Raw genomic sequence first — 128,138 nt, forward strand, 5'->3', positions numbered from 1 at the left:
TTACTGACACTACAACAGTTGTCTTGGCCTATCACTTTCCATAATTATAAATAGTTTTATACTAGATTGTCCGGATGTCTTATACAAGGCCCAGAACATGAACACATTCTAATTTACCTGACATTACTTAGCTAAACACATTCTAATTTACCTGACATTACTTAGCTAGAAAGCATAATGCATTAAATTTTAATGTTGGGTCTAGATACATAAAAAACCCCTTTCTTTTGCTTGTGAGGTGAATATTGTGGCTATTGACTTATAATTATTCTTGATACCAGATATATTTTAAAGAATGATAAATGAACACTTAAAAAAAAGCCCAAGTGAGTGTTGTTTATAATAAGACATTTTCAGGCTATCGAAAAAAAAATTAATTTGTAATTAAAAACTTTTGTCTTCTTCATAACAGCTATTATAGTCCTTAAACACAAAGCCACCTGTTTACACTTCAGCTGTAGGCCATTACACACCTGTGATCTTCTCCCACCAGCAGCTGAAGAACTTTCATATTGAATCTTTAACTAATGGCAACTGTGTTTTCAAAAAAAAAAAACAACCCCAAAACAAAAAAAACCTCAAACAATAAAGCAGCCAAGCAACAAACTAAACAAAAAAAAATCCCTGTACTCAAAATTCTGGAATGAAGCACTGCCCTGTTTCCAGGAGGCACTGCCCCTGCTCTTTCAGGCTAGAAGGGGTACAGAAGTCCAGGAAGTTCTTCCACCAGTGTTATTCTACAGAGGGAAAAATTCATGATATATGATCTCATTAAATGCCTAGGGCCGTGTCAAGGCACTGGATTGTCACGTCTGCACACAGATTAATTTTCAAACCCATCTCCAGAAATCCTTCTCATCCTTGCCTTCCAAGTCCCAGTGCAGAAACTTGGTCTGCTTCAGTTCCATTTTAGATGCCAAGAAGAATTGAGTGTTCTGCCACAAAATCCAGGCTACAACTGCATCTCTATTAGTGCTGCGTTTTGAGGCAAGGCAATTCCTGCACACTGCCACAGTCCACAGAACAGTGTTTATGCTAACTGGGTTTCCTTTCAGGAATGTCTTACCTGGTGATGGTGCTCCATATGGCTACCAGTTTCACTTCAGCCCTGCTGGGGACACATGAGACTGTAACAGTTCTTGCTGCTCCAGAGCACCATGACATTGCAGTGAGTCAGTTCCATCAAAAGTGTGTGTTTGAAGCAGATCTCCTGGCTGCCCCACTCTGATTTGCACTGCAGAGGAGTCTCAGACAGCCTAAACTGGATTCCTTGTAGGTGAAATTAAACTAGGAAATGTACCTCAGTTTCACCTAGGGCACTGCAGCTATTAATGGACATTCAGTGTATAAGATCAGATGAGAAACAATTTGAAATACACCCTCTGAAACACATAAAGTGTGGTCCTCAGCACCAGCTACTTCCCTCTGCAGGCCTGCTTTTCTTGCAGCACACAAGCTGCTAACTTAGACATAGCCTCAGGGAGTTTCAGATCACATCTGTGGTCATGATGACTGTGGGGTTTGGCAGTCCAACTTCAAACTGCTGCACAGTAAACCCCCTGAACTGCATAAAATGTAGATGCACAGGCCTCAGAATTGTTCAGCTCAATAGCTCTTCCTTTTATTGCACCAAATTACCCACTAATGTGGACATAGTAGAGAACTCTTTGCCATTAGACAGTAGCCTCTGTCATGCCAGCCAGAGGACAGGTATTTTAGATCTGTGAAAAAATATGTGCTGTGTTATCACAATTTTTACACCTGAACACTTATGCTCATCTCTCTGTTGCTTTAACAGACAGTAGGGTTGCAAGCAGGGAGAGGTGGGAGACCTGACATCATTGAGACCCTGAAACGGGTCAAGGAAATTGGTTTTCATATCTCTGCTTAGTTAAGACTAAAATTCCATCATGCAGCTTTTACTGATGGTTTATTTAAATCCTGCAAATGCAGTTTTATTTTATTAATGTACTGTATATCAGATTAAATTTTGCTTGGGTTTTTTTTTAGCTTGGTATATCACCTAGAATTAAAAGTGGAGTCACTGAAATATAAATAAATACATAAGTGAACTCAAATCCACAATAATTCTGCCAGTCTCATTCTGATTTTATGCTAGAATTAATCAGAACTAAAACAACTGAAAAAAAAATACTGAGTGATATATTTCCAGAGCTGGTACTAGTGCACCTCACAAAATCAGAAGGTTGCCACCTAGCAGCACAGCACCTTCTGCTGTTGTGTATTACAAATACTAAACTAAGAAGGAAATCATGATGGAGCCTAAAACTAATCTGATGCAAAGCCCAAGAAAGATCCTCCATGATACTTGTCAAAAGGGAACACAAAAGATTCAACCAAGTATTACTGGTCAAGAATTAAAAAGTGGAAATGAAGGTTTCCACATACCTCTGACTTCTGCCTTGTGATTTCAGTCTGCAATAGAACTGAGTACAAAAGAAAATAAATGATGACAGAACTACAGACAAAGACCAAGGCTGCTTTAGATTAAGTTACATCAGGGATCTGCACCATCTGTTTTGTATTGAAAAAGAGCAATATTTTAAGGCACTTTTATTTCAACATGCTAAGAATCTTAAGAGCTCACATAGTCTTTTAAAATATATATTGAAGTTAAAGTCCAACAATGGAAACTGAGGGTCCTCAGCATCTTTCAAGAGACATTCAACAATTTCACAATAGCACTGTAAATGGAAAACAGGCCTAATATATATGATTCTTGCCTGAATCCTGTAAAAATAAACACCATTAGTTATACTGTGCTACTTACATATTTTACATTCATATCCTCATATCTGGAGAATAATCTCCAGTCATAATATTTACAGATAAAGTTGTTATACCATTTTATGGAGAATTTTATAAAACAAAATATTTGTTTCCTTTTAGTCATGGATGGACTGACTGAATTTTCATACACTAGACTTTAGATAAACTGGATTTAAAATACATACGGCTTTTTTTTTCCCACTGGATAGAAAATTCACTGTTTTTGTTGGTTTGTATAACTTTTCTCTTATTATTCAGAGTTCATAATGTCCTTGCATTGTATGCCTTGGTGAATTTCCTAACTTCAGGTTTTGTTAGCAGAAAAACAATTGATGAACCACCACATATTATCCTTAGCACTGCAGTTACAGTTTCCTTTAGACAATTTAGGCAACTCACCCATGCTAGGAGAACTCTTTTTCAATGAGTTATCCAACATCATGATAGATATAAAAGAGCCCTAATGAGATCTGGGTTTTTTTAATGGTTCTCAGAAACTAGGGTTACAAAGATCGCTCCTCTGCAGCTTGCCTGTTTCCAGGCTCTGTCAGTGCAGCAGCAGTGCTGCTGCCATAAAGCTGCACGAGCAGCAGCACGGCCTCCTGGCTCACAGAACGGAGCGGGCCCCTCTTTTTGACACTCATGTCCAATTTTGGCAACCACTGTACAAGAACAATACAGGCATACTGGACCAAGTCCTGCAGACAGACACCAAGATGTTTAAGGGACCAGAAACACAACATACAACAAGAAGCTGAGGTATCTAGGTTTGTTCAGATTGGAGGAGAGATGACTAAGTGGGAATCCAGTTTCTGTTTTCAACTGGCCTATCTGGGTTTACAGAAAATATGAAACCAGACTCTTCTCAGAGCTGCACATGGGAAAAAAAAACAACAGTCAGGTTCAAATAAAGGGAATTCTGAGTGGATACAGAAAAAAAATTCCTCTGTGAGAGTACTAAGGGACAGGAACAGGTTGCCCAGAAAGAGCAGGAATCCATCCTTGAAGATACTCAGACTTCAGTGGGACTACCCACAGCAACCTAAAAGCCGATTCTGCTTTGAGCAGGGGGCTGTATGTGGTGACCTCCAATAGTCCTTTCCAACTAAATTCTAAGCCTATGTGCATGGTTTTCTACTCCTACCACAGTAATACTTCTCATATCTAGCTTCTATATCTGCATCTATACACTAAATCTGTCATCTAGATCCTCATAATCCTCCATCCTGATTAAATCAAAACTGCTGCTTTCAGGCCATCTGTTATACATATTCCTTCCTGCTGCCTCCCCGCCTCTGCTCCACTGAGCATAGACAAGATACAGTGGTTATGGTATTCCCTGACCACAATTCTGACATTACTACATTTTTGTGTCTCATCACAGCATTGCTTATCTCTCCCCCACAGCACAGCATATTTGCTTACCCATTTGTCAGATTCTGCCACTAGGTTCTGCCTGTGCAAGCAGATCTGCATGGCAAATCGTAGGCCATGACCAGTCCACTGAACTGGTGCATGAATGCCTTCCAGCCCTCCATATTCTTCTGCACAGAGTTCAGTTATTGTGATTTTTTGAAGAATCTGCCAGATGAGGCATAACTGGAAGGGTTGCAGTGTTTGTCAGTAGCTTTCTTTAAAATGATGTGATACAGATTAGAAGATTAAGGAATATGCAGAATATGCTATGTCAGAAATTACATTCAATTAAATAATTACATGGGTCTAGATAACAATATAAATAATCCCAACAGTTTTTCAAAGTATATGAGTTCCCACAGATAAGGGACCTTTTTGGAAAGAGTCTAGGTAACAACAATAAAAATACTGCAAAGGCTCTTAATCAATCTAAGTTCATTTTCAGTCCAGTATTCTTTAGGCATTTTGATGGTTGTATTTTTGGAGAAGACTGCAGGATGTTGTACTCTATATAAATGCATAATTCTGCAATATAAAGTCCATCACAAAGGTCTTATTCACACACTTGCACACAGGCACCTGGTGATCTCTGAGATGTCCCAGTTCCTTGCAAACCCACCATGGCCTCTGTCTGGACACTACAGAGAGAGAACTAATCATACACGACATTTGGCAGCTACCTGAGGATTCCTGAGATCCTCTGGGATGTCTGAAAAGATATGAAGTACCTCAAATACAGGCAACTATATGGGAGGCCCTAGTGCCCAGTTTGTATGTAACTTGTAAAATAACAGAATAACAAAGGAAACAATTCAACAAAATACACTGAAATTAATAAAAGGAAATTGTAAGGATTCCAATGGAAAAAAAAAATCACCATCAGGTACTCAGTTTCAGATGTTGGGTGTATCAGTACTTGGCATGCTGGTATGAGAAGTGCTTTCAGTGCTGGTGAGTCTGGTCCCTGCCATCACTGGCACAACCTACAATCCCTTCCAGACCCAAGAGCCCATATCACCTGCTCTGCCAACTAACAGCCAAACCTGGTAATCAGTTATAACTCCTCCATATATGTGATACAAATATGTGTTATATTTTCCTAGAAAGATCTACATTTTGTTTGTTTCTCACTCTTTCCATTCTTTTGGAGTGTGCTTAGACCATGATTTTAAAGAACTGTCAAGCTGGTTATCAAGCTGCAAATTATGGAATACTTGTCTCCAACCATCTGATTATAATGTTCGTAGAGAAAGTGGAAGTGCTTTCTAGACAACAACCATGTATTTTTAATGTCTTTTGGATAAAAATGACAAATAATGGTATCTCCTTTTGTACTGCCTCTGTCCATTTTGTACAGACAATCAGCTGTCTAAAAACTGATGTCTGGTTTATATTATTCCATATAAAAAGAGAAGAAATAAATTCAGGACAGATCAACGCAGAAAAACAAAATCCTCATTTTCAAAGTGGTCTGACAAACAACAGCTTCTGTAAGGGAAGATAAGTAATAACTAATAAATTAGCATTTTACTGAACTCTCTACCTAATGGGAAGTTAGAAATGTTTGTGGCTGGACCTCAAACTACACAGTCAACAAAGGTCAAACCCACTGACTGGAACTGAGATGTGGATTTGATTCTCTTCAAAAGGAAGGGAGTGCTGCTAACTTCCCATATTTTTGGTCATTTTTTTGCTTGAAACTCTTCACTGGAAAGTTCAAAAGTTCAAAATAATGTAGGAGAGGAGGACTAAAAACCTAGTGTTTCAAAAAAATGAAGGTAGTGTTTATCAAAACTATAAAAAGCCTTGTCCACCAGACCACTATGAGGTCCTAGACTGTAAATAACTGCATAACTCTCTGAATATAACTATGGGGAAAATCATTAATAATACTGTTTACATTGGTCAAAATATTTGCATATTAAATCCACCAAAATACCCCCAAATGCATCCACACAATCATTATTCAGCACAATATATTAATTACAGATTGAACTTGACAGCTATGAACAGCTTCATAAAAGCATTCTGACATAAAGTGTAACCTCTCATTTTACTTATAGTAAAGGATTCTTTTCTGGATTTAGGTGACTTGTTTTGGGATATTATTGCCATATTCTCTCCTTCCTTAGCAGAGAAATTAAAAATATCTGATGGTGCTCATTTTCTTGCTGTATGTTGCTTCTGGCATAATAAGCACAATGTGGTTACAGCCTTCTATCTCTTTTATCCAAAAGATGTGAATGTACAAGATACTAGTCTGTGATAATCACATCTATTACATAACTGAATTTAGACTTCAGACCTGCCAAGTATTTCACACGCTTGCAGGGCTCCCATAGTTGGCTCCTGCCTGGCCTTCTCTTGCAGCTGGGGATCCAACACACACATGTATTCAGCACTTACACAGATCCTTTGATTCGGTACATGAGATCATGGAGCAGGAATGAAGCTGTCGCAAGCCAATGCCATCTTAATGGAGCCTTCTGCTCACAGAGGTCCTGCTAGGGGATGTGCTGTGCTGCCCAGTTTCCCAGCTGCATGTTAGCACATCACTCAGTGCTCCCTCTGTCCCCTGGCCTCACACAGCATTCTCACAGGTACTGAAATAAACAGGATGGAAAGCACCGACATCTGATACCATGCAGGGCACAGAACTTGCAGTTTATTATTAAGCAGACAGTGCAATAAATCCGTCTGTATTATATTTAGTAATGGTATCATTTGTGTCATTCAGAAAAGTGATCTGGACAGTTTTGTAAAACCCCACGGCTTTGAATAAATCACTTCCAGAGTGAAGTATTTGACTGATGAGACACTAACTGTCCTACAGCGAGAAAATTATTCAGGCTGGGAAGATGACAGGTTCAGAGCCCGAAAAACAATATGCCATAGAGAGGCTGGAAAGAACAACATGTACAAAAGACCAAAGGGCAATTGTCACTATCCCTGAGTAATGACCATAACAACAGGTGCTAAAACATACAATACAACTATATAGTACTAGCCAATTTTTAAACTGGCAGAAAGCTGAATAGCCAAGTGAAACCCTTTTATAAGCAAGAGAGTCTCATTAGCACAATGAAAGGGACAAATAAAAATGACTAGGTTTTGTTTGCAATACCCATTACAGTCGCCTGCAACGTGAAAGAACTTCCTGTTTTCTACTTATATTTGATCGGCCTATTCCATAGCTAATATAATGGTTGCCAAGTAGAAAATAAATAGAATCTGTTGTTAAAATTGTCTATGGCCTTGCAGTGGTTATATTTTTCCCCCATCTTTCTTTCCAATGAGATATCTGTCTTACCAAATACAATATATAACTATTCCAGTTTTCCTTCTCAAAGATGTTTATCCTTTCTTATTGAGCCTCATCATATCTTATTATAATGTACAGAAATCTGAAATACACTGTTCTGATAAACCTGTCAGAATAATAACAGAAACACACACAGTTAATCATTGTGATAGCGTTTTCATATTATTCTGGGAAAGACAGAACTGAATATTATGAATAATGCTAAATAGAATTTATATGAATATATAAATCCTTACCAGTGGTTTCAATTTTCTAATAAACTTGAAATTTTATCAGATACTAATTGCTAATAAGCATGATTCATTATGACTTACTATGCACAGATTTACTATTCATGACAGTGAAGAAAGACAGTGGACATGGGCATGGAGTATTCCTGAAAATTTAAAAAAAGTTGTAGCTATCTATAAATCTGGCAATATAAAATATTTGTTCTAAAGAATGCCAGTATATCTCTGTTGGTCTTCAGTAACTATGTTACTCTCAGCCTTTTTTTCAATATAGCATGCAACCAGGCTGAGGTAGCTAGAGATAAGGATTGGCATCAAGCTGTCATTTGGGGAAATATTGCATCTGGATTCTTCAGGTCCAGTCAGGGAGACCTGAAGGGAGATTTATCTTCTCCCATAAATTGCTAATGACTTCAACATTGAATTCACGAACTCGGAGAACAGAAAATATAAACCCCAGAGAATGGCTTTTTTTGTTTGAAAGGCACATTAGCTGTAATCCTAAGCATATGACCCTGCCCCCTGCACAAATATAGGAAAATCCAACAGAAAAAGCAAAACCATTCATTGATTCATTTCTCTAACTGTTCATGCTCCAGCTTTGTCATCAAGCATTCCATTTCAGCCTCCTCTGTGCACCTTGCATGTCTTCTCATTTCTCTGTTTTTCACTACAGCTCTTTTTGCTGCCTCCTAAGTCACACACAAATAGATTTAGTCATGAACATTTAATGGCAAAGGCCTTTGAAAATGATAGAAGTAATTTTTTTGTCTAGTTGATAGCTTGCAGCACCAAACAAAACAGAATCATTAAACGGTTCAATGGACTAAGATCAAAGGGAGACACCTGTAAGCAAAATCCTCTATTATCCTTTCACTGTCAAAAGTAATTGTTGCTAATTGAACAAGTTTGTTTAATTGTAATATAGCTCAAGAGACCATATCCTGAGCTGCTGGAAATAGATCTGGTTCTGCTGAAGTCAGCTCTGCTAATCTATAGCAACTGAGGAACTGTCACAAGGACACAGTTAACCCATTGCTTAACTGCATGGGCTGCACGATCAGCTTTTGCAACCAAAAATGTCTCAGAAGTTGGGCTGAACAAGAAAAATAGTCACATTAATCTTTGCCTAATATGATGTGGGAAGCTATTAAATAAACACTTTGGTATCAGTAGACTAGAAAATGTCCAACAGAATTTTATGAAGGCCAAATTTAAAATATGCCAGCAAGTCTGCAAGCAGACACCAGCCATCATTTTGTAAATGCTTTTAAAATCTGATTTCCCTTTGCAAGCAAGCAAGCTTCTCTCCTACCTGCTCAACTTAATACACCACCACAATAAACCAGCAAATGATGAAAAGCAGTGCTAGTGTACAGATTTAAATGTTTAGAAAGCAAATGATTATTTGCATAAATCCAGCATATTTTCAAATCAGTCATCTTTATTAAAAAAAAAAAAAAAAAAAAAAAAGGGAATGCTTCTCAGTGCCCTGGTCTGAGTGTGCTCAGCTTCCAGCTTCATGTGTCTCGTGTCAGGAACTAAAACCCATGAACTCTTTGGCTTGCATCCTTCCCCTTCTCACTCCTCCTTGAATTCTGCAAGACAGTCCCAGAATGTGAATGGTGAAAAGAACAAGATCCTGGGGTACCACAAAGATAGACCTTGTTCCATCGGGGTACAGTCATTTGTGTATCTCACTAATCATAAGGTAGGCAACAAAACACAATTATATACCTAAAAGCCTTTTTCAGTACCATTACCCTCCACACAGGAAACCATATCCTCAAGCCTTAACTTCCCAAGTTCTTTGAAAAGTTTCTGTTCTGTTCTATAAATGAGCCATGTAAGGCAACTGACTTTGAATTATTGCTGTTCTGGACAACAGTGATTTTGCAAAACCACAGAGCATTTAGTCCTAATCCAATTTAAGCATAGCAAAAGGTGCATTAGTACATATCAACTCAGAAGTTAGGAATGGGCAAGTACAAAAACTGCAATTCTTCTCCAGTCAAAGGGAGCGCCAGATCCAATGACACCTAATTGAACACAGGAAAAGCAGAAGACAAAGGAGGGTTGTATTGCAAGAAATGTTGGTTAGCATCTTATTCAATATCCTAAACTAAATGCAGCTCTGAAATAATTCTGTGCAGAAATCCTACCAGAAGTCCTGAACGTACCCTGACAAATACCTCAAATGACTGGGCTGATGACCTACCTCTTAAGATCCAGAAATATGGAGCATTTTGGTAGGCTGACAATATGCCAAGGTAATTTTCAACGCAAATAATGCCAAACCAAGACCTGGATAGTAATTGACAGAGGAAATGTGTGAAATTCAAAATAATTTCAAGTAAAACAAAAACAAGAGTCTCATTTATTTCCATGAAGTTCAAGGTCACTGACTAAAGCACAGCTTATCTTGCTTTTTGTGCTCCTCTTCCACTTTGTCTAGCATTTTTAGGAGCAAAAATATAAGAAGAGCTTGGCTGATAGGTCTAGATCTATATCTAGATCTAATTGAAAATGTGAGTGACACTATTCTAACATTAAGGCAACCAGGCTTCAGAGACAGCAGTGCTGGCTCCTTCCAAGTTACCCATTCGTTAAGCAGTTGGCCAGCAAGATACTGCGCTCTCATACTGGTGGGAGTCTGGCAAAAGCACTCCAAAACAAGCATTTGTAGGGTGTGGGAACAAATAGGTGCACTGAATGTTAGAGAAGTTCCACAAACTGACTGTGATGGGAAAAGGGAAGAAGCAGGTATCTGACTTTTTGCAATAGTAACAGGCTATTGACATACTCTCATAACTTAACGTCAGAAAGGACAACAGAGAGACCTATCATATCCTAGGTAAAAGTAAAGAATGTAATAAATAATGATTAAAAGTAATATACAGATGTAATATATAGACAACTTAAAATATTTTAAATAATATTTTGTTCATTTCTGAACCCATTTTCTAGACATAAAGGGAATTTCCAGTTAAAAAAAAACCAAACAAAACCAACACAATGGGACTTTCTTCCAAACTAGTACATTCTCAGGAAAACGTATTTTATGACTTGTGTATAACCTTGAGCTTTAATATGTTTGTTTCTTTTTTGTTTTCCTAATTAAAAAAAGACCAAACCCATACAGGGGATTTTTTCCTCTCAGCTGAAGTGATATTTTGCTTTAAGATTTTAAAAGTTGCACAGTAAGAAAAAGTGAAATGCAACTGTAATTGTGCATTCTATACTGTTTTTGAGTTGAGAGAGTTATGTAAATTACAGAGTAGATTAATGAAGAGGAACTGAAGAAAAGCGAAAAAATTGCTCAATTTCCCCCATGAATCTGAAAGACACATAGGGAGGAAAAGAAAAGGACAAAACTCCCAAATTCTGAGAATTCTATATATATAATTAAAAGAGCAAAGACTTTGATAAAGAATAACTTTCATTTTGAATGCTGCAGTATGGAATCAACTTAAAAATATTAATTAAACTGTCTTCTATATTTTGTGACTCTAGCCTTCAAATGCAAGGTAAGAACAGAAAACAACACAGCCTTGCTGAAACACAGTGTTTGGCAAGGCTTCAGAGGATCGGTGCTGCTACAAGAATGGAAACAATGCAACACAATTTGTCCTGAGGACACTACAGAATATCTCATCTTTGAAGAATGAAGCTACCTTGAAATTTGGGCAAGTAAAGTCTTAGGTTTTTCAAACACAATCTGTGTATTTCTTCATTGGCACAGGAGATTGCGGTTTCAGAGAACACCTGATATCAAACAATCTGTCCAGGATGACACTTAACAGTATCCCTGAGAACTGATTCAGTTTAGCCTTTAAAAGTACCTATGTCTTGGGAAAACAAGGTTTAAAACATATTTGCTAAGAGATGTGAAAATATTTAGGCAGAATTATCTGATCTGTGTTAGATATAAGGTCAAAAATTTCTTCAGTTTCTTCCATTCCTTCAGTCATTCCTTGCAGTCATCCTCCAACATCTCTGGTAATATCTACAGTTTTCAAATACCACTTTGGATAAAAACCATACTTGTATATGTTCATTTATATTAGCCTACAGTGGTCACTCCTAACCTACTTTTACAAAAAAGTGTGATAGTCATGGTGACTCCCATTTTCTCAGGACACATATGCCTTAAGGAATAAGTGTGCCACATATTGATTTCCCAGATACCACTCAAGCATCTCCTTCCTGATTTTGTAATGTTTATGTGCTGCAGCAACAATTTTTGAGGATGTAATGAATTTCATCTCAAAACACTGTGTATGATGAGAACTTCAGAAGCCCCCAGTTTCATAGGTAGAAATTCACCTACAGAAATACTAAAGTATTTGGTCATTTCTGTTAAATAACTAAATTGGTTTCATTTATGCAGTTTATTCAAGTTTACACAGGAAGTTCTGTGGTCACAACTCCGGGCTTAAAATTTTCACTGCTGAACCACCTGTCCCATTCTGAGAGTCTCTATGAAGTACACACAGACACATGCACTGATGTGACATATCATGACCAGCACTAGGTACAAGGTGTGGCTGCAGGTCATCAGTTTCTAAACAACAGTGCTACACTATTTGCTAAAAGTTTTAATTCATGAATTTAATTTTATTGTTTTATAGAAGGGAATACAACTACATTGGGGGAACATTTTTCAATTTCCCATACCATACATTTGTTCAGGCAGGGTGTCTATGAAAAATGAAGACTTACAAATCTCACTTGCAAATCGAAAGAAGGAAAGGCTTGTTCTCCGTTTTGATTTCTTTTTTTTTTTCCCTAGAGAAAGAGGTCTTTTTACATTGATATTGAGTAATTTAATGTGTGAAGTAATACAGAAAACTGAAATGCCAAGATGATGTGTTGTAAATTCATCACTCCTTAAGCCAGCTGCTTCTTGTCAGAAAAGAAAAGTTCCTTTTAAGTGTCTTTTGAGACTGATATAAAACATGTTATATGACAAGACTGTTTGTACTGTATGTCATCAGGTATTTCTTAAAGCATAAATTATTATTTTTTTAATGAAAAAAAAGAATTATTTCATACAAGCATTGCAGCAAATAGTAATTCTACTTCTGATATTTCAGGAAATGAGAAATTACTCCCCCAGTGGCACTTCCAGTAAAAGCAGAAAGATAATTTTGAACACTTCAACATGCAAATTTCCAACACTTAAATTCAGCAAGTACTTTGATTTGGCAGTAGCTTATTCATGTAAATACCATTTGAAATTAAATATTTAAAATGTTTTAAAATGTTGTTCCCCAATATTCTTTCAAATATGTTTCTAATTCATACTTGAGTTGTTTTTTTTTTTTTTCAGAAGCTTTAAATTAATCAAACTGATTGGCCCAGTCCCTTCATAGGACAGCACACAAATTCTATAGTGCCTTTTCCAAAAGTTTACTCACAAAATTTCATTAAAATGTGTAGTTAATGAAGCTCTTGTAGTTATAGAGTTTTTCACTCTGTTAGGTATTGAGTCTCTAGGAAGTTTTTTTATGTCATAATCTCCTATCTTTAATACAATATGTATTATTTTGGTTAGTACATTTTTTGCATTAAAATAACTTATATTTCAATAAAATATTTGGTTCAAGAAGTGTTTGGACAATGCTCTTAGGCCCATGCTGTAATTCTTGGGGATGTCTTGTGCAGGGCCAAGAGTTGGACTCAGTGATCCTTGTGAATCCCCTCCAACTCAGAATATTCTGTTTTTCTGTGGACTCTGTAGTTTCTGACTCTGTCTGTTGTGAATTTTCGTGGCATTTTGTAGCTGTTCTCATTTGTTCTCTCCCTTTGCTTCCTTATTAGTAAGTTGTTACTCAATGACACATTCAGAAAATTATCACAAAATTAAATGTAAAGATATTTTTCCTGATATATTTGTATAATTTTCCCAAAACACAAGTAAAAATGCTGCAATTATATGTCTGTCACACAGCGTTTGATTGCCACTTCTCATGGCAAACAGAGATGAAAAGAAAAACACCAAGTCTTCATTCTGTCTCTTCAGGCTTGACTTTCTCCTGGTTGTCTGCTGTTGTCCACCTACCTTTCTGCTTCATAAAACAGACTCCCACGCTTCACAAAATTTGTGAAAAGTCCTGGCTATGAGTCTGACAGTACCTGTGTGTTTTCTACCTGTAGAAGCACTTTAGTCTTCAAAGACAACCAAGCCCATGGTTCCATGTGAGTGTATTGAAGTGCAGGGTGAACCTGATTACCACGTCCCTCCTCTTCCACATGGACTCTGCATTTGTATATCTTTTATGTGATCCTTCATATTAAATAAGGAAAATATCTAACCAACTAGCAGTTGGCCAGAATTACATTTGAAATAGCAATAACAACCACTATTAGTGATGCCAAGAAAAAGATAAGCTTTCCCACTAATGGATATTGTGCTTGGTGTAAGGAGATCCCAAGCAGCAACAAAGTACCAGTGGGCTGCTTGATCACTGTATCTCCACACCCACAGCAGGCTGCAGGACAGAATTAGAAAAAGAGAAGTGAGAAAACAAATGGCTCAAGATAAAGACTGCGTAATACATGAAGAAAAAGTTTTAAAAAACCCCAATGATCTGCAAAGACTTAGCACCTCCCACCAGCAGGTAAGTGCCCAGCCAGTCCCCAAACAACAGCTGCTTTAGGAAGACCACCCTCCAGCTTTATTGCTGAGCCTGATGTGATCGAGCATAAAATCACCCCTTGGTCACTCGGGGTCAGCTCCCCCAGCTGTGTCTCCTTCCCAAACTCCTGCCCAGCCCCAGCCCACCCCCTGGCAGGGCAGCACGAAAAACAGAGCTAGCCTTGACATTGTGCAAGCACTGCTTAGTGGGAGTGTTATTAGCACAGTTTTAGTCACAAACCCACAACATGGCAACATACACCCTGCTGTGAAGAAAAGTATCTGCAGCCCAGACACACCCAGCACGGAGTTAAACCCAAATTTTTGCCTTTACTATTTACATTCATAGCACCTACCTGTCACTGTGGTGCCTGACTGTTTAGAGAAAAGTCCATGAAGAAATTAGGGAAGCTGGTGACTTGCCTCTGCCCAAAGTTTCTGCTTCCTTTCCTGCTAGGGTGAGACTCTTCTAACCACTGTAAACCTGAGACATACATTGGTCAGGCTTTATGGAAAGTCAGGCAGTCAGTCACAAAGTTTGTGAAAACAAAGTCTGATTTCTGTCTCCAGACGTACCAGTCAGTATAAATTTTTCTTGACTTGTCATGGCAGTTGCTTTCCAAGGAAGATGACTGTAAATCTCCATAAATTTTCTATAGGAGTTATGATGTTGAAAGTGTAAGGAGATGCCTTCACATGTGTCTTGTCTACGGCTGAAAATGACCCCCTGGCTCTTCTGTTATGATGGTACACATTTGTCACAGTGTGAGACTGGGACATGTTTCTGCCATGATATCAACAGAATGATATAGCTTATAAAAATAGATCTAAATTTATACTTGCAGTGTAACATTGTAAGAAATCTAGGGAGAAAGCAGTGATATTTGTGATTAAAAGGAATCACAGGAGAGAGACTGTAGCAGCTGTAATTTCTTTACCTATTATTACCTGACTTTGAGGCCCCCAAATGATTCTATTTGCCTGGCTTCTGTTACTCCTGCAGCTACTGATAGCAATTATGCTGCATTTCAAGTAGAAAATGTTATTTGATTTCAGAATTCAGCTTAGGATTCCTTCCAGAACAGCCCTGCCTGGCAAAAGAGAACACTGGAATGAATTATTATTCTGAGACCAGCACAATTCTCCACACGGCAGCGCTTCCTCCATCACCAGCCTAGGGCTGAGAGAGGTGGTCGCCCCTGGGGCCCCGCTGTGCCTCTGTGCTGATGCTCTGCCCGAGGGGCTCTCACAGAGGTTTGCCTGCGCCGTGCTCTACCTTCTGGAGAGGTTTTGCCCATTTCTCCTGAAAACTGCTGGCTTCCACTTTTCTTTTTTCTTTTTTTTCTTTTTTTTTTTTTTTTTTTTTTCCCCATGAATGCTCTGAAAATAGTGAAACGGGGTAGAGAAAAATCACAAAAGTAAGGTGTGAACATAGCAGCTTGCAAATTTTAGACAGACTGCACACGTTGGTTAATTTTCAAAAATTGTGTCTTTGGGTGAGCCTTTTCCTTTAGTATGCAGAAATAACTGATTGCTTTTTCCATCATTACCCAGGGCCCAGCAGCATTGACGACTTGAAGTTTCCCTCAAAGCAGCGTCACCAGCACTTCGGAGTCGGCATAAACTGTGAAGAAGCGGATTAAACGCATGTGTCACGTCGAAACGCTTCCCCGAAGGCTTCTGGGAATTCACACGAAACGTTCGAAGCCGTTGCCCAGGGACAACTGGCAGAGCGGAGGGAAGGAGGCGCGGGGGCGGCGGGCCCGGCTCCCTCAGGCCCGGCCTCCCTCAGGCGCGGCCGCCGCCGTCTCCCGGCAACGCCGAAACAGCGGCGCGGGCGGCGCTGCGCGATCGCCCCCGGGCNCGGGCGGCGCGGGGGGCGCGGGCGCTGCGCTCCGCTCCGCTCCGCCGGCTGCGGGGCAAGGGCGGGCAGCGGCGGCGGCGCTGAGGGCAGCTGGGCTCGGGGCAGGGAGCACAAATCACCGGGTACGGCCCTTGGGTCGCGGCAGTGCCGGGGCAGCATCGGCGGCGGTATCGGGCGGGCGGTGCGTTACCGGCCGGAGCCCTCGGGCCGTGCCTCGGCTCCCGGTGGGTCTGGCTCCTCGGCTCTTGCCAGTGAACTGAGGGCCTTGTGTCTGTAGACCCCCAAAGTAAGTTAAAGTTTTAAAAGTTGGAGGGTTTTTGGGGTTTATTTTTTGGGGTTTTGTTTTGTTTTGATTTTGGGTTTTGGGGGTTTTTTTTGTTTGTTTTGTTTGTTTGTTTGTACTTTCGTGATATCATCCTTCCAGGTGCCAGTAAAGAACTTACAGAAAGGATGGAGTGAGACTATTTATGAGGACAAGTAGTGACAGGATAAGGGGGAATGGGTTTGAATTGAAAGAGAGTAGGTTTAGATTAGATCCTGGGAAAAAAGTTTTGACTGTGAGGGTGGTGAGGCGCTGGAACAGGTTGCCCAGGGAAGTTGAGGATGCCCCATCCCTGGAGGTGTTCAACGATGGATTGGATGGGGCTCTGAGAAACCTGGTCTAGTGGAAAGTGTGCCCTGCCCACAGCAGGGGGGTTAGAACTAGATAATCATCAAGATCACCTTCCAGCCATTATTCTAAGATTCTATAATTTTTAAAGGCATACATTGAAGTTTCCTCCAACCACAACCAAAAAGCCCACTAAAAACAGACTGTCTGCATGATGAGGGTATCTACCCCTTTAAGAACAGCAGTGGCAATTGCAAGATTTATATTAAAATTGTGGTGTTTCATAACAGCTGAAATGTATCAGTATGAACATAAATAAAATTTAAACCCAGACAAAGAATATCCTGCACTGAAGGGCTCCTCACACTATTTCATGCTAGAAACTGGGAGTTTAGGAACTGGTGTCAGCAATGGGTGGACACATTCCACAGATAACTGTACCAGTATTTTTAGATGTGAATTGGGAAGCAAGAAAGGAAGGAAAGGAAGTAAGGAAAGACCTGCCGTAAGGAAACTTAGGTGTTAGAGGGAAAAGAATTTTACTTAAAAATCTAGATAGATAATATGGAAAAAGAAAAAAATAACAGTTCACTTCAGGTGAGACATGGAATTTCTATGTGACAGTAACATGAAAGGTATGAAATCTAAAATTCTATGGGTTGGAGATGAGAATTTAAAGAAAACTCCAACTGGATACAGAAGCTTTCTCTAAAAGAACAGTAACAGGTGATTGGGCTATTAGGGGAAAGCCTCACCTCATTTATTAGTATTTCAAAGGTTTTGGGACTTCTGGAGCAAAATATGGATCAGCTGGTAGAGAAGCATCATCTGTAGTACAGAACTTTTTAAAATATTTTTGGTTATCTGAAATTATCATCTCTATGAGATAGTCTGATACTTACACAAGGTAAAGATATCTGCTTTCTATTGTTCATTGCCAATGGGCAAGATCACTTTCAAAATTATTGATGAAAGCAACATTTCCTTTTTCAACTTCCTTTAATTTTTGTGATTTTTACTGTGTTGCCATCTTCTGATTATCTAATATTCCTCTAACACAATGAATGCCAACAGGGGCTTGTATGTCCACTGCTGTCCTTAGGTTTGCAAATCTGCTACCTGCGTATTTGTCTTAAACTGCAACAAATGTCTTTTTTTTTTTTTTTTTTTACTGTAAACATAATAGAGCCTGGTAAATGAGCAGTTAAAATGAAACAATAGGACTATCCTTGCAGACATCACCATCAAAATCATGAACATGATAGTAACACATCTGAAACGTTTCCCGTGTTGACAAAGAAGTATGAGTACAATTTTGTACAAGGCAGGAGAGGCTTCATCTGGGATGTTCAGCAGAGGTCATCCATGTTTTCAAAAGGACTTAAAAAACGCTTATGAGGATGATCTTTCTAAAGCAGAAATTCAGAAAAGGAAACAGCCAATACATTTCTTTGAAGATAAAATTATTAATGGAAGCAGTTTCCATATCCCTATATTCTTACCAGGTCTTGGAAAAGTAAGGGCTAAACTTAGAGTTTATATCATTTCCTGGGGTTCTACTTATGTTGTGGTGTTCTTTATTCATAATTCTTGTGTGTGTGTGTGTGTGTGTGTGTGTGTTGTGATTGCTGTCTTTTTTTTAAAATTGAGTCCCCTTTACAGCCTGCAGAAACTCTCTTGTTGCCTTTGCTATGTCGCGTCACAGCCATTTTTCAGAGCCTATTTATACTGTTTAAAATAACTTCATTTTCTGAAAAATACTTCATACTCTTCAACTGTACTTTAGTTAGCCAGATGGTGACATATGGCCATGTCTCTTCTTGCTCTTTTGCTTGTACATGCATAAACTACATATTTGCAGTGGTAAACTTTTTTACCAAGAAAAGAAAAACATAGGATTTCGGTATGTGCAGTGTGAGAAGTCCTTTGATTAAGGTTGCAGTTTCTTCTGTTATTTATATTAAAAGAGGCCCTGGGGAAAGATCTTTACTAATTAGAGGATTGGGCAATTACCAGACATGTGAAATTTAACAAGGTCAAGTGTCAGGGATGGGACAACCCTGGATATATGCACAGGAAAGGGACCTGGGGGTGCTGGTCCGTGGCAAGTTGAACCTGAGCCAGCAGTGTCAGGAGGGCCAACCCTGTCCTGGGGGCATCAGGCACAGCACGGCCAGCAGGGCAAGGGAGGGGATTGTCCTGCTCTGCTCTGAGCTGGGGCTGCCTCACCTCGAGTGCTGGGGACAGCTCTGGGTGCCACAATATAAAAAGACATTAAACTGTTAGAGTGCCCAAAGGAGGGCCATGAGGATGGTGAAGGTCTGGAGAGGAAGCCGTGTGAGAAGCAGCTGAGGTCACTCCTCTTGTTCAGCCTGGAGGAGACCAAGAGGAGTCCCCCTCCCCCCACCTTCACAGGGAGAACTGGAAGGTCAGGCACTGATCTCTTCTTTGTGATGACCAGTGACATGACCTGAAGGAATAGCCTCAAGGTGTGTGAAGGGACATTTAGATTGGATATTAGGGAAAATTTCTTCACCCAGAGGGTGGCTGAGCACTGGAACAGCTCCCCAGGGAAGTGGTCATAGCACCAAGCCTGACTGAGTTCAAGAAGCGTTTGGACTCTCAGGCGCATGGTGTGACTTTTGGGGATGGTGCTGTGCCGGGCCAGGAGTTGGACTCGGTGATCCGGATGGGTCCCTTCCAACGCAGCATATTCTATGAGTCTATGTGGGAAATAAGGAATCTTTTTTTGGAGGAAAGTAGAATTCTTTAGGCTAACAAAATGAAATGTATGTTACCTTCAGATAGAGGAAGGGTATGATCAGAGGGCTGGAGCTCCTATCCTGTGCAGATAGGCTGAGAGAGTTGGTGGTTTTCAGCCTAGAGAGAAGGCTCTGGGGTGACCTTCGAGCACCTTCCAGTACCTAAAACAAGCCCACAGGAGAGCTGGAGAAGGACTTTTTACAAGGGCATGTAGGGATTGGGCATAGGGGAATGGCTTTAAAAAATCTGAGAGTAGCTTTACGTTACAAAGTCACTCAGAGTGTGGTGAGACATTGGAAGAAGTTGCCCAGAGAAGTTGTGGATCCATCACTGGAAGTGTTCAAGGCCTGGTTGGATGGAGGTTTGAGCAGCCTTGTCTAGTGAGTGTCCTTTCCCATGGCAGTGGGGTTGGAAGGAGATGATCTTTAAGGGCCCTTCCAACCAAACCTTCTAGGATTCTAAATATATTCTGATGCTTAAATATATGTGGAATTTATAGAATATACTAGATAGTTGCGTAGAATATAGTAAATATATATTGTATAGTATAAATATTTACTATAAATAATGTTTTCATACATGCCAGCAAAGAAAGTAATTGAAGTAATTGAACAACTTTTTTTTTTGACAACTTCTTAATGAGAGAGGTGGGAAAAAATATTTAAGGTTTTTAAGATATAGCGTGATAGGTGGGATTGACATGATGCAGTGGCTGTGATGGGGAGGGGGACAAGTCCACTCATTCAGAATGTCCCTGTCCCCCGATGTTCCCATGAAACTGACAGGAGGAAGCATTCATTTAAATTCATGTAGATTGTCACAGCTGGCTAAAATCTTAGGAGTGTCTTTTATTTTTTACTGGTACTTCTTCCTGAGTCAGACCATCTTTGCCTTCTGAATGGGAAGTGTCCAGCTGTTATAGCTCAGATAATGGTTGTGCAACTACTGTCTCTCATTTGGTTTAGATTGAGTCAATTTTTCTTTAGTCTATTTCTCATGGGATGAGGGATTTCACTATGCATCTCAGACATTTAGAATCACACACGAAAATCTCCTCAATTCATCTTGTCACAGCTTGGATTCTCTAAGGATAGATCCTAGGTCTGATGTTATTTAATATGTTCATTATAATTTGGAAATTAGCAATAATGTAGAGAAATAAAAATATTCTGGTTTAAGAGATGAAAATAATTTGTTACAGCTAAAGAAGACTTGTGGAAACTTCTGAGAGCTCTTCTGCAGTTGGGTGAACTAGTAACACCATAACAAATAAAACTCATTGTTGATAAAAGCAGTGTAATTTATACTGTCAGGAATACTTGGAACAATATTCTCTTCAGTAGTAAATCTAAATTAATTGTGATCGACTGAGAAAATGAGCTGTTTACCATATGTGGATAACTTAGTGAAACTCTTCACTGAGGAAACTGGGTTAAAATAAATACCCTGAAAGTTACAAAGTCACTTGAATAAGTCAGTAGTGTTCTAGAATTGATTACGGTATTTCTTGTTAGGTATGTCATATCTGAGAGAGGTTTAACAGTCACAGAGGGACTCTGAGACAGGAAACATACATGTCTGGAAAAGCTATATGGAAAAAAAAATTAAGACAGCTTAGAAAGGAGGTAAATCAGAGCGTACAGTGACTTGAAAGGTAGAAAAGATCAAGTCAAGGCATCTGGTAACTAAAGCTGTAATATAAGAATGAAGGGTTATTGTGTAGAATTGAATAACACATTTAAACTATTTACATATTTTTAAATCTAAGGGGTAGTTCCTTATACAGTGCACTTGACAATTGGATATATGCTGTAGCATGTCAAAAAATGAGGAGTAAATGGATTAGGCGTTTATGTGGACAGTAAAAATAGCTACTATTGTTAGGAAGAACATAAAAACTTTAGGAGATCTAAACCTTGGTACTTTAGGGAAATAGAAACCCTGTAACAGATGGAAGAAATCTGACTTTCAGGATTAGTTGCAGGCATTTATCAGAAACATTTGTCTGTTGTCATTCTGGAGGCTGGATACCGATCAGCCATGTGAAAGACTGTTCTTATTCACAGAATCACAGGGTGGGTCAGGTTGGAAGGGGCCAAAGTGGGTTATCTGGTCCAACCTCCTTGCTCAGGCAGGGCCATTCCAGAGCACATTGCGCAGGATTGCATCCAGATGGTTCTTAAATCTCTCCAGTAACGGAGACTCCACACCCTCTCTGGACAATCTGTTCCAGTGCTTGATCACCTGCAGAGTAAAGAAGCTTTTCCTCATATTCAGGTGGAACTTCCTCATCATTTTTTCAACAAATATACACATGCACACAGATAAAACAGTGGGCAAATTCAAAGGCCTTGGCTTAATTGGTCTCCCATATAATGTATTATTTTCATATGGCACATATATCTGTATCTGCAGGAACTGAATATTAAATTGGACCTGGTATCTCTTTTTAACTCTCCTATTATATGAAGCCAAGTTTTTTAATAGTGTGGTAATGCTTGCACTGTCATGACAACACAGGGAAAGGGAAGTCTGTTGATCCATATTTAAGGAGTTGGGCAGAAAAAAAGATGAAAGGGGAATTTGGGAGAAGGAAGAGAGTTTCAAGACTATTCCACGTTATTTTCTTAATTAAGATGAAGCTATCTGACAATGATGAGGATATTTAAGCTGGTATACAGAGGACATACTGTTTTATGGACTCAGGAAATGAATGAGATTGTCTGCTGTTGATATGATTATCTTTTGATTCCATTGGAGGGCAGCAGTACTAGAATGTCCATACAAAAATCAATTGAAATAATCAATGATAATGACTGATTTATAGGCAATTTTCACTGTTATCACAAGAAAAAAATAGTTTCTCTGAGACAAAAATAAACAGCTATACTTCAATTAAACTTGCTCAACTAAATTGACATTATGTAATTATCACCTGTAAGGCAAAAAGAATCTCACTTGTGCATAGTTTTCAGTAAGGACCTGAAAATCATGGCTGGGTTGTAGTAACATGGATTGAGACTATCTTAAAGTATCAGACTGTTAATTTGAAAGTGGATCATGTAATAAACAATTGGTTAGAAGCTATTTCTAAATCCTTCTCCTTGCATTGCTTTTCCACAGGGGTAATTGCTCTCAGCACAGACCTTTGATTCCTTGACTAAGAGGTAAGTTCCACTGCTGGCAGTGCCTCTGACTTATTCCTGTTCTTCAGCTCAGCTCTTGCAGTATGTGCAGGGCCCTAGGTTGTTGCAGCTGTTTTATAAGGTTTTAGAAAACAGAAGATGCAAATGGAACAGGAAGTGTTTTCTAAGTTCATTGTCTGATTTAAACCCAGGAAATATTATGTTCTTTAAATGTATGCAACAGGACTCTAATAGGATAAAGGAAGTATTTATAAGGCTTGGATATTTCAAACAGAAAAACAATCCGAAATCTTTCCTCATATTTCAAAGTACAATTTATAGATTCCTTCTTCATTAAAGCTCACTTGCTAGCCATCATCTTGTGTTTTTAAAAAACAAAAAGCATGGTGACTAGGAATAAGTGGGTATCTCAAGTTTGCAATCTAAGAAACTATTTACACTGAGAAAAGCAACTATTCACATTAAAGCATCACAGTAAAAATAAATAAGAACAGGGATCGGGGCCATCATTATCTTACTATCTAGTACTTGGAGTCTGCTCCTCTGAGCAGGCATCTGCAGCAACTCTTTCAAAAACTAAATAAATTTTCCGCATTTTATTTGACATGGCAAAGATGCCAGTTCCTGATAAAATAGTTAAGAAGTTAGAGGTTTCCACTTTGAACCAAAAATTCTGCATTTGTGACCTTCTGCAAAATCATTTTCCATTCACAGGCAGAATGTTCTAGTCATAGAGATATTACTGGAGATGTGCCTGTTCCTGCAGCCATTGCAAAAAAGACAAGGTGGCTGTGTTTCTTTGTATGCCTGGTTCTGCTAGTGTTCAGTCTGCTATGATAGTGTCTGCCAGACCTAGCCTGGCATGTGGATTCATGTGGAGAAATGGGATAATAAACTTAGCTCACAAACTTAGATGTCAGTGTAAATACATGAGCTAACAACTCCAGACTCTGGTCTTGGTCCAAGGAAAAAGTAGTTATTTTTAAGGTGCTATTCCATTTTAGATATCTCCTTTAAGAAGAATCTGCCTTAAGAGCTATTGAATATGTTGACTAGATCTACATCAATTATCAATCAGAGTGATTAACTTTAGTGCTGATACTTAGTTTAGTTTAATGGACACTACTCATAGATTCTGGATATTGGTTTAACTTAGGATGCTCACACTGGAGTGGTTCTGGTCCTGTGGGAAAGCTAATGAAGTTCAGAGCGAAACAGGGAAGTGCCTACTGAGCTAAAGCACTAAGAATAGCCAGAGCTGAGGGAGAGCTTTGGGGATTGTGGTTTTGGAATGAGGATTTAGTTAGACATAATGACTGCCCTGCTGCTTGAGAGACACCACCTGATTGCACCACTGCACTAAAACTGGGTCGGGGAAAGAAAAGCAGGCTAGGTTGTCTACCACTGAGGCAATAAATTCCAGGTGAAGGACAGGAAGTAGCATAGAATGATAACTTCATGGATTGCTTAGCTATGTATTGGCTACATCTGTTAGGTCAAAGTACTTTATTACCTCTAGCTCTACATGATTTAAAACAATCAACCCTTTAATCTCAAAAAACATATGTAGAAAAGGCATGCTCCTATGATTCTAGAAATGTGCAGGACATGAAATAGAGGATATTACTTAAATGAGAATATTATTTTGTCTTTTAAGATTTAGAAACATAGAATCGTTTAGTTTGGAAAAGACCTTTTAGAACAACAAGTGCAGCTGTTGACCTAACACTGCCCAGCCCACTACTAAGCCATGTCCCTAAGCACCAAATGTCTTAATACCTCCAGGACTGGTGGCTCAAGCACTTCCCTGGGCAGCCTGTTTCAATGCTTACAACCCTTTTGGTGAAGAAATATTTCCTGATATCCAATCTAAACCACTCCTGGCACAACTTGAGGCCATTTCCTCTTGCTGTATTGCTTGTTATGTGGAAGAAGAGACCAGCCCCCACCTTGGTGCTCCCTCCTTTCAGGCAGTTGCAGAGAAAAGTAAAGTCCCCCTGAGTCTTCTCCAGGCAAAGTGTTAACCCATCCAAGCCATGAGCAGCAAGTTTGTCCAGGAATTAATTAATTTAATTACACATACGTGTAATTACTAGTGAATAATTTTCATTTTTAAAATAAGTTTTACAGGGGACATTAAGCGAGCATTTGCTAGATATAAAAATTTAAGCCCCACTACAATTGTTTCCAAAATTCTAAATATTTAGATTGGTAAACTGAGAATCTGAAATAGGCATACTGTAAACCTACTGAGGAAAAGACAGCATGTAGTTGTCTTAGAGAGAAAGGGATTTAAATAAAGAAGCTCTTTTATGGGTCAGTAGCCTTTCAATACCTGTACACATTGATTGTCTCTGATAATTACAGTTCAATGTAGAAGACACATTTTTAATTATCAGTAAGCCAAGGAATTCTGTGTCCATCATTCCCTCAAGTCAGAGAATGACCACTGAATACATAGAGCTTTATGTAAGCAAAGCTCACACCAATGTTTGATGGCAGAATGTATTGAAATCTAGATTAGTAACTACACCAAAGAAATAGACTGGTGGCCATAACCAACAGTAAAGTAATCGACCAGTTCTCTCTGCTTGTTGCTACAAGACACACTGGGTTTTTAATGAAAATTTTTAAGGAACCAAATATTTCTGAACACTTAGAAATATGTAAAAGTTTCTTTAAAATATGCTCAGAAATTGGATGTATTTATACAGACTGAAGAAATATTTGCCATTAAAAGCCTCAGTTATTCTTGGTCTTGAAATATAAATAATTTGAATCTGAGAACATTAATTATATAACATTATAAATAATTTTGCATTAATTAACTTTTAAAATTAGTTGGTTTAAACTTAATTAAACTCACTCAGAATTAAAATTGCCTTTTATGACTGCAGCTTAATTTATATCTGAAATGAATTGAACTGAACTGAATGATTCTGAGTATGTGTCCATATTTCCATACTGGGATTTAGCACAATTTAAATAACCCACATTTCCTGAATGTCCATCTAAATCTGGTTCTTGCATGTGTGCATGATTCTTGCTTTCTACAGTGACTGCATGAATCTGAAGGTAGTATGTCCATCACACCTGTTGAATATACTGTCAGTAAATTGTCCTTATGCTTTTTCTTATATAAATTAATTCATCTCTGGCCAAAGCTGTGCTTTCTGAAACACTGAATGTGTGTGTGTGTGTGTTTCATACGAGTGTGTGTACAGATGCAAAAGGGTGAAGCAGATTGGAGCTGAAAAGTCTTTGGCTGTGTGGATCTTCCTCTCAAAACTGTAATTACTGACCTGCCTATGAAGTTTGAAATTTCAGATCTGTTTTTAGGATGTGCTTTATCAACTACTTTCATTAGCGCTGTGTTACAATTTATTTGTAGAGATTGGTAGAGGAGCAGTACCTGGAAAATTCAAGAAGAGCTCCAAATTTTTGTTGAAAACAACAAAAATAGCCTTGACTTTTGTAAGCAACCAGGCTACAGCTCATGTTGCACTAGAAAATAATCTCTTACACCAGAGGTAGGCTCTCACTAAACTCTGGCTGAGGGTGAATGTGTGGTCTCCCTTTGAGAACTAACCGAGGAATTAACAAGGGGTACTAATGGTGCACATTTCACTTTTACACAGTGTTAAAACAAACTTAAGTTTGGCATAACTTGGGTTATGTTCTATGCATAGCTAGTGCTAGTGGCTCATGTTGCCCTTTACTTTTGCCTGTACCTTAACTGGAAGGCTCTGCTGAAGTTTTGCAAGCTACATGAAATTAGGTCCTCATGAGGTATTACATCCATATGCTTCAGAAGCTGCTATTAGATGCAGCTGAGAAGGTCTTCTTGGTTATGTGCATGTGTGCTAATAGAAAAAGAAAAAGAAAAAGTAATAAGACAAGCTGGACTTTGTGTAAATAAATGTAACTTTTTAAAATCAATGAAATTTATACTGTGCAGAACTGTTTCTTAATATCTGCAGAACTGATTTTTGTCTCTTGTGAAATATGAACAGAGAATTCAAATTGTATTTGAACCATGTTTTCAAGGCAGGACTTATTTGTACATTCTGCTGTTGTTTGGAATGTTTGCCAACATAGAATGTATAGACAAACATGGGGAAGTGCCATAAAAAGAGCTTTCAAGTTCATATATGATTTATAGATACAGACAAAACCAATTTACAGAAAGGGACGTTCTATGTATTTGTACTACATTACAACCTGAGCCTGTGCTGTCTGAGACCTTTTTAGCTGTGTATGTTGTTGACAGAAGGAGGAACTACTTTCTCTATAGAAATTACTATGTCAAAGAAATTTTCAGACTGATTTGGTGGGTCAAATGAATGAGAAAGTCTGTCTTACAAGGTTCCCTGAATCACTGGTAAACTGATTCCTAAAACATAGAAGGGAGTTTGTTTGCCTGCTTTTATTTTTTGTTTGTTTGTTTGTTTGTAGAATGGGTAAAAAAGTAAAGAAGGAATCAGAGTCTCCACCCAAGGATGTGGTAAGTTTATAAACTGCTATGTGCTATAAAATAAACATTACACAACTACAGGCCCAGTTCTACCGTGTTTACATAGTTCCTTATTCTCCTAGTTTACCCACATTATTCTAAAAATGGCTTTTAAAGATGTCTCTGTTTCTGCTTTTCTTGGACAGCATACAAACCAGAGTGACTGGGCATGTGTAGTTCTTTGTAGAGATTGTTGTCTTTGGCAGGCATTGCAAACAGTTATGTATGAAACAATCCAGGCTTCTTTTTATTTGAAGAACAGTGTTAGCTTTCTCTTCGTAAAAATCAAAGGAGAATGGAGAAGAGCGACCTGAAATCTGCCTGTCTTTTCAACTGTGAATACATTCGCTTTCTTTAAGGATGAAAGAGTTAAAAGCCTAGATGGATCTGTGGCTTTTTACTGAATACAAAATTTGACAAATATTTTGAATAATACTACATACTCTGTCTCTTTTGCAAATATATACAGTCTTAAGAGGCAGTTTAGGTTTTTCTGTTGTCATTGGAAGTACAGTGAAAAGTACAAGAGCTGAAGCCAAATATAGAATCATAGTGATAGTGAGAGGGTTTTTTTCAAACGGTGGATGTTAAGGGTCTCACACTAGCACACTTTTCTGGAGTTTCTATAAATTTGCAAGGTACGAAGAGGCCCCCAAAAAGATAATTGTTCGAAACATAGCTATTTTTTTAAGTTTGTTTTCTTCATAAAGAAGTAGAGGAAATGCAGAAACATTGAAAAGAGTACAGTATAAACTCTGTGTCAAATAACAACCAAATTAATGAAAATGGGGACCTCAATGAGTGCCACAGAAGAAGTCCCACTCCCTCAAAAAGTCCCACTAAATGCGAAGTTCTGTACACTGTTTTAAAAAACCCAAGGGATTTATGTGTAAAGAGATGTAGTACTGCAAGAGCTTTTTCAAAGGTCACAGAAAAGTTAGCAAAAACTCCATTGCAGTTTCAATATTAAATAAGCATAAATAGTTTTGACTAAGACAGTAATATCCAATAGTCATGATGTCACTGAGACATAGCAGTTGACATCAGGTTTACCCAGCCGTTCTGTAGAAAGGTGAATTTTACAAATGTAATTCATAACCTTCAATCAATAATAAATCCTTTTGAAAGGAAATTGCATAAAACCTCAACATAATTTCGATCTGTATAAAATAACCTACAAAACCAGGAGTCACAAAGAAGGTGTATGTGGGTGAGTCTAATTCAAATAGGCCTGAGAAATTAATACTAAGTATCTTTGCAGCTTAAGACAAGGTTTGAAAGGCATGAGAACACATTTAAGTCATACAGATGAGCTGAAGTGATAAAAGTTGACTTCTTCAGTAAATAGCTAGAAAATCAGTAGGTGCAGCACCACAATTTCTATATCCAAAATATGCAATTAGATTTTCTAGAGAAAAGGGTGGTACAGCATGCCTAGGTACTACAATAGCCTGTGAATACACAGAAAAAGTCAGTAAAACTATCAAAAGGAATGAATTGGAAAGAGTAAATTCCAGATGGCATCTACAGCTTTTGGCTTAGTTTTTACCCTTATTGTACTTCAGGTTAGCATGTCTATTCTGACAGTTGTAGCAGGAGAAATGTTGCATATCAGGACAGTACTGAACATGAAAATAGATAATTTTAACTATTAATGAAGAAAAGCTTACCATAATGAGAATTTTGTTCATACTGATTATGTAAAATCAAATCTGAAAACTTTAAATTTCACCTGTGTGTTTCAGATGGCAGGAAATGAGATGCAGACAAAATAAAAGATGTATTAGCTATTATCTCATGATTGATAATCTATTTATGAAAATGTCAAGTCCAAGAAAAGAAGCCTTAAGATAATGTAGACAGGCTTATAAAAGAAGGCCTTTGTGCATGTGGAATGCTCTGAGAATATATGGTACTGCAGATGACCACTAATTTTTTATAGGTTTCTAGGAACAGGTGGGAAACACATCTCTTAGCCTAGCCACTGCTTATATGTTTCAGAAAGTATTCCTGAGGATTCTGTTTTCACTGCCTTTCCTAATTTGTCTTTTAGTATTCTCTGTTCTGACAATTGGTCTCCAAGAGGAAAAACATTGCTTTAAGCCTCTATCTCTATATGAATGACCTAAGACAATAATTCAGTAATAAAATGTTTAATTCAGTAATAAAATATGTATGACAGTAATAAAATATGCTAGCTTTGACATAGATTGATAGGAACTTTTCACATGATATCTACTTTAAGTTTGGTCTAGACCATACTATTATTTGATCATCAGCTAGGTCATGGACATTGAAAGGGTAGCCTAAGATTATCCCTAGAGAACATACTGAGGTGTTATCACTTAAAGAAAGCTATAGATACCTGAATATTTTTGAAAAAGGCTTCATTCACTGGACTGATGTTAAGAAAAAGTGGAGGACATGAATTGGCACAGTCAGCTCCTGAAATTCTCTACATAAACACCTTATTTTGATTAATGTCTAAATATTAATTTGACTCGACTTTAGTGAGGCTTTCAATACTACCTCTTGTAACATCCTCACAGGTAAACTGGTGAAGTACAGACAAGATAAACAGACAGTGTAAATTAACCAAAAGGTAGCTGAACTGACAGGCTCAGAAGGTTGTGATCAGCAGCATGAGACCCTGTTAGAGGTCAGGCACTTGGGTTGTGCTCCAGGGGTTGATCCTGTAGCAGATACTGTTCAACCTCTTCCTTAGTGGCTTGAATGATGGCGCAGAGTGCACAGCAAGTTTGCAGAAGATACAAAATTAAGAGGAGTGATTGACAGACCAGGTGGTTGTGCAGCCATTCGGGGGGACCTCAGCAATTTCCTAGAGAAATAGGAAATTGGGAATTTAATTAAGTTCAATAAAGGGAAATGACTAAGTCCTGCACCTGGGGGAAGAATATCCGGTACTGACTGGATGAAGACCAGCTGGAAAGCAGCTTTACAGGAAAGAACCTGGTGATTTTGGTGGACATGCACCAGAAATGTGAACTTGGGACTAGGAAAGCTAATAAAATCCTGGGCATTAGGCAGAATGTTGCCAGCTGCTTGAAAGTGGGGACTGTCACCCAGTATTGGTGAGCGAGACCACACCTGGAGTGCCGTGTCCTGTTCTGCATTCTCTGGTACGAGAGAGTCGAGGCCTTACTGGAACAAAGTCTTGGAGCATTTGTCTTAGGAGGAGAGACTGACAGTTGGGACTGCTTGGTCTTCAGAGAAGGCTTGGAGGGGTCTTGTCAGTGTAAAAATTGCTGATGGGAAGAAGTAAAGAAATCAGGCCAGGCTCTTCTCAGTGGCGCCGTGTGAAAAGATGAGAGGCACGAGGCACAAATGGAAATGCAGGAGGTTTCCATTTAATCATAAGAAAAAAAATTCCTCTTTTACATTAACAATGATGAAGCATGGCATAGGTTGTCCAGGGAGCTTGTGGAGTCTCTGTCCTTGGGGTTACTCAAAATCAGACTGTGCATTAGCCCTGAGCTATAGTTCACCCTGCTCTGAACGGAGCAGTTGGACCAGATCATCTTTGGAGGTACCTTCTAATATCAACTATTTGTGATTCAGTGGAATATCATGGGATTTATTGTTAGTACAAGAGATCGGACACTCACAGAACTGAAATAATTAGCATATCCAGGTATCTACTAAATCTGTTTTTCTAGGTAAAGAAAAAGGGATTAAGAATAGTGAAGATATCTGTAGTGCTTCTGAAGATTCTATGAGAGGTGAAGGGTTAAAACTGACCTTAAATCAAATTTAAGGGATTATAAAGAAGAAAAGCCAGCATGATTAAACAAAAGAATAACTAGCAGATAAATACATCCTTCAAAAGGTGGGATTTTCATCCAAATGAGAAAACAAAAAATGCTTCCACTCCCAAATGAGATGTAAAAGCACTGTCACCCTGGATCAAAATATTTTGGGAGAGAACTAGCAAAGATGCAAAAAGTAGCAGTAAAGCTTATTAAAATTGACTAGATGCGAGAAGCTTCTTAGGGGCGACACTATTAGGTGATTGTAGTCATGAAAGAAAAGCAAAATTATTTATTTTTGTGTCAGAAGACAAAGCAATGTGGTAATCACTAAAATAATTGTGATAAAATTGCCCAAGTAGGAAGGAATAGTGTTTGCCCAGGTCTTGGGCTAAATGAAAAATAGCTAACATCTGAAAATGTGGTACTAGAAGACTGGATGGTAGAAAATTTTGTTTTCTAAAGAAAATGCAGCAATAATTACATTAAGTTTATCTTCTGTGCTGCGGTAATTGGTAGAAATAGTTCTTGATAAAAGCAAAACCAAACCCAAGGGTAAATATGGTAGTAATGGGGAAGAATCAATAGTGCTTGTGTAGAGGAAAGTTTGAGCAATGAAATCTATTTAAGTTCTTTGGTCTAGACCATACTATTGGATAGTGGTGTTCTGATTGATAGAGTTGCTTAGCTTTTCCAAAAGTTTTCAGACCAGGCTTTTCACTCCCATAAGATGAGCACATGAAAAGAAATTACTCTTGTAGCAATAATGTCTAGTTATAAAGTAGGAAGCAAAGGTGAGAAAACAAGTTATTTTTCAGATTTTGCAATGGGGAGAAGTTGCCAGTCATGGGATTTTTTTTCTGCAGTTGTGTCATCCAGTGTATCAGAATTAATGTGGATATTTTCATGAAAATGGCATCCAATTCCTAAGTAGGAGAAAGTGCCTAAGTACAAAATTTCAAATTCCAAAAATAAAAGACAGAACATTGTGTTACTAGCACATGCCCTGTACATGCACATGAATGCCATTAACAGTTCTGGTGTTCCCATCCCAAAAAGGCAGACCTGAACTATAGAAAGACAACAGAATGAACAAAGAATGAACTAAGAAAGACAAGAAGAACAGACAGGGTGGCCTCTGTTTTACGAAAGATCAAAGGAGTAGGTTTCTTCATTCTCAGAAGGAATCACTGTGAAGAGGAATATCATAGAAACTTATAAAATTATGAATATACAGGGACGGCAAGTGAGTGTAATTTATTTCACCTTTTCTTATAGTGAATGAACTGTAGAGGATAAATAAAATTATCAGGTGGTATTTTTAAAACAAAGAAGAGTTATTTTATGAATCTTTAACTGTGATACTTGTGTCTCAAAATATTAAGGGTGTTAAAATACAGATGGCTTAAAAATTATGTAGCTAATTTTCCTGGACTCTCTGAACACAGAGATAAAATCCCTAGGCTCTCCAGTTCTCTAGGTTGCAGAGCTGGTATCTGAGAGGGAACATAAGTAAAATTTAATAGTCTGCTTGCCCACACCTATTACTTGGCCCTTGTCAGAGATGGGATGCGGGACTAGGTGGGTCTTTGGTCTGATTGGAAACATATTTTGTATTACATTCAATTTCAACTAAATTAAGTTGATGGAAGTAAAAAAAAAAAAAACCCAATGCATGAAAAACAAAACATCCCCCCATCCCCAAAAAAACCCCACCCTAACAGAAACAAAAAAAACCTAACAGAAACAAAAAAAAAAAACACAACAAAAAAACCCCCCCAAAAAAGTCCCCCCAAAAAAACAAAACAAAACAAAAAAAAAAAAAAAAAAAAAACCAACCAAAAAAATCCCCAAACCAAAACCAAACCCCAAATGCTCTTCAGTTGCTAATGGCTTTGAGGTCAAACATACACAAAAGTCAAGATCAAAGGCACATTAGCTTTCTTTTTCATTTAACTTGCTATTTTCTAAATACAAACTGAATGATTGAAATGTTGTTGCCTACAAATTAGTTAAATTTCTGTGTTTAATTCAAGGTTGTTTGTAACTTCAGGTATATTAATCTAGCACATAATGTCCTGTATGTGCCATTACAGGAAGAGTCCCCAATAATGTATGAAGATCTAGATGCAAGCCTTGGATTAAAAAAAAAAAAAAAAGGTTGAACACTAGCTATGCTGAGATAATGATAAGGAGAAGTCATAAACAGTTCTGTGATAGTTTTGATGAACAAAGTTACAGTGTGTGTGTGGTTGGGAGGGACCACAGTGGTCATCTGGTCCAACCTCCCTGCTCAAGCAGAGTCATCCCAGAGCACATTGCACAGGATTGCATCCAGATGGTTCTTGGGTGTTTCCAGTGAGGGAGACTCCACACCCTCTCTTGGCAACCTGTTCCAGTGCACAGTCACCACACAGTAAAGAAATTCTTCCTTAATCACTCACTTACTCAGGCCTCTGATTCTTAAAGATACATTGATTTCAGAGACTATTTTTACTGCGTTTTAAACACAGAAGTGCTTTTAATAGGAAAGTGTCTATTGAATATTGCATACAGTAATAGCAAATCTAATGTCTAATCAGGTGTGTAGGGATTAGACTAATTTCACTGCGCTCGTGTGCCAACCTGTCGTTAAATCCTAGGAATCTTCATTGAGATGGGGTTTGTACAATTACCTGTAAACATGAGAAACACTGAAAATGGAGCAATGCAATTCTGACTTTGGTATTAGATCAATGTATAAATACTGTACACGTGCCTCTGGTATAGCTGTTAGAAATTTTTTTAATGAAGTAAATCAAATGATTGACATTTATATGTATGCATGTGTATATATATAGTAATAATATTTTAGATTAATGTGTATTACTGTTTTATAGTCTACCATGTTTTAAAGTTAAATACATTGTTTTTGAGAAACTGCATGACTCCAGTACCTAGTAGTTTCTGTATGTAATGCAGATACTATACAGGCCTAAAGTGTGAGGATAGAAGACAGTTTTTCCATTCTGGGCAATTACTTTAAATACAAGGAAGCTTAAAACTTTTTAATGAGTAGAATTTTCAGAATTCCTTGAGTCTTTTTAGGAAACAAAAGGCTTTTTTAGAGCATTCGCTTGCTCAAGTGATGTTAGTCCTAAGGAGTCTATTAAGAGGCTGAAAACTGTTTGATTTGTTGGAAGATTTCTTTCTGCATGAGAGAGCTCAGAAATGGAAATGAAACCTTTGTATCATTTCTAGCTGGGTGAGCAGGAATTATATCTTGGAAGTACTTCATCTAGTACAGGATCATGGTGAGCTGGTGAACTGAGCTGACAAAGGCACAGAAAGTGTTCTTTTATTTTTTAAGCAGCAGCAAAGTGATATTGCCACAGAGTAACAAAATCCTCTTCCTTGTACACCTGCTGAGTCCACAGGCTCTGTGTACAGCTGCTCAAAAAAACCTTCTCTTGCCTGGTTCTGAAGTCTCAGAATGCTCTTACATGTATAACAACTACATAGCTTGTTACCTTCAGAACTTTCTAGATTTGCAGGGAAACGTGAAGGTTTTCCCAAAGTCATCATAGGGGATGAAATCATGGTTATGTTTATTTGGAAGTCAATTATTCTTTCTAATTTTTCAACAATGACTCTAATTGTTATTAAAAAAATTGGACTTTTCCAAGGAAACAGCAACTCATTAATATTTCTAATTCAGTGTAGATATCAAACAAGATTTTATTTTGTTTTTAACGAAATGTGGGAATCTACTGCAACACACAGAAAGACTCAGTATAAATCAAACTTTTCTTTCCCTTTTTTTTGGTTTTGTTTTTAGTTTGATCCTTTATTGATTGAAAGCAAAGCACCAGCAACAGTTGTGCTAATGCTTCGTTCTCCTGAAAATGAAGTTTTGGCCAAAGCATGCGATGCTCTATATAAATTTGCATCAAAAGGTTGGTATTTTTGCAATAAGCTTTGTTTTGCACTGTTTAGATTTTATAGTAGTTCACAATTGTTTCATTTCCTAGCATTGGAATCTTACTTTCTCCTCAAAGGCATCAGTTGAAGTTTGGGGAGGTTTTTGAAATGTCTATCCAGCCTGTAGCTGCAGTAATAAAGAAGTCTTGTAGTTTGCATGAAGGAAACTTTTATCATTTTGTTGGAGAATTTTATATTTATTTTTAATGGAGCTCGTTTTAAATATACACTAGATACGGATTTTTATAAGCAACAGATCTGCAGTTGAGAAAGAATTCTTTTTTTTATGTTGGAGTTTGAAATGTCTGTAGCAGTGTAGTAATTTTAATCTTCAGTTTTCAATGACAAGAACTTCTCAGCCTTTTTCTGTTATTTTTACACAAAGTTGTTGTGTCAGTATTTCTGTGGGTGATTTATTGGAGGCTGCTCAGCCTCCTTTATCAAGTGTACTTCTGTATGAGTTGGGAACCTAACAAGTCTCCAAGATTCCACATCTTCCAAAGGTCCCTGTATAATCTATAGCTAAACATCATGTTCAAGGTGCTCAGGAGACAAACAACTGTATCACAAAGACTCAAATTTGTTTATTTTAGCACGTAATTTCCTAAGTTGTCTCCTACTTATTCCATGTTATTTGATATTAACCACTCATATTGCTATACACTGGTGATATTCTTGCCCTGATTAATCTAGTTTAATTTTAATTTCCATTTATGTTTTTTTTTTAAAATGATGCATTTATACACTGATTATTATACTGATGTAAATTACCAACACTGATGAAGTTGTGAGAGAAGAGCTGAAGTCTTTGACAGCTGGCTAGGAGTCACTGGGTTCTGAAAGATATTTAGGTTCTGCTTAATATGGCAAGCTTGGTTGAGGGCATGAGATCAAGTTCTGAATATGTGAAGAGAGAATGTGGAGTGTTGGGAGACAGCTATGAACCATAAACTCTTGCTGGCTCCTTCCCTCCTGTGCACAACAAAATATGTCACACTGCACAAGGATAGATGTGTTAAGTGTTTTATTTTTATACTAAAAGAATAATCCCTTAAATTATTAATGTAGATATCCCCATAATCTTCCAGAAGACTAGACTGTAACTTTGCAGTGTGGCACAAGAGGAGGAGTTGTTTTCAGTTAATTAATTGCAGTTAATGAATTTTTTGGAGTGTTGCTAGTAAATAAAGTCCCATAATAAATAATACCTCCGCCATTTCAATCATGTCTTGGCCTAAGAATGAGTATAGATCTCCAGTTTCCTCTCACATTTCTCACTTGTAGCCAGGAAGGGCAGGCATAGTCCATTATAAAATGAATTATAAAGCTGTTGTGGGAACTGAGAACAGCAGTAGGATTGGGATTTTGTTTCTTGGGGTTTGTGTGTGTTTTGTGTGAGCAGGAACAGAAGGCTGTAATCACACTAAACTCCTCTGTTCTCTGCATGTCCAGCACCTATTCAGCTACAAAGCACTTCATTCTCACGTGGTAGAAATCTCAGGTAGGAACTAATTGTACAAATCCTGGTAGTGGCTTCCATTGAGGGATAGTAAGGATTCACAGAATCAGTGAACTGTTATGTTGAGGAAGATGCAATTGGGAGGCAAGAGAGGAGGGAAATAAAATGCGTATTCACCTGAATTTTATCAGGTGAACAGTATTCTCCTGATACCGTTCACCTGTGCTTTGCTAAATGAGAAGCTTTCCTTTGTACTTCCACTTCCATTTGTCTCCAGAAAATGAGTGGAGTATCCAATAGACAGAAGCAGCCTTTGCTTGAAAAAAGTGAATTAATCTGAGATACTGTTAATCCTTGGAACTATTTGACTCATATTTATTAGGGGTGTAAATCAGATGATCTTCAAAGGACCTGTCAGGCCTCTCTTCTTTGGTTCTACTGTTCATTAAAAGATTGGTAGTGGTTTTGCATTGATTCATTAGAACTGTGAGGTTGCTGGCCTTTTTCTTGGGCTTTTAACCCAGTTCCTTTTCAGGTGATGAAAACAAAGTGACACTTCTTGGTCTTGGAGCATTGGAACATCTGTATAAACTCCTCTCACACGAAGATCCACTTGTACGCAGAAATGCCATCATGGTATTTGGCATCATGGCTTCTAATAGTAAGAATCTCAAGGTTTTACTATTTTTCAGTGTGTGGTCATCAAAACAAGAGGTTGATCATGTCAAAAAATCCTACATTAATGGCCCAGAGTAAAGCAATGTAAGGTTGAGTTTCAGTGGCTGTTATTTTTATAGTGCTTTAGAGACCTATATCTAATTAATGTAATTAAACAGGTCTTAATTTAGTGAATGTTTTACCCAGTTGCCTTCCATGAGGATATCCCAACCACACTCTTAACTCTTTTCATCAGCTGCTACCAGCTTGTCATGCTGCACTGGACCTTGCCCTCTTAGATTACTTTTAATTCAGCATTAGCATATTGTCAGTGGTGCTGCACAAACATGGATTTGAATGAACAAATCTCTCCCATTTATATTCACATCTTAATTGGTTTTTTATTTAAAAGTAAATTAAACTCATGCCTTTTTTTCTCCCATTTCAACATGTTGAATATGTTGATAATAACAACACAGCCCAGTCATATGAAGACTGTCCCAAAAAATATTACTTGATTTTTCTATCCAAGGGTTGAGGTTTTGCTACTTTGCCATTGACAACATTAGAAATGCAATCTGAAAGACTTTACTGTGATTTTAGTAAGACCTGTGTAATTCGTGTTTTCCATTTGCTGTGTGGGCTGGCATTAGCATGAAATTGCAAAGTGATGGCTTGAAAACTAAATAACAGAAGGATTGCTTGTAATTTGATAATTTTAAACACAAATATTTTTAACTATTGGGGTATGACTTCTTTGGCAAGTAAAATCGTGCAATATTTAATCAGAACTTTCTAGATGCAAGTATTTTGAGTAAAGTTTCAATGAAATATAGGGGAACTTCATGTGTATCAAATGTCAAAGAATGTCACCTGCAACTTGAAAGTCTCTGCTTTTTTTCCTGGGCCCATTATGATCTTGGTCTAACTTTAGTTGTGCGTCCTTCTCAGTCAGGTCTTTTTGTCACTCAGGGAATAACCATAAGTACATTTTGCTTGGACCAGATTCTGTTTCTTTACTCAGCCAACACTGCCAAACACAAAACTGCATATTTGTATTTACTTCATTGTAGATGATGTCAAGAAGTTACTGAGGGAACTGGATGTCACAAATCTACTTATATCACAGCTGGCTCCCGAAGGTACTTTATAGTATTCATTCCTTGGGCAAAAGTGCACTCAGAAATTATTTATGGTTGCCATTTTATCAGACAATTTAATAAAATCTACCCTGTAATGTGATTTTTCCTAGTATATGTTAAATAGGTATGTGCTTTTATAGGAGTAGCTCTGTAGCTCACTGAGTAGTGTTTTGTGTTGTACAGATGGAACAAGATGTTTATGGTCAACAGCTATTATTTATTGTATGGTTAACAGCTATTATTTATTGACTTCAAAAAATGCTTTAAATTAAAATTAATTCACTACTGAATTAGTGAAAATATTCTGTACTAAATAAAACTTAATCAAAATGTTTCTTTTTTTTTTCCCCACAGAAGATGTAGTTATCCATGAGTTTGCTACTCTTTGTCTAGCACATATGGCTGTTGAATATACTATTAAAGTAAAAATATTTGAGCAAGGTGGGTTAGAACCACTTATTAGACTGCTAGGTAGCCCTGATCCTGATGTTACGAAGAATTCACTTGAGTGTATCTACCTTTTGTCACAGGTAAAGTTTGCTCTTGTTTGTTGTGTTAAACTTCAGAGGCAGATAAGCATTTGCATTCCCTACCCCTGACATTCTCTGTGGGGTTAGTAATTTAAAAATACTTACTTCCTTTACTCCACAGTGCTCATGAATGTTTCTGAAACATTGAGTCCTTGCACCTGAGTCCCTAAATATTAAATTAGTTATGAATATAGCTGGTTTTTAATTCTGTTAAACTTAATGCAGTTGTCTGTGCTGTACTTCAGTAAAAGTAAAATCAGTAGGAGGTTCAGATTTTTAAAACTAAATAATAATTGCCTTCTGTCTTAGTTGAAGAATGTTAATCTTAGTAATGAGAGTTGTAATCTGTCTATCCAAAAGGTTGGAATTATCCTGTAAATTAAAGAACTACCAATTGCATTGTTTCTTGTTTTGACCGGCAAGTCCATAGCACAATTTGGAACATCTTTTTAATGATAGGTGAATGCTGTCAACAGCTACTTTCCATTCTGGGAGGAATAGATTCGTTATTGGCTACTTCCACTAATGTCATCCATATGCTGCTTAGCAAAAGAATGGTGCATTTGTATGGCAGTTCTTTCCCATGGCTTAAGCGAATCAATTCAGTAATGAATTCAGTTTATAACTCTATCTCTTTTGGGGCATCAGAGCATGTCTATTCAGAATCACATTTTACTCTTTCTCCTTTTTTACTATCTCGCTGTCTTTGTTACCGGGTATATCTGGATAACTGCACCTGGTGCTTGCTTATATTGATAAGGATAATTGCATGCTGCACATGTGCAATAAGCTATTTAAAAGCAAATTGTAATTTATTTATTTATTTTCTTTTTTAATATAATCAACTACTGTCTTTTTATTAAGCTGCACATTCACTGTTTAAAGTTGAAATTTTAAATTGTCATTTTATAATTACTAAAACAAAAGAAGATATAACCAGGCAACCACAGCAGAGTGCAAAAAACTGTTTTCCTCCCACGGAGGTAAATAAAATGGTGAAACTAAATTTAAAAACTTTCTCAAAGAAACATTTATGTTGAGGCAAACATGGTAAAATCAAGAGTGAATAGGCTTTTTTATACAGGACTAGATTTTGTGGTGTATACTTCAGTCATGCAAAAAAACCCCTAGAATTTCAGGTTCATGGGGCTTGATTATATTCGTTTTGATTCTTAGCTTAAAACAAAGAAGTCTGCAGAACTGGAAGCTCTGCAGTATTGACTCATTTGTATACTTCAGTCATGCAAAAAAAACCCCTAGAATTTCAGGTTCTTGGGGCTTGATTATATTCATTTTGATTCTTAGCTTAAAACAAAGAAGTCTGCAGAACTGGAAGCTCTGCAGTATTGACTCATTTTTTAATGCCTGAAATCAGATTTTTTGTGTTCTTCCTGCAAAGTGAGAAATTGATTTATTGTTATATTCTCTATCACTAACATTCTTTGTTGGAATATTTTACTGCAGGATTTTCAAAACCGTGCTGCAGTTCGTGAACTGAATGTAATTCCACCCTTGCTGGGACTACTGGAATCTGAATATCCGACCATTCAGTCATTGGCCCTTCAAACCTTAGAGGCAATTAGCAAAGACAGAGAAACCAGGATATTACTGAGAGAAAATAAGGGATTAGATTGCCTTCTGAATATACTGGAAAATAATGTACGGTTTACTTGCCTTAAAAGATTTTTTGTTCTTGGTGCTGATGTTTATATGACTAATGAGTAATAATACTTATTTTATGGAAGAGAGATATAAGAACAAAGAGTTACTTACTTTTAGGGAACTTTGATAGAAATAGGATAAGCTAGGATATCTAGCTTACTAAGAAAAGAAGCAAAGACATTTCTCAAAGTGTTTATTATTCAGTTTTTGAATTGAGTTTACTTTATATAATGGCTTTAGACACAATTTCCTATCATAGTTTATGTTATTATGAGACTCAGTTTAGTGCTTCTGGAGTTCAGGTGTCGCAGTGGGAAATATAATGCATAGAGATATTAGTGAAGTTTGTTAAGTTTTAAGATCAAAGGCTCATTCTGAGTTCCTGTCCAGCCCACTTTGATGTAAATTAAAAACTTCTGGAGTTTTACTATTTTTTAATAAATTGTGTTGATCTTAAGTCATAATCAAATAAATTATATTAAAATATGAATTTGTAAATATGTACTTTGCAATATGAATAAACTGTCCAAAAGACAGTTGCAACAATTATCCTACAAACTTAAAAACCTAAGATATTTTAGTCCTGATTTCAAGGTTGTTTGGTTTTTTTTGCTTTTTAAAAATTTTTTATTAGGAACTCAACGATCTACATGGCGAAACTCTTGCTGTGTTGGGAAATTGCCTCGAAGATGTGCATATTCTGCAACAGATTCAGCTGACAGGAGGCCTTAAAAAGCTCGTTTCATTTTTAGAAGTCTCTACTGTTCCTGATATTCAGAAGAATGCAGCAAAGGCAATTACCAAGGCAGCTTATGACTGTATGTGACTTTTCAATAATCCATGGACATGAAATTATGAAGTAAAGTTTTATCCCAAATGAGATCATCTTCTCTGGTTGAGGGTAGTACTTGTGTTGAGGAAAACACAGGGAAGAATTAATTACAGTGATGAGTCTTGCCAATCAGCAATCAGAGCAGCAATTGGATGCTAGATTTTATATATATATATATATGTGTATGTATTTGAAAATGTTATGGTTTTGCTGCAATTTGTTTTCAATTTATTTTTATTATTTTATTTTAATATGTTCTTGTAAAATGCTATCCTCAAAGGAAAATGGAGCTCTGAAAATATGATGCTTGTCTTTTGTTTAGTGATGCCAGCTGACTGCCATCTTAAGCCACCTTTGCTGGCACTGTTTCTGCCTCTATCTGTTAAGACTTCATTGCAAGCTGACTTCCTTTTGCATTCAACTGCTCTTCTAAATGTCAGGCAATTTCAAATACAAATTCCTTTAACAGAGGCATGAAAGGAAACCTTTCAAATGGCTTGCAGATTAATATTCCCAGGGGAGTTAAATAGTTGCTTTGTAATCTTTTTATAATTATTCACCCTATAGTTATTTTTTATATACTTTTCTTTAATTCACTGAGGAATTCTGAATTAGGCAGAACATGCTCATCATTTATGCCCACAAGGATGCTCTTTTAATCAAACTACATTTGAAATTCCTTCCATACATTGGCTACTGAGTTGCAACATGTGCCAAGTAGTGTTATATAACAAAATGCAATGTAACTGATAACATACTTCTGACTATAGATTTTAGTTCTGTCAAGGGATTTTTATGACAGTAAAATTTAAATACTGAATTCATAATTCTGGCACCTTGTGGTTGAATCGTGGCTTTATGTGTATTTTAAAAATAGGTCATTTAATTTAATACGTGGATAAAATAATCTCTCCTTTCTGCCATATTTCAGACCTCCTTTCATCTCTCCCCATGCTATCTTTCTGATTCTTTTCTCACCTTGCTTAGTTTGATATCCTGAGTATTTGTAATTATTTGGATTGAAAATGATAGAGAGAAAGAATGTCCAAGTATTCTGTGGGTTTTTCTTTGCTTTTGTCATTATCTCTTGGAAGCTTGGCAAGTCACTGAAAATTGTTTTCATTAATGTTCAGGTATCAAAGACAGGAAGGGACCTTCTTATGTCAGTATTTTCTTTGTGTATTTTCCTGTGTTGTTATTTTATTACGCTACTTAGGACTGTCAGTGTCATTTTTATAGTCCTGTGACAGGCTTGTAAGTTGTATGCTAAGCAGATTTATATTTGCTCCCACTGCTTTCTACTGCATCTTCCTCCTTTATCATATTTATTTTCAAATAAGCATAGCCTTCTTTTCCTCTTTCACACTTTTTTTCAGTTTTTGTGGCCTAATATTTTAGCAGCTGTTAGTAGAAGCATGTCTGAGCACATTTTTAAAGCACGGTTGCAAGAACCACACATAATATATTACAGTACTGCCTCTGATCTTATATCATGGGATGTTACCGTCAGTGAAGATGCATCTTCTTGTCATGCTTCTTTACAAATGGAGTCAATGAGGTTTCATTATAAGGGTTTGCTCTCTTCTTCAGCCTATGACAGTTAGTATGGATGCAGCAAGCTGGGGAAATACATCAAAAGGAGATTTAAAATATTTGCTTTCAAGCTGTGGAATTTTGGTGACACCCAGTTAGACAACAGGAAACTCCTTGTCCTGGTGCAGTGGAAAATACAGTCCAGTAAACTTGCTGCTCAGTGTAGTCCCCAAAAACACTGAAAATTTTCCAGCTAACTAGAGATACTGGTCTAAAGTCAGCCTTGAAGTGAAAAGCAAAGGCCATTATAAGAAACAGCCCAAGTGCAAAAAGAAAACAGAAATATTTTCAGGTTTTGGTTTTTGATTGGATTCTAGTTGTGAGCATACTAAACAGCCTATCCAAAATGCAACACTGACATATACTATACCAGTACTTGCTTTGATGTTAGTCCAGTGTAATACAACACAGCTCTTAGTTCTGTAGTGACTTTTTCATTAAATTTGCAATAGCTATACCCACATTCTTCAGGTTTGATAATCATGGTTGCAATTTACCAACATTTCCTGTATGCTTGGGTAAAAAAATACTGCTTTTCATTGGAATGAAAAACCTACTTCTGCCATGACAGAACATGTATCTAGCTGGCTTTTTTTAATCCTGGCAGCTGAGTATACAGCAGTATCTGGTTTTGAAATTACTGTTGTTGACAGATGGAATTTGGTTTTGGATTTGATTTTTTTTTTCCCTGATAGATGTGATCATAGCAAGCAGTTTTGTTTTATGTCCCTTTCAACCCTTTGGAAAGGGACTCTTGTAACTTGGTGTTGTTCTTATAAGATATATTTATCCCTTAAGAATTATTCTCAGTATCAGAATAAATTACATGGTATAAACATGATATTAAACTTTAAATAGCATCTTTAGGATGCTTCTTTGTTTAAGTGCATTAAAATGAATCATATTTCTATACATAGGCATTATGCCTTTGTCCCTGAATTTTTTTTTTGTTCTGTAACGTAATTCTGAATTTATTATATTAATTTATTGATTTTTTTGTTTTGTATGCACAGAATTACACTGGTGAATTGTACTGTGATTTCTGCCTTGGCCACCAAATAATGTAGTCATTTCAGAATGCTAAATTGTAATCTAATGCTATAAATTATTGAATGTCTGTGAGTGGATTATCTGGACTGTTGATTAAGGAGAGCCTGATTTTCCCCTGACAATGCCAGACACACCAGCAACAAAATGCTGGAGTGTACATGGAGAAAGTGATGATCATGCTTGCTCTGCCAAACTTCTGGTTTGAAGCTCTCCACATTCTTTCTGTGTATCTCAATGCATCTCATGCTCAAAGGGAAGCACACTAAACATGCTCTGTAGCCTGAGTAACAAATGCTTTTCATAATACAGATCTTTGTTTATCTCAACATCAGTGGGAGGTCATGATACTCTTTAACATGAACTTTTTCATTGAAATTGGTATAAATAATTCCATAAGGTGATGACAGTGATCTGAAAAGTAATCAGTAGAACTCACGTCGTTATTCTGGGGTAAAAGGGGGAAATAGGAAAATATATTGAAAAATAAATGTTGTCTCACCGTGGGGTCAGTGCATTAAAATCTGAACAGAATAGTTGATACTCCAAACTCTTTTAGTCATGTGTGCTTTATTTTCCTTCATGTTAAATCAATGTATTCAAATCACTTAGGGGTCAAGAAATTAATCACTGTAAAATTTGTGTTGGCACTGACATACTAAGTACTTCAGTATAAACTATGCTTTTCAGTTGTGCAGTCTTTCTAGTCTGTAGTAAAAGACACAAAAGAAACAACTCATACACACAAAGAGAGGATGAGCAGAAAATGTTCATCCCTTAGGTAGAATTGGCACCTGCATATTGAAATATTAATAATTTTCATTGATCTAACTTCCTAAATATACATGTATACTCTTTATTGTAAGTTCAATTTCAAGATCATTTTCACATTATTATAAAATTATTTTTCTGTTTTAAGTATTTTAATTACTATTTTCACTCATTCATATTATTTATTCATATTATTATTTTGTATAGGCATAAATTATTTTTAAAATAAATGCTTACCCATCATCATAGCTGCTTTTAAAAGCAAGAATAATTTTAAAGAAAATCTGTAAACAAATAAGTAACTTGCTGTACAATAAACAAATGACTGAGGCATGAAGAACCTCTAGAGATCATTATTAGGGATTATGGACTACCTTGGCAAGCAGCAGGTGAGGAACACACTTGACAACTGGTCAGAATAGTCTCATCCCAAAATTGAGGCCTTCTCTTGAGAACTCGCTGATGTGCATCAAGGTTGTGCCCAAAGTTCTGCTGACACTTAAACCCTCCCTGTTTTATTTGTTGTTTTGAGATTTCATTTGTGTATCTGAGGGTTCTAAAAAAGTTTAAAACTGAACTGAAAAGGAGAAATCATCTGCACCTGTCTCATCTCCATGCTTTGAGTCATTTCTGCTCTAATTACTTTTTCGATCAAACTTGCTTTTCATTGACTTTGCGGACTTGTATTTGTTTACTTTTATTCACTACAGATTCAGACTTATCTAAAAGAATATTTTCAATATTTTTTTCCCTTTCATTTATTTTTTTTATTTGGGGGGCAACAATCCAAACAACGGAGAGATCCCTCAGAACGGTAGCATGCAGTGGTAAAATTTCTAAATATTTTGAAGTCCCAGTGACTTCTCAGTTCCTGAAATTCTTTAATGCATTCCAAATTCTACTATGTAGATATAACTTCCAGCATGTAATTAGTCCAGTTTAAATTATGCATAAGGTTAAATGTTTATTGACTCTCGTTGTAGAGCTTCCGTGCTCTCCAGTGCCTGTCTGCATGAGAAAGTTTCTTTCAGGGATCTTTCTAAGGAACACCTGCATTTCTGATCTCATCAGTTTTGAGATGAGGGAGTTGATCAGTTTATTGGTATCTACATACAGATGTCTGTAGATGCTTTGTGGGTGCTTTGTGTTATTACTTGTGCAGAGGAAGCAGCGTCTTTCCTTCCACAGCTGCTGCTGGTCAGTGCAGTGTAGGTCAGCAGTGAACACTGTGCTAAAACTATAGCATTCAAATTCTCTGCAAAGTGGGCAGAAAATGTTCTTTGTAATGCTCCTTGCCTTTTTTTTGGCTATTTTAATACATTGAGTGGTATTTCACCACGTTTAACTGTACGTTTACTGGTATGTTCTTCAATTTTATGCATTTGGACTTTGTTAGCATAAACTGAAATATTTATGCTAACAAGCAATCCTGAATAAGTCTGATCTGCTGCATTGGAAAAGCTGTTTCCATCCAGCCTGTATGTATTCTGTGGTTTTAAAGTCTTACAGAGAACAAACTTTGCATTCTGTTGGGCCATGTATGTTTATACTGTGTTTAATAGTCATTATTTGGGCTTGGTTCAGAGTTCAGTGAAGCCTAATCCAAGAGCTGCATTTTGGATGATCCTTGAACATCTCTTCCAACTCAGGATGTTCTATGATGGGATTTGGCTCAGGTCCTTTGTGCCTATTTCTTAGTGTCTGATGCCTAAGATATACCAAAATATTTCCAACAACTAAATGGAATCAAATTAATGTCGTTTCACTGATTTGGAAAACAAATGCAGATTAATGCTATTGTTATTTCTCATTTAAAGCTGAAATACGAAAAATCTTACACTGGGAAGAGGTTGAGAAATTTCTCCTAAGCCTTTTGGAAACTAACAATGATGAAGTTAAAGTTGCTGCTTCCCAAGCCATTTCTGCCATGTGTGAGAATATAGACAGTAAATGTGTCCTTGGACTCCAGGGTAAGTAAGGTGGGAAAGGATGAAGTGTGAATTTGGGTTTTTTCTGATTATAAGGAGAATATTACAATTTTGCATATTTCCATGGCTTATTGAAATGTTCATATATATAATTATTTCTTTCAAAGGGATTCCTCAGCTAGTACAGTTGCTAAGCAGTGGTAATGAAGAGGTAAAAGAAGCTGTAGTGACAGCATTAACTAATTTGACAACAGCCAGTCCTAGAAATGCAAGGTGAGTCTGCAATAATTAAATTATAATTTTAAACACTTACCTGAAGTGATAATATTTTGATTTTTAAAGAATGCCTCATCTTGTTCTTATGCTACAAGGCAGGTCTGTTTGAGTTTGACATAAGGCAGTTTTTGGTGCTTATGAGTCACCTGGAATAGCTAGGTTCTCATCAGTGTTACAAGAGTTGTGCTGTCTCTACTAATGTTAGCATCATCAAGGAAAGGTATGAAGCAGATATAATGAAATCAGAGCTGTAAATCATGTTTTGAAGAGAACATATGAGCAAAATATGCCTTATAATCTAAAGCATTTGATGTGGAGTTCTTATTTTAAATCCAAAATCATTGATATATTTTAAAACTTGATGGTTCATACAACCTTTTTGACTGATCTAAATCCATTCTTTGAGGGAGATGGATCTTCTGAATATTGGCATTGTTTTGCTCTTCCTTTTTTAAATTATTTCCCAAGTAACAGAGAATGCTTGCAACGTATTCTCTGAAAGAAAAGAAGTGTACCTTCAGAATCCAAAATTACTAACAAAGGTGACAATGGTTAGCTCACTATATATGCCAAAACAGTTATATCAACTAAATTCTACTGTCAGCTGCAGCATTCTTTTATCCCAACTGTATTAGAAGTCCTGTTCAGAGAAGAGTAACAGAGCAGTGTGATGTATATGAGCAATCACGTGTAACTTACAAACCAAAAAATAAAAAAAAAATCCTTCCAAGTTTCTTGGAATATACTTAAAGAAGTTGTAAAAGAGTCACAGGCATTCTTTGAAGTGAAAAAGTAACTCACAAAACAAATTGTTTCAATTTATTGATTCAGCTCTAATAGTCACTCGTATTCACTTAATGTTACCAGATGGAGCAATAATTTGACACAAGAGAATAATACTCTGTTCTCAGATTCACATAGTACATTTTTTTTTGTCTAATATTCTGCTGTCCTCATGTGCTGGACTCTTCAGTTGGTGTCAGTGGGAGTCACACACACATAAAACGAGCACAGTGCTGGAGTCCAGAGGTCAAACTTTCAGCTCCACTACAGCTGGTTTTCGTAGTGCAGCCCTTTGAGGTTTCACATTGTGAAAAAGGGATCTCTGGAGAGTTTTGAGTTGGTATAGCAGCTTATGCCAACTCATTCCATTTCTTTTGCTAAGGAGATAGTCAGGACATTGTTTAGCTCAACTGCTGGAACAATTCTCTGAGACCTCAGGCAGGGAAATAACTGTCTCTGTTCCTCTGCATTATAATGAAGTCCTTATTTGTTTCTTGCTGGGCAGAGTCAGGAAATTGTAAAGGTGGCTTACATATACTTCTCTCTCCTCGCAATCCAGCTTCAAGTACAATATGGAAGCACCAGATAATCTAATCAGAGGTCTTCTGTGAAAATCAGGAAGCAATAATTTATATTAAATATGTATATTGGATGAATTCCATGTGACTATATAATTACTTCAAAGCTTCATTTCTAAATCAAAACCATTAATAAGTCACATAAGGGTCTGAGTGTGACTAGGATCTATAAATGAATATATAGTGTTGAACCCTGGGCTGATACAAATTGGTATAGTTCCAGCTCACTGACTGACTATCAGGCCCATATTTATTTTACATTCACATAATAGGAAAAAAAAATAGTTTGGAGAAAATTCATTCCATCTTGAGTTACCATAATCATATTTCATACTAGAATGTTTCATTTGTATGTCCTGTAGACCACTGAAAATAAGTGTATAAATAATGAAGATGCTGGTGCACTTTTATAATAATGCGACTTCGCTGTGTGATTATGTTGACAATATGCTGATCTCAAATGAAGCTGATGAGACTAGTGCCCTTTTATCAGTTATGTATTAAATTCTTGTTATAAACCCTTCAAGAATATAAAATCAGAAAGGTGGTAGCAGCAGGTGGACCTTATGTGGCAAGAACAAAATGGGTCCAGTGATGGGGAAGACTATTTGCTGTAAGTGCTTTCACTTTTTACTGGCCAGTCAAATATTCAACTTTGTTGAACTCATGTGCGTGTGTTCTGCTGTATTTCATTTCATAAGCATAAGCATTTTTCTATGTTATGTTGATTGAAGGATGTGTACCTTGCCCTTTTATTTGGTACAGTATATGTTTGAGGATATAAAATGAACACAAGATGTTGCTATTTTTGTTGGAGATTTGTTGTTCTTGTTAGGAGTATCAAAAAGTGCTGCCAGCTTTTCATATAATACAGAAAAAAAATGCAATTTAAAGCAATTGTTTAATTAAAACTCCCGCCATAGGTAGCTCATAAAGCTAAAGTCTTCCATTGATTAATAGCACAAGAGCAGCATAGGCAATGGGCAATACTGCCCCCCACTAATGTATATTAACCTTGACCTTTAGGTGCTTCCCCACAGCAATGAAAGGCTGGTTCTATACCCCTACCCAATCAATCCTTTGTTCCTCAACTGAGACAGCTAATAACGGTGTCAAATGTGGTGGAGGTTTGGTAATTAGAACACCTGTTCATGATGAACGGGACAAGAGACCAGCTTGTCATTTGACACAAGTCCTCAAGCAACCACGATTTGGCAAAAATAAATAAATAAATTAATTACTCCACTTCCCTGTTTGTATTTTATCAAAAAATCTAGAGCAGAAGAGGACATAAGTCCCATACAAGTGGTTTGAGTTTTCAGGTTTACTGGAGAACATGGATTTTCAATAGGATCTCTACCAGAACACATAGCAATTAATAACTTCTAAAATATTTCAGCATTTAAGTTTTTGCTGCAGAGCTGATGTTGTGTCGCACTTCAGTAGCACATAGGAAAAAATGCAGTGGTCAAATGCCTCCTCAGTTTACAGACTGACATCCTCAGAATACGTTTTTATAAGAATTTTACCATAAGGACAGAGTTTTAATGCTGATCAATATTGATGATAAATCCTTGTTAATAATTAGGCTCAGTAACAATAAAGTTGCAAAGTACGTTGCAGTTTAATATCTCATGTGCTTATTCTAATGTCTTATGTTACTACGCATACATAGCTTTGAGGTCATCCTTGATGTGCATGTCAGAATTTGTTTCTGGAAGAAAAGAGAATTATATTCAGCTGGGTATTTGCACCCATCTTTTCTATCACTTTTTTTTAATCCAGAGCAATAACTTGCTTTATTGAAAACAGTTATTTGGGCAGCAGAATGCCATCTAAAGAATCCCTGAAGCTCTCTGGTTTTGCTGTGTCCAGGCACCGGGCAGTGTGGGTGCAGTCACTCCAGTAACGGATGTGATGCACGAATGGAACAATTGCACACGAACAAAGAAACAGCAGCGTCATCTGTTGGGCAGCAAAATATATTCTGTGCTGCACATCCAATCCTGGAACAAATGGCTTACCTCAGCCTCTGCCTATTTTTTCTCATTTCAATTATAATCAATTATTTTCACTTTTCATCTATTTAGGATTAGATAATCATGTTAAATATAAATATGATATGAGAAGTAGCACATAGAAATAAGCTCTCATGTATACCAGTTAGTCAGACATGAATTTGACCAGCTCTTTCCTTCAGCATTGTCGTAGCACAAATGCCATTTCTAATAGCTGCCTTCATAAATCTGGCAATGTATGATTTCTGGGCACCTAATGGGTTTGCCTCTAAAGGAAAACATATGCTCTGAAATTTAGAACTTTGTGCTGGACATGAAAACTAATTTTTAGCTTCAATTATATTTGTCTTCAATTGTTTATTTTAACATTGAAATTTATAGCATTCAGTTAGAATTTGGTCTGGGGGAAGAAGAAAAGGGATGGTTTTTCTTCATCTGTACCAAGGGCTGCAGAAAGTTGTGCTACATGACAGACTTATGACAGAATATTTCTCCTGGGGTTTATAATAAGTGTCAGGTGACAAAATTCTGTTTTATATCTGGATTCAAGATAGTAAAGTATCGTCCCAAAATTTACAAAGTCAGCAAGCTTGATGTTATTTAATTTTCTAATTCTTAAATTGACAGGAATCAGAGAACCTGTTTGAATTTGCAAAGGTCATATCCATATAGGCAGTTTCAGGCATTAGTGCAGCATCTGAATGTAAGCTTTTTCAAATGTATCAAGACTGTCAAGATTTGAGAGCAGTTTGGGATAGGGGGAGAGGTTGGGAACTTATGGGTTATGGACAGTGCCCAGTGAGAAGAAAGTGAGTTGTTCCCTTGGCTTTAGTGGGTGTTATATCTATTATTCTAAACTGAAATTCATACGCGGATCTAATGACTCAAAATACATCCTCAGTCTGTTTCACTTGTAGTGAGACAGAGACAGCGTCTCACCTTTTTCAACTGAGAAAGTTGAAAATTTGGTGCACAATAGATTTTTTTTTATTGTTTATAAGATGAGTATGGCTGTTAAGGAATAAATTTAAAGAACATCCAGGTTTTTTTACATTCCAAATATTGTTATTATTAGGAAGTAGGAGTTACTACCATTAGGTAGTAATATCACTAGGTAGTAATCTTCTCTATTAGAAAATGGGAAACTTAGTAATAGATTTTCTATTTCAAGACTGTAAATAGAACCTAATTCACATAAATATTAAAGTGTCAGTATTATGTAAGATAATATATTTGCATGAATATATGTGTTAATTTATGAGAACAGGAACACAAATTTAATACTGTAAAAAAGGTGATGATCCACTGCAGGTTTTGTCTTTTTTTTTGGTTTTAGTTCTTTATGACATAAGTTCGTTTTTCTGAAGAAGAAAATCAACAATAGAATGCTGACTGTATTGTGTAGCTGTAATATGTTTTAATACTGACCCCTAGTGACAGAATTCTATTTTTGAGCTAATGTGCTGCAAGGCAAGGGGTGTTTTTGAGTTTTTTGTGTTGTGCTGTTACTTTTTTACATTAGCATCGACATTTATACCCTGTAAAATTCAGTTATCTCAGGCCACAAACAGGTTCCTCTTTTTCTTTTCTCTTACTCTATATCCATATTGTGAGAGGAACTGTGTTAAAAAAAAAAAAAAAAAAAAAAAAGACAACAAAGTCATTTTACCCACTACCTAAGAGCTCACAAGCTTTTCCCTGAAAGTTACATCTTGACTTCCATTGAAAACTGCAAAATGTTTGATGACAAATTTCTCCCTTGGCAGAAAAGCTGATTTAAGTCCTGTGCCTGGGATGTCACTCAGAAATGGGTTCTCATAAAGACTTTAGCATCACATCAGATGAGTGATACACAACCCACGTACATGGGTCTGTGCCCTGCTGGCAGTCAAAAACCTTTCATACAGCCAGCTGTTGTATTTTTCTCTTAGATTGGGAAGGTGTGGCTGCCTGGCAAAGTCCTTCTGTAGGCTCAGACACAATAACTGTTTTCTTCCCTGTAGACTTTCACAAAAAAAAAAAAAAAAAAAAGCTATGCATTTGCCTGGATGGTTTATTTTTTCGGGGTTTTTTTTTTAACTTTAGAGTTATATTCAAGACAAAGACCAATATAGAGCGTTTATCTAACACAAATCTCATGTCACCACATCATGAAGTGCATGGAAACCTAAGTAGGTCCAAAATAGTTTCAGAGTGCAGAACACTTCTGATCTGGGATGATGCTAACTACATAGAAATTTTACTCCTTGTAGATACTGAAGAATCTTTTGGCCTGTTTTTACAACCCTACTTTCAAAGCCTTGCAGTATGATCACTGTTTATCTTAGCTGTGGACAGCTGGAATTTCACTTACAGCATGTTTGTTGTCACCTGTAACTTCCCATGATGGATTTCTGTAGGATCAGGTGAAAATTTTTTTTTTCCTGGATGGAGACTCCTAAGCCTGGGAGAGAAAACTTTCTTTTGTGTAGTGGCACAAGTACCATGATTACTCTTGAGTGTGTATCTTTGCAATATCATTCAGTGATATGCACTGAGATAAACGATGCTTTTTATGAATTAAAAGTGGCAAGGGTTATTCTACATATAAGTAAATATTTCAGACAAATGTATTGGTGCTTTTGCATGCACTTTTTTTTTTTTTTGTAGTAGATTTCTAAATTAAATTATTTAAGTACATATTTTATCTTAAAGTAAGTGAAGTTGTTTATTTGTTTATTTTTGAAGTTGTTTATTTGAACTAAGGAAATTTTTCTGTAAGGAAATTTCAGGGTTATGACTGACCATGCAAGCTTAATTCTGCCCTGCTGTGAATTTAACCTGTGCACTGACTATGGCATGTTGGCCACTCAGACTGTCCTCTGGTAAAAATAGCGTTTCACAAGTAACATTAACATTTTGACATACGACCTTAGTAATTTTATCATAACATAGTCAGATACATATATTTTCTTAGAGATGTAATTTAAAGAGACAAAGCCAAAACATACATTTCTGCACCCTAAATCATGGTAAGAGCTTGAGCTTGTAGCAAGGCAGAACAGACAGCTGTCATTTGAGATATATTCACAGTTGTCCAGAAAAGAGTTATCCAGAAGTGAAAGGTGAAGTTCACAATTCAAAGTACTGTGTGTAGAGACTGACTTGGCACAGCTCTTTTATCCTTCCTCAACTGGTGCTTCCAAAGAAGAAGAACCACGGGATCTTTCAGAAGCAAAAAGGGTTTCTATTGTTGAATTTTATGCCTTCCACATAATAGTGAAAATATCAGAAATTCTTTACAAAGGCTGCAAATATTACTATAACTGAAAGTCTCAGGCATCATAAATAGATAGTTCATTACCAATGTTCCTGTAATATTTTAAATTAGTTATACTACAGTTTTAAAACTGAAATCTGTGTGACTTTGTCAGATGAGTTCAATGATAGACATTAGAAAATCTCTGTGAATTGCTAAATGACAGTCAGGTATTACAGTCTCTGCTAACTCAGACAGTTTAAGCTTTTATTATATCCAGACTGTGAGGTTTATTGAGTTTTGGTTTTGTTACAGTTTTAACAAGATACTTGTCATTAGAAAATAGGAATAGAGGCTTCAGTTCCTGAAATGAAAAATTGGCATGGTTTGTTGATATAATCAATATTTTTATTGGAGCACAAAGGGTCCCCAGACTGTAGATCAGAGTCTCTTGTGCAAGATTCTCTTATTCAGAATAAACATTCTGACATTAATCTCCCTTGTCTAGTGAAGAAAACGGAAGTAATATTAGTCTTTAAATAAAATACGAGTGACTATTTACAACAGTCAATTGCTTTTGAAAATAATTAAATCACAAAGTGAAATTTTTGATAAGTGCAGAAGGCATTTATTGGATGTGATTATTCTGATGGCATAACAAGGCTAATGAAGAATACAAATACATTTAAGGAATAAAAAAGGAAGCTATTTCTTAACGCTTTTTCAAACTTCTGGTATTCTTTCTCAGACAGAAATTGCGTAAGAGAGCTGGATCAAAAATGCCTTGTGTGAAAAAGAAGTCATACGATTTAACACAGATAGGGTTGATTTTAAAAAAATGTGTGTAATTAGATGCATAATTCTTATGCATAATTTACATGCAATTATGTATGAAAATGAGCTATGCACAGGCATAAATGGCTAGCTAAGCACCTCACACACAATCACAGTAATTTTGCACAGAAATTAAACATGCAGTTGCAAACACATTTGAAAAAAATGAAGTCCAGTGAGGACGAAAAATTTGAATTTTTTCTGAGCAGAAATTGTGTTAAATCCTCAGTCAGGAGTGGGGGAGTAAACCGCATAGAAGTGAATAAAAATATATTTGATTATAAAACAGTTTATGTTCAGTCATAGTAGAAGAAACAAAACCAAACATACTTCACCATTTTTGTGAAGTGTCAATCTCACTAGTGTAAATTTAGTACAATCCTGAGTAAACAGTGGTGTCAAGCTGTACAGCTCTTCTCTCTCTCCCCTCCCCCGGAGGTTGTTTAGGTTGGGGGTTTTGAGGAGCAATCTCAGTGTTTTCTGGCAGCTCTTTGAACACTCTTAGTTGCTTTCTCCCTTAGGCTAGACTTTCTCTTCAGGAAGAAAAGCTAGCTGGACCATTCCTGATGCTCTAAGTAAATAATCTGTTATTTTTTTTGCCATGGCTAGAAGGTTTGGTCACAGAGCAGAGCTTTTATGGTCCTATGATGCCAACTAAAAGGTGGTTCTTGCTGCAGAGTGCTTATAGTACTAAAAGTAAAATGTGTATAAAAACTGTATTAAAAACCCACAGGATTTTCATCAAATTTTTACTGCTGATTGTTTTCACAGCACTCTCCCAATATCTGAGCTTTCCTATCACACCCCAGATAACTACAGCAACAAAATGCTCACTTCAGTGACATTCATACACATCTCCAAAATGTCTGTTAAAAAAAAGTTTGTATTGTGAAGTTTTTGGTAATGATTTTGTTGTCAACTTTTAATTTATTTTTGCAGTAAAAGCAGTAAAGAAAATGTTTGTTTCCTCAGTCTCTCAGCATTTATTGTTTGAGTCTTGTGTTATCTTTTAGAGAATTTTCAAGAAAATGTCTTAAGCTTAGAATGTGTATTTAAAATTAATAAATTAAATATTTATTATATAACCTTTTAATATTTGTGTCCCCAGTGACAGCTGAAAAAAATATTTTAGCTATTCTCGAATACAGCAATTTGAATCCAATTCTAATCAAAATTTTACTGTTTCACTAAAGAGCATGATTAGGCTCCTTAAGGTACCTAAACTCTGTATACCTTGATTAAGGTAATCAAGGTTAGGTAAATGCCTAACCTTGTTTAGTTAGGCATTCTAAGGCTCATAATATGTGCTTATAATTATTAACATTTCAATTATTTTAACTTTCATTTAAACTCTGCAGTTCCTACAGCTGTCTTGTCTTTTTTATTGTCTTCCCGTTTGTAGTTCAGATAGGCAGCTTCCACTTTTGAGGAAAAAAATGGTGATGTGGCAGATGCAACATCCTTTTTTTTTTTTTTTTTTCCCCTTCTCTTGTTCTTGTCTTCTTTACTTTCCCTAACCTCTTTTCTCCTTGTTTGGGAAAGTATGAACTTTGAATATATACAAAACATGGAGGAAAAATCTTGTGATTTTTCCACATCAAAATATAAACTTCTTTTCAGCTAAACTCAGGCTCAGTTCTTCTTTGAAGATATAGCTCTGTAGTGAAGCACTGATAAATTGCACAGTCTCAGTAGGATTTGTCTGAAGGGGAGTGTTCTGGAGGCAGGGAGAGTCTAGTACTGATCCGCATTAAGCAAAGACAGAGCTGGTAAAAACATTCTCTGACTTTTCTTGGCTCCTAATAAGAAAATTAAACAGAGCATGTCTTTGTCCAAGATAAAAGGGAACAAGGACCTCCATACTTAGTGTTGTGGCATTTCAGCACCTTAAACTTAGCTATGTTCATTCTCTCAGCTCCCTTCTGAGGTCAGGTTCTGTGGCCCAGGGTGACAGTGCTATTTCTGTGTTCTCCAGAGGCCTGTGGAGTAGGAGTGAGCTGAGCTATGGATTCCCCTTTCCTCCTCCTTCTGTGTGCATCTCTGTTACCAGGACACAGCACTGGCCTCAGATGTTCATGCCCTCTTAAAAACTTATTCTCAAAGGTATTGGTTACCTTCAACTCTTGTTACCAGCCATTGTCACTTTGAGCAAATTCTTTTTGCCTTGTGCTCAGATGTGCTACTTGATTAAACTATGCGCATGAAACTGGGATTCAAAATGAGTCTGCGCAGAAGGGGAACGCAGGACAGAAATAAATATGTATGATCTTCTAAATCAGTGGTTCTCAACCTTTTTGAAGTTGAGTGGCACTTGAGAAAATTGGCTGTGCTCTGTACCTTGCTGAGGTCAGCCCTGAGCTCATGAGGAGCCGTCACCTTGCTCTTTTGTTAAGTGCTTGTGTACTTGCAGGTTTTATGGAAATTATAGTAAATCTGCTTATGATGTGAGCTATGTCATTCAGTGCTGTGTATCATTCTGTAGCCAGTCTTTTAGGGACTATATGTTTACTAGGAGATCCTGTGGGAGAATATGTGTATTCTTGGGTGTACTATAGGAATAGTAAGTCCTGTACTTACTGCAGAAATATTGGATATACTATACCTGTGAGATACAGTGCTGCATTTTATGAGTAGTGAATCTGTCCCATAAATCCTGGAATTCCTGGATCCATTGTAAAGAAGAAACAGCTTGATTTTGGTTTTGGTTTTTTTCCTTCCTGGGTAAAGTGTGTGTGTATGCACTGCATGATGCAGTAAATCTGATAGCTCATAGACACAGCTCACTGTGTGCAGCCGTGTGTGTGTATGTGTAGTGGGTCTCACCCAAGCTGTGCCAGCAGGTACCTCATGGCATTGTTACACGTGCTGTTAATGTGATGTTTTCCAGCAAGCCTGTGGTACATGTGGTGTACAGCTCATTCTTACATGTGCAATCACCATGTCCAGAATTTCTTCACATACAGCAGCCTGGATAGAGCTACAACAGTCCTAAAGCTGAAAATTTGGATAAAATTTTCAGGGCAAGACAAGACAGTATTAACCAAATAAGTATAGTGGCCTTACCTAAATAAAAAACCCAAAACAACCAAGGAAAAAAAAAGCCACCCAAAAAATAAAACATTTTCAGCTCTTCTTGATCTGGTCAAGTAGGAAAGGGGAAGGAGAACACAAAGGGAAATCCAGCTAATTGAAGGAAGACAGAGGGGTGCAGTGTGGGACATCTGAAAATATGGGATTTACTTCTGAATAGAGACCAGAATGCTTGCATTAAAGCTGCTGGTGCTCCAGGAGGGTTAATTAGGCAACACCAAACTGACTGTATCTTAATGCTGCACCTTCAGTCCCTGGATTGCTGCTTTTTCCCTGATTTTCTAAACAAGTAACTGTTGTCTGCCTGTCAGATATTGTTAGATCCCTGCTCCAGCACTGCTTGTGAGCTGCCACTGCCTTGTACCTGAGGCAGAGATGAGAGTAACAAACCCCATTAGGTTTTGCTCGTTCATTTCAGGTATGCTCAGGAGCATCTGTATCCCCCTCTCTGACCATGTGGAGATATTTGCACTAAGATGAGTTCACAGTAAGACCTAGATCGCATTGCCCATGTCTTGGGATTATTTTCATAATTATTGTTAGTGGCACAGGTTGGCATGTATTCCACTTTCTGTTCTGTTTGCATAAAACTGACTGCCAGTATTCCTCATGGGTTTTTTTATTTGTTATCAATGCCAACAGTCTTTTTTATGTGATACTTCTAATCTTGGTTTATTTTGTATCGATGAAAGTTATCCAAATATTAGTCAAAATTTGGTAAGGTACTGTTAAAGTAAAGGATTTTCACATACAGATGTCTTTTATGACTGTGTTCACAGAAATTCTGCAGAACTTATAAAAAGTATAAACTTTTTTTTTTGAAGATTTTTTATGGTTTTGATGTAGACAACACATACTAATAGAGGGTATAAAAAGCAGTTGCAGTGAAAATTCAACTTGCCATCTGTGCTTTCCCATTGCTAACAATATTGCCAACTTTTGTTTAACAAACAGATTAGCCTTAAGTAAAATTATATATCCTTTAATAGTACAGCTCCTTACACCTTCTGTTGTCTCATGCTCAAAGTTGCTATTTCATTAATAATGCTTCTTCAGCTATTTTTTCCCTTGACTGTTGTCTAACCTAAATCTATGAGGTTCTCCTTAGAAAAAAATCCCAACCATCTTCCCCAATATTATTTGAAATAACATTAACATATATTGAAATAACAATAGAATAGTAGATTATTTTGCACATCTATCTTAGGACTTGTCCACAGGAGCATTTGTTTCAGCATTGCTGAGGGGCAGCCCCCTCAGCCATGGATGCAATATCATCTGGTAACAGAGGGAATATGTAAACTGGATCTGCTGTTGATAGACTGGATGATCTGGATAGATAGACTGGATGATCTGGATACTCTGTTCACTATAATCCTCATCAGTAGTGCTAGAATGATTATGGGGAGAGGTGGTAAGAGGCTGCAGGAGCATTTGCCTGGAACTAAAGATACAGGAATTCTGCACCTTTGAAAATATGCAGGATTTAATTGACTTATTCAATACCTCAGAAAGAATCCATGTCCTTGCAAGTTAAAGAATCCAGAAGTTTGTGACTTGGTTTATCATTGGTTGTGCCTCTTGAACTTCTCGCCATGAGTCATATAGAAATCACACAAACACACATATATGTACAGATGCCTACATATGTATATATGCAAACCTTGAACTGTAATACTAGTTTAGTTGATAAAAACAGCATGGTAAGAAGAAAAAATGTCCTAAATAACAAATATTCTTTCTCCTTTTTCATTTTGCCAGTGTTGTAGCTGAGGCTGGAGGAATTGTGCCATTAATGAAAACCTTGAATGCCCAGAGAGATGGAGCCATTTCCAATGCCATTGCAGTGCTCACAAATCTGTCCCTGCAAGAGCCATCCCGTGTCAGTATCCAGAGACACGGCATCATGAGTGCCCTTGTGGGGCCGCTGCGCTCAACCAACAGCAAAGTGCAGAGCAAAGCAGCGTTTGCTGTGGCTGCCTTTGGTTGTGATGCTGATGCACAAGCTGAGGTAAAACTGAGGTTGTGTTTATTGGTGATGTTTCTACATGTGAGGTGGGAGTTATATAGGAATCTATTGTGTCTGACCTAGAAGTCCTGAGCTTTCTATTTAGTTACATATTTTTGTGATACTTGTTCTGCTAAATATAGCTCAGTTTTTTAGGAGATTTTGGAAAGGGTTTTCTTTAACTTGAATTTTCACGACTGTGTTTGCTTGCAACAAATTAATGCTTTGCAGCTTTTCAGTGACTTCAGTGAGCTTTAAGCAGGGCTATATCTCAATGTTATATTTAGGAGCATTAAACATCAAGGTTTCTTTCAGCTGCAACTGTCGGCTCAACTTTGAAGATAGGAAGTTCAGTCCCCTTTACTCTCTCTCCCTCAGTGTTCTGTTGCCCATTTCCAAGGCCTGAACAGCAATGTCTGACCTTGATTAATGAGATACTGGATGTGCATGGAGTAAATGTATTTCAGACAAAACTCAAAATATAATTAATCCTTTGATCAGTGACATCCAGCAAGTTGAACTCTTTGCTGTTTATGAATTGGTCGTAGCATTGTCTTCTCATAAATAAGAATGATGCTATGTGCATTCATAAATCATAAGGTAGGGTTTTCTCATGGGTCAAGGCTATTAATTAGGACATGAATAAGGGGCATAGATAATTAATCTACCTCTTTCAGTGTCCTTAAAATGTCTTTCTCTTCGAAAATCCAAATGAGCAATATTTCCTCCAGCATGTATAGGAAAGATACTGTAGCACACAAGAGAATAGGATGTTAATAAGATTGTCATACATACAATACAAATTCAAATGTATTGTGATGTAAATTAGTTGCTAGGAGGCACCAGAACACAGAAAAAAGCTGTGTAAGTCTCTGTGGCAGTCTTGGGTTGCATGGTCTCTTTGGTTTCCATACTGCAGCCTAATAACTGAAAAGCAGGGCAGAGCCAGAAGGGGCGACTGCCTTGTACCACTTAAAAGCTCCAGCTTATGCAGACTTCACAGAAACACAGAATCCCCATAAATGACCTTTTTTCCAGCCCAATGTAGCTTTTCTACAAAGCTTGAATGTTTTGGGAAGTGAATTTCACAGGCTGTTCCTGCTGGAATAGATTAAATATGTACATGGCAATGTTTTCACTTTTTTAATAGTTAAGAAATGTAGGTGGGCTGGGACCACTCGTTGAATTGCTGCATTCTAAGACTGAAGAAGTCAGAAGAAATGCCTGTTGGGCTGTTATGGTCTGTGGAAGTAATGAACTAACTGCTGTTGAACTGTGCAGGCTGGGGTGAGTAGAAATAATATCAAAAGTCAAAAGAAAATGTTTGATGAGAGAATTCAATTTAAGTCAATCTTTGCATATTTATAGCAGAATAACAAAGCTTTCTGGTAAGCTGAAACTACTTTAGCACCACAGATGTTAGAGATGAAATGGTATTGATTTTAAGGAACAGAATCTTCTGACAAAAATGTAAGCCTGTTGAGAGAACTGTGTAGAATTATAAAACATTTGTTTCTGTGACTGAGTTAGGCTTTATATTGAAGATAACTTATATCAGTCAATATTAAGGACGACAGTGCCCCATACATTTGAAAGTGAAATAAAGGTTTCAGTCTAATTTTAATATACAGTAAATTGTACTTACTACACACAGGCTAGATTTTATTTAAAAGCTCTGGTTAACTGCAGGTGTGCTGAAGTGTCATGGAAAAGTGGCTCAGTTTTATTCTTTCTTAGGAACTCCCAGGTCCATATATTAGTATCTGAATTACAAAAGCTGGTTTAGGTTATAAGAATTATGACACAGGACTCCTCAGACAAGGCAACTCTTTAGTTACTGTTAAATTAAAATATTTGTAATTGCCCTGCTCCCTCTGCTGGGCACTTCTCTGATGACTGCACAGATACTTTAAATCCATCTATGAGGGAATTTCAGAGACTCTCAGAAACTGAGATCAGGAGGGGACCTCAAAGGTGATATCCATCTATCCTAGTGTAAGACTGAATAAGGTACACTGAAATATTTTGGCTTGGGTAAATACTGATCCTGCTGGAGTTTGACAACTTTCTGAGGTAACCTGTTCCAGTGCTGGAATATCCTTACACTTAGAAGGGGTTTCTCAGTTTTAAATATCTCTTAAAACAAATCATGTTGTCCTGTTTTTAGTGAGATTGAATAACCACTTTTTATAGCAATTGAGTTTAACTCACTGAATTTTCTCATTTTTCATGTCCCTCTTGTTTCTGTTTCATGACAGAGTAAAAATGTTAGACAAGTTTTGTTTGTATAATTTCATCACACATCTCTGAATTTCTCTAATTTTTTATGCCATTTTGAAGTACTATCTCCCAGCCTAGATGAGGTACTTCAGGTGAGGTCATACCATCATCAAATAAAGCTCAGTAATTCTTTTCTCTATCCTGCATATGGCACTGTTCTTATTTAATCCCTTTTTTTTTTTTTACAGTATCTAAGCAGGACTCCAATTTTTGTGTCCTTCAAGTTTGACAGCATGTTATTGATAATAATACATTAAGCATAGTTTTTCAACTAACCAGGCACTACTTCATGTTATTTTCATGTAGATTGTATTTCCCTGACCTGTTCATGAGTATCCAAGTAGGAATAAGTGAAAAGACTTATGAAAGTCAAAACATATCTCAAATTCAGCTCATCTCTCACATCTACTTCTTCTGCCTATATGTTGAGTCAATTACCCTGTTGCAACAAGGATTAGATTGACTTTTCATGATTGATTCTTGACAAATACGTAATGGCTATTTCATCTCTTCTTGCTTACCTACTGATGGCTTAATAATTTGATGTGGTGTTCTTTGGACACTGAAATTTGGCTGAATGATCTCTATTATAATTTCCTTGTTCATAGTTTTTTTCAAAACTAGATAGTATCTTTGCCCTTCTCCACTCTCCAGCCATCTAGCCTAGAATTTTCCAATACAATTATAAATAGTTCCAATGTTGCTTTTGCAAATTCATAGAGTGTATGAGGTAAGTGTCCTCAGGGACTGCTAGCTGTGTCTCCTCAAACTTATCCTAGACATTTTAAGACTATTGTTTCTACCTCCTTGTTAATATTACTGCCAGGCATCTGCTTGAAACCTTTCTATGAAAACTGAAGCAAAAAAGGTATCAGACTCTTCAGTCTTTTTGTGCCATCTGTTATGAGTTTTCTTCCCACACTGAGTAATAGATGTACATTTTCCTCTCTTACTTTTAGCATATGAAACATTTATTTTTGTTTCAGTCCCTGAATAGTTGTGTCTCACTTTGCCTGTTCATCTTTCAGGTTTGTCCCTTACTTTTTCTATTTTGTTGGAAGTGTCATTCATTTCTGTTTGATTCCTGGTTTGTTTTTTTTTTTTTTTTTTGCTTTTCAACTCTTCATGGAGTTTTTGGTATAGCTGTTTTATTTGCCTGGTTTTGGGTTACCTTCCATATGAGGGTAATTGTGCCTGTAATGTAATTTGGTTTGGACCCTGCTGTACACCTTTTACCTGCCTTTCTTTTTTCATTTTCCCCTTTAAAATTGTTCCCTGTGTTACTTACTGATTATCTGCAATATGCTGTAGATATACATACAGCCTGAACTGCTCTTCCACTATCTTCTCCCACTTCTCTCTTCTGTAAGAAAAGGATGTTATTTGCCTTGCCTGAAAAACTTGTTCTCTGAAATTCATCTGAATTCATCCCTTCAGAAGTCTACATTGTAGATGTCCACAGCTGAGGCTCCCTGTGTAGTTCACAGGAATATATATATATATTGTGTGTATATAAAATTGATTCCTTGGGGCATGAAGAATATCTGCATGTGTGCATAGTCACACACAGATATTTGAACATGTACTCATACACACACATGAGAATATACAATCCTTTTTTCCTGGTGTTTTTTTTTTCATTCCTGAACAGTCTTAGAACTGCAGTATGCAATGTTTTCCTGATTCAGTTTCCTTTATTTTCTTAGTGATGTTTTCCTAAGTTTTTCAGGTCAAAACTTGTCAGTTTATGGGTTTCAACACCAGAAAAAGCTCAGGAAATTAATTCCTGTCCTCCCATGTCCCCATATTACTATTTGTTTCTATATCTATGCTGCAAAAATCCTGCCATTCTGGTGGTGTTGATATAACTCCTTGTGTTTCTATGCTTGTTCATGTTTAGCAAATATCTGTGCTCCCCCAAACACAGTAACATTGCTAGACCAGAAGGATTCACACATTGCATAATGCACAACTGAATCTGCAAATTGCATTGCACTTGCAGCTGAAAAGAGAGAGAGGTTGCCTGGACTGTATCATACAGTCGGCTCTGATCATTACTCCTTTTACATGTTTTTTCTCCCAAGTTCTCTGCAGTGCTCTATAACATCCTTCAGGATAAAAGGTTGTGGCATCCTGTCTGCATTTCTTTAGGTAGCATTTAACTACCTAAAAGAATTGCTTTTGTTTTTGCGCACTGCTTTTGCTTTTGAGCACTGTTTTCCTTCCCTAGAGAAGGAATTTTGTGCAGCACAGCCACTCCTTACTGGCCCAGAGAGCACAGGCTCAGCACTTGGAAGTGAATCTATCTTGGCCTTGGTAATGCTGAAAACTACCGCTGAGCTGTATAATAACATTTAATTAGTATTTAGTGTTTAATTAGCCTTTGTATTTTATTTATCAGTGCTTTAGACATCCTAGAAGAAATTAATTTGTCAACAAAACATAAAAATAAGTTTAGCGAAGCTGCTCTGGAAAAGCTACTTGATAATAATCTTTCCCAAAAGTACAGCCGGATGGGATATTTATCATCAAGTAATATAATTACTAATGGATTCTATGATTGTGGTCAGGTAAGCTACTCTAAACAAATTATTTAGAAAGAGTAACATTTTCCTCTTAATTTAGAAAGAGTACTGTAGCAACAGCCAAATTCTGGCTACAGAAAGTACAGCTGTTATACAGATCTCTTTTGATTATCTTTCTTAATGGATGAACTCATCTTCATGGTATTCTCTAGTTGTGATCTTCCCAGTCCTATCTGAGATGTTCAGACCCTTCCACATCCTTTCTCAGACTTCAGTTCTTCTGGTCTCTTTCCCTGCACTATACTTAATGCTAACTTGACATTATATGACCTGTGGACATTTTGTTTGTTAACTTTTACATAAGGAAGCAAAGAGTTCATATTTTCACCTCGGTCATGACCCTTTCTCTCACAAAACAAGTGTTTGTGTATAAAGACTGGCTCCAGTATTACTTATTAGCGCTGTGCTCAATTTAAATCTGAGAAGAACTTTTCAAAATATTCAGATAAATTAGAAATACCAGTCTTACTGACAATCAGTGAAATACCTGCTCCTAAAGCACTTGGTTGCTTTTGAAAATTCCATTCTATGTTGTAAAGCCTTCAGATGCAGGAACATTTCCTTATTCTGGAACTGTTTGGAATGCTTCAAACCAATAATTACAAGATAAACTATTTATAAACAATCTTTTCTAAGAAAAAATAAGGAAATGCAAATTGAGTCTTTGGTTTAGGATTAGGAATTTTAAATGTTTACGTATCTTTTAAATAGATTTTTTTCTCTGCATCTTTAACTGAACAGAAAACCTGATATTATATACTCATTTTCTTGTAGGTAAAACATGGAGGGAAATTTTTGTCTTTGGAAGAACTAAGCAAGCAAGAGCTTACTGACCGTCGGGCAATAATCTTCATCAATGCTAAACCCCAAGAAGTGTGAGTCATGTTAGATCTACTAGTATTTGTTGTAATAGGTCATCTTTTTAATGGTTTTCACTGTTTCCAGTACAAACTTCATTCTATCTGTCTGTCTGTCTATCTATCTATCTATCTATCTATCTATCTGTCTACCTACCTATCTATGTATCTATCTATCTATCTATCTATCTTTCTATCCACACACACACATATATAAATAGAGACATCTATTTTATTCCCAGCACAGTGCTTTTATGTCCTAGGAGGCAAAACATTCATATTTTATAAAATAAGAATTTGGAAAATAGCTTATTCCGTTGAGTTGCTTTATGTATCTTAGCTTTGTTGTAATAGCTCATCTTTTTAATGGTTTTCACTGTTTCCAGTACAAACTTCATTCTATCTGTCTGTCTGTCTATCTATCTATCTATCTGTCTACCTACCTATCTATGTATCTATCTATCTATCTATCTTTCTATCCACACACACACATATATAAATAGAGACATCTATTTTATTCCCAGCACAGTGCTTTTATGTCCTAGGAGGCAAAACATTCATATTTTATAAAATAAGAATTTGGAAAATAGCTTATTCCGTTGAGTTGCTTTATGTATCTTAGCCTTGAACACTCATTTATTTAACACTCTTTGATTCCTGATGATGGGATACCCAGTGTTTCATTAGTTATAAGAAAGCTTGTCATCTGCTGCAATAATTATGTCATCTGAGCTGAATGTCAACATTTGACAATGAAAGCTATGATTTGACAGTCCTCTTGTACAGACAAATGCATGGAATTTTAAGCACATCATTCCAAGGGGTGGGGCAAAGCCAAGCATTAAGCTCTCAGGCTTGATAAAGAACCTGTGTCCATTTCTTCTCTGTTTAAGTTGAAGCCAGCCTAACAAATCTTCTTAGATTTGAATGCAGGAAATTGGTATTGGGCTTGTTTAACTGGGAGCCATTTCCTATAAACAGTCTCACAGATCAAAGATTGCTCTACCAACATTTTGCAAGTCCAAAAACTTCTTCTCTGTCAACACATCACATATTTGGGTTACAGTATCATTAGCTTCCCTTTTAAGCTTGTATATGACACCATAAAGATGTCTGGGAATATCTGTGATAAATTAGACTTCCATGCTCTTTGTTGATCCCTTGAGCTGTCTTTAACTATCAGGTCTTCATTCTTTGACTTTGATACAGCTTCTTGCTTTTGCACATTGGCAGCAGCCTTACTCCCCAGTTACTATTGTATTCATCATTGGGCATTCTCAGAAGAAAAAAAGAGTTCTAGCACAGGAACTGGTAGGACTTATTGGCAGAGCTTTAAACCAGCCTGGAAGGGTGAAAGAGATAAAGCCAGGTCGGCCAGTGATGAGTGATGGGATGGGGTGTCAGTACTTGAGGAAAGGAGCACCAACAGGATTCCTCCATCTGCCTCAGGAGGTGTGGGCTACAATGACCACACCTGAAATGTGTCCACACTAATGCACCCAGCAAGAGGGAAAAACAAGGGGAATCCAGGCTTTGGCCCAGCCCCAGAGATCTGGCATCGCTGGCAGAAGTGAAACCTGGTGGGATGGCTCCTGTGCCTGGAGTGCCCTGTTGGATGGTTACAGGCTCTTCAGGAGGGACAGGCAGGGCAGCAGAGGTGCAGGGGTGGCACTCTATGGAATAGAAGGGGTAGAATGAATGGAGCTCACAGCTGCCAATAGCACAGTTGAGAGCCTGGATAAGAATCAAGGAACAAACAAATAATGCAGATGCCATCGTGGGAGTCCACCACAAACCTCCTGGACAGGACAATGATGAATTATTCTTTGAGGAACTAAGGAACTCTTCCAAGTCAACTGTCCTTGTCCCTGTGGGTCCTTCAACTTGCCAGAAATTAACTGGGACCATCACACAGCTGGTACAACCCAGGCCAGAAGATTGCTAAAAGCCTGAATGACAACTTTATGGAACAGGCTTGGAGAGATGCCCTCCTTGATCTACTCCTTGTCAATAGGATGGATCTTGTGAGCAAGTCGAGATTGGAAGCCATCGTGGCCACAGTGATCACAAAGAGATCGAGTTTAAAATCTCTGTTAACAGAAATAAAAATGCAAAAACTTTGACTCTGGACCTGAGGAGAGCAGACCTCAGACTGCTCAGGGAATTAGTGAGTAGAATCCCCTGGGAAAAAAGCTTTTGCAGATGCTGGCATCCATCAGTGTTGGTCACTTTTTAAATATCACCTCCTAAGGGCACAAGAGCAGGCAATTCCCAAATATCAGAAGTCAAGCATATAAGGCAGAAGGTCATCTTGGCAGAACAGGAATCTTCTCTTAAAAATAAGGCAAAAAAGGAAGGTGTATGCCCAGTGGAAACAAGGTCAGGTGATATGGGAAAAACACAGAACTGCTGCTGACCACTGTAGGGAGAAAATTCATGTGGCCAAAGTTTGGCTGGAGTTGAAGCCAGCCAGAACTGTGGGGGACAAGAAAAAGAGTTTTTTTCAAATATATTAATGGCAACAGGCAGTGTAAAAACAACATTGTCCCATTACAGGATGAGGATGGTCTCCTCACAAACAGGGACAGAGACAAGGCAAAGGTGTTTAACACATTGTTTGCCTGTCTTCAACAAGGATGATGGACCAAGGGTGCCCTGAGCTGGAGAACCATGACTGCAAGAATGTTCAATTCCCAGTCAACCCTGAAATTGTGCAGGATCTGCTGCTCCGGCTGGATCCCTACAAATCTACGGGGCCTGGTAGAATTCATTCAGGAATCCTCAAAGAGGTGGATGATGTTATGGCACAAGCTCTCTTGGTGATTTTTGAACAGTGTTGGGAATGGAGAGAAGTCTCAGCTGTCTGGAAGCTGGTGAATGTCCTGATTTTCAAGCAGTGCATAAAGAAGGATCCCAGAAACTACAGGCCTGTTAGTTTCACTTCAGCAGTGCCTGGTAAAGTTACGGAGAAGTTTATTCTGGGAGGTATTGAAAAACACTTTAAAGACAACACAGTCATTGGTCACAGCCAGCACAACTTCCTGAGAGTTGCTTAAGTTAAGTTGCTTAAGTCTCCATTATCCAACCTGATTTCCTCTTGTGCAAGGTAACCCATGGGTGCCATGGAATGTGGGGGCCCTGGTCCATGGCAAGCTGAACATGAGCCAGCAGTGCCCTGGCAGCCAGGAGGGCCAACCCTGTCCTGGGGGGCATCAGGCACAGCATGGCCAGCAGGGCAAGGGAGGGGATTGTCCTGCTCTGCTCTGAGCTGGGGCTGCCTCACCCTGAGTGCTGGGGGCAGTTCTGGGTGCCACAGTGAAAGAAAAATATTTAACTATTAGACACCATTTAAGGAGGTCCATGAGGATGGTGAAGGGCCTTGAGGGGAAGCCGTGTGAGAAGTGGCTGAGATCACTTGGTCTGTTCAGCCTGGAGGAGACTGAGGGGAGACCTCACGGCAATCTACAACTTCCTCACGAGGGGAAGAGGAGGGTCAGGCACTGATCTCTTCTCTGTGGTGACCAGTGACAGAGCCCAAGGGAATGGCCTGAGGTTGTGTCAGGGGAGGTTTAGGTTGGATATTAGGAAAAGGTTCTTCCCCCAGAGGGTGGTTGAGCCCTGGAACAGCTCCCCAGGGAAGTGATCACAGCACCAAGCCTGGCAGAGTTAAGAAGGATTTGGACAATGCTCTCAGGTACATGGCATGACTCTTGGGGTAGGTTCTGTGCAGAGCCAGGAGTTAGATATGATGATCTGGATGGGTCCCTTCCAACTCAGCATATTCTGTCTTTCTGTGATTCCATACTTCATTTTTGATCCCTGAATTAATGTCTGATTTATTAATAGTTATGTTATTTCTTTCACTTATATACTACCTATGAATATATTTATTGTCCTTTAAAATCCAAACTCCATTTTCATAGCTTCACATGCAAATATTAACTCTGCAAACATATGCAAAAATATCTTATTCTGTTTCAGTACTGTAGTAGAAAAGGTACAAGAAGTATCACCGTCTGTTTCAGAAAGAAGCAGCAGAGAAAGATCAAGGTATGGTTCTCAGATTTACTAGCTGTCAATGTTGTGTTATTGCTGTAACACTAAAAATAGAAGTCTGAGGAAATAGTGATAGTTTCTGAATGGAGTATGAATACCTAAACACAATGTTAAATATATTTTTGGAGTCTTTCTTTCACCTCCTATTTGCAGTAACATTCCTTTGCCTATCTTAGTGATCATTCTTCCTCTCTTCCCATACTGTATTTGAACAGCTCACACTTATTTGCTCTTTTTTTTTTTTTGTTCATTATCCCTTGGAAGCAGTGAAATACTGCTATTTTACAATTTAACAACCAAGACACAGGAAAATTACAGTAGAAGTTCCTTCTCAGCTTAGAACCTAAACCCATAAAATTTTCCTACACTGCCTACATGCCTCCTTATTTCTAGATTAAATCTCTTCCAGTGCAGTTGACAGATAACTAAAAGCTGAGAAGGGTGTGCTCAGAGCTGTCCTGTTTTTTAGGCAACTAGCCTAAAAATGCTTCACTTTTGCAGCGCTTGTCCTGATCCATACGATACACTAGGTACAGTGCTGCAGTCTGTCTCTTCATACCAAGATCAGAACTTCTACTCTTCCAGTGGAAAATTAATTTCTTCTTTTACAGAAAGAGGATTTGAGTCTGTCCCTCACACCTGCAGAGAGCTGACCACAAGATATTTGGGGTTTAGCAGTCTCTTTGTGGTTTGTTGTAGCTGATAACTAACGATGAGGTGTAATGAACAGGGTGTTTTACTTGAGCTCTTCAGGTACTTAACTCTCCTTACTTTTGCCAAGATCAGGCTTTTAGTTCTTGTCTAATATAAAATACTTGACCTGTAGTTTATTCCTGTGGAAGGAAATTGAGCCATGGTCTCCCAGCTGTCCTTTCTGTAAAACAGCAGCACAGTCATGATCAAAACAGTGCCTTCTGGAGATGGCAGAATCTGGAGATGGCATGCCAGGGGAATCCAAAAGCAGTCCAAATAGAGCCTCCTTGCCATCAGTGAAATGGTCTCTAGTCCTTGATAGGAATGTGATACAACCTACAACTGTCCTTGGCTTTTCTGTTAGCTAACTTAGTGAGCTGACTATTTATCATGCTGGTTTCTGTGGGTCCCAGTCCTGAATACCTAATTTTCCTTTCTTTATGGTAAAGGGAGCCTTGGCAATGGCTAAGGGCTGTGACTTCTAGTCAGTGATGGACATTACAAAATGCTGCAGGGTTGGAGAAAAAGGAGAAATTATGTGTCTGTTGTAGGAACTGATGTACTGTGTTTCCAATTTTTATTTTGGAGCTTGTTTATGAACTGTGATACCCTGCTGTCTGTACAGGTGTTTTATTGAACAGAGATAATGGCTGGTTTCTGACACTGCTTATATATTTCTGTGTATGTTTGCATCTGCACTTGAGAAATGAAATGTGCAGTAAAAAAATCAAGACAAAACTGAAACCTGCGTTTGATTTCAATAATTCAGTGGTATCTCCAATAGAGGAAAATCAGAAGTTACCTGGACAATGGTGTTCACTCAGCAAAAGCAGCACTAGAGGAAAAGGCTCAAAATATTATACTTTGAGTTATATTTGAATATGTTTGAATTATATCAATTTGTTTAGAACAGGCATGGAAATTATTGACAGATAATAGCTACTGACTGTGAATGTTTGAGGTTTTGACTTAAATCAGGACCCAAATTGTCAGACTAGTCTATCCAAAAGTTATTGACTTACAAGGCAGACATTCCCATTTGACTAGTTGTTTGGACTGCAAACACTTCTGAAATTCAGTTTAAATAATTTTATAGTGGATACCTGAAATGGATTTTATGAATTGCAGTGTGGAAGGTTCCTGTTTCAGGATGCCCCAGAGTAGACACAGCAGCTTGAGTGCCTTAGGAGGCCTGTCCCAGCTTCTGCCCCCTCCCAGGTCCTCCTGCTGCCCTGCTGCCCTGCTCATGACCCAGTGTGCCTATGCCAGTTTAGACAAAGGGAGCAGAGGCAAGGGGAGATGCTGAGCCCCAGTTATTTTTTCTCTGCTCCAGTGGGGAGTTCCTTCACCTTGGAAGATGCTCTAGTCATAGGCCATTTTGCATAGTCTCAGGAGCTGGGAGACCTGTTCTGACAAGATAATATATTTGTTTATTACAGTGTGTGATGAGGATACACTTGAATAGTTGCTTTCTAATGTAATTTATATCACTTACAGTGTAAATGACTGCTCTGTTTGCAACCATAACTCCTTTGAAAAGCAAAAAAATTTCTTTAGGAAAAAACAAATACCTGACTCAATTTCCCATAGTAAACCTTGGAGGGGTACAAGGAGTCCTTTCTTCAAGTATGAAATAATTGCTTTTGAATGTCATGATCAAGTTCTATGATTTATAACCCCATTGTCATTCATTTTGAATCCATAATTCATACATCATTATTATTATTAATTTCTGAGATATATGGGAGTTACTTGAAGGTCAGTAACTGACTCCAAGTCTCAAGCATGCTTAGACTTTTTCCTACATATTTTTTCCTTTGATCATATGTTTCTGTTCATCATTATTTTGCAAAGTACTACTGAACACTGTTTAAAACCATTGTTTTGAAAAAGTGATACTACTTTATATAAACCATAGTTGAAAGCCAAGAGAAAGGGCAGTTGTAATTGTCTGCTGGAAATGTTTGAATTAGATGTGAGGAAGTGCCTAGTTGATAGTTTGACATCTATTTTCATTGACAGCAACATTTTTAATCAGGCAGTTTCATATCTGATATACACATTGACTGGGCTAAAAGACTGTATTTAATGTAGACTAATAAATGTGTATTTATTCTGTCCTATGTTTCAGTACTGCATTTAAGGAAACACTCCCCAATGCTCATTTGTTCCTTTTCAAAAGAGATCCAGGACATTTAAGCTATGCAAAATGGGAAAGAACACAGGTGTCATGGCTGCTTTTTGATGGTAGAATATTGTATTGGCTGCCTTCTTCCTCCAGCTGATGCTCTGGTGACCTGTTGGACTCTTGTACTAAAGTTGCAAAGAATCAGAAACAGCTTGGAGACTATTAAAGTGCCATGAGCTCTTCTTTGCAATATTCCTCTGCTTTCACAGCAAGTAGTCTCTCGACTAGGAAGACAGCTCTGAGAAATGAGAGTGATTTTTTTCTGATGTCACAATTCCCACTGGCAAGAAAATGGGGATTAAAAAAGAGGGCAAGGAAAAAGGGCAGTAGAAGTCTCCTGTAGTGGTTACTGGTTATTTTATAGCACTGAGCTGTAAGACAGCAGCTCCACAGTTCCTTATGAGGTAAGGATTAGACAGATATGATGAACCAAAGAGTTGAGGAGTAAGACAGACAAGTGTGGAAGACAACCTTAAATCAGCTGTTCCATCAGGGAGCACAACATAGTCATACCTGAGAGAAATAAGCAGCAGCAAAAACCCCAAACAAATCACTGTTCAAACTCATCTCTCTCAGGTGTTTTGTTCCTGAAAATTGGAAAGGAGGAGAATAAGTGTGATTCTAGAGTCATTTGAATAGATAGGAATAGGAAACTAATTCTCCTATAGCACTGTGATTTAATGGTGCACTTCTCATAGAGAAAAGAAAGTAGTGGAAGGATAGAAGGGAATAAGGAGAAAAAGGGAAAATGGCAGAGAAAAAAGAATTACAACATTTGTAAATGTTGTTCTCTTGCAAACCTCCTAAACTGGACACCAGAGAGTTTGAAATAATTCAGGATTTTTTAAACACAGTATTTTTAACCATAATGTATAAATGGATAAATTAATAAGTAGATAGGTATTTAATCCAGCATTATAAGGTTCTCTGGCTGTAGTTAGTTAGAGTCAAATTAGATAAAGAAAACTGTTTGTCTGCTTTTTTCCAAGTGTAACTGTAATTAATAACCAGAACAGTTTATTTAAGAGGGTGGTGAATTTTCTATAATTTTAAGATTAAATCTTAATTGGTTATCCTTCTAAAATAATGTGCTTCGTGACACCTATTTAAAGGGCTCTTTGTGAATATGGTAAATCTCAATAGGTTAAAGAAAAGTTTGCAAAGTATTCTGAAGACAAATTGCTTGAATTCAACTACTGATAATGATGTATGCCCTTTTGCTTTGTTCAGTGCCTTCCATCTTACGAGTGCTATTCATAGTATAAATTTTAAGAATAATTTGAAGAGCATGCAATAATGATAGTGTGTCTTAGAGCCATGTACTCTAGAGGTCCTTTATTTCTTTTTTTTCTTTTTCCTTCCAAGATCACCAGAAGTATTACAGATTTTAAAAAATGAGCCAGAACTGTTAAACAAAAGAAAGAAGTTTTGTTGTATTTCACAGTAAAAATTTTCAGGATCTACACTGAAAAAAGACACAATGCTTACAAAATACTAATTTCATGTGTTCCCACAAATGAAAGATCCTAAATTCTCTGATTGTATAGACCTTAATAATATCTCTGGTAAGATAATGATTTTATAGTTGCTGCATAACTTGTGAAATGCACAGTATTTAATTTAAGCAGAACAGTAATTTCATTTATACTTCTGCTGGGTCCTTACGATGCCTGTTTAGGATCACAGTTATTTTTCAGGTCCCAAGCATTAGGAAAATAGGAAGCATGTGCAAAGAAAAAGAGTCAGCAGAAATACAGACTTGTTGTAAAATCTTTCTCTGACAAGCCATGCTGTAGTTTGCATAATGCTTGAAGTACCTGAACTTGCAAGTACAGAGGTTGTCTTTTGGAATGTCCTGTCAAGATTTCAGCTGTTCTTTTGATAACATTTTTTCCTGTATTTGAAGACCAGATTTTTATCAAGTAAAAACTTATTGGAGTTAGTGGTTTTTAGTTCATATCCATACAAAACTAAACCATAACTAAAAATATGTCCTTTATGTATAAAGTAGGTAAGTGTCTCCTCCTCTATATAATCCATACCTAGGAAAGGCATATCAGAGCCATTAAGTAAAAATAAAATGAGAATTGACAGCAATGTTAATATGGAGCTAGCAGCATTTGTTCCCAGCCACCTGCTGTGAGCATGTTCCACAAGTGTTCTCAACAGCTTTGTAGATTTTGGGTATTTGTTATCAAGAGAAAAGATATCTCCCACCTTCCATCTCTCCCTAGTCAATTTGTCTAAATGTCCTGTTAGAGAACTAATGTGTTTGAATTTGCTCTTTAGAGAATACAGTATTCTAGATAAGTGTATATTTTTTTTTTTCCTATGTAAGAAAAGGGAAAGGGAAAAAAGAGGAGGAAAAACCAAAAGAAGTTACATCTACAGTCCCAGAGGAGATAAAGCTAGAAAATTCCCCTTGGCTACCACCACCTGACTTCATTTTAATGGATTACATTAATGATGCTTCCAAAACAATTCTACCACTGACTACTACCCAGGAACAGGTTGTGGCTCTTGCACAGTGAGTACCAAATTGTATTTCCATGAGCTGAATTGTTAAAATAACTGTTTTCTTATCTAAAGTCAACTTTTTCAAAATAGTTATTTTCCTGTGCTTAAGTGGAATCCAAACCAGCTTTGGCCCAGAATACTGACATATTTAGATTTTAAGCTTCTTGTTTCTAATTTTGTTTCAATTAATTTATTTTAAAAATAAGTATCACTTGCAACAAAAGAGTATCAATTTCTCATTTAAAAAAATATTCTCATAGACAATTTCAGGTTATTTTTCACATTTGTACATCTGTACTGATTCTTTCCAGTGAACACATCAGCTGCATATAGCATCTACATAATCAAGAAGCCCCAGAGTTCCAGGTTTTGCAAAGCCTAAAAACATAGAACCCAAACCTAATAGTCAAGATGGTTGCAAGTTACATGTATCATGTCTGTTCTTTCTCCTACCATCTTTCCGGCCTACTTGGTTTTGGAACCCCTTGGGACAGCAACTCTGTTGTATTTTGTTTTCTGTAGGGCCAAAAGCATAATACAGGTTTTCTAACATAGCTTTTAAGTGCTTTTGTAATTAATATCCTGACGATTTAATAGTGCCAGAATATTGCAATAGTACATGTACAGACTGTTGGTATCAATGTGTGATTCATTGGTTACACTGACTGCTCAGCCTGGGCACCAATCACTGTCACCTCCAAGTAGTGTGTCTGTTTTCATCTTCTCCATAGTTTAACCTTTATGCCTTAGTAGTTTCCAGCCTGCCTCCTGAATCTGGAGAGTTTGGCATCAGATCCCACTTACTTTCACAAAATTTGTTACTTTTACTAACTCTCGTTTTAATGAAGTCATCTAATGTGATATGAGGAATGAATTTTCCATTGATTGCAGAATTTGACAGGACAGACATTCATCCTTAACTATCCAGCTGTGTATAAATCATACTGCCTTCCTCAAGGTGGAATCCATAAAATTTTCTTATAAATCTGCTCTTCTAACACACCAGTGAAATACTTGCAGACACAAAACCCAGTGAAACAATCATGGGAAATTTAAGTAGAATGTTAATGTGTGGGGATTTTTCTGTCTGTGTTCCATTGCAGGCGCCTGCCTGAATAGCATGTGTTGAATAGGGAATGGGGGAGAAGGCAGCTGCAGCATCCCTCAGCAGCCTGGCTGGAGTTCCCCTTGTGCTCGCTGGGGAGGAGGTCAGGCTAGATGAGGCACATCAGTAATGCTGGATGTCTCCTTTGGAACAAACACAGCACACCTTTGTGTGGTGGTGAGCATGCTGGCTGGGGCAGCATTGCCCTCTTTAATGAGGGCTGTTCATGGGCACACACAGCACAAGGGGCTGCCTCGAGCCCCACACTTAGCTTCACCCAGTAATTCCCAGCTTCAAGATACCCTGTCTGACACGCTTGGCTGTGCCCATGCTATTGCAACCAATGCTTCCTCAAGTCTAAATTTTGAAAAGTGAGGCCTCAGAGGTTGCCTTGCTTGTGCTGGGCAGAGGAACGCGTTCACTGCTTCTGCAGAGGAGGGGGATGCAGGTTTCAGCTCCCTGGCTGAAGCAATGGCTTGTGATTTTCATGTCAGCTCTGTAACGTCTTGTCCAGAGTGAGAGACCTCAATAACCCTTGTCTCTGTGGCTGAAACACTGAGGGGAACAAAGGTCTTTATACATACAGTGACTCTGCACAGGAGAGATGAAGGGGTTTGTGTGTATGGGGAGACTTACAAACCAGGGCTTGGTCCTGTGTTGCACAGTCCCCCAAAAGACATGCTTTTGGCAGAGCTTGCACTAACAGTGAGTTCTGATCTGTTCCTATTTCTGAGCCATTTGTTTAATGGATAAATACCGCTCATCCCCAAAATATTGGCTTCAGTATAAGAAAAAACATGTAGAAGATAAGAGCCTTCAATGAATACAGCTGCTTTTCTATGTTGGGATCATTACCTATGGCTTTATTTTTGTCATACATATTCTTGTGCCTTTATTACTATTTCAAACAAATTATAGGTCTGGAGACTGTGATATGTAACTCACCTAATCTGTTACCTGAAAACATGACCATCAGCTTCTGTAATTACTTCCTCAGTAATTACACTGTTATTGATGACTTTTTTCTGAGGACTTTGTGCCTATTCTACAGCTCTCCAGAATCTCTGCTTTTGCACCTTGGTTTAGGTCTGTGACAAATACGAATGACCTGAGTTATGGTTATCTGTATTTATCAGTAAGCATACTTAAAATACCAATTACTGAATTAACAAAAATTAATTAAGCAAAAGTAGAAAAAGTATTACAGTCTTAAAGGTCATTCACTTCTTGCTTGTATACATTTTATTGTGCTATATTTTTGCAATAAATACTAGAGGAATTATAAATGCAATTGATCCCTGTATGCATTTGTAACAGGTTTGTTGCAGACAAGATGGGTGGCACTGTTGAACGAGAGGAACTGCATAACTTCTGCTGGGAACTTAACATGAGTGAAATAGAATTTGAACTGAAAAGCAACATTGTGCCTATTGGGACAATCAAAAGAGGGACGTTCTATCACAGAGCTTTGCTTTTCAAGGTACATTATCATTTAATTTGCAACATAACATATTGTTGTTAAATGGATAATCTAAACTAAAGTACATTTGCATCAGTATAATACATTATTTATATTCATGTAAAATCTTTTGTATACAGTTTTATAATTTTTCGACAGCAAAGTTGATTTCCCAGTGAATGAAAGCCAGCATCGCTTCTTTCTGTAAACATTCTTGTTGTCATTAAATTGTCTTAAGTGATATCAGCAGAATACTTGATAAATGGCAAAAAGCCAAAGTATTTGATTTGGAGTCAAAACATTTTACATTTTCTGTAAACTGCAAAGTATTGAATTATGCAGCTTCCTTATTTTTCCATGCTGCAAATGTAAACTTGTTGAGACAATTTTTAATTTGGTATCTATCCAGTATTCTGTGATAGTATATAACAGCTTCTATGTTCTAGTTTCTTAGAAGAAACTGGGAAGTTTTATTTGTTCTTTCTTCATTTGAAGATGGATTCCAGGATTTCATTCCAGCAGATGTATGTTGAAAAAGCAGTTTGGTAGCTGGAAACCATTATAGGTCTGTCTGTGATAGTGCAGCCCAGAGGAAAGGCAGGTGTTTCATCTAGCAGACACTTGCCTCACATTTCATTGCTTCCCACATTTCCAGGGCTGAAAAGCAAGGAGTGTGCTTCAGAGTGAAGCAACAGTCCTAAACTTACGCTGATAAAAATGTTACATTTTTACACTTAATATTTCATACTAGCTCTATGTGTGCAGTGTGCCTACACCTCATTGCTTGAGTATACTTCAAAATGTTATTCAGAAGTAAGTCTTCCAAGTAGACAAAAAACATTGGTGGGTACTGTGGGTGTTGCACTTCATTTGAGATCTGAAGGACTGGCTGATAACCATATCAGTGTTTGAAAAGAGTTAAAATTAATGTTTTTCATGTTGTGCTTAGGATATGTGAGAAATAATGTTTAAAAGCCTACATTTTCTACGCAAAACTAAAGGTTTGAAGTTTGGAACACTTGAGAAATTTATAAAGTCTGTTTCAAGAAAGCACTAGGCCTTTCAGGTGTTTTGTTTTTTAAGCATCACTGGGCCTTGCTGTATATCACAGAAGCTACATGAATTAACTGCAATTAACTGCATTTTCTTTCTTTTTTAGGTGATAGCAGACAGAATTGGCATTGGCTGTAGTTTAGTTCGTGGCAAGTATAACAGAGCTTGGAATGAAGTTAAATTGGTTGAATACTCTTCCAAAGGGCTTCTGCTTCCTCCTCAAGAGTATATTGTAGATCTAATGTTTGAACCAGGCTGTTTGCTAAAACAAGGAAGTGCAAAGGCTGATCAGTACAAATTTATTTAATAATCTTGATGAATATCACCAAAATGAATATTTTAAATATGTTTGCAGTGCTGTATTATGAAACATGAGGGGTAGCTGTCAAAAAGAAGTGTATCTGGTATGTTGTCTTAAAGGTTTAATTAAATGTGGTTTTGATATCTAGCTTCAGTGCTTAGGAATTTTGTTAATTTTTTGGTAGTATTTTAAGACTAAATTGCAAAACTATAGATTAAAATTGGGTAATCAATAATATTTAGTGTATGCTAACATTACAATGTTTATTAAATAGGTTAAATTCCAGTACAGCATATCCTTTTTTTTTAAATTTTCCTTCAAATCCCATGCATACTTAGAGGAATTTCATGTCCATAAAGTAAATAAATGTGACATCTGATGAAATGACAAGACACCTAAAAACAACTGGACAATTTTTCTGTGAAATAACCAAAGAACTGAGAACTAGAACTACAATAACAGTACACTTTCAGCCTCTGTAGAAAAAAAACCCCATTTATATTTCTTAGAACTTGGCAGAGTTAATATTTACAGATAATAGGATACTCTGGATGAAAGTATATACTGTTTTTCCTGGCACAGGAAAGACAGCTGATTGATAAGTTAGTGCTTGTGATCTGTTTAAGTTCTTTATTTTTGACTTGAAGATAAAATGGACTCCGAGAAGGCAGCAGTTTTAGACAGGGAATTTGTATTTCTTGCAGCCTTGGGTAACGTGGTGCTGCTGAAGAGTGGCGGTGCTTTTAAAAGAGGTAAAATACTGACTAGAACACTCTGGTAAACACTTCCTGGTGAAACTGTCAGGAATGTACTGGAGTATTTCAGAGAGCACCACTATCAATTGAGTTTACTGTGGAAAACTGAGAGAATGCACTGTACAGCAGTTAGACCAGTGCAGGCCTAACAGAACTGAATTTCAGAAGACCAGAACACCTACAACAAGGCGTTTACTTCCTGCCTACCAAAAATATGATTAAAAAATTTGGGGTCTGTGTTCTTTTAGCTTTTTTAAGTTTGTGTAAGCACAGTCCCTTGCCTTAACTGCTTTGGTTGAGGAGGGGTTTTGTATCTGTTGTATTCATTACTGCTCATGAGCATGATCCCACCACTCCCTCTCCTTCCTCCTCTGACGTGCAGCATGATTTCCTGGTAGCCCTTAGGGGAATATTTTATCTAAATTTATGTTGTAAATTTGCTTATATGGCCTCATGCTCATTTTTTTAAACCTTATGTTCAGCAGTCCTCTAGACATCAGAATGAAAAAGAAATCTGGAAACAAAATGCAGGATGTGCTGGCAGAACTAAGAGAAGGGTGAGGATGTGTTTCTTATCATTGCTATGTAGCAGGTAGGAGACTGATGGCAGGTCATGTGCTCTCACTGACAGGTATGATTGGGTATAGAAACCCACAACTTTGAAAGTCCAGTAAATTGAAGTAAAATAAGAATTAATTTCCTGCTAGCTATCATTTTGTATCGTTTTCTTACATTGGAATGTCATTATTTTGTATTGGAACCGTAATGTTAAAGTATGACTTACTGTGTTTGAGGAGGTCTTGAAAAGAAAGCAATTTCTGTTGTTTCTAATAAAAATCAATAAGGAAAAAAACAGACAAAATGCAGTTTTTCAAAATAAAAATTGGGAAATTTCTAGACATATAAACTCACTTTGCATAAAATAATTATCTAAATAAATAAAACCAAGTACTATACCCTTCATTGTATAATGCAGAATTTGATGATCCAGAAATGTAGGATCCAAAAATGTTTCATGTCTTTCACAGTTTTGAATTTGTACTGTCTGAATTATGTCACTTCAAAATTGTAATGCACTTGGATGTCAGAATTTAGATCTAGGTAGAATATAAACACTTCAATCTAAAATGGTTACTTAGAAAACTGCGCTTTATTTGTCAAGTACGTCAAGAAATGCCACACTTTTTTCTTTTATGTTACTCAGAGACATGTAATTGTGTCCATGGCCAGGTGAAGAATCCCCCCACCCTTGATAAGAGCAGCTCAGCTCACACTCATTCCAGAACTGAATCAGAAAACAAAATGTTTAAACATTTCTACAGGGCTCAGCTGGGTGAATATTCCCAGGACATGCCCAGCACACACCATTTGGCTCGGGCTGTGCCTGAGGGAATTGATTGCCTACCCTCATTTAAGGAGCAGATGGGGAAGGGCTCGTATTTCCTTTTACATAATAGTTCACTGGGCACATCAGTCACACAGAAGGAGTCAGGCTTGATGCCTTCCTAAGCACAAACAAAACAGTGCAGCTACCTCATTGCAGGATCTGTTCTGGCCACTAAGCACTCTGCATCCCTTTTTAAAGATCTGCTGTCATGCAGAAAAGAATGCAGCATTAATAGACTACAGAAACAGAAAAGTTGAGCAACCTCTTCAACTTAATATTTGGGAGTAGCAATTAGGCTTTTCCTTTGGAAAAAAATAGTCTGGGTCTCCAGTACCCACTTCCAGAAATGTTCTTATATTTTACTGCCTAGACATGTAAATATCTACTGTAAAATGTAGAAACTGTACCCTATCTAGAATAAAATACTCATAATTAGGTGCTCTCCTGCAAGGTGAAAAGCTTTCTTAAGCAAAGGTAAGAACTGAGACAAAGTTCATTCCTCCAGAGCTATGACCACCAGGCAATGACACAGAAATGGGCCTTATGGCCAGCAGCTGTGCAGAATGAAAACCAAGTGAGATGTGCTCAGCTTCTTGAAAGAGAGGGCATGTAGATGGTTATCCCAGGACAGTGATGGGGACTGAAGATCCTGATTTGAACAAGGCACCCCCAAGTCATCCTCACTGTGGTGTCTGTGCTTCTGAGAGAAGCTGGCATGAAGACTCTTTCCTCCTGTTCATGGGAACTGCCCAGCTTAGTATTGACTGTGCAGAAATTATGAAGTGCACTGCTCAGCTTCCTGCATGGTCTCTTCCAAGGCATCTGTAAGTGACACACCACACATGCACACACATACACACCCCACTGCCCCCACTACTCATTAAAAAGAATTTTAGTTTTGATTTGGCATTGAAAAGCACAATGCTTAATATACAGCACATCTGCATATCAAGAAATACAAATCTGGACTGTGTTAATAAAAGGTTAGGTATGATTCCTACCTGTCTGATGAATGTGAGTCAGTAAAGCAGCAGATCAAAGTGATGGTGGTATCAATGGGATTGCAAGTTCCAGTAGAGATTTTGGTATGAGAGAGTCTAATGCTTTGGCCCTACAAACCTCTGCTTTTGCTTGTTCTGTGTGTCTGGGACCATTGTGGCTAAGGGAGTAATTCCAGGAGCTGCAGACAAGTTTTTGGCTGAGACCTGTTTCTGAGGGGTGCTTCTGGTAATCACCTTGCTGCAAAGTGGACTCTGCTACCCCCAGCAGGCGCCGAGGCAGCACGGATTGCTGGCAGCAGCAGTACCAGCTCTTCCATGCTCTCTTCTATTGCCCTCCATTCTGAGCAGTAGGAACACTGAGGTTAACTTGCTTTATCTTTATGCTAGCAGGGAACAACTACAGTGTAATTTATAGATTTGGGACATTTCAAACGGTTTCTGATTACCCACTGCTGAACTAGAGCATTGGCTTCACATCAGTCCCTCAAACTGCACTCCATGCGTGTAGAAATTGAAATGAACTCTTCCTCCAGGAAATCTCTGTTGCTGATTAACTCTGGGTCCTGAGAAGAATCCAGAGCTCTCAGAACAAAATACATATTTATTTTCAGATGCAAAAGGAACTTTCTTCTGTTACTTTCTCACTAAACTTGTCTTCAGGGGAAAACAAGTCTTTTATTAGTAAACATGGGCTTTGAATGGTGACATATTATTTCATGTACAGCTTCTTTGCATGGATCTGCACCTCTTCTACTACATGATTCATTTCTCTGTAAATCCAGCTCATTATTGACACAGAGTGTCGGAATGAAAACTGCAGAGACAGTAGACATTTACTGGCCAGCATGTTAACTTAGTTACAATAGAAACGTGCACTAAAACATTTATTTTACTCATAGCACCCTTGCTGGTTTGTACAAAGGTCTTCCTCCCGACAACTTTATCTGGCCTTCCTTGTCCAGTGTCACCCAGGCAGAATTTAGAATTCACGTACAGGTAGAGCATGGACAGGAATGAGCAAAACACAGCGGGGGAGAGACATACACATATATACACACATATGTGTCTTTGACCTATAAAATGTTATTTGTAGGACATGGAAGAAATTGGAGTATTGGAGATACAATGAGCTAGTAAAAGCTTTTCTTTCATGAAGAGTGAGCTTATTTGCATGGTAATGAACCAGCTAGTTCTTCCACCTCATTGATGTTCCACTGATATGCTAAGACACCATCTATGGAAACCTTGTACAAAGCATAATTGAAACAAGTTCTTACTTGAAGTTGGATAGATGTTGGGGGAAATACAGTAAGATGAGAAGAAAATCATATCAGAGCAGGCAGCAGATCCTGTTACTGATGCAGCCCTTTGCCCAGGTTACACCCACCTACTCAAATGCTGTCCACAACCAGCTCCCTTCATGCTGGTCCTACCTTGCAAGTGAGCACAGCAGACTCTGTCTTCCAGCAGACCAAATGCTTGGGCTCTGCAGGATCTCTTTGCTTATTTTAGAATAAGAGACAAAAAAAAGTTCTTCAGCGAGAGCTGTTCACCCCTGGTTTTCACTCCCTCATCCATGCTGCATTAAAGTAACAAAACTCTCCCTAGGCTCCACAGTGGGCAACATCTTCCCTTTTTGTGGTGCCAGTGTTGTGCAAGTTTGCTGTAAAAACATGCTGCCAAGTTCTTGTGAAGCAGAAACTGCTCCAAAGTCACTTCATTCCTTTGTTGCAAGAAAGATTGAGCTAACCACCCAACAAGAGACCTCAGTGCCTGCTGCTCCCACAGCTTGCAGTCTTGCTGTTCTCCATTTTTTTGTTGCTTTCTTTTACTGTTTCCAGTAGACATCCCTAGATTGTCTTCCTGTGTCTGATACTCATCTCTTGTGTTTTCTCATCTACATCCTATTGTGGTTGAACATCAGCCATCAGCCCCACACAGTCTCTCATGCACTCCTCCTCCTGTAAGTGGGGGGAGAGAATCAGAAAATTCAGTTTAATAGGTAAAGCAAAAGCTGCACATGAAAGCAAAGCAACACTGGGAATTTACTCACTACTTCCCATGGCCAGGCAAGTATTCAGCCATCCCCAGGAGAACAGGGCTCCATCATGTGTTAACAGTGATGCGGTGAGACAAACAAACAGAATCGCAGAATCACAGAAGCAATTGGGTTGGAACAGACCTCTGAGATCTCTGAGTCCAACCTCCAACCAGACACCACCAAGACAGGTTCTAAGTACCATGCCCAGTCTTTTCTAAACACCTACAGGGAGTGGACCTCCACCAACACCATAAAGGACATCCCTCTGAATGCCCTCCCCCTTCCTTCATCTCCCCCCTGTTTTATAAATGGAACATGATGCTGTGTGCTATGGAATATGCCTCTGGTTACTTGGGGTCAGCATCCTGGCTCTGTCCCCTCACAGGTTCTTATGCAACCCCAGCTCACTTGCAGGTGGAGTAAGGAGCAGAAATGGCCTTAGTGCTGTGTAAGAGCTGCTCAGCAGTAACAAACACATCCCCATGTCATCAATGTCTCCAGCACAAAACCAAAACACAGCCCCAAACCAGTACTGTGAAGTAAATTAACTCTATCCCATTCAAAATCAGTGCACCTTTTTCTACAGATCAGCAGTTCTTCGCAGTTATAAGAAAGACTTGAACAAAACCCCCCACACCATAGCATGTTTTTAATTCCTTTTTAGTATGAGCTTCTCTGAACAAGGTGCTTTTAGTGACATTGTCTGAAAGAAGATTCCTTAAAGGCCAGGTGTCAAAAAGATATTAAAGAGTCAAAAGGCTTTTCAAAATGTCAAATCATTAGTTTTAATTGGCATTAGGGAACATATTATGAAAGACTGGAGATCTGCTCAGTGTCCCAAGATATAACAGATCTTGGTAATGATACCTAATTTCCAAAGTTGGAGAATTCTCTGACAAATGGGCACTCTTAAGACAGAGTTTATCTGTGGTAGATCATACAGAAGAATCACATGCTGTGAGTGCCAGTTTCTTTTCATTACACTGTTTTTTTCTGCAGACTTCTAATGTAAGTAGGTTTAATCCAATATTCACCTGCTATTAATGGGAGCTGCATTACCAAAGAGAGAACTAGTGACTAAAGGTTGGCTCCTAGGCATTAATATGTGCAAAAAAAGTCAGGGATTTTAAGCCCCAATATTGGGCTATTCAGGTACCAAATTTCTTCAGGAATTCCCAATGACAAGACAGTGTCAGGAACTGACAGGGACTTGGACTTTGCAGCGCTGGGTCAAATTTAATGTTGGGTCTTAGTAAGTTCCCTGCATGACTGTGTGACATGTGGTACAGGTCTAAAACACAAATAATGTGAAATGCAGGCTGAGCTCAGGATCCATGTGCCAAGGATCACACTGGTCCAGTGCTCAGGGTGCCTTCTTTTGAGCAAAACCTCTGGTCAGAAATCTGGAGTTATTTACACAAGGATTACTCTGTAGCATTTATTATCATGGGATAGAGGAGGGATGGGAGTCACAGAATCCCAAAATGGTTTGAGTTGGGAGGGCTCCTAAAGATCATTTCATTCCAATCCCCACAGTGAACAGGGACACCTTCCACTAGACCAAGTTGCCCCAAGCACCATCCAACCTGACCTTGAACATTTCTAAGCATGGGACATCCACAGCTTCTCAGGGGAAGCTGTTCCAGTGCCTCATCCAGGGGCTGCCACTGATTCAGTGCATTACTGCCACTAGCTGTGTATTTGCTGACCACAGAAATTCAGTAGTAGAGAGCAGCACAGGTTTCAGTCAGGTCCATGCTCAGTTTTGATACTGAAACACTGCTGGAAATCAGGTGTGCTGGGGAGGTATCTTTGCTTGGCACTCAGAAATTAAAGCAATTCACTAACAAATGGGCTAGCAACACCTGGCCTATCAGAATTTTTTCTTGCTAGATGAATGGCAGTATGGTGTAGAAACAAGAGGTTCATGTGAAACCTAGAGCCTGCTCTGGTCCCTTCTGCCCTCTTCCTACATAGCAGATATGGACAAAACCATTTACCACTGACTCAGTACACTCTGTCTTTTCAAAAGCTCCTCACCTAAGGTTCCCACATAAGTAGGTTGTCCCCACAGATCTGGCCAGATTTTATATCACATGAAGCTGGAGGAGTTTTTGCTCAGTTCAGAGTTACTCAGATAGGTCCTGGAAAAGAAACCCCAACTGCTGTTCCAGTGGGAGCAAGGTGTGCTGGGCCAGACTGTCAGCAGGCACTTCATTTTCATGAAATGGAAAACCAGCTCATGCCTTGAGAACAGAATGCTAGTTTTTCCAACAAAAATAAATCTTTGGAGGGCTCACCTAAGAGAGAAGGAAAGGAAGATTCATAGCTTCACTTACATGAATCCCATATTTAAAAATACATCTAAGATGAATGAGTGGGAATAAAACTCATTCCAGCAAACCTCATTCCTCAGTAATTCCCATTTGCTGGGAAAAAGCAAACTCTGTTATCAGGGAAGTCACTCTGTGGAAGAGAGTCATTTTCCTAATCAGAGTGTGAAGCATGCCCTACTCTTAAATCATTTATATTTTACTGTTTTATGATGCAATCATGACTTACCTTTTTCTGTGTTTGTAATGAGAGAATAGAACAGATGGTCAGGGCTTAGTTCAGGGTGATAAATCCATTAAGATAACCTACAGAAAGTTGCTGCTATGACAGTTGCTGCCAAATAAGTGTTCATTCAATTTTCTGTTCAGGCTTTGGGTACTGTGTGGAACATCGCAGTTCTTCACTACCTTGGGATAAAAGGGATAAGAAATCATGCACAAATTTGTGTAATGTATTATTACTGTCTGTATGGCTCAAGGAACTGGATGGTATGATATAGGGGATGCACAGGGTAATGCAGGGAAATAGCCTGGATTCGTTGCTTCCCAACAGCTACCCCTGAAGATACACATACTCCATACCAGACTGCAGGTCTACTTTTAGCTGAACCAATGGCTCAATTGCAGAGTTCAGTTTTCTATCAAGGAGTGATTGCAAATTCCCATTTAACTTTGAATTCATGCCTTCACTTGTTATGCAAGAAATTTCTCAAAGCATTTAGAATCCTAGTATAATTTATACTAGACAGGACCTATGGAGGGCATTTGGTCTAATCCAGCTCAAAGCATTTGTCACAGTAGACCAAACCTCTAGGTCGCTTCCAACTGGAATTATTCTGTTTTATCCTGTCCTGCTCAAATTCCACCCTCAGACTCCAAGAGAAGGCTCCCACTTAAGCTAGCCCACAAATATGACGTATTACTTTCCAAAAACAAAGGCTAGAATAATCAGGTATCCTATAGCTTATGATTAGCAAAAAGAGATATTAAACCATAAAACAAACAAAGTGAGAAATTGTATGTTAATTATTTCTGATGATGTCTTTGACCTGAATCACATCAGGCTGCTCCATAAATGAATCTAAGCAGAATCCATAGATCAGCTTCAGGGAGGTTCAGATCTGCATTCAGTCTCTGTGTGTCTCTGGAAACCAGCAGTACCCTTTTCCAAGGTACTTTGACACTTCTGTTTCTAATAAATTTTGCCAAAATCGCTTTCCATCATTGGAATTCAGCACCAGGGCACTACCACATATCTTTAGATAGTGCTTCCATGTGGAAACAGTATCTCCATATGCCAAGAGCCCATAGTTTCATCACACCTGAGCAGCTAGAGGCTGGCTGTGGAGCTGTATCCAGTCTATTAGTGGAGAGAGAAGACTCTGCTGAGGAAGGATGTGGAGTTCCTGCAGCATCTCCTACAAAAACATTGAGGGTTTCCGTGGAGGAAACTGAGCCCCCCCCTGATACAACCCAGCACTGAAGGGCTTCTGCCAGACCCCTGTCCTTCACTGCCCAGGCACCTGGGCACACCTGAGCACCCCTACACATGAGAGGTCCCAGAGAAATTGCTGCATGCTGAGCTCCCACGTGTTTCAGTGGAACCACCCCACAGGAGGGGACATACATTAGGTTTGACAAAGTGAGCGGAGGAAAACTGATTGCATACAAATGCATACAAAATAAAACCACCACAATTTCAGTGTTTTCTTTCATACGTGGTAATCGGGCTTTATTAACAAATGCTGTGTAAGCAGAGGTTTGAATTTGAACAGGGTTTCTTTTCACTTCTGCACCTCTTTGCTGCCTGGCTGAGTGCTCAGTATCTTCCAGCACAGGCATTACATGGTGCTCTGCTTGTCCCCACAGCCATCAGTCCAGGCAGAGCCTGAGCTGGGAAATGGCTGGAGCCCCAATAAATATTAGCAGGATAGTCTGGGCTGAGACTGCCTCTCTCTTCCCTTCTGCTCTCGCCTACACATGTGATGCTGCTGCTGCCTCGGCACAGAGCCACACTACAGGAGGAGCTGAGGAGCTTCTCCCCATCCACACACGTCTAAAGGGACACTGTGCTTTGGATGAATGACCCTTCCCTGGATGCAGCTTGTGTACATGCTGGAGACAGATGACATTTTAACAATAAATCTGCTGAATTACAACTCAGGGAGAATTTACTTGAAAATTTACATAATGTAGCTAGGGGAGATTTTTAAATGCTTCCTCTTGTGCATAAGGGAGAAAAAAAAACAGGAGGAAAATTAAGTAACAGTTTAATTGGCTTTCAGAACAGTCTATGGGGAGAAAGGCAGGCCGGATGTCTGCCTAGCTACACGGCTTGGTGTGTGCTGTAACCATGGGAGGCAACATTACAGGCATGACAGGACAATGATTTGGTTTTTCAGCACTGAAGATCTGAAAAATGAATTACCTCCAGCTGGGGGGTTGTTTTCCACTTGAGGAAAACCTGTCATGCTGGTTTGGATAACTGCAGGTCAGGCTTCTGTTTCTGGGGAAAATGGAGGATTTTCTCCTGGTCTGCTATGTACCACCTCAAATATGGATCACAGCTGTTGGGATGAATGGGATCTGCCTCTTCCATCACCCCCCTCATTTTAATCAAGGAGTGGCTTGTAATGAACTGGGTAACTGAGAGGATGATGAGGCTTGGGCTGATGAGCCTGATGCCTTGTGCTCCTTCTGCTCCCACTGCCCCCCAGACCCCTACTTCCCTCCTCCAGAATCTGAGGAAAATCGTACAGCAGCAGACCTGTGTTGGTTCAGTTCCCACTGCCTCAAAACTGCTGCATTTTGGGATGGTACCAATAACAGAGACCTGCAAGAAAGATACTGACAGTTCATTTTTTATTTAATTTTGCCTTTAAAAAAAGCACCAGTTAAATCGATGTCAATTACATGAAAACATGCAAGTTTCAGAACTAACCACTTTCTCTCAGCCTCCTTCATTTCTCAGATAATTCAGGGAGAACTCTATTGATTACCTGTCCTCCTCAGGAGAAACACCATCTGAGTGAGATTAAGACCAGGAATGTAAGGGAAATGCCTCTCTTCTACAGCTGAACTGGAGACAGAGGCCGGGAGCGACTCCATCACCTGCTACCACTTCCTAGCCCTAAGCCACTTGCCAGAACTGGGGAAGTGTCAGATTGGGTCTCTCCTCACCAAAGGCTCCCTAACCTGTTCCAACTCCCTCCTAAACCATGGCTAAATGACTGATATAAGATGCCATAGGGGCAAGCTAGAAAGTGTATGGAAAGATCACAGGATCATCACTTGCCAAAATGGCTGAACATGGAAAAATGTTGTCCCTCTGCCTATAGCATGGATGCTGCCTTCTGCCAGCACCACAGTGGGGTGGCAAAGCCCTCTCCTCCCTGCCAGCAGCACCCTGAATCACCGTCCTGAGGCCTCACAGGCATCACATCTCCAGGGTTTTTATCCAGGTACTCTGGCTTCACTCCACTGTGTCTTATTACACAGGACAAAGCCATAAATCAGCCGTGTGCCCTGCTCCCCCTGCCAGGGGGTGCCGACAGTGAATGCCTTCGGTGCAGCTCTCTTTGGATCCGAGCAGAGGGAGTGATTACAGCCATGGTACTGATCAGATGCTGTGTTGGATATCCTCAGCTGCCATAGAATGCACTGTCTTTGGCATAAGGATGCTTCAATACAAATGTGTATATACAGGACTGATCACACAAGACTATTTTTTAGCTTTGATTTTAGAATTAGGCTGGAAGAATTAAACTAAAAGAAAGTAAACTTATTACTAGCTTTGTTTATTATTAGCATAATTATTAGCTTTGCTGTCCAATGTAATCAAAACACTTCCTTCCCCATCCTTCTGAAATGATGAACTAATTCCAAATCAGAAATTAAACTATTGGAAGAAAAGCAGACAGTAGCATTAAGGCTTAACCTAGAAAACTAACTTGTGTTTAGGTCTACCTTTTAAGGACGGGCTGCCAAACTAACGGACGTGTCCTATTACAGGTATATTTATAGGCCAAGCCAAGGCAGCTGTGACTGCAAATCACCGCGGGAAACCAGGAAAGCCTCAGATGGCACAGCTCCTTCGCCATTCCTCGATCCACAGCGCTGACAGCAATGCCTGCAACACACATCCAGGGCAGCAAGAGCGCTTTTGCATGCAAGTACCAGACCTGTTCTCCTTAAAAACAACCTAGAATAGCTGCAAGCAAATGTCTCAACAGGATTTTGTTATGTTCGCGGCTGCAGCGAGTGTTCGTTTTTGAGCTGCTCTCGGTAAGAAGTGATTGAAACCTTTACCTGCAAACGCTGCATCGGCATTTAAGCGGGTGCTTTGCTCATTGCTTTTATGAGGTCTGATTCTTTAGGTGGAACGCAGGGATTTCACACAGCCGGAATCCTGCCCGGTCCCGCCCCGCCGCTATGGCGGCTCGTTCTCTCGGGAGGATGCTCGGGATGCGCCGCCTGCTCCTCCCGCTGCGCTCCGCGCCGAGCGCCGGCTGCGCCCGCGCCGCGCACGGGGACACAGGTACGCGCCTGGGGACCGCGAGCATCCCCTGCTCGCCGTCTTCTGGCCACTTAGGAATGGCTGCGTTAGCATGCTGAAGGGTTTTGTCTTTAACTGGCAGGCTAAGTTCTAGGTTTTTTGGTTAAACTATCATTTTCAAATTAATTTTCCCCTGCCCTCTTTCCCCGCCCCCAGTCTCACCTCTACCTTGCAAGAGATTAATTTGGGCAAGCGTTCATTCCTCAGGAGCTGATTGTTTATCAAGGATCTTGTGCTGATGGGAGATAGGCTGGGAGGTGGTTCTCCACCTCAGACTTTACGATTAGGAGAGTATTAAACTATTTTACTCCCTGTTTTCCAGCCAGTCTATTAGTTCTTTGTCAATCCCATACCATCACAAGTGTTCTTGGTGTGTACAGACTCACAGGATACGTTGCTGGAGGTTTGCACCATGATGGGTGGCTTCTGCTCTGCTGCTGTGTGTCTCTCACTTAACTATGGCCCCATTTCTCTTGGGCTGTAGCTGTTGCTTTTTTCCAGTCCTCCTTCTTAGCACCGCTTTTCACTGGGACCTATGGAAGTTGCCGATGTTCCACAGCCCACAGATGAACATAACTTCTCGTTTCTGAGGTTTTCCAAGTGGTTTGCCAAACCTTTTAGTGCTATCCAGGGATGAAGGAGGATCACTGGCAGACCAGCAGTTATCCAGAGCCAGGGCAGAGGCAGTGCTGAGAGAGTAGGTGGTACCTGGGTTCAGAGGTGCCCATTTCCTTTACAAGCCTTCCCAAGTGGTTTGCTGGAGCTGCTCTCTGGATGTAGCACATGAAATGGAAAGCAAATGCAAAGTCCTGCATATGGCCCTGTTCATGCCCTTGAACTGCCCTCTGTGCTTTGTCTGTACCCATAGAAACTTTTGGAGAACTGAGATGATGATGGAAAGCATCAGTGGAATCTAAACTAGCTTACTAAGTTATCTTTCTATATCTAATTGAAGACACAGACCCCCTCACTAAACAAGCTGAAGCAGCTGCTGCTACAGACTGGAAAAAAAAATTGACTCCGGAGCAATTCTATGTTACACAAGAAAAAGGAACTGAACTGGTGAGCAAAAGTGTGAATGCTGTCCAAGGGTGAGCCATCTCTCTGCCTGCTGGGCACAGAAAAACCTGCCCTGGGGAGCTGTCACCACTCAGTTTCTTCACAGGATTCCCCTGCCTTCCTGTGGATGAATGTTAGACTCAACATACGGAACAGAGTGGATTTTGTTCTGACCCGGGCTGTGTTGCAGATGAAAAACATTCTGCATTCTTTTCATATTTTATTGGGGGTTTTTTTCTGGGATACTTTCCTGCCAGATCAACTGTCTGTGTGGTGGGAGTAGAGGCCTGTCTGGAGGACGGGGAGATCCTCAGATATTTTTATCCTGTAGTCTCTTTTTTATGATCATGTGTAGATTAGCCATGGAAATCTTAAACATAGTGGTCCCTGCAGGAGATGGGTTCTCCCTCAGGTGCCAGATCACCCACCCACATGTCCCCACGTTTCCTCCTTCTGTGAAGGAAGCTGTGTAGCATTGTGGGTGGAGTGCTGGCTGTCTCTAGCCCAGAGGCAGGACTTCTGCACACATGGAGCACATACCATGTGATCTGTGCCCACATCCATATCTGTAAAATAAGGATCCCAGTACCAGACCATGCAGGAAGGAGGAGAGTCTCTTTGTAAAGCCACTTTAAAGTTGTGGTAGTCCATAGCAGAGCCCTGGCCTTTGGGATCCTGCACATTTCACCAGCTTCTTGGAGGTCACGACTCCATGCTTGGTACCTGGATGATTTATGCATCTGACTGGTCTCAAAGTTTGTGGGGGTAGGGAGTAATCTTCACTACTAGCCCAAAGGCATCCTCCCCTTCATTTTTTTCAGGCTGCTAATGTTTGTTCTTCCAAGCCCCCCTGCAAAGCCTTCTTTTTATGGTTTTTCTCCTGTTTTGAATCTGATTCCTACATGCTTCTTCCAGATGGTGAGCTTTTAAAGACCTACATTATTAACTTCTCTTTTTTCCTTCCTATTTTGAAAGCCATTCAGTGGGATCTATCTGAATAACACAGAACCAGGAATATACTGCTGTGTGTGCTGCAATGCCCCCCTCTTCAGGTAACATCCTCTGGATTTCACAGCATCTTTAACGTGTACTGATTGTGACAGGAAGGGCAACATCTTTCCATGAATGGCATGGAAAGTGTTGGTCAGAAGAACAACCCCTTGGTGCTCAAGTGCTGTCCAGGATGCGTGTGGTGACACAGATACATGGCATGCCTTTTCCTTGAGCTGATGAGGATTGCCATGGCCAGCACACAGCTGTCATGCTGTAGTCTGCCTGTTTCTCTTGACACACTTCTTTTTAGTTGATAATAATTCCCTGTTTAAGAGGTCCTTAAGCCACAAGCTGCTGCAAAATGCATATATTTATGCATGAGTATCACTGTGTGTTTATTCTTGTGCTCCTCCATACTCATCTGCTGTCACTGGTGCTGCTGGGCTGGAGAGAACTTGGTCTGTCCTTGTCTGCTGTTGTGATGTTCTCATTGCTGGGTCCCTCACACTGCAGTTGAGACCTTCTCTTCACCCCCACCCCCTCCTTGTTCCTTAAATTAAATTGCACTATTCTTGCCTTTTTGGTTACATCTACTTTTTAAAGCCTGGCTGCAAATGATTGCACAGTTAACCTCTGTGCTCTTCACAATACTATATATATTTTGCAACTTCATTAACGTCTAAGTAAAAGGAAAGAGAGTGGCTTGGAGAAGGATGTGCAGAGGGTGTTCTGTTCTCTGTAACTGAACCAGGAAAGACAGTTTCTCATACTTTTGGTCTAGAAAATAGCCCTTATTTATTCCCAGCTGAGAACTGAATGAAACGTGGCTGATTTAAAGTATGAATCACAGATCAGAACTTCAAATTGGATGCTAAGGATCAAGAAATCTGGATAGTAAGAAAGGAGGGGAAAATGTAATGGATGTATTGAAAATAAATTTAAACTAAGCAATTAAATTATAATTGTGTAAAATTCGTTTTCCTTTGGCCAAGTGCAGAAAACTATTGTTATGCAAACATGCATTTCCTTAAATGTATAATTTTCCATAGAGGTTTGCTTATGAATACTTATAAATAAATTAATTTCTGATGTTAGCTCAGCATTACAAAATATTCTGAAGAGAAATATAAAACCTAAAAACACGTCTGGAAAATTCAGATAAATTAGAGAAATTGTAAAGTACTAGCTGTGGAAGAGTTCCTTCCATTCCTTCAGGTTTTCCTTCAATTTCAGCACCTTTTATATTAGACAATTGATATTGTCAGGCCAACATGAGGAGAGACAAACACTGGAGGGAATTGCTTCTGTTGTTAAACTAGTAACAAAAGCAATATAACCAGTCAGGCTGCCCTTTGCACTATCCAGCTCTCAGAGAATATAAGCACTTTTCTTTGCAGCACAAGGTAATGCTAAGCCTCACAGATAAAGAAGGCCAAACTTTCGAAAAAAAAAAAAAAAAACTTGTAAGAAAAAAGGAAACTATTAAATGTGAAAAATCGCCTGAAAATATATTTTCCATGGAGATGTTATGCTATGGAAAACACAAGCAATGAGGGGGAGAAGTGGTATTGGATAAGAGATTCGTTCACCATATTTATTTCCTAGTCCATTAAAAATGTTCTTGTGAAATTTTGGTTTTTTCAAATACATTAGATCATTAGCTGCAGGTAAACATGAAGTATTTCTTCCTTTCTTTGAAATGTGTGTATACATTTAAATCAGAATCTAGTACCTTCTGCTCCCAAATATACATTTGAAAGAGTTGAAAATACATGGAACGAACCCCTAACCTTTATAGATAGCAAATTGTGGTGCTTTAATGAAATCTCAAACCTTCATCAAACCATAAACCTACAGCTGAGATTCATACAGCAAAAAGCACTTTTTAGAATTATCTGGATTGCATCCAGGACGACTGAAACAGGGATCAAAGTAAATGACATGTGCTGGAGGAATGGTGTGTCGAGGTCTAATCTAATGCATATGTTTAGGGAAAGTCCATTTATCCATAAATTAAGTGGTGAAATACTTCAAAGGACAAATATGATCTTGAACAGTAATATTTTTGGGTACTAAAATGTTTCTATTAGGGAATCTAAGTGACATTACTCTTAATAAAACCACACAGAGACCATTTCTGTTGAGAGCTATTTTAACAGCTCAAAGGATTGCTCCTTTAGCAGTGGAAAACATCTACAATAAACTTAAGTATTGTGAGTGGCATGTAAGGGACAGAGTCAGTCAGGGTCAGATGCAAAACCCCCACAGTATTAAAGACGTTCCTTGACTCTGTGGGTTTTCAAAGAGGAACTTTGTATCTATGTGTGAATAAACATAAGGATTCCTGTGTCAAAAAATTAAGAGTTTTGATGAAAAAGAAACTCAGCAGATGCATGTCAGGGAAGCTCAGAAGTCATGCATGGGTATGTGTCCCCCAGGCCATTCCTGGGGACTCTGTGGCTGGTAGGGACAGTGTTCATGTGGTTTTGTGGCAGGGAAAGCAGGGAGTCTGCTTGAGCTGGAAAGAAACAGGCCTGGAGCCCTAAGGACCTTGGTGTACAAACACAGAGTCTGCAAACTGCATTTGCTTCAGAGCAGGCTGCTCCTGTGCTGTGTCCTATTTCTTTCCAGTTTTATAGAGGAGTGGAAGGAGAACATTTCTCATGGCTGTCTGTGTGTTGATGTGAAGGACTAAGCAACAGCCCACACAAAAACTAGACTTTGGTCATTCTGTGCTAGTAAATCTTTTATTTCCACAGCTGCATTACTCAACCACAGCCTTGTACAGATGATTATAAAAATGCTGACTCATGCACTGTTCTTTGGCTTGGATTTTTTAAGCTTTCTGTCCAGTTTGTTTGCCTTATCTTTCTAAAAGGCACTGCAGTTAAGATTTTCAGATTTTTCTTCGCCGTGTGAACAACCCACCAAAATATACATGATATATATTACTTGGTTCGGATATATATATGCTTGGTTTTAAATTCTGTCGTAACTAACCTTTCAACCCCTTGATGAAGAGCTCCTAGTGGTGCTGATGTCTCCATTCACCACTAGATGCCAGTAAGAGCATTGGGTTTGCGAAACTGGGAAAAAACCATGAGAAATTGTGAGGAAATGGTTGTGGTGAGTCTCCAGACCACTAATCTGAGAAGTATGTGAACCTACCTTAATTTCTTGTTGTAACTCATGCGAGGTCCCTCTTTGATAAGAGAAGGTTCGTATTGCTGTCAAAGCTTGCAAACCAAAGGATTTATCTCATTTCTGTACCAAATACCTAAAATGTCTTTTGATCATATTTGCCAACACAGTCTAGGTTTTAATGTGCAGCTAAACAGTGTTGGTCACCCTGGATGTTAACAGGAGGCACCCACAAGCTGACAGTCTGTTGTGCTGTTTCCTATGGCTGTGGTTATCTCTTGGGAAAAGGAGATCTTTGTGCTGTGAGGATTTGTTGTAGGTTGATCGATGGTTTGAGCAGGTCTCTGTTTGATTTTCCAAACCAGCTTGATGGCTGACTGCAAGACAAAGCCTCTATCATCATCAGGCACGAGCCTGGTCTGGTGGGCCAGCCCAGCCTTTGTCTATTCTTCATTTCTGCTTGTAAACTCTCTTGTCTGAGATTGCTGGATTGAGCCAGGCTTCAAACTGCAGCTCTGTAGGTGTAATTCAGCTAAACACTATAGCATAATGTTAGTATAGCATAGTTGTCAGAAAAAAAACCCTTTTCTAAGCTTTATAAAATACCAACCTGACACTGAAATAGAAGCAGTGAGACAAAATCTCCTGTTGTGAGCTGATTGAGAATTCCCTTTGGAAAGAGTTTCCAGGACAGTTTGATGCCAATGAGAAAACTTCTACTGTGCCAAAATATTAATATTGGTACAACACAGGAATGAGGGGAGAAGCCAATGTTCTTAATACAAGCAGACTCTTTTGTAACATTTCTGTTATTAACTAACAAGAAGATCTGCTTTCCACTATAGCTCAGAGAAGAAGTATGATTCTGGGACTGGATGGCCATCTTTTTCTGAGGCTTATGGTACTCGTGGCAGAGATGAAAGTAATACCAATATTGTGAGACGGCCAGATAACTCACTGGGGTCAAGAAGAACTGAAGTTGTCTGCAAACAGGTATGTTTGTTTTGGAGATGATACACAAAGACACAAAGCTTAGCAGATGTGTTTTCTTTGTGCCCATGAATGAATCCACCTAAATACAACAGTGAGAATTACAGTATCACTGAGGCCATTCTTTCTCAGTCTGAGCTGAAGAAATGTATGTGAGTGGGGAAAGCAATTTTGTATGTGTAGCCAAAGGCTGGAGCTTACACAGAAAATTTACTCAAGGTGTGCTGCAAGGTGTGACAAGAGATGGTAGAAGAGACTCTGAGACAGGGTCCATGCATTTGGCCCATCACAGGGACAGTTCTTCCTCATTCAGCCTTGCTAAGTATTTGCTATAGATGTTCTTAAAATATTCAGAGATTGAGACACCAGCCCTTGAAGCTGTTTGCAGCCATTACCATTTGTCCTTCATCTCCACAGCTATTTTCTGTGGATTCTCTTGTTTCACAGAAGCTTCCCTTCTATTTTTTTCTAGCTATTTTGACTCCCTCAGTCATCTCTTTTCTAGACTAGAAAGTTATAATTCCTTCAGCTGTTCCTTTTTATGCAGTGCTTTTTAGTGTGCTCACCATTCTGTTGCTCTGTTTTGCATCCTTCCCAATCGACCCTTTTCCTTCTTGTAGTAGAGTGCAAGGTTGGAACAGCACTGCAGCTGGGCCCAGCCTGCAGCAGGGGTCAGAGGCTGTTCAGGTGTGTTAGAAATGGTGTTCCTGCCCTTACACCTTTACCTTTCCACAGACCATATTACACAGATAGGTATTTCTTTTGGAACCTGCTGTAACACACAGGTTCTTTTTCTATGCAGCTGCCACCTTTAACCATTTCTTCCCAACGCTGAATCTGTTTTTTACTTCTGTTAAGGTATAAAAGTATGCAATTGAATTTAATGCAAATTGCATCTTGTATTTGGAGTTTTTTTTTATGTCTCTGTGTGTCTGTTTTTGTAAACTGTTAAGATTGTTAATGCTGTCCTTCAGTGTGCTTGCAGTAGGCTTAGGTACATCTGCAAATGTAACAAGAATTTGCTGCAATCCATTATCTCAGAAGAGTTCATATTTGCAGCCATATGCAGCAGGCACCTTCAAGAACCCCAGCTGAAGACATTCCAATTTAATAATGTCACTGATAGCTATACTGTGTCTAATATTTTCATGTCAGTAATTTGAGAGGGAAATCCTCAGTTGATCTGTAAGAATGACCTACAGTGATTTATTAACTTGACATTTTCATGACATATTGAGATGTTTAGTTCCTCTCATTTATTTCCTATACTTTCTGGCAATAATATCTTTTGACTTTCTCTTCTGGGATCTTCTTGTTTGGGGGCAGATACTTGCCCATGACAAGATATGATTCCTTGTCACTCCCCAGGACTTTCCCACTCACAGAACTCAACAGTGATGTAATCATGAAAGTTCCTTAATTCAGGATAGCACAGTAATAATAATGCTGGTCCATAATTCCAATTATAATAATGCAATGCCAATGGTTTCTGGTCACCAGCAGTGATCCCCAGGGCTCAGTGCTGGCACCAGTTGTGTTTAATATCTTTATCAAGGATCCACCCTCAGTCAGCCTGCAGACACACCGGGCTGGCTGGGAGTGTTGAGCTGCTGGAGGGCAGGAAGGCTCTGCAGGGGGAGCTGGACAGGCTGCACTGATGGGAGAGGCCAGAGCTCTGAGGTTCAACAAGGCCAAGTGCCTGGGCCTGCTCCTGCCCTTGGCTCACAACAACCCCTGCAGCTACAGGCTGGGGCAGAGGGGCTGGAAAGATGCCTGGAGGAAAAGGTGCTGGGGGTGCTGGTCAACAGCAGCTGAACATGAGCCTGAGAGTGCCCAGGTGGCCAAGAGGCCAATGGCATCCCGGCCTGGAGCAGCAATGCAGTGGCCAGCAGGACCAGGGCAGAGACCATAACCCTGTACTCAGCACTGGTGAGGCCACACCTTGAGTTCTGTGTCCAGTTTTAGGTCCCTCAGTTCAGAAGGACATTGAGGTGCTGAAGAATGTCCAGAGAAGAGTAATGGAGCTGGGGAAGGGTCTGGAGCACAAGGCTGATGAGGAGAAGCTGAGGGAGCTGGGGATGCTTCTCTTGGAGAAGAGGAGGCTCAGGGGTGACCTTATCACTCTCTACAACTGCATGAAAGGAGGGTGCAAACGGGTGGGGATTTGGCTCTTCTCCCAGGCAGCTGGAGACAGGACAAGAGAACATGGCCTCAGGCTGGACGTCAGTGGGAATTTCTTCATGAAAAGGGTTTTTAAGCTTTGGAATGGACTGCAGAGGGAGGTGGTGGAGTCACCATGCCTGGAGATGTTCAAGAAACCACTGGACGTGGCAATTAGTGCCATGGTGGTGATCAGTCAAAGATGGGCTCTATGAATGAGAGGTGTTTCCCAACCTAAATGATTCTGTCATTTTATAGCAATACAATAATAAAATGGTAATAATTTCTGTTGCAGTGTGATGCCCATCTAGGCCATGTGTTTGATGATGGACCCACACCTTCTGGGCAGAGGTTCTGTATCAACAGCATTTCATTACACTTCAAACCAGGCTCTGGTCAGTGAGAAGTGACTCCCTCTGGCTTGCAGAACATTCTTTCTCTGCTCCTACAGCATGCTTGTAGAAAACTCTCATGCTTTTAACATAGAACTCAAATTTTAGTATTTATGCTGTAGTAGCTTTGTTTTCCAGCTGTTATCATTGTTGATAAAATACATATTTTTGTTTTAACTCTTTGGCAGTCTGTCTTTTCATGGTTAGTGTGGTGTGTTCATCTGGATCTGCTTATTGTATATTTTAATTTTAAAAAAATCTGTGCAATAGTTCACATTTGCAGCTATCATCATTAATTGTATTGAGGCTGCTGAAATGAGGTGCTCTCCTGAACCTGACTGCTTATTCTGAGCAGTAGTTGTGGCACTCAGGAACACAGCTGTACATGGCTGATCTTGGCAAACTTATACTTCTATAAAATCATCATATCCTTCTAAAGGGAAGCAAAAATAACATGAATCTTCAAATAAGATTCAAATAAGGTCGGAGGGTTTTTTTCCCCCTGATGTGAGAGACCCTTAGCTGAGCCAAGTGACTTTGCTGTGAACCCATAAAAGCAAAGTCCTGAAGGAGGACCTAATTAAAACTGTTTTAGGCAATGGAACCAGTGGAGACATTAAGTCTTTCTTCTTTTAAATCAATTATTTTGATTCTGTATCCAATAGCAGAGTAGAAATAGGGTTTGCTCCAGAAACTTCTCTTACAGCAATTATATGACAATAATGTAATGATATGTATAATATTTTCAGATTTCTGTTATCACTTGTGTATTTCAGAATCCAAAAATAAAAATCAATATGGAGTTTACTGTATTTGGGGGAAATAAATCATCATTAAAAAAACAGGCTTGGTAAAGTGTTGCTTTTGATGCCTTGTCTGTTCTTCCTTGTACGAGTTTGTAAATACTTCTGCATTCTCCCAAGCATTGTCATTATGGTTTGCCCTAAAAGCAAAATAAATCCTATGTCTGTTAAATTGAGCTTTCCTTCCTTCAGAATTTTTTTCCAGAGAAAATAATCTGTGACTCAGAACATCAGCTCCACTAAACTGGCTGGGTTTAAATGCTTCCCTGCTGAGAGTTACTAGGCAACATCTCATTTGGCTTTACCTATAACAGCCTGTTTCCACTCTCCCCACTTTGGTTGCCTCAGTGATAAAAAGGGTGTGTTCATTTACTAGTGTAGTCTTAAAGCTGTTTAATGTCTTCAGAAAATGGACCTCTACTGCACGGAATTTATTTCTGCTCCTTCCATCTTGGACCTCTGTGGTTTTTCATTCTCCTCTGCTTTCTACAGGGGAACTCTGCAATTCCCTGACATCATAACTCTACAAATCCAAAAACATCATAGAAGCAATGATCACTACAGCCAACCTAAACCAGAATGGCACAAAGCCCACCAGGTGTGGAGGTGTGAAGCAGCATGAGTGAAGGCAGCACTTGGTGCTACTGATTTTATGCAGTGTCTCAGCTGGTGCCAGTCCCATTGCCATCAGAGGTATCTGTTAACAGCACTAACACTGCTTGCTGTGCCTGTGCTGCAGCATGCCCTGCCTCTCAGGGTTGCCCTTGCATCACCCACTGTGTTTTCTGTCTGCTCTGGCCAGGCTGTGCACGCCCAGCCTGCTCAGGTCTCTGCTCTCAAGGGTCTTCACATGTTGTGCAGAAATCAGTCTTTGCTCCATCTGAATTCACGTGCCCCCTTATCCTGATATACTTTCACCCACTGTATGTGTCTTTGTCTTAAAATCTATTGCACAGCAACTGAAAAGGTTACCTGACCTTTAAAGGCATTCTTTAGTCAGACAGCCTTCTCTCCTCTCCTTGTGTTTCCTAACAGGAGAGGGTTCTCTCAAAAAAGGGAAAAGTTTTCCCATAAGGACTCCTGTGTTCAGCCAAGTGATGGTGGAAGAAGCCAGAACTTGCCTTAGAAGAGTGCCATTTGGCTGAGATACCAATGGAAATGATCCTCACTTCTGCAAGTGGCCTAAAGTGGAACAGAACTGGCAAAATACCTGGTTTTTTTCCTGTCCCTAGAGATTCCAGGTCTCACTGACACCTTTTATGGATGAAAGTGCCATGCAAACAAAACAGAGCGTGAAGCTGATGAAACGTCAGCTGTGGTTTGCACAGACCTACGTGCCAACCACACTCAGTTGAGTACCTTGGATGGGTGGACATGGTTGGTGGAGACCAGCTCTTAGTAAACTGGCAAGTTAGTACCTCTCCTCACAGAGGGAGCTTGCCAGAGCAGAGAGCACATTTATTTCACACCTACAAAGATCATTGTATGCTAAGCCCTGTTTGGGGTTAGCAGCAGCTGGTGCCTCCTCACTCATGGAGCAGGGTGACCTCAGGAAGGAGTCCTGGAAGGCCTCAGTTCAGCTTGTGCAGTGTTACTGGTACATAATCACACGAACAGAGCTCCAAGAGCAGCACCTGACCTGCACTACCCTGGTATGTCACCCAGCAAACACAGCGAGGCCCCCGCTGAGGGGGAGGCAGACACTGAGATAAGCAGCCTTGTTCTGCCTCATGTCAAACAGGGGAAAAGGGGAAAAACTGACCACATGTGTGAAATCAGAGCAATGGTACATCACCTTTCAGTGCAATGTAAACTGCTGGACACTTGGGATCTCTGACCAAAAGCTCTTTGGGGCAGTGCACTTCATTATCTTCTGTGTCTGTGGTACCAACCACACCAGGACAGATCCAACTAAAGGCCCAAAGTGTTATAAGATCCTTAAAAATAAAGACCAATAATAATGGAAGGCATTATCAAGGAGTATCATAGGCTACAAGAATTTCCTCATGTATCTGCAATTACTTTGTTCCATCATAATGAACAAAGAGCAGCTGTTTTTCTGAGTGGAATATACTCTGCCAGGCAACTGCAGATTTATGTTCCATTCTTCATATCTGAGGAGTTTTTACCATGGTTATTTCATTAATTTGCTTCAATGCTGATACTTTTTATTCCATTGTGGTTTTAAATAGCCTGTTTATAAATCCTAATTGAAATTTCTACATAATTCTTAAGGGATTTTTTACATATTAAATAAAGTATTTAATGACTTTTTCAGTCTTTACAGCATCTCTGCAAGGCAAGTAACTATTCCTTCTTTTGCTGAGGGAAAACTTGATGAGAAAATTTACTGATTTGCTCAAGACTACAAATTAAATTTGCAGCCAAGCCAGAATTAGACTCTGCATGGCTCATGACAGCATCCATATCTTCAGACCCTGCTTTTTCAAGGCTTGTCTTTTTAATTGATTAGGGGGGAGAGCATGTCTATTGCCAAAAAAGAGAAGGTAAACTCAGTATATGTTTTCCAGCTATGATATTAAAACCAAGTCTAAGCCAACGCAGGCAACTTGGCTCATAAGGAGAAACTTGACCTCTTTCTCAGAGCAAATGTGATAAGGGCTTGGTTAGAAATTGTAGAATAAAAAAGAAGGGAAATGGGAAAGAAGGAGCAGGTTACTCATATGTTACTATAAATTTCACTCAGAAGAAAATCAGAATGGGCAGAAATCAAAATGCCCATTATTTTAGCCATGTATCCACAGAATTGTAGTGATGCTCTTTTCTACTGCTTCATGCTGCAAATCATTTGGACTATTTTTTATGCTTGTGGACAGCCTAGTTTGATCAGAACAAGAAAAGGAGACTATTGTCAGTGCAAATACAGTATTTTTGTCACCCCTAAATACCTCCAGCATAAGGTGCTCAAGAGATAGCCTGCATGAGAAGGGACTGGAAAAGTCTCAGCTTGAGTTTTTCTTTTTTTCTGAGTATTTAGCTGGTACTCCTAAGCATGTTCATATTTTCTGGTCTTAAACCTTGGCTCTACTGCGTATAAGAAATAAATCCTGTGACATGAGTCCACTGCCTCCTCTTTCTTTCACTTTATGAAGATTTGCGCTGGGCAGTGAAGTGTTTTAAACCACACTCCAGGGCCTGCCCCACCTCCTGCCATGCCCGAGCGATGAGCTATGGTAACGCTGTGCTCACAGCATGTCAGGTACTGCTCAGCACCCGGCTCCCTCGTGGATTTCTTTCACAGCTCTTCACACACAAACGATGCCTCGCCCCAGCCCTTTGAGGTAGTGGTGAGCCACACGCCACAGAATTGGAAGCTGAGGGACAGCTGTGGGAAGTGACTCGCCCACAGTCCCCTGGGGCAGGACAGGGAAATCTGATTACAGAAAGGGTTCTCAAAAGCTCTCCAAGTGTGAGCTGCTGCCAAAATTCACAAAGGCAAAGGGGTTTAAAAGCAAAGCGCCTTATTGAAGAAGTGCCCAGATTTTTTCAAGACTAAAAGAATTTGTCTCAAGGCAGGTGTGTCCATGGGGACTGGTTTTAGTAGCACTGAGGAATTTGTATGGAAGAGATTGGCAGCTTGCCATAGGGCAGAAGAAAGAGAAATGCATGCCCATTATTGCACTCCCTTTTACTGTCTTTTTTGTTGTGGTGTTACTTTTTTTCTCTTGCTTTGTGGTGTTCTTCCTCGCTCCTCCTCCCTGGGCTCTGGCTTTCTTTACTGCACTCACCCTTACCTTGTGCCTGAGCCCTCCCGGCTCCGCGCTCGGTTCGCTCCCCTTGGTGCCCGAGAGAAGAGCGAGCGCTCGGTGCTGCGGCCGCGCCCGATCGGCAGCGCCCTGCCCGTGCGGGGGACTGCGGGGATCCGGCCGGCAGGCCCCGGGATCGGGTCCCTGCAGGCTCCGGGATCGGGTCCCCTGCAGCCTCCGGGATCGGGTCCCCTGCAGCCTCCGGGATCGGGTCCCCTGCAGCCTCCGGGGAATGGATCCCCTGCAGGCTCCGGGGATCGGATCCCCTGCAGGCTCCGGGGATTGGATCCCCCTGCAGGCTCCGGGGATTGGATCCCCCTGCAGGCTCCGGGGATTGGATCCCCCTGCAGGCTCCGGGGATTGAATCCCCTGCAGGCTCCGGGGAATGGATCCCCTGCAGGCTCCGGGGTTTGGATCCCCTGCAGGCCCAGGGGATCGGATCCCCTGCAGGCTCCGGGGTTAGGATCCCCTGCAGGCCCCGGCGTTTGGATCCCCTGCAGGCTCCGGGGTTTGGATCCCCTGCAGGCTCCGGGGATCGGATCCCCTGCAGGCTCCGGGGATTGGATCCCCTGCAGGCTCCGGGGTTAGGATCCCCTGCAGGCCCCGGCGTTTGGATCCCCTGCAGGCTCCGGGGTTTGGATCCCCTGCAGGCTCCGGGGATTGGATCCCCTGCAGGCTCCGGGCTCGTGTCCCCTGCAGGCTCGGGGATCGGATCCCTTGCCAGAGCAGACCTCGGCTGTGCTCATTCTGCTCACCTGCTTTGCACACACAGTTTGACAACATTTACAAAGCGACTTCCAGAAAAACTCATCAAGGGTAGAGGAGCTGCCACAGAAATCAGGAGAAAGATGGTAAAAAAGTCATAAAGGATTCTTGCACAGCCTGCTTCATTCAGGAATCAAGGGCTGTGCTGCCCTGTTGTACTACTGATGCACGAGATGTAGAAATGTAGACCACAACCAGGTCATCTTTGCTAGGGTGTCATTTGTGGAAGATCAAAAGATGGATCCAGACATCTTGTAATAGCAGGAAAAGGAACAGGAAAGAACAGCAACTGTTGCCCAGCTTCTAAGGAAAAGGCAAAGGCAACACAGAGCAAGGTGCTGGAGTCAGGGACAGCAAGAATTTGTGTTTTCCTTTTCAGAGGAGTCAGCACTGAAAGACGATGACACAGCTGGTGGATGTCAGCTGAAGAACTGTCTGTGAGCTCTCAGAAGTGGGAGAGCTGAGATCAGTCTTCCCTGGTGTGAAAGTCTCTTGGGGATAGTTCTGACGGAGACATGGGATGCCTATGCATTTCCTGGGATTACTGAAGGAGAAAGCCTTGTGAAGGGCTAGGATATGAGCAGTGCTAGAAGCAGGTGTTCATGCTTGGGAAGTTCAGGAGACTGACCTCACTGTTAATCAGAATACCAGGTGCAAAATGAACCCGCATACGTTCAGTGCCCCAGGAATGACCCTCTCCCAGTCCAGAAAATGTTCCCTCCCTATTTCAGGCTTTACATTTTACCTCTTAGTCCTGGGCCTCTTCTGAATGTGCTTGGGTTCACGCTTGGATCCATTATGAACAAAGATTGTTAAACCTTGTCATGTACAATATGTCTAGCTGGAGTTTCCTTAGGCCCCCAGAGAAGGAAAAAAGGGGCCTCCATGACACTTCTCCTTGGCAATAGCTAAAATAGCCTCTGCCTCTGGGCTTAGTCTGTAAGAAGGGCATTTTCCAAAACTGGATCACATGTAACTTTCTATGACCTTGTAGTCTTCACTTAAGTTTTATGAATGAATCTCTATTAAAAGCAGGGGGTAAATGTTTTTCCTTTGTCCCTCTTTCAGTTTACAAATTTGTCTTCTCCTATAGCCAGCTGTTAAAAGATTGGTTCTGCCCCTGCTTTCACCTTTCCTGTTTTATCAGCTGAGACGTCAAACTGAGGGCCTGACCACTTGGTGTTAAAGATCCATGGCTTTTTTTGTAAGGCAGTGGCCTGGCCAACTCTCTAAATGCTGCCTTGTCTTAAAGTTTGAGTTAGCCTCTCATACCCTAAATCACGAGGCATCGTTGCCTTGAGCAATGAACAGCTTCTCTCTCCTAATTCAGGGATGACAGCAGTTAGCAATAGGTGAAAGAAACTGCATATTTCTGGTGTATGAGCACTGCTGAGAGGCTTGATTCTTTTAGCTCTTGAAAATTGTTTGACTTGTGCCGATGAAAAGGGCTGTAGAAATACTTATGATGGCTTATTATTTTGATCCTGTTGCTATTTTTATTTCTATTACCTCTGTGCCAATTTTTCTTTTCTGCAGAATTTTACCTTCTTGCTCTACACCTGCCTCACAAATAGCCAGAAACTGCCAATTGATAAATGTTGGAGGAAGCAGATGAACTTCTCCAAAGAGACAATCAAACTGCTCCGCTCCACCCATGCCACAGTATTTAACCAAGTCCCCTAAACACCTCTCCACAGATAACTACAGCTGATCAGAGGTGTACAGCTGTGCTTGGGATGACTTCCCAGCCTGTGGCAACCACTGCAAGGACCTATCCCTCTCTGCCATCAGAACCACTCTTCTGGATGGAGAAAGGCAAGCAAAGCTATTTGATGGAAGCATGGCAGGGTGAGGGGAGCAGCCTGTGCATGCTGTGGAGATGTGACACAGACAGGATGATGAGACTGGGCTGCTCCACAGCAGGAAGACCTCACGGGGTGAGGTGTGGTAGAGGGAGTGGGTGGGAATATGAGGTGGAGGGTGTAGCATGAAGGAGGTGACATTCTGTCTAAGAAAGATAACAGGGTAGAGTTTTGGGATCCTGCGCTATGGAGGTATGGCATATGGTTGGGTGGTTTTGGAGAGAGATGGACAATGACTACTGAGAATCACCTCAAATAAATCTAATATTCCAAAGTGTTTTGACAATTTTTCCTCGAAACACATTGTGACTCAAATGACTGCTCTGCAGTGACCTCTAGGGCACGTTTGTTTTCAAACCTGCTGCAACATTCAATCACCTCGAAAAAATGGCTTTCCCCAAACATATTCTATGGATCTACCTTCTCTTCTAAGAGTGGCTTGTGCCATTGCCAGGCTGAAAGTCCTTCTTCACATAATGCCCTGCACATGTAGGGCATGTAGAGAAGAGAGGCTTGTTATCTCCACTTTGCTGGTGCATCAAAGGAAGTTGCAGATGGTCTGCATGAATCCAATCCAACACTCTTTGAAGTCAATGAAACCCCTTCCCTCGACCTCTCATTCAGTTCTCTCTCAGCTCCTTATGCAAATCATAGTCTATTTTGTGTGTCTCTCCAACAAAACCAACGTGTTCCTCCCAAGCATATCCCTTTGTGGAACCTGATAGCAAACCTTTCAAAATTCTTGGTGTTCTCTTTTTCTGATGAAGCGTGACTTGAAAGTAGATTGCTGCTATCTAAAGCAGGGGGGAAGAAGTAAACCCCAACCCTACAAATGTGTTTAAGTACTAATTACGGACCGCTATTTTCTCTGACTGCAGCAGGACTGCTCACCTGGGTAACAGCCAGGAGGAACAGGCTTCAGAGAGGGACCTGATGAAAATCAGACACAGTGCCAATGAATGCAGGCCACTTGATAAAGAAGTTGTCAGGAAGCCAAAATGGAAAGCGTTGTCCAAGCCTAAAATGAAATTGAGTGCCTGCATTTGCTACAAACAAGCAAACAAGCAAACTGATGGATGGGTAGAAGGACAGAGTGCACAAGTTTTCTAGGACTTTCAGGAGGAAAATGTTGAAAAATTAGACCAAAATTCACAGTGGAGGCTAAACCAAAAAAGGGCAGCCCTAATTTTGATGCCTGGGATACAATCCTAATGCTTTGTGCCTTACAAGATAGTCCTCATGTATTCATGTGCCAACTGCCCCACCCCCCCTTAACAATTAAAAATCCGGGATACGGATTAAAGCGATAGCAGGTGGCAATCTAATTACTATCAGTCTTACATCTGAATCTCTCATTTGTCATATAAGCCCAGCAACAGCTGGCTCTCAACCCTAGTTATCCTCGTGGCTGTTACAGCAGGTTCAAAGAAGGTAGCGAGGGATGGTCCCTCATCTGCACGCTGCCGAGGAGCGAGGGGAGCAGGGGGTGTCCAGGTGCTGTGACGAGACGGAGGGAGCAGCAGTCAAAGCCTTTTCTCCTTCTCTTAGAGCCTTTTCTCCTTCTCTTCCCCGGCGGGGCTCGGCCTCCCCGAGGGAGCTGAAGGCATCTCCGGGCCCGGCTGCGGCCGCGATGTGCAGCTCCCGGGGCAGCAGCGCCGCAAATGAAAGGCCATTCTCACTGGGAGCCAGGGAGAAAGCAAATTTCTCGTTTTCAGCGCTGTGCCTGTACCGCGGTGCTCCAGGCGGCGGAGCCATCCCAGCGCCGCTCCCGGCCGGCTCCGGGAGGCGACGCGAGGTGGCGGCAGAGCCCCGAGCTCCCGCTCCCGGCCGGCTGTTCCCGCGGGGAGTCTGGAGAACTGGCCTGGAAAAAGGTGGAGTAAACTATTGTGGTGTGAGTTTTGGGGATGTCTGTGTTCACACTTAACGGAAACTTGGTCGATTTTCGCAGTCAGGTACATCACACTTTCCTTCTGAGCAGGACACACTTCCACCCCGGAGTGCAATCCAGGCACAAACTTATTTATAGTCTTGAGAGCTCTGTGTGGCATTTGCCTCTGGAATTAAAATGTGGAGGCTGGCAGCACCATCAGCATTTTTTCTGCTGGCATTTGGTGAGAGACAGTCACCTTTGAAATGAAGAAGGACAGATCTTGGCTAGGGAAGGAGAAGAAGGAGAAAAAGACGGTGTCTCCAAGCACAAGGCAGGGGAGAAAGGGAATGAGCTACCCACTGAAGTGAGGTGGCATAGACAGGGGTTTCAGCAGGTAACTGGAATGAGTGAAGGAAGAGACTGCGGTCACATTGTAGAATCATAGAATGGTTTGGGTTGGAAGGGACCTAAAGGATCCAATCCTCCTTGTCTTGGGCAGGAACACCTTTCTCTACACCAGGTTGCTCTAAGCCCCAGTCAACCTTGTACACATCAAGAGATGGGGCATCCACAACTTCTCTGGGCAACCTGTTCCAGTGCCTTACCTTTACAGTAAATTATTTCTTCATAAAGTCTAGTTTAAACCTACTCTCAAAGCCATTCTCTCTTGTCCTAGTACTACATTTTAAATAATCTCTCTCCATCTTTCCTGTATGCTCCCTTTAGGTACTGGAAGGTCACAATTAAGTCAGTCTTCTCTTTTCCAGCCTGAGCAAATTTTCATAGCCTTTCTTCATAGATGCTCAATCCCTCTAACAAACTTCATGGCCTCCTCTGGACTTGCTCCAACAGGTCCACATCCTCCCTGCTGGGGATCCCAGAGCTGGCTGCAGCACTGCAGGTGGGGTCTCACCAGAGCAGAGCAGAGGGCAGAACCCACTACCTTGACCGGCTGCCCATGCTGCTTTAGATGCAGCCCAGTGCATCATTTGGCTCTCTGGGCTGTGAGTGCACATGGCTGGGCCATGTCCAGCCTCTCACCCATCAGCACCTCCAGTCCCTCCGGGCAGGGCTGCTCTCACTCTGTCCATTCCCCAGCCTGTGCTGACACCATGGATAACAGCACCTCTGAGGACTCCTTAGTGTGTGTAACCTGGATGTGTCTTGTGGCTCAATCTATTGTTACTAACACAACCCTTCAAAGACATGGGGATATGTTTACCAGATAAACTCCATTTCCATCTGAAAAAAATAAAAAACTGGCAATGTTATAACCAAAAGCACACTCTAAAATGTGTTATTGTCTCTTGGCTGCTATTCCTAAACAATTGCAGTCCCCAGGGATCCAAAATAAAGGGAGGCAGCATCTCTGCCCTCTAAAGAGAGGACAATCTGGTGTGTGAAACACCAGGCAGAAGCCCTGGGAATGCAGCTGAGCCGTGAAGACCTATGGAGGATTTGCAATGAATGCTGGCATGGCAGAAAGAGGGCACTGAATTCACACACATTGCCCTAAGCCTTTGTGTGCCAGTGTGCAGGGCCAGCTCTCGCTGCCCAGTCCCACAGCCATAATTAAGGGATTCCCACTTGCCATGAACAGGTGCAGCCCCACCCAAACAACAAAGCTGCAGACAAAAGATTACAAATAAGGCCTAAATCCCTCTACTGTACATTGCAGTGGTGAAGGGGGGACAGGTGGCCTAGGGTAATTCAGGTTCAGTCCCCATGCTGTGGTGGGAAATTGCAGCAGCTCATTTGGGTTTGATAACTCCTTGCTGGCTCTGTTTATTGGTAAGCTGATGGAGGCATGGATTAAATCAAACAGCCTGTAAGATACTGGCAGTGCAACCTTTCCTACAGGTTTCTGACAGCTTGCAAATAAAGGCACAGATGATGGAGAAGCTGCTTTCTCAAGCTATCCCTTTCTCACACATATTCCATGTCATTCATTCATTCATTCATTAAGCTATAATTGATGATATAAACCTTGTACATCAGATGAGCCTGACTGTATGCATGCAGGGCATTTGCTGTGCTCACACACCTTTGGGACTTGCTATGTCCAGAAGAGGTCTTGAGAGTTTTGGTAACAAAAAAAATTTTCAAAATATTAAATTGCCATCTGATGTGATATTTACTGTTTTCCAAATGAATTGCATATGCCTGTTGCATATTGTTGGGTTAGGCATGTGCTGCCACCGGTGTCCTGTCTGTAGATCTGGAGTGCGTGTTACCCAGCTCACGCAAATTTCCAGTTTCACAGTCTGTACTACTTCAGGCGTCTGCCTTGGGTGCTGTGGCTCTGTTACCACAGATCAGAGTGCCCTGCAAGCTTTCCTCTGGTTATCCTCACCTGAGAGTGAGTGAAAGGCTGTTTTCTGCATTCTTCATAATTTGAAGTAATTAGTCTCCTACATGGCATATCTTCAGTAGTGCTGAAAAATAAGCCAGACTGAGTATGGGCCAGACTGAGTGCAAGGTGCTTGAGTACTTCAAAACTCTTGTTAGGCTTTTGAATCATTTGAAAGGCAGAATGCCTTGAGAAATATGTAACTGCCTAAATATTAGTCCTTTAACTTGCAGGTAAATTCTTTCAGTTCCTTCTATTGCCAGTGAACCAAGTGGCATCTTCAATGGCCACCAGACTCCACCTCAAAAAAGTTCCCTCCTGAGGGTTGTTTGTTGTACCCATCTTTTGCCCTTGACTATTAATGAGCACCTTATACCTAGGAGGGCAGTTACATTAACATAGATGTAGATGCCCTGTTCTGTTCTAAATGTTCTCAGAAATCCCACATGAATAGTCTGCATGGAAGTTCCAGCTGAGCTCCCAGAAAGGTGCAGGTCTCCTGTTGATCCTGTGTGATATCTGCAAGCCCCAAGTTTTGAATACTGTCTAGTACTTAACATAGTACTCGACCATATATGTCATTGCTCTGTGTGAGGGACTGAATCCCTCTCCTAATTAGTGTCCAGCTCTTGACTGGATGAAGTTAATGAGGACTCACACCCTCAGTGACTTGCTTGAGGACATTGATGCCAGAGGCATGTGTTTACAAGCCTAAAAAAGAGCAAAGAGAGTCCTGAGAAGTACAAATCCATCAGCGTAACCATGATAATGAGAGTCAATTATTAATCAATTTGTAAGCATGTAAGTGATAAGAAGGCAGTAAAACATATCAGCATGGATTAATCAAGAACATATCACTTCAAATTAAGTCAGTGTTCTTATTTGAAGGACTAACTAGCCAAGTGTGTAAAGGCATATATGTAATATATGTCAACTCTGTTATTGTCCAAAGCCTTTACTCTTCTTATAAACGAAACCATTTCACGAGATCTAAATAAAATGGGAATTGAAATGAGTGTATAATGTTTGAATCATATGAAAGTGCTCATCCACAGTTCACTGTCAAAGCTGAATGTGCCAAGTGGAGTCCTGCAGGTGTCTGTTGCTGCTCCAATGTTTTCAACAATAAATAGGCTACAGGGAAAGAGAGTGCTTAATTCAACTCCTGAGAGCACTGGCTGGGAGTGGTTGATTTGGAGAACAGGATTGGGACTCACATTGATCTTCACAGATTGGAGAGCTTGCCTGAAATCAATAAGCTGCACTGTAATAAGACAAGTACAAAATGCAATCTTGGAAGAAAAGACAGATGAAATGCATGATTTGTGAAATGAATAACTGATAAGGCAGCAGTAGTGCAGGAATGGATCATCTGGCTGTTGTGAACTATGCAAAATAGGAGATGCAGAAAAACAAATGCCATTTGAGGGTACACTAACAGCAGTGTTTTGGGTAAAACACTGAGGTAATTATTCTGCTCTACTTGGCCCTGGTGAGGCTTAGCCTAAGTACAGCTTTGGACACTACACTTGAAGAAATGGTACAGGGAAATTAGCAGCAAACACCATAGAAATGTTAATATGTTTTAGAAGTGCACACTTGAAGGCATGTGGATTTGCTTAGTCTCAGGAACAGGTCATTCAGAAGAGAGGTGAAAACAATCTTTGTTGTGAGAAAGTTTTTCATAGAGTGGAATGAACAATGTTCTCCCATGCCTCCCAGAAGGCGAGCACTGGAGAAGAGCTACCAGGCTAAGTAAAACAGCACTTTCAGTGTGTGGACAACTTCCAGAGGAAATGCAGCATCTCCTTGTGTAGATGTTTTTCGTGTCCCTGATTTGGTTAATAATTTGCCACAAAGATAAAAGCTTCAGGGCTAAATGGATGCAGAGATGTGGTTTTGCAATGCCTAAATTGTAGGTGCTGGGCACACAGCCCCAAGGCTCCTGGTATAGTGAGAGGCAGGTGATAAACAGAGAACATAGGAGAGACCCAGTGGGCTCAGTAGGGAGCCAAAAAGTGTCTAATTCTGGGCAGGACAAAAACATAACTGCATTGAGAAGTGGGGGTTGAGGAATCTGCAGCAGAAATCCTTTCCTGGAACTGAACAACCATGAAAGGTCAGCCATTCTTGTCAAAAGTCATCATGATAGTTTTAACATGATATTACACCCAAGACTACTCAAAAAGCCGTCAACAAAGTAGAGTATGTCCTTGTAAGAGGCACTTGTGAGGCTATGTGATAACTGATGGGAGACTCCTGAGGAATGTGGACTCTTAAGGTGCTTTTAAGTCTTTGGTTTTTCCTGCATCTCTAAGCCTTACCTCTTTCCAAAACAGGAATTATCATTTCAAAACTCAGCTCTACTAAATAGTACCTAAGACTTCTAATAAAATTGTTTTAGTTCTAAAAGCCATTAGACAAGTTCATGGAAGGGAGAGAGAGGGAAATGTATCAAGAACTCTTACACACATGGTTCTATGCCATGGCCCAGGATAGTAATCTCATTGCCCTAATGGACAAAACATACAATTTTTCAGGAAGAATTTTAGAACAAAAGAAAGATTGTAAACAATATTTGTCAGTCATGGGGCAGAAAAAGCATCCCACGGTGGAAGGGGCTTGAACAATCACTAGAAGAAGCCTAGGACTGTGAGAATCAAAGTGGCAGAGAAGGAAAGAAATCCAATGTTAAGAGGTCGCACTTTAGGCACATGTGTTAAGAACATGTGCTATGGCTGTGTCTTGATAGCCCTTGCCAGGAAGAGGAGGAAAAAGACCTTGGGTCACTAGCTAATGACGACGTGGTCATGAGCCACTGAAGGAACATGGCCATGAAAATGTAAATGTAACCTTTGCAGTACTAAGTGAGGGATTTTGGCAGAAAGGGAAATGCTGACACCATTCTCCAACGAGCTGTGAGAACTCTCCTGGACAGCTAGGTACCATTATCCCAGAAGATTAACTTATATGGAGAAAAGGGCAGGGAAAGATGATATAGAAAGGGGGAGTCCAATCCTGAGCTGGCTTTGCTTGCCCTGGCAAAGCGAGAGCTGGGAAGGAACGTGTGGATATAGATTTTATAGAAAATCCCATGGAGATTGAGATTTTTCGTGGGAACCAACACCCACACCAGAAAGACCTGCATAAACCAGGGAGGAAGAATTCAAGGGAAGAGAATCAATGGAGTCTCTAACCAACAAAAAGCATAATTGACTGGAAAGCTTAATTTCTATTTAATCTAGAGCTGGTTTTATTTATGGAAGAGATTATGTAACACAGGTGCTTAACAGAATGAAGAAGCGCCCTGTTACCCATTGGGATAAGACTCTTAGTTGTTGGATATTGTCAGGAATAAAAAATTGAAGCCAAATCACATTGCTTCCTGCCAGCTGGTGTTGGGGAGCCTTACTGCCCTTGTTACACCATAAAGCAAGCCGCTAGCGCTGCCCCAGCTGTGCCCTGCTCTGCTGTGTTTCAGCGAACCCTTTTTGCACTTGTGGGGACAGTCCTGTGTAGTGTTTCAAATGAGAGATCCTGCGTCCGAGCCGTGCTGTCAGGACTCTTTCTCAAGGAACCATTTCCCCTTCTCTTGAGTGGTTTTGCGTCTTGGAAGATAAGAGACTCCTTATCAAATGTGCTTTTTACATACTGCTTTCCTCCAGTGGCCCTGTTTATACATTCCCCACGGGGGAATGGGAGGGACACCACACAGCCCCTACCGCATGGCATGGGCGGGGGCACCGGGGAGAGTTCTACCGGGGGCTCTGGGCAGCCCGGGGAGCCATCCCCTGCTCCCAGCCTGCCCACGCCCCTTAGAGGAGCCCGTTCCCTGCGGGGACCTGTTGGGTTTGTTGCGGTCTCATTCCTCTGCGCCGCACTAAAGGAGTCGGTGCGCCGTGCCCGTCCTGCAAACACCCTCCCGACATCCCCCACCCTGCACCGTGGCTGCAATTCCCTCCGGCTTCCCGATGCCCCGGGCCTGGCAGGGCAGCCCGGGCTGGCCCCGAGGCTGGGCACGGCCTCCCCGCTCGCACCTGAGCAGCTCCCGCAGGAAGAGCCGCGCAGCAGCCGCGCAGCAGCCGCGCAGCAGCCGTGCCGGAGCCGCGCAGGAAGAGCCGCGGCCTCGGCGCCTCCGCAGCCGGCGGAGCCTCGAGCCCGGCCACCTCCGTTGATGTAAATGATATTAACTTTAAGCCCTTCTATTGACGGGTCAATTTAGAAGCTGATGAAACAGTAAATTGTTGGTGGAAACGTAGGCAGTTTTGTGCTTTGCCAAGCAGGTGCCTGGCGGTTTTAGTCAAGGATTGGTAAATTTACAAGAGCGCAGTGAACGTGCCCTCCCCGGGCTATTGTGAAATTCAGGGGCGAACAAAGGAGAACGTGAATATTCACACAGCCGCCTTTCAGCGTGTGGCATTGCTTCGCAATTTTAAAGCGCTGCGCTTTTTTGTTGTTGTTGTTTTGTCTAGGAAAAAAACTACCAACACTCCTCCCCCCCGAATTAGAAAGTACCTGTTTGCGTTTTAAAGAACATGGAAATCATCCGTGAGCAACCATATAATTTGATTTGCTAAGCAATCTGCGAGGCGATTGCACATCATTTATAATGTTCATTGAGCATTTTGCTTAATTGTGTCTCTTTTTGTAAAGGAAGCACAGCCCCCTCCCGGCTGCGGCCGGCACAAGTGGCCAGATTCCCATGGACCCGCAGACAACCGCCGGCCCCGCGCGGGGTTTTTCCCAAGAGGAGCCGTCCCCGTACGCACGTCTGGGGGGCGAGAACAGGGCTCAGGTACGAGCTCGCTGTCTGAAACCCCTCTGCTCACAGCCCGCGGCTTCGGCAGGTGCTGCCCGTCCAGGCTGGCGGGTGCTCTCGCCAGCGCGGTGCGTCCCGCGGGCGGCGAGCCCCGGGACGGGCCCGGCGGCAGCGATGCCGGGAGGGGCTGATTCCTTTTGCCAGCCCCAGGTTGGGGAGAGGAGCTGGGAGAGACCTGAAACTGGCACCAGAAGAGGAGACCTTCCGTGCCCGACCTCCTGCGGTCCGCCCCACCCCGTTCCCCGCACGTGCTTTGCCGCAGTCGGTCGCGCCTCCGCCCGCCGGGGAGGCTGCGCTCAGGCCGGCAGCGCGGCCGGGGGGCCACCGGGCCCCTCGGGGCGGGGAGGCACCGGCCGGGGGGACGGCGTTTAGCGGGAATGCGGCGAGCCCCTCGCAGCCGGCGAACCCCCGCCTTTCAGGCCCCCGTAGGGAGCGGCAGGAGCAGCCAAGCAGGGCTCGGTGGGAGCGCGGCTGGGGCTGGCAGCTCTCCGCTCTCCGGCGGAGGGAAGCCGGCAGCCCGCCCGCCGCCCGCCCGCACCTTTTGCCTGCCGCGACCGCCCAGCCGCACCATATAATTTGATTTTCCCCTGTGCCCGCAGATCGATTGCAGCTCATTTGATACATTCAGCGGTTCCTCGGGACGGGGAGGGGGGAGAAGGGCGGGCCGAGGGAGCCGGCGGCACAAGTGTTGGGATTCCCATGGGCTGTGCCTGCTCTCCAGCTTGCCGCACTGGCACCCCGGCCCGAGCGGCCGAAGGAGGGGGGTTTGCAGACACGGTGACCTCCGCGATCTCGGTTTGAAAGAGCCTGAAAGGCAGCCCGCTATGGTGCATTACCAGCCCAGCGCCCAGGTACCGGCTCGGAGGGGAGGGCGCGCAGCCGGACCGACCCCGGCTGCAGGTGCCGCCTCCTCCGCCGGGCGGGCGAGGGCCCGGGGCCGCCCCGCCGCCTTTGTGGGGCCGCCGTCCCGCCGCGCCGCGCTCGCCCCGGTAGCGGCTCCGAGGGGGGAGAGCTTTTCCCCGCCTTATTTATGGGCCTCACATGATGGAGGGGGAAGGGTGGGCTCGCCGCGGCCTGCTCTGCTCCCTCCGCACCCTCCGGGCCAGTCCCTGCTCCGGGAAAGCCGCCCGGATCCCGGGCGCCTGCCTCCGGGGATGCTTGGGCTACAAGCCCGGGGGTGCTGTGGGCTGGTGAGGCTCTGCTGGTCCGCGGGAAGCAAACGAGCTCCAGCAGACCTATCTGCAGTGGTTTTGGGTCTCCAGTACCTGGCAGCTCAGCCCTGCCTGGTGCCTGGCGTGAGGGACTCCTCTCCGCGTCTTCAGACCAGGAAAGTTGTATAAGAGTCTATTACCATGAAAAACACAGTGCCTCAAGATTGCACTGAACAAAGTTTGATTTCAATTATGCTTTCGCTGGTAAAAAAAAATCCTAAAAGTTGATCAGCAAAGTGCCAGTTTGTAACGTGAATTACAGTAGGGCTTTTTTTTTTTTTTACCTCATAAAACCTTTCCTGGTAAATATCATTTGCACAGACACTGGGCAAACTCTGGTCACGTCTTTTAAAATATTCTTGCTTCCTTTCTCAATCAAACATTACAACTCTGAATAAGTGCAACACGCCAAGGAATCCCAACAGGTGAGCTGTTAAGTTTTATAATTTGAGGAAAAAATTATCATACTCAGAATTTGCTCCACTGAGACTTTGTGGACTTCAGACTTCTTGTTTAACCAAACACTGACATTATGGGTATGAAGGTTTGAGAAAAATATTGGGTAGAGCCTGCATGGATGAAGGTGGAACTCTCCTGACTCGCCTTTCCATGTCTGTGGAATGACCCCCTTGAAGTGTATTGGATCAACAATAGAAGTCAGGAAAATTATGCAGGTAATATAGGAATAATATTTCGATGGGAAACCAAACACACCTGGGCACTTCTGGGGACATGGGGTTTTGCCTCAGCTTCAGCTAACAGGATTCGTTTTTCTGCAATACCACATGAGTTTGGAGTTACTCCGCAAGACTCTGGACTGAAAGGCAGTATGAGGGGTGCAGATCTCGCTCCTCACCTGTGCCTCCCCTTCACCTCGGACAGCTGCCGCCTGTTATCCATTTTCCGTGTCCCGGCTGTTGGGTGAAATGCGGCAGAAAGCAGAAGCCGGAGCCCCCGCGGGTTGGGGCGGCTCGGAGGCCGGGCAGCTCCTGCCCGCCTCGGGCCGCGCCCCTCACGCAGCACCCGCGGGGCTCCGGTGCGCGGAGAGGCACCAAGGACGAGCGCGGCTGCTTCTCGCCCTGCGGCTCATCCCCGGCGGAGGGGCAGCGCCCGGTGCCGTGTTCCTGCGCGGGTGCCCGAAGGGAGACGCTCACCGCCGCGCCCGCCGCTGAGACGGCCAGGGATGGGCGTGCGGGGGTGCCCGTGGGGATCGGGGCAGACCCTTGGGGAGCGAAAAGCTCGCCAGGACCCGGACCCTCGGGCCCGGCCCGACGTGCTCAGCGCTGGGCAGTCAGTGAGCCGGGAGCGGCAGCCTGCGGCGCTAAGGGCAGAGCAGAGCAGGAGGCCGTGCGCTTTGCAGCCCCTCCGGAGCGACGGACTGGCCCCCGCTTCCCGTCCCGGTTCCAAAAGAGCTCGAGGGGAAACCTCTCTATCAGTGGCGAGTGATAGATGACGGCGGGCCAGGCACGCTTCTTGCTCTAAACAAGAAGAGCCTCTGTGAACTCTCAGTGGCGCTGGGGCGACCCTGCTCACGGAGGAGACCTTCGCCGTCTTCTCGAGCCGGGGCTGGGCCCCCTCTCTTGATGAGGGCTCGATTTACGGCGCGGGGGCGTGCACAGGGCCCAGCACCCCAGCAGAGTCAGGGCCGAGAGTGCTCCAGGTCCCTTCAATGCAAAGTTCGCGTCCTCACCTTATTCCCCCGGTGAGGGGCTTTGCGTGGTCCCGTGGAGTGTAGGTGCTGCTGGGCCAGACTCCTCAGGCAGCCCTGCATGGCCCCATGTCCCGCCCTGTCTCTGGACCTTTGGCGAGCCTTGTTCCCTTGAAGGTGGCTGCCAGCTAGACTTATCGTGTGGTCATTGAGGGAAACGCGATGCGCCTTTTGGCGTGCGTTCGTTTTCCATCCCCCCTTCCCCCTCCCCCTTAACTCTTGTTACTGCCCTCGGTGAATAGAAATAACGAAGTGTCAAGCGCTGTTCATGCATTTTAATTGCTGGAGAGAGGTGCGGGGAGGTGTCCTTCCCGAGAGCAAAACCGGGCCCGGTGAGACATCCGTGCTGGACAAATATTGGAAGAAGGGAGTTTGCGACGCAGGCGGTGGTGGCCAAGTGCGGTGCGGCGGCCCAGGCTCCGCCTGTACATGTTCCTGGTTTTTGCAGATTACCTTTTGTAACATCTTGGGCAACCCGAGAAGAACCTTCCCGCACCTCAGGCGGTTCCTTCGGAGACGTTACTCATTGCCCAAAGGCAATTGCACAAACTGGAATCGTTCATCTTAAAAGCAGTCACTGCCGCAGGGGCGAGGGCTGAGTTCGGCACAGCGAGGGAATCGCTTCTGCCGGGTGTCGCAGCGAGGGCTGAGGAGCCGGGGAGCGATGTGTCACTACCTGCGCACCCCAGCGCACAGGCAGAGCGCTAGCCGTGCCTGTCGTGGGGTTCTCCCTGCATCATTTTCCTCCCTGGGGCACTGCTTCCAAATTTTCCAATGATCTGATAGGTCTGACCGGTTTCAAGACAAGATCCGAGCCCCCAACAGTTTGGAAACAGTGGCTTCTCAAAATATCCCTCCGTTTCCCTTTGCAGCTCGCTCCCTTTGCCGTCTGTCCTGACGGAGCTGCCTCTCAGGGACAGACAGATCTGACAGATTGACTTCCCAGGCTACCTGCCTGAGTTTTGTGGCCCGGTGGTGTCGTGCCACCTCCACACGTGGCATTCGCATCACCCCGGCTGCGCGGTACCATCGTGCGCCAGAGCTGAGCAGCCCTGGGGAAGGGGGAAAGAGTGGCGTGGTAAATGAACTGGGCATGGTAAATGAACTGGGCTCCCCAGTCTCTCTGGGCATATGTTGCCCTTGGATCAACAGGAGAACAACCTCCTTCTTACCCCTTAAGACCTTCAATAAGGCTGCCGGGAAGATGCTTCACCACTGCGCTAACGAGAGGTACCCTGGCGCCTTGCCATGCCCTCGAGGAGAGGGGACATACCGTGGTCAAAACGCTGCTCTGGGAGAAGGCTGGTGGCAGAGATTTTGGGGGAACAGAGCCTGTTTTGGGGCGTTACTCCCCTTCAGGATCTGGCGGCACTTAGCCTGTCTGACCTGGGGAAAACTTTGCAAGGTGGGTGTATGTGGTTCTGCGTGTCTCGAGCGGCAGCAGTGGTGTCAGGGGCCACTCGACACGATTTGCTCATCGGCTTTCAAGGGTCCGGCTCCAGCCAGAATGTGGCAGGAGCAAGGACTCGCCACCCCATGGGTGATTACTCCTTGGGAGGGAGGGAACCGATCCAGTTCTGTGGCCAGGAAATTCCCCCGGAATCACCTCTGTGTTGCTAGGGGTTTGTTTTCTTCATTTTCCGTGAGTTTTGCCGTAGGTGCGACATGGATTTGAGAGGGAGGCAAGGTGTATGCTAAATTTATACTTGTGCTTCTGGCTATGGTGCTCCTCCCCTAGCGATCATTCCCTGGCTACAATCGAGTCCATTTGCTTTTAAAAAAGGAGATTCCTCCGCATTGCGCGGGGCCAAGGTGGAGAAAGGGCAGGCTCCCGTTCAGGTGTATCCCAGCGGGACAAGAGCTGAGAGGTCCCCGGGTCTGCGCTGGCCTGGAGCCCTGGCTGCTGGAGGTGACCGGGGGCACCGCGCCTCGGCAGAGCAGCACGGCTGTGGGACCGGCTGTGGGTGAGCTGGCGGCTCCTGGGGGCCGTGGGGCTGCAGCCGTGGCCGTGGACTCTCCCGGACTACCCGGCCTCTCCAACCCCCCACAGCAGCCCCAAGGCTGGCCACGACAGGCACCTGCCCTGCCCCTCACACCCAGCCACCGTGGGGTCGCGAAGCGTTTAAGGCACCCGGCGCTGAGGAGGGCAAAGGTGGGACAGGGATGCTGGCAGTGTAAGGAGGCAGTGCGATTCCCCAGGGAGCCCCGGGCCGGGGAAGGGAAAACATCTCTGTCGGTGCGGTGCCGAAGCTGCTCTTGCTCTCCCAGGTGGGTCTTTTGGCTCAACGGGACAGGGACAGGGCTGCTCGGGAAGAGTGATCCGAAGGCGAGCGACGCCTCTGCCAAGCTACAGCTGGGAACGCCGGGGGGCTTCCTGGACTCCGTGCCCAGTGCCACTCGGAGCGGACCCCACCAGGCCACCGGGCAGCGAGCTGGGCGAAGCCAGCCGTGTGCCCCGGAGGAGCCTCCTGGCCGCCGTGCCCAGTGCCACTCGGAGCGGTCCCCACCAGGCCACCGGGCAGCGAGCTGGGCGAAGCCAGCCGTGTGCCCCGGCCGCACGGAATGCCAGCAGCAGCTCTGAGCGGTATGAGCACGATCACAGCCCAGGGGACCGAGGGAAGGGAAAATTGTCCGCACTCGACCCTCGTTAGAGCGCATCTAAGACTTGCGGGTGATTTTGGGACAGCCGGTGCAGGAAACAGTCTCGAGGGGTGAAGGGCTGACGAGGCAGAGGAAGCTGGGGCAGGAAGGCTCCCCTGGAGCGGGGCTGGCTCAGGGGGCAGAGGCAGTGTCGGGGCCCCTGCAGAGCTGCGGGAATGGGCATCCAGAAGCCTGGCTCTTGACAGAGGTGCGTGATTGAGGGATGGGGGGTGAGAGATTGAGGGGTGGCCCACGCGAGTAGAAACAGGAGTTCGGTCGCACTCATCCCAGTCTCCTCCGAGGTCCCTGGTCCCGCTCCGCGGGTGGACGTGAACGGGGAATTGCACTGCCGTTGCATCGCCCCTGTAACGGGATACTCCCTTAGTTTCCCCTTTCCGGGGCGGTGGGAGCACTCCCACGGCTACGCGTGGCGCGTTCCTGACTTCGCGCAGCCGTCTCCGCCTTCCCTCCTCGTTCTTTTCGCGTGGGCCGTCTGCAGGCGGGACTTTCCAGGAAGTGGTGCTTGCAAAGCTCTTTGTTCCCTCCCGTGACTCACGCGTTTCCCTGCCCTTATCACGGCGATGTCAGCGGCTTTGAAGTCCAGTCATTTATTACCTTCCCGGAGCTGGCCCTGTCTCGCTCTGCTGATAGACCCGGGTACATTTCCACGCGGAGTTTGATCTGTGCCCGCGCTGGTGGCGCATTGGAAAGTCACTTTCGATAAACCTCGACAGACTCTGCCGGACAAACTATTGCAGCGCTAATGACAGAGATAATCCTCTCCTAATCTGGCGGGTAATCCATTTCACTCTAGTGAGAATTTTTAAGGCTTTAATCAGTGAGAGTCTGTTAGGGAATTATTAACAGAGCCTCCGCCGAGCGAGCTCGTCCGGAATGGAGCAACGGGAGTTGGGAAAGGGAGAATGCAACGGGGCCCGATGAGGTCAAAATCGATGCACGGCCAGGCGCAAGAGCTGACGAGATGTGTTTTGATGTTACGATACAATTGCCTTCAGTTCGAACGCCACGAAAAACCCGCGCCATCGATTCCCCCTATGCCCGCTCTGACAGCGGCTCCGCTGGCGCCGGGGACTGGCAGTCCCGGGGGAGCGGGAAAAGCGCGGGGGATAAGATGCGCAGGGGTGACGCTTCCCGGTGCCGAGAGGGAGGCTGTGTCAAAGCCAGGAGGCGCGTTTCGGTGGCGGCTCGCGCGGAGAGGGGCCGAGGCGCTCCGGGGCCCCTCGCCCGACGTGCGGGGCCCGCCGTTGCCAGCGGCTGCGGCGGTGCCGGGCGGGCGGGCGCGTCCCGGCGGGGCTGCCCCCCTGCCCCGTCCCGTCCGCGCCGGGCCCGGGAGCAGCATGGAGACCGTGCTGCTGGAGCACTTCCCCGGGGGGCTGGACTCCTTCTCCTCGCCCCCCTACTTCGACGAGGAGGACTTTTTCTCCGAGCCGCCTTCGCGGGACGTGCTGGCCGCGGATGGGCTGCTGGAGCCGGACGTGGATTTCCTCAGCCGGCAGCTGCAGGAGTACTACCGCGACGGCGGCGACCCCGAGGGAGGCTACCGCTGCCCGGCGCCGGCCGTCGCCTTCCCGCCGTCTCCCGCCTCGCCCGGCTTCGCCTACGAATGCTGCGGGGCGGCGGGCGCGGCGTTACTGTCCCCCGGGGGGCGGCTCCAGGCGCTGGGCTCGGCCAAGCGGCGGCGGCGGGTGCGCTCCGAGGCGGAGCTGCAGCAGCTCCGTCAGGCCGCCAACGTGCGGGAGCGGCGGCGGATGCAGTCCATCAACGACGCCTTCGAGGGGCTGCGCTCGCACATCCCCACTCTGCCCTACGAGAAGCGCCTCTCCAAGGTGGACACGCTGCGCCTGGCCATCGGCTACATCAACTTCCTCAGCGAACTGGTGCAGTCCGACCTGCCGCTGCGCAGCGCCAGCAGCGAGAGCCCCAGCCAGCCCAAGAAAATCATCATCTGCCACCGCGGCACAAGTAAGTGGCGGCCCGGAGCGGCCCGGTACGGCCCGGCGCGGCCCGGCACCGCGCTCCGCAGGAATGCCGGCCCCGGCAATAACCCCCTGCCTTCCTTTTCCCTCCTGCCCTCCAGGATCTCCCTCTCCGAGCGACCCCGACTACGGACTCCCCCCTCTGGCCGGTCACTCGCTGTCGTGGACTGATGAAAAGCAGCTCAAGGAACAAAACATCATCCGGACAGCCAAAGTGTGGACCCCCGAGGACCCGCGGAAGGTGAACAACAAACCCTCCGTCAACGACATAGAGAACGAGCCCCCCTTCGACTACGTGGCGTGAGGCGCCGCGCGGGTGGTCCCCGCCCCCGCCCGCTCTGTACATGCTGTATGTAGAGACCTATATTGTAAATGTAATTTAAGATTCAGACTCTAAGGGCAATCAAATTTATTTATCTATTTATTACGGAGTAGTGATAATGAGGTAGAATCATCTGTTTTGAATATATAATTTTAATTTATATAATTTATCTTGATTTTTTTAAAGATATGCAATAGGTTTATTCCACCAGCACCTTTTTTTTTTCTTTTCTTTTCTTTTCTTTTTTTTTTTTTTTTTTAACGGGGAAAATACGTCAGAACCCTTTAAAATAATTTATTGCCGCACGTGGGCTCTCCTTGTGTTTGTTAATAATAAACCCGAATTGTACGTTGTGGAGCAGTATATTTGTGGGAAGCGGCTTCCGAGAGCCCCGCCACATCCCGAGGAAGCCTTGCAATGAACGCGTGGACCGGTCTCCAGGCGGGGTGAGCCCCAAGACTCAGTGGCACCCTCAGCCCAGATGCTGGCCCCACTCTGCCCCACCGCCGGCTCGGGCTGCGCTTATAGCGCCGGGGGGACGGGGACGGGCGGGGACACACTTTCGCCTTCTCTCCACCCCTTTTGACGTCCTCTCCTGAAGTGCTTCCAACTGATGTCTTTGTCTATCTCTAGAAGGTCCCCTCCATTCAGTGTCTCAGCACTGTTTGTGGTTTCCAGCTGGAAGATCCGAGCCCCCAAACCCAAACCTTGCGAGGGTGTGTGCCCCCCGCCTTGTACCCCCGACTGCGCCGCCGTGGGACGGGGCGCGCTATCCAGAGCAGCACAAAGCTGCTCCTGAAAGTTCCGGGGAGGGAAGGACGAGGCTGGGGGCCGGGCAGGCTTGGGGCTCTGCCGGCTGCCCCCAGCTTTCCGGGGTTCTCCCACCGGCCGCGCCTTGGAATCAGCTCCCGCGCTGCTCGCCCTGGGGCTGCCGCTGGGGGCGGGGGGATAGGGGGATGGCAAAGGCATCGTGCAACTGGTGGTAGAATCGCTCTGGTAGCCCAAGCTCAGCGTGCCCGGCTGCGGAAGGGACGGCTGGGCTGCACCTGCCCGGGGGCGAGGGGTGGGGGCGGCAGGGGCCGGGCGGGCGGGGGGCTGCAAGTGCTCCCGGCGGGAGCGGGGGGGCGGCCCCGGGCTGGGGCGGGGGGCTCGGCCCCATGCCGCAGGTGCTGATTTTCCCGTGGCACCCGCGGCTCAGCCCCGACGGCTCAGCCCCCGGCAGAGTCCCAGATGCCCAGCCCGGCCCGCGGCCGGAGCAGAGCTGTCCCCGCGCGGTGCCCAGGCGGATGGGAACGGCGCGGGTGAGCCAAGGTGTAATTATAACTCATCATATACTGTACATCTCTCCTTCTCCCTTTTTTTTTTTTTTTTCCCAAAACTGCCTCAAAGTGGGAGCAATATGTTGCATGCATGCTAATTGCATTAACCTAGTTAAACACATTTAGTTCCCTAGCGCGGATGGCATGGATCTATTCCAATAGCAATTAGAGGAGCTACTTACACGCACAAACACGCCGAGGCTGGGCCGGGGCGGGGGCTGTGGGGGCGTCACTGCTTTTTATTTTCTCACTTTTCGTGCGATTCTGGGCTGCGGCGGGGCTGACCGGCCGCAAGCCTCGCCCCGTCCGGCGGCAGGCGGGCGGTACCGGTGTCATTGAACTTAAACGGGGCTCTTTGAGAGAAAAAGAGCCGACCTATAATTCGATCTTGTCCTGTATTAGGACCTCATTAAACACAGAAAGTCGCTTTTTCACAAATGCTTCCATCAGGCATGTAATCTCATTACACTCATTAGAAAGTCAAATGTTAGTCGGACTTCAGTTTAATTATAAGTTATGGAAGTGTTGTACCGTTTCCTTCTGTGTATAGCCTCGTTCGTCTCAATTGGCTTTGGTGATGCGATCCCCCACAATTAAAACACTACAATCATTGTTATGTGGCACCTTTTCTTTGGCGTGCCACTTTTTTGTGATTCAATGCTTCAACACATCCTTTAGTATGGTGCAGATGAAGCGGAAGAGCCGGCCTTCGCATGTAAAGCACCAGGGTCTCTATCTTGTCACTCTCCCGTCTTGACTTGGCAAGTCCCTTTAAACGCAATCTTCAAAGAGACTGACAGCTCCTTTTGACTGACTCATCATCCATTCACCCCAGCGCCGCGCTCCTGCGACAAAATCCGCCGCACAGGGCAGGAGGGAACCGCCTGTGCAGGTCCCCCGGCCCAGAGGGACCCGGCGGCTCACGCAACGCCGCTCGCAGCTTTTGCGGCAGCTTTAGGGGGTTTGCTGGTGGGGAGCACGGCTCGGCGCGGTACGGACCAGCGTGGGGAAGGCGTGACTGACAGCCACGCAACGCCAGTTCCCAGCCGCCTGCCCCCTCCTCCCGCGGCCGTGAGCTGCACCTTCTAGTGCTGCCGCCCGAGGCCCCGTGGGCAGTGGCTCCCCGCCTCCCAGCCCCGCTCCCAGAGCCCCCGCTGTCCTCTGAAACCCCGCACCGGCTCCCGTGGGGCCACCCCTCCTCGGCCGCACTGCCCCGATGGCGCCCCAGGGGCGGGGGAGGCCCGTCGGGGAGCCGGGACCGTCCCGCCGCTCCCCGCAGCCCGGCGGGAGCTGGAAAGCAGGGTAGGAGAAAACAAAAGGGGGGGGGCAATCCCCACCCCCTTGGGGTAGGAGGGAGTGTTAGAGGCACTTGCAGGCAGTTTGCTTCCCGCAGTCTCACAGGAGGGAGGTGCGGATTCTAGGTGTGCGGGCTGATGCTGTGCTTCCGGAACCAGCATCACTCGTGATGCCCCAGGTGTAAAGACAACTTAATTACCGAATCCGACAATCCTCCATGGAAAAAAACCCAAACCAAAACAAAAACCCTAAACCCCAGCAACAATTAAAAAAAAAAAAAAAAACCAACCCGAAAAACCAAAACAGCAAACAAAACCCAAAAAACAATAAGCCCCCCACCCAAAGGAAGGGAAGCATCAGGCCGCTCGCCTGCACAGCCAGCAAAGGGATGGGAAGGCGTGCGTGACTTCTCGGCAGAGCTGTGCGCAGGCAGGGGCTGCCGTGGGCACTGTGAACCCGTCCCGCCGCGGTTCCCAGGGCCTCTCATCTGCCGGCAGTCGGGTGAGCGCCCTGCGAGGCGCGGGACGTGAAGCCTCCCGAGCCCGGGATCTCATCCCTCTTTCATTCACGCATCTCTCGCTGGCACCGAGTACCAGCTGCGAGGTCGAACAAACACCAGTTGAGTGTCCCCTGGTAAACCTCCCGCTTTCCAAAGCATCCCGCAGCCGGTGGGAATGGTCCTAAATAACTCCACAACAAACCGCGCTGCCGAGACCTGGAAGCGTGGGCGGGAGGCGATTCCCACGACGGGGCCGGGGTCTGGCCAACAGGTGCTCGGGTTTGGCGGAGGGCGCCGGGGGAGCCCGGGGAGGCAGAGCCTCCGCTGCCAGAAAGCAGCCTGCTCCGGCGCCTCCGGCTTTACATGGCGTGGAAGCCGCAAACAATCGCAATGATATCTTTATTGCTAGGTTCATGTCCTGGGCTATAACATATCAATCCCTGTCGTGGTTCTCTCGGATGCACCTGGTATTTCAAACTTGTTCTTTTTGTGCTTCTGGGTCCTGGACTGCAGCTGCCTAAAGCGAGCAAAGAGAGAGGCCCTTACAATGTGTCCAAGACGTGTTGGCATGGTTTGCTTGTCTTTAATGTACCATTAACTATTGTCTTTACACAATATGGGAACTGTAAAGCATGACATGTGTTATAATAAAACACATTTTCAACGATACACTTGGACTCGGCGCTGGGATGCAAGCAAACAAACAGGCCCAAATCTTGTTTTGTCTCCCTCGCTAAGCCTACTGGCAATTAAACTTAAGACCACTGCTTTCCCCTGATCAGCCAATTAAATTTTATGTCTCCTAATTTTTCACATAGAAAAAAAGTCTCGGTGCCGGCCCCTAAAGACATTGATTTTCTTGCTATCACCTGGCGCTCAGACCTTAGTTCCATTTATCAAGAAGGGAAACGTCAGGCGTTGCATAAAGTGACTCTGTTACCATAAGGCTCTCACCATCCTGCCCTATTGTTTTCCCTTGTTAATAACTCATTACCAGGATTTAACAAATCAACCATTACATATGTTTTGTGTCTCCATATTTTGATCCGTACGATTAAGCAGATGTTACGATTGAAAATTGAAAAGTCCAAGGCTACTCTCGTCTGAAAGAAAGAGGGCAGCCTCAAACAACGAGCTAACAATGAGATTCAGAAGATCTTCAGAAAAACATTTACGACCAATAAACAGACTCCAACCTGCTCCATTTCAACCATTGTGCGCCTTAGGGGAATAATTAGGTTGAATAGGAAGAGGTCCGCGGGGTTTTCAATGCCAAGCCCACAGGTGCGGGGTGGCACGATGAATGATCCGCCTGATTTTTGCCAGGCTCAAGGGCCCTTCTCCTGGCCGGGCGAGCAGATACGAAATATTGTCATTTCTTTTAATTCACAGCGTTACTCTCAGGGCGAACAAAGGGGCGGGGGATGAATGGCTCCGGCTGCAGGCAAGGCGCGCCCGGCCGCCGCTGGCCTCTCCGGAGACCGCCCGGCGGGGACGAGCGCGCCGCCGCCGCCGGGCCCGGGGCCCGTCCCGGCGGGCTCG

General features: G+C 41.7%; 3 protein-coding genes across 3 annotated transcripts; all 3 read left to right on the top strand.

The window, feature by feature from the left end:
- Positions 1-27,237: 27,237 nt before the first annotated feature.
- ARMC3 (armadillo repeat containing 3) lies at positions 27,238-78,697 on the top strand. Its single transcript, XM_041408627.1, has 17 exons — positions 27,238-27,285; positions 34,879-34,996; positions 37,016-37,141; positions 38,211-38,279; positions 38,634-38,809; positions 40,274-40,468; positions 41,106-41,289; positions 46,532-46,684; positions 46,810-46,915; positions 59,221-59,470; positions 60,618-60,754; positions 64,149-64,317; positions 65,107-65,207; positions 69,171-69,239; positions 74,465-74,653; positions 77,066-77,228; positions 78,367-78,697. The coding sequence occupies exons 1-17, from the start codon at positions 27,238-27,240 to the stop codon at positions 78,565-78,567; spliced, it is 2,454 nt and encodes an 817-aa protein (XP_041264561.1). The 3' UTR covers positions 78,568-78,697.
- Positions 78,698-90,178: 11,481 nt separating this feature from the next.
- MSRB2 (methionine sulfoxide reductase B2) lies at positions 90,179-100,171 on the top strand. The gene is made up of 6 exons (XM_041408598.1): positions 90,179-90,362; positions 90,455-90,615; positions 91,589-91,695; positions 92,668-92,744; positions 96,672-96,819; positions 99,272-100,171. Exons 2-6 carry the CDS (start codon positions 90,510-90,512, stop codon positions 99,377-99,379), a joined length of 546 nt encoding a protein of 181 aa, XP_041264532.1. The 5' UTR covers positions 90,179-90,362; positions 90,455-90,509; the 3' UTR covers positions 99,380-100,171.
- Positions 100,172-122,521: 22,350 nt separating this feature from the next.
- Positions 122,522-123,464, top strand: PTF1A (pancreas associated transcription factor 1a). Its single transcript, XM_041408791.1, has 2 exons — positions 122,522-123,146; positions 123,262-123,464. Exons 1-2 carry the CDS (start codon positions 122,522-122,524, stop codon positions 123,462-123,464), a joined length of 828 nt encoding a protein of 275 aa, XP_041264725.1.
- Positions 123,465-128,138: the final 4,674 nt, after the last annotated feature.

This window comes from Onychostruthus taczanowskii, unplaced genomic scaffold, assembly GCF_017590055.1.
Source record: "Onychostruthus taczanowskii isolate IOZ18803 unplaced genomic scaffold, ASM1759005v1 scaffold3, whole genome shotgun sequence".
NCBI classification, from domain to species: Eukaryota; Metazoa; Chordata; class Aves; order Passeriformes; family Passeridae; genus Onychostruthus; species Onychostruthus taczanowskii.

Excerpts from the sequence above, each read along its gene's own strand:
- ARMC3 (XM_041408627.1), top strand. The coding sequence starts at position 27,238 with ATGGGTAAAAAAGTAAAGAAGGAATCAGAGTCTCCACCCAAGGATGTG. Across the intron at positions 38,280-38,633 it reads ATCACAGCTGGCTCCCGAAG|AAGATGTAGTTATCCATGAG; the intron begins GTACTTTATAGT and ends TTTTCCCCACAG. Across the intron at positions 69,240-74,464 it reads AGCAGCAGAGAAAGATCAAG|AAAAGGGAAAGGGAAAAAAG; the intron begins GTATGGTTCTCA and ends TTCCTATGTAAG.
- MSRB2 (XM_041408598.1), top strand. The coding sequence starts at position 90,510 with ATGGCGGCTCGTTCTCTCGGGAGGATGCTCGGGATGCGCCGCCTGCTC. Across the intron at positions 92,745-96,671 it reads TGCAATGCCCCCCTCTTCAG|CTCAGAGAAGAAGTATGATT; the intron begins GTAACATCCTCT and ends TTTCCACTATAG. Across the intron at positions 96,820-99,271 it reads CTGAAGTTGTCTGCAAACAG|TGTGATGCCCATCTAGGCCA; the intron begins GTATGTTTGTTT and ends TTTCTGTTGCAG.
- PTF1A (XM_041408791.1), top strand. The coding sequence starts at position 122,522 with ATGGAGACCGTGCTGCTGGAGCACTTCCCCGGGGGGCTGGACTCCTTC. Across the intron at positions 123,147-123,261 it reads CATCTGCCACCGCGGCACAA|GATCTCCCTCTCCGAGCGAC; the intron begins GTAAGTGGCGGC and ends CCTGCCCTCCAG.